Below are 127,575 nucleotides of genomic sequence, written 5' to 3'. Positions count from 1 at the left end.
GAAGCAGATTCCAATCTTGTGTCTTCCTCATTCCAAGCCCAGCTCTTTAACCCTGTTTCTCCTATGTGATATGATCTGAAGGATTCCAGGAAACCCTCCCATGGTACAGTGGAAAAAATACTACATTGAGACTCAGAGGGCTTGGGTTCAAATGCCAGCTTTTTGCTTACAACCTACATGGCTGGGGCTATTCATTTAATCCTTCTCAGCCTCAGTTCTCTTTCCTTTAAGATGAAACTAATGGACTCAAAGGTGTCTTTCAGTTCTAGACCTATGTATGATCCAATGACAGGAATCTCTCCCTCACTGTTGTCCCAAATTAGTACCATTAACAATCCATTTATTTGAAGACTGTCCTTTCAAGTCTCCATGAAAAAATGCACACATTCCCGAGAGAAGCAATACATTAGTAACTTATTAATTAATTCTTCTGAATGAACTGATCTGAACTTAATGTTTAGGAAATACAAGGGCTATATCTAAAGTGAACTCTGTTGCTAGGATGGTAAATCCTAGCTTACATTTCTGAGAAGCAGGTAGGCATGTATCACTACCCTGAGGTCTTGATAATTTATATGTGCAGTACACCTAAGTGTAGGAGTAACAAGGGTAATGTCTTGCCTAAAATCTGTAGGAGAGATAGTATTTGTCTTCCTTAAGCAGGAAGAGTCCGCAGATCTTAGCACCTTGTTTGCAAAAATGACTTAGACTAGGAAGCTACCCAATGATTTCTGTCTAGAAGCAGCAACCCACCTGACTTTCTCCCAACCTGGCCCTTTGCTACTCCCTGTTTCCAGCTTAGTCTCCCCCAGGTGCCTTATGGTATCTTAGGGTCCCTCTATCAATTGGACCTTGTGTCCTGAGGTCCAAGGTTTCTTCATGAGCTCTCCTCCATAAAATGCATTTGCCTTTGATGCCAGCATCACTAACTATGGCTTTATGGCCAAAACCAAGAATAGTCCATAAGTATTCTAGGATTCTCATTAAAACTGCCGGAAACTGGAATCCAGGCTCCTCTTGCTGCATTCCTGAGCACGTCTCCAGACCTGATAATGCCTTCCCCATCTTTCGTTCACCTTAGGCAAATGGGAGAAAGAAGAGGAGGGCTGGAGGGAAGGGTGTCATCATGTGAATAGAAGGATAATATATGTGCCAGAGGGCAAAGGGGGAGGAGAAGGACAGCTGGTGTTCTGGAGCAGAGGTGGCAGCAGGATAAAAGCCCCTGAAAGGAGAATCACACTGTGACTTCCCCTCCCTCTTTGCCACCTAGAGCCCTGTAACAGTCCATTAAATACACTCTTCATTAGACCTTGTAGCCACTATCTCCAGTCTAGTTACCATTTTTCCCATTTAGCCCTGGGCTAATTACAACCCAATATAATTATACATGCCCCACTGGGCATTTCCAGCTGCAGCTGGAAAACAATATGTGCCTTTTAGGATAAAAATAAAAGTCTACCCAATTAGATATGTGGTGTGGAATAGAGGAAATGGAGTTATTATTTGAAACAGAGATGTGACCTGGTGAGAGAGTCAGCAAAGGGATCGTGTGGTATATCTCCTTGTGTGTGTGTGTGTGTGTGTGTGTGTGTGTGTGTGTGTGTGTGTGTATGAATAAGGAAGATGGTTTCAAATGGGAAGGAGAGCAAGGATCTCTATATCTCATGTAGCAGTCTAGGGCTACATTCACACTTGAGCAATTAATCAGGTAATTACTGTAATGAGAACCTGGTCTTAATCATACTGCCTGTTCACCCTAGAGCAATTAACAAGGTAATTGTACTATAGGAGAGTTATACACACTATTATTTAAATGCACACAAACCCAAAGATTGTGGTTTAATAATTTTTCAGCCTACAACTATTCTTCACACCAAAATTAATGAACAGGGACATCAGGAAGAGTTATGTGATGAGCAATAAAGTGCTGTATTTGGGGAAAGATGCATTAGCAAAACTAAATTTAGAACTATGAATGCCAGAGCCCTCTATGTGCCAGCTGAAAGATACCTTCATCAATCATCTGGAAGGTTGCTTCACCCCTTTCCCTGTTTACCCCCTCCAAAGTGACCTTCCATATTTGAGCACCTGCTCCCTCTGAGTTGGGCTGCTTTGGTTGGTGCATAGGGAAATAAGAAATATTGCATTTTTCTTTCCTGGAGGATCATAAAGGGACAGAGCTTTTTTCTATCGCCAGAGAGGAAATAGGCTGATGGATCACATCATTTGAATAGAGCATGCTTCTTCCCCTTAGATAATTAATCAACAGACTTGTTTTGAATCTACACTGAATCCCTTAATCTTGATAAGCATTAATCAAAAGGGAGGTACCAGAAGTGAAAAAGGGGAGTGAGTAGATAAAGGCAGGGATAGACAAATAGCTTAGTCTCCTAGCTCAGTGGTCTCCAAATGTTTTTGATCATGCACCTCTATCAAAGATTCTTGAGCCCTCATCTCTAATGTGTTTATTTACCCATTTATAAATTCTATACATATACTACATTATTAATAATTACATATATTATATAACTTATAAAAATGGAAATTATAAAAAATGAGATATTTGACCTTGAAGTCAACAGGAAGCCACTGGAATGTATGGAGTGGTAATATGATCAGATCTGCTTGCTAAGAAAATCTTTTTGACAGCTTCATGGACAATTAATTGGAGTGGGCAGAAGTTTGTGTCAGGGTGACCAATCAGGAGGTTATTTCAGTGGTCTAGGTAAGAGATGATGAGAGCCTGAATAAGAGCCTGAATCAGGTCTCTAGCCTAAGTAGAGAGAAGGGGGCACATAGGAGATGTTTCGGAGGTGGAAATAACAAGATTATTAGAAATTAGAATTAAATTGATTAGAAATGAGGGGTAAGAGTGAAGAGTCAAAGATTAACCTTAGATTATAAATCTGGGTGACTAGATAAATGGCAGCTCTCTTGACAAGCTTGGAAGTGAGATGGGAGAAAAGCTAATGATATGAGATCAGAGATACAGATCACAACGCATCCATGCCTGTTCATCTTGTGAGATGAACTCTGGCCCACCCAAAATGGAAAAGGATAAGAGGATTTTAAACAGTGTTCTATGCCTGGACCATAAGCCTGACCTTTGAGAGGCTTTTATAACAACTACTACATGATCCAGAAGAGAGGGGAGAATATTCTGGGGGGAGGGGGAGAGATTTTAGGGAATAAGGATATCTGTGGTTGCATTGGAAAGGAAACTCATGATTGACTATGGCAAAAGTGGAATGTGATGTTTTTTCCTATGCTCCAATTGGTTGAGCATATATTTTGGGATTAGATCATAGCTGAAACCACTGTCTTAGGGCATAATCTCCAAAAGTAGTTCTTTAGGCAAATATGCTAATAGAGAGAGTTATTTACTTCCAATTAGACCCATAACTATAGTAACAGGGTGGATGGGATTATTCCAAGGCTGCTTCTCATAGAGGTCATAATAGTTTGGGGCCTGAAATCTTGATGGCCAAATTCCCTAAAGTTGATGAGAGCCTCCAGTAACTGGTTAATACTATACAAATATATGTATAATATAATACTATACATATATATACTATACTATATTTATACTATATAATAACATAATACTATACAAAAATATATCACAGGACTTTGTTGTTGTTCAGTCACTTCAATCATGTCAGACTCTTTGTCATCCTATGTGGAGTGTTCTTGGCAAAGATACTGAAATGGTTTTCCATTTAGTTCTTCAATTCATTTTACAGATGAAGAACTGAGGGAAACAGGGTTAAGTGACTTGCCTAGGGTCACAGTTAGTAAATGTCTGAGGTCATATTTGAACTCAGGAAGATGAATCTTCCCAACTCCAGACCCAGTACTCTATGTACTGCTGCACCATCTAGCTATCAACAAGGATAACCAACAGATTTAAATTTAGACAAATGTGGCAATAAAACCATACAATTCAAGGCTAAGGTATCGGCATTCACTATTAAATGCATTACTATGATTGGACCCATATTGAAAAGTGTAACCTAAGGGTGGGGACCTTTGGCCTCAAGGCTACATATGGCCTTCTAGGTCCTCAGGTGTGGCCTTTTGACTGAGTCCAAGTTCTACAGAACAAATCCTTTTAATAAAGGAATTTGTTCTGTGTAGTTTAGATGCAGTCAGATGGCCATACTTGAGGACCTAGAGGGCTACATGTGGCCTTTGAGGTTGCAGGTTCCCCACCCCTGATGTAACCTGAGGTGTTTCTGGATGCCCATAACTGCTAGTGTCTTCCCCTCAAAATTACTTTATTATCTATTTTGTATCTAGCTACATATGTACATGTTGCCTTTCTCCTTCCCCTCCAGCTGTCAGTTCCTTGAGGGTGGGGACTGTTTTCACTTTTGTCTTTGTGTATCTAGCATCTAAAGTGGTAGGCACTATTTTTTTGACTGAGTGATTGTGCAATTTAGGAGAAGTGTACCATTCCTGATTCTGGAATTACTTCATATAACCCTAGGCAAATTTTGTACAGAAATTTCCTGAAAACTGGGTTTGCATGTCTTTTTTACTCACTACCTAAGCAGTGTCATATTTTTATTGATCATAACAAAAGTTTTCCAAATGAAGCTTTCCTTGACTACCTCTTCCTGGAACTAGAACAGACCCTTCCCTTTCCCAATTTCTCATAATGCTTTCTTTGACTTTTCTGTGTGCATAACCATGCTATAACTTATACTGTGGTTAGCCCTACTAGATTGTAAGTTTCCTGAAGGTAGGAGTTGTTTATATCTCCACTGCCTTGAACAGAGTAGCTGGCCTGACATTGCTAGGCTGAAGTTCAATCTTCACCTCACCTAAATCTTGTTCTTTATCTGTTCTCATAGTTTGCCCTAACTGCATTGCTGTAGGGTAGCCTGTCTTTCCTGTAGGAAAGTTAGACTCCCTAAGGTTTCAATTCCAACCTGTAGCAGCAAGCACCCTAGTATACCCAGGATGGCTGCTAGCACATGTTCTTTGATCTGCTTTTCTTTATTTAAAAAAAAATTTTTTTCTTTTTTCTTTTTTTAGTTTACATCATTCATTTCCACGAGATTTTGAGTTACAAATTTTCTTCTCATTTTCCCCCTCCCCACCACCCCAAAACAGTGATCCCACTGAATATCCCCTCCCCCAATCTGCTCTTTCCCATATCTTCCCCCATTCACCCTCCAACTTCCCAGTAGGGCACAGTGGATCTTTATTCCCCAGTGCTTGTATATCTTATTTCCCAGTTACATGTAAAATAATAATAATAATAATAATGATATTTTTAAACATTTGATTTTAAAACTTTGAGTGCCAGATTCTTTCCCTTCCTCCCTCGTCACCCACCCTTACTGGGAAGATAAGTAATTCAATATAGTTTGTTTATGTGTAGCTACACAAAACTTTTCCATGGTGGATATATTGTTCTATTGTTCTATTCTCTACTTTGATCCTGTCCCTTTTCAAAAGTGGGTGCTTCCAAATTCCCTTCCCCCCAGCCTGCCCTCTCTTCCATCATCCCCCCTCTCATCCCCTTTGCTCCGACTCTCCTATAGGGTGAAATACCCTATTTAGTGTGTATGTCATTCCCTTCCTAAGCCAAATTCAATGAGAATAAGGTTGACTCATTCCCTTTTGCCTTCCTGTTCTTCCCCTCCATTGTAACAATTTTCCCTTCCCTCTTCTATATGAGATAATTTACCCCATTCAGTCTCTCCCAATCTCCTCTCATTATATTCCTCTCTCACCTCTTAATTTCACCTTTTAAGCATCATCCCTTCCTATTCAATTGGTCCTATGCCTTCTGTCTATGTATACCTGTACACACATATATATATACATTCTCACATATGTATTCATTTTCCCATATACCCTACTACATAGACACATATGCATGTAAACATACATATATACAAACATACACATATGTATGTAATCATACATATATGTAAGCACATACACATATGTGTATAAACATGCATATATACATATATGTATATCTATACACACATTAATATTCCCTTCAACTATTCTCATACTGAGAAAAGTTTCATGAATTATAATTATCATTTTTCCATGTAGGAATGTAAATAGTTCAACTTTGACACATTTCTTATGATTTCTTTCCCCTATTTACCTTCTCATGCTCCTCTTGCTTCTTGTATCTGAATGTCAAATTTTCTATTCAACTCTGTTTTTTTTCATCAAAAATGCTTGAATGTCTTCTATTCCATTGAATGACCATATTTTCCCCTGAAACATGATACTCAGTTTTGCTGCCATAGGTTATTCTTGGTTTATTCCCAGCTCTTTTGACCTCCAGAACATCATATTCCAAGCCCTTTGATCCCTCAGTGTAGAAGCTGCTAGATCTTTTGTTATCCTGATTGTGTTTTCACAGTGTTCAAATTGTTTCTTCCTGACTGCTTGTAATATTTTCTCCTTGATGTGGGAACTCCAGAACCTGGCTATAATATTCCTAGGAGTTTTCTTTTTGGGATCTTTTTCAGGAGGTCATCAGTGGATTCTTTCAACCTCTATTTTGCCCTCTGGTTCTAAAACATCAGGGAATTTTCTTAAGAATTTCTTGAAGAATAATTTCTAGGTTCTTTTTTTGATCATGGCTTTCAGATAGTCCAATAATTTTTAAATTATCTCTCCTGGATCTATTTTCCAGGTCAGTGGTTTTCCCAATGAGATGTTTTACATTGCCTTCTATTTTTTCATTTGTTTGGATCTGTTTAATAGTGTCTTGATTTCTAATAAAGTCACTAGCTTCCATTTGTTCTGATCTAATTCTGAAGGAATTATTCTCTTCAGTGAGCTTTTGAGATTCTTTTTCCATCTGGCAAATTCAGCTTTTTAAGGCATTCTTCTCCTCATTGCCTTTTTGAGCCTCTTTTCCCATTTGAGTTAGTCTATTTTTAAGGTGTTATTTTCCTCAGTCAGATTGTTGACTCTCATTTCATAATTTTTTTGCATCATTCTCATTTCTCTTCCCAATTTTTCCTCCACTTCTCTTATTTGGTTTTCGCAATCCTTTTTAATCTCCTCTATGGCCTGTAACCAGCTCATATTTTTCTTGGAAGCTTTTGGTGCAGGGGTTTTGACTTTGCTGTCTTCTTCCTGTTTCATGCTTTGATCCTTTCTGTTCCCCAAATGGGAGTCTAATGTCAGATTGCTCTGCTTGCTTTGCTTCCTTTGCTTGCTCATGTTACTTGACTTTTGAGCTTTTTGCCATAGTAGAATTCTTCTACCAGAGGGGGGATCTTTGTCCCAAATAGCTGTGGTTTTCTCAGCTGCTGGAGCTATTAGTTGGGTGCCCTCTCTGAAGCCTCCACATGCTCTGGCAAACTGGTCATGCACCCCAGGACCTCCACCCCAAACAGTGATCCAGATCCAAGCAGGTTAAAGCAAGATTACCCCTCAGACTTGTTGCTTATTCTCCCTACAATTTGCAGGCCAGGAGCTCTGAAGCAGCCATATGGTGGTGGCTGCATGTCCTCCACGCCTCAGCTGCTTCTCCCTCCAGGGGGTAAAGGCCGGTCCTCACTCCCAAACTCCCGGTTCACAAAGTCCATTCTGCACTGACCTCTCACTTTGTCCTTAGCATCTATGCGTTGATAATTCTGGAAACCTCCATAGCTGTTGGTGATCTGAAGTCCCTCCAACCAGAGGCTGATTGTGGCCACCCTGAGGCTAAAACCTCTGTGCTCATGTGGGGCTGGCCTGGGCTCCCAGAGTGCTGCACTGGCCCCTTCCTGCCTGCCTGCCGGACTGTCTTCAGTGGGAGGTTAGGTTCTCTCTGTCATTTTGTGGGTTCTGTAGTTCCAAAGTTTGTTTAGAGTCACTTTTTACAGTAATTGGAGGAGGTGGGAGAGGGAGGCGCATGGAAGTCCTGTTTCTATTCTGCCATCTTGACTCCACCCCTTGATTTGCTTTTCTAAAGGAAAGCAACTCAAAAAGGGTTAACAATCTTATTTTAAGTAAGACCACCGGCTCCAGTGTTGAGAAGACCTGGAGATCGAATCCCGGGCTCAGACACTTAAGCACCCACCCAGAAATAACTGGCCGTGTAACCTTGAGCAAGTTACTTAACCCCGATTGCTTTAAAAAAAGAAAACAATCTTACTTTAATCAATCAAACGTACATATTTTACCTACTTCAGGGGGAAAAGTCAGCACCCTGAACTTCAGAGAATACAAACAGAAGTTACAAGAGAAAATAACACAATTCAGCAGACAGGGTTTCTAGCTGTCTGACCATCACATTCATACCTAGTTAGTTACCAGAGAGAGAAGCACCAACATCTGGGTTTTCAAAGCTGAGGGGCTCAACAGCTGCCCAGAGTCTCATCTGGCCAAAATCACATAACTCTTCCCAAAGTGAGCCCCAAAGCAAAACCTCATATCAGGGTATATATAGCCTACTTCATGGTCAGAGAATATCACAACTCTCCTGACCCACTTGACTACAAAGTAACAAAAGTTTGCCTTCCTGAAAAACAAGACTCCCACTCCAGACTTCAGGTGAGCACATACAGCCTATTAGGGGGAAGAGTTTATTTTCAAATCAGGAAAGGTCCTCAAGTTCAATTTAGGCTTATTAAGGAACAGGGAAGATCTTCAAATTCCCATTACTGTTACACACACCCACATCAGATTCCCCAGGAAAAGAAAAATACCTTTTTTTAGCTGTGGTCTAAGAGGTCCTCTCCAAGGAGTGGGGTTGAAGGGAGAGGGCAGAGAAGTAAAGAAAGTGCCCAGAGTATAAAAATGAATCAGAAATGGAATAGTGAGTTTTATTCTCACACAGGAAAGAGAATGATAAACAATAATCATGAAAGATTATAGTCAGTTAAGAGGTTTGTATTCAAGCCTTTGTGAGACATTTATTACAGTGCTGCTCATTAGCTATTTCACATTTTGCCTCCCTCGAATACAGCCCAATCAATACCAAGTAGGTCAAGTAGGTGCTTTTCTTTAGGGTGGGTTCTCACTGTACGAAACTTCCTCTTGTCAGGTCTGTCAATGCTGCTGCTTCTGCTTCTTCTGCTGCCACTGCAGCAACTCTGATAACTGATACCCCAGTGCCTGGGTACTTGGGATGAGGCAGATGCCAGCTGCAGTGTGCTGTACCAAGGGGAAGAAGACACAAACAGGAGGTAGCAGCCCTCCCTCCCCCCCAGCCCACAAGCTTGCCTTGAATGCCATGAACTCCTGGTTTGTGATCTGGTGGGGGAAAGGACATCCCACACCAGCCTGCTAGAACCTAGAATCCCCTTTATACCTTAAAGGCATGAGGAAGAGGAAGCTAGAGGGGCAGGGGATTTCCTCTTTAGCATATCCATAAAATTCCAGTTCAACAGGCAATTAAAAGTGTTACCATGGCCTTTGGAAGCAGGCCAAGGATAGATGCACTGGCTCTGAAGTTTGGCACAGTGGGTCAGGGACCCCCATCACACACCCCCAAGATGTCACTACACTTAGATAGGATTCTGATCTCATTAATACAGATACTTCTACCACCTGGGTAGAATGCAACCCTTCCATGCCTTCTCCTCCTGTGGGATTCTTATTTACATTCTTCCATAAGCCTTCAAGGATAATCTCCCTAATGTGGCTGAAGGCCTTCCTCTGGGTCACTTAATATTTCATTTATACTAGTGTGACATTCATGCCATTCCTTTGTTATACGTGTGTCAAGGGCATTGTCTTTTATGCCACTTCTCAAAGAGTCACAGAATTTCAGTCAGATGGGGCCTCAGTGGGCATCTAGATCAGCCAACACTCTAAAAAAATTTTTTATCAACACACCTGACAAGTGGCATCCATCTCGAAGACTTCTACAGGAGAGAGAATCTGCCCTCTCTTAAGGTGGCCTGTCCCATTGCTGGAAAGGCCTACGTGTTAGGAAATTATCATTGTTGTTGTGTTGTTGTCATCGTCATCATCATTGTCATTGTTGTTGGCATTTTTCATGCTATGAAACCTAAATTACCCCCTTACAACTTGCACTCAGTGTTCCTGGTTCTGCCCTCTGGGGCAAACAGAACAAATCTAATCCCTCTTTTACCTTCTATCTACTCTATGTATATCATATATGTTCTTAGTTATTCACATGTTGTCTCCCACATTAAAATGTGAACTCCTTGAGGGAGGGTCATTTCCTCCCTTTCTTTGTATCTCCAAATACATAGTACAATTCTTTTATTAAGTACTTAAATGCTTCATCCCATTTAAACCCATCACACATCTTTCCATTGCTTAATTGTATTTTTAAAAAGGAACTTGTCAGTAGGGAGCTATTTAGATCCTTGAAAGTGCTATAAAATTTCCTCAGTGTAATCCATTTTGTTTCTCTCCTATTGAAGCTCAACATAGTCTACTTTAAGCCAGGCCCTACCCAAATCTCCCATTTTTAAATTCTTCTATTTTTTAGCTGGTTTCCCCATTTCTAGACTCTCATATCTCCAATGAAGAAGGTTCTCAGAGTCTATAAACTTGCTTTTTAAATATTTTGATAATGGTATTTCAATATAATTGGCTTCCTTTATGCATTTAAAAACATTATTTCCAGTAAGGTCCATCCCTATGCTTCACTAAACTACTAAAGGGGTCCATGAAGCAAAAAAAGGTTAAGAACCTCCTAATCTCCATGGTTTAAATAAAGATTAAAGTTACTGGTTATACAATTTATTAACAGGGAAATAATTAATAAACTAAGACAGAAATAACTATTTACATTTCAGTTAAGAGAAAAATCATTGCCAAAGTTACCTCTAACCCTCACTACAATTCATGACTTCTTAAAATATGGTCCCAGTAATCTGTTTCATCTCAGGATAGTAGCCAACATCTTTCAAGAATTCATCTAATAATATTTCTACATAAGACACTAGTTTAATAGTCCCTTTAAAAAATCTCTTCATTCTCTTTCTTTCTGTATTTCACTCACTATCGTTTTAGCCATGATGGGTCATGTCTTCTCCAGATCACTAGTCTCTCAAGATTAAATTGCCTCTTAGAAATACAATAATAGTTGTAACCGCCATGTAGCAATCTGAAAGGGTTGACTAAGGCAGAAAGCAGCCTTCGGGAGTTTTGTTTTTTTTCTCCTAGTCCTGGAAACTTTTCTCATACCACACCTTCCTCCTCCCATTGGGCTGCCCATGGGGCATGACATTCTCTCAGTTCACACTTCTACTCCAGGCTTCATTCCTAAGGCTAGAAGTCACTGCCTAGGGGTAACTAGTACAAAGTTATGTGGTTCATTGATCTCTGTTATTTTGGCACTTATAAGAGTTATTGAAAAATCAAAACCATAATATTCTCTTTCATTCAGCTCAGCCTCAAGGTAGAGGGAGAAAAACCCTAGTACTCACACACACACACACACATACACACACACACACACACACACACAAAGAACAAACAAAAAATGGCTGAGCTTTGGGCTCAGTTTCTTTGGTTCTTCACAACTTTAAGTGTCTGTGAATAAACTCCTATGAGAATCCTTCTCCCAGAGCAGGGAGAAAACAAGTGGCCTATTGGAAACTACAATTCCCAGAATTCCCACAAGTAGCCATGTGAGGGAAAGTTTAAAGGCCCAGTGATATCAGTATATACAGGTGTTCATTTTGTCTTTGTGCACATGTGTGTGTGTGTGTGTGTGTTTGTGTGTGCATATGCACTATGGGCCCCTTGGTAGTCTGGCTAAAGCCTATGGACCTCTTCTAAGAACAATATATTTAAATACATAAAATAGAATATGTAGGGTTATAAAGGAAACCAATTATATTAAAATAATTATGTAAAATTTCCTCCTCCAAATTCACAGACTCCCTGAAAAGTATCTGTACCCCCTGGTACAGATTCTACAGGTAAACCCTTTTCCATTTAAATTGTGTTTAGGGTATCCTCTGCAACAGTCGAAAATACTTTTGCATATAGTAGGAATTAGAATAAGAACTGGATCTATGGTTTCATCATTATAGGGAACTCCCTCTAGCCATGTAGGACAGTACCTTCTCTTCACCTTATGGTATTAGAGAGCTGTTCCATGCAGTGCTCAGTTAAATAACTTCCTCAATCAATATGTCAGAAGTGGGACTTGAACCCAGGTGTTCTTGGCTCTGAGATGTTACCTGTCTATATACTTCCCTGGCTTACTTCAAGTCCCAGATTAACTGCCACCTCCTATAGGAAGCCCTTCCCAACGCCCCTTCTAGTGAGTGCCTCCCTTCTGTGATCATTCCAGTTTATCCTGTATGTGGATTGTTCGTTTGTTGTCTTTCTCACTAGACTGCGAGTTCCCTGGGAGCAGCAATGGTCTTTTGACTTTCCTCATATCCCCAGTACTTAGCACAGTGCCTAGCACACAGTAGGTGCTTAATAAATTCCTGTTGTATCTCTGTGTAGTATGTGCTATGCAAAGGTTGTTGAATTGATTAAATTGAATACTCCTGTGCTTTGCGTTAAATTTCAAATTATACTAACAATAATACCTATTTATGCTGTGAAGATGACAGAAAGAATGTCTTTGAAAAGTATTGAGCACTCCAGAGTTGTAAGTTCTTTGGCAAACATTCATCATTCTTATAAAGAAAATATGTACACACTATATGCCTTATATCACCATTGAAGCCCTAAGACAGGAAGTAAGTCACAAGGACAAACCACTTCGAAATGGCTATGTCAGCTTTCTAGATGAAAACTGTGGTTTTAGCTATCTCCTCCATCCCAAATCTAGAGTCAAGTGAAGCTAGGATGTTCCCAATGCATTATTCAGTGCCAGAGTTGGCAAATTAGTTACAATTATTTCAAAAGGTTTGAATTCCCTTTAATATTCTCACACTTTTGTTCCTTTCCTCCTTTAAAAGAACAGAATTTTGCTAAAGGATCTCATTTACAAAACATTTTACAAAGTATTTCCCTCATAGTAACTAGACTAGGAAATCTCAAATGATTCCTTCAAACTGTAATAATTGTTCATATTTATATAGAACTTTGAAGTTTTCAACACATTTTGCCTACTTTATTTCACTTGAAACTCACAACCACACTGTGGAGTTAGTGACATTTTACAGGCTCATTTTACAGTGGAGGTACCTGACTCTGAGACAGATTGAGACAGGATCAGTGTCTGAGGTGGGATTGAAATCCAGGCCTTTCTGACATCATGTCCGGTCTCGGACCCAGTATGTGGTGCTGCTTATAACATTCTCTAAGGTTAAAGTAGATCTTACTATTGTCTCTGTTTTACAGATGAAGAATCAAAGATTTAGAGAGATTGTGTGATTTAGAATCAGAGACTCTTCAAAGTGGCAGAGATTTTAAAGATTAGGACTTGTTCACTAATCCATAGCTGCCAAATTTCTGCTCCAGGATTTTGATTCGGGCGTCCTCCATAAGCTCAGATTCAATGTTCTTTCCACTATATCACTTTGCATTTTAGGGACTTGACCTACATGTTGATGTTACTACTTTTACTATTGCTTAATGTAGGCAGTCACTGTATAAACAGGCAATGCCTTAGGTCTTCATTGTCACCCACTGATTAAGTTTTGTCCTGGCACTGAACTTCTCTCCATATAAAATGTCTAAGCATCTGATGGACCCTCCATATCGTTTCCATGACTCTGCACACTGCTCATTCCCCCATACCTGTAATGTACTCCTTCCTCACCACCACTTTGTAGAATCCTCAGTGTCCTTCAAGCATCATTTATGACAGATTTTCCTGGTGTCATGTCTGTGATTGCTTTCCATCAATAAATAACCTGTTTTGATTTTGTATTTATTCCATATATACTTACATATGTAGTTCTCTCTGTATATAAAATGTAAGTTCCTTGAGGGTAGGGACTGTTTCATTTTTATCTTTGAATCTCTAGTGCCTAGCACAGTGCCTGGAACATAGAAGGCACTTAAAATGTTTGTTGATCAATGAATTTAATGACAGCATCAGAGTGTATGGCTTTTACATTAATACTTCTCATACATGATTCCTCCTAATAGGCTCTCTGTTGCTTATTAGAGCTGCTTTAGAAGGTTTGATTAAATAAATGCATGATTAGATAGAAATTCGTGATTAGATAACCTCTTGGGTCTCTTCCCATTCAAAGACTCCATTAGATTGGAGGTTGCTTGAGGGTATGGGATGTCTTTTACCTCTTTTTTATATTTCCCAGCACTTAGCACAGTGCCTGGTACATAGCTAGTGTTTAATAAATGCTTATTGACTATTGCTGTGTGTGTGTGTGTGTGCGCGCACGTGTACACATAAATGTCCCTGAATCAGTAAAGAAAGTGAGCCAACAAAGTGCCTTAGTCAGCAAACATCTTACTCATTAAATGGAGTGCATTTTCTCTTACCTATGGCTCTTAGAATGCTCAACTTCCTTCAAGGTTAAACTGAGACGTTATCTTTTATGGGGGGGAGAGGGAAGAGGGAGTCATTCCTAATCCTAGTTAATGCTCCCAGACACCTCAAATCACCCTGTATTTGTCTCCAGTAGAAGGTAAACTCCTTGAGGGTAGAAATTAGTTTTCCTATTGTCTTTGTTGCCCTCTTTCCTCTCTCCAAACCCCACCCCCAGCACTGTGACTTCCATGTGGTAGGGGCTCAGAAAATATTGTTGAATTGGGAGTAACTGAAACTATCTTGTGGTAGAAGGCTCCCATCCAATAGCTCTAAATTGCAAAAAGAATTGAAATTGCTAGCTAGTGCAATATTGGGTCCCATAGCCCTCTGACAAGTACATCAAAAATTGGAAAAATAAAGGCACAACTGGAAAAATAATTTGACAACATGTTAATGAGAATGAAAACACTAACTGAAAGCAATATTTAGTGAGTTTATAAACAGCTCATATCTTTTTGCTTTGCCATCTTATAGAATTTTAATGTTTTAAAGGCAAGGAAAAAGAAAAAGAAATAAAACTCTGGTATCTGTATAAGAAACCAAAAGCTTAATTTAGGATTTACCATATACATCCAACTTGATGCTAGCATATGGGATTATGAAGATAAATGCAGATTAAAAGGAAAATACATGGAGAGTGTTTGGATTTATGTTCATATTAATGTTGTTTCTACAATGTTAGCATTTCAAAGTCATACCAAAATTAAAGTTACGCATTTCACAAGTGCATTATGAACCAGAAAATCGATTTCTTCACCACTGAAAAAGCAGCTAAACTAGAAAGATGCATTTTAAAATGTTCTTGATTATTCCCAAGATGGTACCAGTAGCAGATCAAAGTCTCTGAAAAAAAAAGGTCAGTCAGGCTTTTAAAATTTCATTTTCTGCTCCATTGCAGATATAACAAACAGGTTTTCAATATGCAAACAAAAGATGGCCCCTGGTTATACAAATTCATAGTAAAAGTTGTTTGAACACCTTCCTGAGACCTTAATCCACAATTTATCTTCTTCACTATAGGTATAGTGACTGCATTGCAAATGGCTTTTCATTCAACAGAGCACACAGGATCTATTTCTCCAGTAGAAGGAAAGCTATGAAAATGATGTTGTGGGGGCAGCCAGGTAGCACAGCGAGTAAGAGCACTGGCCCCAGTGTCAGGATGACATGGGGATCAAATCCAGGCTCAGATACTTAGCACCCATCCAGAAACACCTGGCCATGTAACCTTGAGCAAGTTACTTAACCCCAATTGCTTTTTTAAAAAAATGATGTTGTGAAAAATGGCTCATGGGATAGATGCTAATCACTTTTCCGAAGTTTTTATTTTTTCCTTCTTAGATATTGAAGTAGGGTTGAATGTTTAATTTACTACAATAGCATCTCCTTTAGCATACAGCACATCTCCAAGTGACAAAGACATTACTTCCCCTGTTGTTGGCTGCTTCTACAACAGAATACAATTCTGCTTTTATAGAAACATTTCCTTAATAATGAGTACTGAATACTGCATTCGATATAAGCAGGACAACTTGAATGTTCTTTTCCCCTCTTGACCTCTTTCTTCCTCCTCCAGTATCTTCATTAAATAAAATTCTTTTTAATACTTGGAATAAAACAAATATTTCTGCAACATAGTATAATAAAAATGACAGTTGCACATGAAACTGTAAAGCTGTTGTGTGATACTTTCTGTTCCTTTTAAATATATATTTGTTACCATGTAGATTTTTTCTTTCCTTACCCCCTTACCTAGAGATAGCTACCAGTAGAAAAAATCAGAGTGTGTCTGTGAAATTATTGAATACATACTTCTATTTATCAGTTCTTTCTCTGAATGCAGATATTGTCTTTCTTCAAGTCCTTTATTTTTAATTTGTGTATATATATATAATAGTCAAAATGACTTAGCCACTCAAAGCTGTTCTTAAAACAAGATTTCTGTACTCTATACAATGTTCTCTTGGTGCTTCTCACTTCACTCTTCACCACTTCCTGAAAATCTTCCCATGCCTTTCTAAGAACGTAGAGCTCATCATTTCTTATAGCACAGTCATATACCACAATGTGTTCAGTCATTTCCCAGTTGAGGGACATGCCTGCAATTTCTAGTTCTTTGCGACCACAAAGAGAGCTACTATAAACATCTCATTTTCATTCAAAATTATAAGGTCCTTATTTGTGAATTTCCCTCCATCACTTGAAGTGAAATCTTGAACAGCTTTTTAATAATTGATTCACAATTATTCACAAAAAGGTTGACTTATGTTCAACTAGCTCACAACCAATCAGACCTATTCCTTTGCTGTTAGATGATGTAACCTATTGCTATAAGGTAAGCAAGGGACATGTAAGGCTGAGGAGTCTGTGGACAACAAGCACACCAGTGATGAATTATTTTCTGTTTGAAACCATGTTAACTACACACCCACCCCTAAACAAATTTCTTTTCAAGGGTAATTGCTTAGTCCCAGTGGGCATAACTAGGAGTAGTGACTGAAAGTAGTAAAAAGGCAGCCTTTATCTAGATGTAAAGAAAAAAAATTCTTCATGATTAGAGCTCTCCAGAAGTGGGAGAGACTGCCTTAAAGTGACCTTTAAGCAAAGGCTAGATGGCCATTTGTCAGAGATATCATAGAAGAGATACTTGGTTAGATACGGATTGTAGTGATATGCTGATTGGCTTGCTGGGGAAAAAATTAGCATGCGCACTTTAAAATTTAATCTGCATCATTAACATTTTCTCCATGACTTTCTTAAGTGTAGACCATCAACAAAATAAAATTTATATATATATATATGCCCTGATTTGTAGAATTTTATTATTTCCATGGTGTAAATAATCACAGTGAAAATTTAGTGATTGGCTCTCAAGACTATTATGAGTTGACTCTAGCATACCCCTGTGTGGAGGGGTATTATCCCTGTGTAGGATAATAGATAGAGCTGGAAGACATCTCAGAGGCCATCTGGTTCAGTCCCTTCATTTTATAGAGGAAGAAAACAAATGAGCCCACAGAGGTTATGTTATTTGCAGAAGTTGGCATAATGTCAGAGGTAAGATTTGAACAGAAGGCCTTTGACTCTAGAGCTTAGGTTCTCTCCACTAAACCTAGTATGATAGCCTTCAAGGTCCCTTCCAACTCCAGAAGTCTGGAATTGTGTGATAGCTCCAAACACTAACACATGTGCCAGTAAAAATCCAGCCCTCCAACCCAACAGGCACTCAAGGGGAAAGAACATTAGACTTGTTGTCAGGGGACCAAGGTTTAATCCTGATTCCACCACTTACTAGGTAAGTCATTTTATCTCACAAAACTTGAATTTCTTCATTTGTAAAACAAAGGTGCTAAAATCTGGTCACACTAATAAATAATAATAATAACTAACATTATATGTATATACTCACATATATACATACATACATATATACATATATATATAAATACACACACACATAAAGTTTTACAGTTTGTAAAACTTTACATTTATTATCTCATTTAATCCTTACCATAATCCTCTGAGGTAAGTATTATTATCTGTCTTTTTCAGATAAGTAAAGTAAGGCAGGCAGAGTTTAAGTTCACATCAGGGTCATGCAGCTAGTATGTATCTAAAATAGGACTTGAATTCAAGTTTTCCTGACTCTAAATTCAGCACTATACAATGAACTACTTTGTTACATCTCAAAAGGGGTTTTGAGAAGATAGCCAAAAAAGAAAACCCTTAATTATCTGTAAGAATACATACCCTGACAAGGTTATGTTCTTCCATTTTCATCCTAAGTCATGTAGGTTACCACAACCCCTAATGAGAGAGACAAGTCAAGAGGGTGCTAACCAGGGAAAGTAATAATGATACCTATTTCTCAGTATCCCTCTAATTGCATTACAAAGGCCAACATAAATATGTTATGTGGTTTTAGGTTATTTTCAGTTCTGTTCCTTTCCCTTAACACAGATCACGAACTTAAACATCAACCAACATGAATGTGTCAATATACAAAAACAAACAAACAAACAAAAAAGAGGATTGTGTATGAAACTGTGAAACTTGTTACATATAGTATGATGGTTTTTTTTTTAAGTATACATTATATTTAACAGCAGTAACAAGGTTGCCAACTAGTCAATGTTCCCCTCATTGATGATCTATTCTTTAATCTTTTTTCAACTCTGTCCCTACTTACCAATTGCTTACAATCTGAAATAGAAGCCCTCCTTGTAACAAATAAATATAGCAAAAAAACAAACAAAAAAAAAAACATTGCCATGTCTGAATATGATTGCATCATTCTCTACTTCTAGTCTATTGCATCCATGCCAAGAGGATGGAATTATGCTTCTGACATCATCACTGGTCATGATATGGATCAGAATTCTCGAGTCTTTTCAAGTTCTTTTCCTTTCTATACTTGTTGCTGTGTAAACCGTTCTACTGTTTCTACTCACTTAATTTTACTTTAGTCTATACAAGTTTTAACAGGTTTTTTTTTTCCTGAATCTATCATAGTCATGATTTCTTACGGCAAAATAATATCGTTATATTTATGTAACGTAGTTTGCATAGTCGCTCCCCATTTGATGGACACTTCCTTAAATTCTAGTTCTTTGCAAGAACAGAAAGGGTTCTCCTATAATTATTTTGTCGCCTATGGGTCCTTTCCCTCTGACTTCTTTCTGGTAAATGCCTAATAGAGGTATCAATGGTTATATGTAGTTTAACAGCTTTTAAATTATAACTCCAAATTGGTTTCTGGCATTGGAGGATCAATTCATAGTTCCACCAACAGTGCATTAATGTGCATATCCACCTACAATCCTTCCAAAATTACCATTTTCATCTTCTTTTCATCTTTGTCAATATGCTAGGTATAAGGTGGAATGTCAGAATTTGCATATATATTATTAGTAGTAATTTGCATTTCTAGTATAAGTAGTGATTTGAAACATTTAATATAGTTTTTGATATATTTTATTTCTTCATTTGAAATCTTCTTCTTCATAGTCTTTGACCACTTACCTATTAAAGAATGACAAATACACATACATACATATGTATATGTATGCTCAATACAACAGATACTCTCCCCATGTGGTAGAGAAGGGTAGAACAGAAAGATGAAAATATGACGCTTACATAGTCACAGAATGTCAGACCATGAAGGGACCTTATACACCATTTAGGCCAAGTCCCTGATTTTATAGATAAGAAAACTGAAGCTAAGGAAAGTGAATGTGAACTTTGACTTACTTTTATTAATAAAGCATTTTTCCATTCTATGGAAATGCTTCTATTCCTCGGTTCCAATGTCCTAGCACACTCCAGTTTAACTTAACCTCTGAATTCATGTTGGATTAAATTGTGAATCTAGTTGCATACCTTATAAATATACCACTCATTTCTAAAAGCTTACCTAGCAAAATGAAATGCTATTATATTGCATTAAAGGCAATCTGAAGACTTTAACTAAAGTGGGAGGGACCTCAATTAGGTTTTAAAACATTTTCTAACTCATCTACTTTGAGAAAATTACACAATTAGTGAATGGGCATCATCCCAGTGCAGGAGGGAAAAGAATTTAGACATTTCTCTTGTTATACACCTCATTCTTAGTTTTCCTGATTTTCTGTGTGCTGTTGTAGCTTCAGTGGGAATCAGTACTTCCTTGCTAATTCATTGGAGTAGTTCTGCTGCTGCCAAGTAAACTGAGAATCAGGCCAACATAATGTTGCTGAACACATACTTTCATGATTCATTGGAGTTGAAGTCAGTTTTGGTTTCCATTTCACAATGAACTGAGTTTGATGATCATGACTTTTGGAGTATCTAGAAGAAGTAATCCATACATGGCCATGTGACCAGTGATGAGCAAGATAATACTGCTTACCACTGAGCCACTTAAGAACCAGAAAACTAACAGACTGGATAATCAGCATTTTTGTTTGTTTGTTTGTTTTGCCTTTTTTGGAGGGGAGGAGGTAGGGCCATTGGGGTTAAGTGACTTGCCCAAGGTCACCTGGCTAGTTTTTGTGTGTGTGTGCTAAGTATCTGAGGCAGGATTTGAATTCAAGTCCTCCTGATTCCAGTCACCCCTAATCAGCATTTTGAATCATGTAAAAGGCACCTTTTCCTTTTGAAAGGAATGCACTACTTGTCATCAAAGGTGATGGTTGAAGCATCTTTCCAAGGAGTGTGTGTTGGTGGAAGGGAAAGTGGGGATTCATGTGACTCCAGTATTCTAAATCTATATGGAATATCATTTATCCAATATGATAAAGAAGGAGGGAAATGAGACACCTTCAGTTTCCTATTGGGTGTGAATAACATATAACACATATGAAAGCACAACATAGTTTCTTAAAGTCATTCAGTAAGATATTTTTCTCAAAACAAAAAAGTAAAGTAGGACTTAAATAAGAAACTTAAAAGATTCTAACCTAATGCCAATTCTTGGTGAGTTATATGTCTGTGTATCTCTACAACTCCTGGTTTATGCTCTTACTTTTAGAAAAGAGAAATATACCAAAGAGGAAATGTAGAGGAAACATTATCCCATAGATTTCCATCATACCAGATGGATCAGGAACACTTGCTATGATTTCATTGGTATAGGGACTTCCCTAGTAAACTTCTACCAATGTAGGTTCATACTTATTTTACAATTTACAGACTTAGAGAGTTGAACTCTCTAAGATTAAACTCTAGAACTCTACCAGATTAAATGATACTGGGTCACACACCCTGTATGTCTCAGAGACAGGACCCCCAGGCCTAAGTCTTTCTGGCTTGGAGACTAGCTTTATGTCCCCTACACTATGCTAATTCATCATGCAGGTAGTTGGTGCCAGATGGAGGGTCTGAACTAGGATCCTCTGTTGTGGTCTTTCTATTGTACAATCATAGTGTTTCGGTGGCTATGCTAAATTTTATTTAACAAATATTTTTGGCAAAACAAATGTTTTCTCTGGTTTTTATTCATGGAAATCTTATTCTTGAGAACAAAAGTATTGACAGTTTCTTGGATGGATGAATGGATGGATGGATGTCCAATTTACATAGAAATGGCCCCCTAGAAAAGATAGTGACCATTAGAACATCATATCTGTCCTTGGAGTTGTTGTTTGTAATATCCATGACTCTTCCATTCCTTCTCTCTCCTACAGTCACTTTTACCTGCCTCATCTGCACTTCTCACCTTACGGACAAGGTTAATAGTGTCCAGAGGAAAAAGAGGGAACATCTCCCAGATGTTTCTCCTCTATTCCCTGTGTCCTCACATGTTGCCTCAGCCCCTTCCAGCAATAGATTTGGTCTCTTTGGCAGCATTGCCAGTGCTTCAGGCATTGTGGTATAGTGGGAAAAACCAGCTGATTTTGAGTCAGGGATATGGGTCTTTTCTCTGTGCTAGGTTGCTCTTATCTCTGTACATTCATTGGGAAAATAAATTCATCTTTCTCTCTATGTCAAACACTTAGTAAAGTGTCTGATACATAGTATGTGCATATTAAATACTTGCTGACTGACTGCTACAGACTACTTATATGATGTTGAATATCACATAAATACTCTTGGACTAAATTACTCCCTTTGTAAAATCAGAGAGTTAGACTAGGTGACTTTAGTGGTCCTTTCCAGCTCTAAATTTTTGTCCCATCTTTTTATTCTACCACCAAGAGGCCTTCCCTTGTATTTTTCCTTAGAGATCCCACCATGCTTCTATTTTAGAATTAGAGGTAATTTCAGAGGACCACCAATCTAAAATGTGAATCCTTTCTGTAACTCCCCCTCATAAGTGATCATCCAATCTTTACTTCACCCCAAGTGAAAGGGAACTTATTACCTACCAAGGCAATCCTTTTCATTTTGGAAAGCTTTAATTATTAGGAAAATTGCCGTACTGTAACTTCCATCCACTGCTCCTAGTTCTAATTTGATTTATGCATATGTGTTCTGTAGCTGGTTCCAGTCAAGTTCCAGAGAAAATAGAAAATGGAAAAATTAATTTGCCAAAAGCAGGATAAAAAGAGAAGGGAGAAGGAATCAATAAAATAGATAAAAAGGCAAAATTGCATTGGTAAAACCTAAAGTGAAGTCATTTAAAAATAATGATAAACTTGAGATAATTCTCAATAACAAAATTCAGAATTATCAAAGACAGAAAAGAGAAAAATCAAATGAACAAAATCATAAATGAGGACATCAATAGGATAATAAATATAAAAGTAAACAATGGGTTTTGTTACATTGAAATAGAGTTAAGAAAATAGTGAGAACTCTATGTATAGCTAAGCACTAACAAAATGGAAAAAATGTTAATGGATGGATATTATGGGTAAACGGGTGAGTATGAACAAAGTTTATTGTAAGTTACAGCTGACTTGCACAAAGAAATGTCATAAAGGACATCACGGAGAACATGTGCAAAGATAAAAGGATGTGTGTTGGTTATGTGGAAGGAATTATGTTCAACAGGGTACTATACTGGCATCAGTGAAGACTGAACCTCCAGCTTTTGGGGCAGATTCTCTATGGAGCATTTATGGAAAGACACAGACAAGATTTGCACAGGATGAGAAATCATGAAGGAATTCCAAGCTGTCCCAATGAAGGGAGCACCCACAGCAATACAGTGACAGATCAAGAAGGATAGTGCATTTAGAAAATCCAAGAGTCTAAAAAACAAATTGATTGCTGATCTAAATTACTTTAGTAATTGCACAGACAACCATTCACATTTTTTTTTTATCTCACTAACAGGAATGAAGATCATAGATTTAAAGTTGGAATAGATCTTAGATTAATTCTAATCTCAGTTTAAAAATAAGGAATTTGAGGCTTAGCAAGTTTAGGAAGAAAAATAGCATTAACAACAACAAAATATGTTAAATGCTTGGGAATTGGACCAATAAAAAATGTACAAGATCTATTTAAAGATCTATTTAAAGATAACCATAAAAATAATTTTGACAAACATGAGGGATTGATCAAACAACTAGAGAGAGGATGAATTAAGCCAATAAAAATACTAACAGTACCCACATTAATCTACAAATTTAATGTAAATTAAAGCTACTTAATTGATAAGTTTATAATAAAGTTTATGCAGGACAATTAGACAAAAATATAAAAGGCGAATATGAGATAACATTGAAGAAGTAAAAACTGGGCTATGAAATCCTGGTTATACTATAAAACAGCAATTACCCAAACTATCTGGTACTAGATAAAAATAGATCAATGAAAAAAAGATCCAGAATTAGACACAAAGGCACATATGATATATTAATGTTTGATAAGTGGAAGATTATAAAATATTGGGAAAAGGAATAACTAAAACTGTTGGGGTGGAATGAAGTCCATAGCTCGTATACTATCATAAATTTCAAATGAACTGACAATCTAAATATAAAAACAAACCAACACATAAAACTAGAAGAACAAGGAATGATGTATTAATTGTGGCTGTGGAAATGAGGGAAATTCTCATCAAAGAAAAAGAAGAAGTTATAGATTGTATAAAACATATTGTACTGTAAAAAATGAATGAATATTTTAAAATAAAGTTTTGTATAACTAAAAGCAATATATCAAATATGTAAAGTAAAAACATTAGGGAAAATGGATTAAATAAATTCAATTTTTCTAACCCACCCTTTTAGTAAGCCTCTTGAGTGTAATGTTTTTTTCTACTTCCAGCACCTAGTACAGCATCATGCATAGTAAGATCTTAAAAAATGATTAATGGATTCAAGTGGATTGGTATTTCAGTATCATGGAATAATACAGCTCTATGAGAAATGACAGATAATAGAGAATACAAAGGAATATTGAAAAAAACTTATGAAAAGTGTGATACAAAGAAAGTGGAATCAGAAAGAAAAGAGATTAGAAGGAGAAAGGGAAGCAAATACAATGTTATAGTTATTATTCTGCTAAAGCCAATATGCACATTATATTTATATGTCAAATTATAATAGTTTATGGTTTATATATGATTTGATTTGGATATTTACTTATGTTGATTTACAATATACTTTTTAAAAAGATAAGTCTAACTTTGGTTATTGATGCTTCTTCATACCTGGAACAGCATACTTCATTTAAATTATAAACTAATTAACATTTGAGAAGCTGGCTTGAGAATTGATCCACTATTTCTAACATTGCCTCAAAGGGAAATGCTGTTCTAAGTTTCAAATATTTGACTTTAAAGATGAATTTTTGGAGCCAAAAATGTTTAAGAAATTGAGGCTGCCGTTAACTCAATTTACATTGTTCACCTTGTACATGGATGGGGAAGATGGAACAAGGAGAGCTGAAGGAGATGGACTATAATTGTCCTGTTCAATTTATTTGTGTATGTCTTGCTTTCTTACCTTCTTTAACTGACTCCTTCATCCATTCCACTTAAAAAATTCCAACCCCCAACCAAAACAAGGATGGTAGAGTCAATTATTACATAAAACTTGGATTTTGCCTGAATTTGGGCTTAAAGTATGTCTAGCTCATTGTTGATTCTCTACAGGGAGTTCCTATGCATACTAATTTCCATAGACTGGAAATTCTATGTGCAATACAACTCTACTCTAAATGGATGGCCTTATACAAGTTGCTATCATTGGATTTCACACACACAACTACACAATTCCAATCAATTTAACAAACACTTATTAAGCATAGAATATACACAGCATTATGCTAGACTCTAGGGGAGATGGAAAGTATAACTAAGACCTTATCCTGCTCTCTCACTGACTTCCAATATTGTAGGGGTTATGACATATACAATAATACATTATAAGTGTATTAGAGATGTACAAAAAATTATGTGAAGTCTGAGAAGTTAAAGGTGACATTCTGCTTAATCAAAAAGCATTTACTAAATGCCTACTATGTGCCAGATACTGTGCTAGAAGCCATCAATTTAAAGATAATACATTCTACCTGAACAACACAAATTATTCACAAGTAAATAAACACTGAATATAGACATATAATACAAGATGCTTTTCAGGAGGAAGCATTGACAACAAGCAACATTTTTAATTTTAACATTTAATAACAAATTAACAACATTTGACCTGAACCATGAAGAAGGCTAGGGGTTCTAAGAGACAGAGGTAAGGACATCGATCCAAATACGCTGTGGAAAGGAACAGAAATGGGAAATGGAATTTAACATATAGGAATACAGAAAGTAGGACAGATAGGTTGGAGTGCAGAATATGTAAAGGAGATAAAAGTATACCCATCATAGAAAGATAGGCTGGAGCCAGTTTGTGCAGGACACCGAATGCCAAATGAAGCATTAGCATATTATCCTTCAGACAATATGGACGCCAAGAACTCCTAGAGGAATAGAGTGAGATGGTCAGATTTGTGATTTAGGGATTAAGCTTTCAAGGAGGAGGGCAGAGAGGACATTCCAAAGGTGCAAAGCGGGAGAACACTGCATTGGGAGAACAGCTTGAGCTTAGGCCAGTCAGGTAGTGTGCTCCTTATTTCTTCTGTATCACTTGCCCTCCTCCCACCCTTTCATGCTCTTATTACACTTCACACCCTAAGCCGTGCTCTCATCCCGTGACCCTGATCCTCTTGTTTTGCCTTGAACAAAATGCTCCAGGAATCTTTACTGGCTGTCCTCCATGATCGGACTATTCTCCCTCCTCATCTTCTTTATCTCCTGGCTTCCCTCAAGTCCAAGACTTTCCTAATCCCACTTAATTCTAGTGCTTTCACTTTTTGATTATTTTCCAATTATCCTGAATATGTCTTGTTTGTGCATAGTAGTCTGTAGGTTGTCTCTCCCACGAGACTGTTAGCTTCTTTAGAGTAGGAACTGACTGTTTTTGCCATTCTTTGTATACCCAATGTTTGACACAATGTCTGGAACATAGTAGGTGCTTAATAAATGCCTATTAACTATTCCCCTTTTATAGTAAAGAAATCTTTTATTACATGCATTAAATTAGCTGTCAGCTAAGTTTGCCTTACCTAAAAGAATGCAATGCTTGTCTATTTTCCTCTCCAAGAATTAAACTTCAATTTCCATTTGAAAGTCCTGTCCATGTTTGCATCCATAGTTCCTCCAATTTTTGCAACCAATGTTCCTATGTCCTCAGAGATTCAGTGTTTTTCTTTCTAAACTAAGCTGGAAAGAGGAGAGAGACAGAGACAGAGAGAGACAAAAAGACAGAGAGACAGAGAGGGAGTATGCCCTGCTGAGCATTAATTGTTTCTTTGTTGCAGTTTCTTACCTAATTCCCAAAACAATGTCATAGGATTCTTTTTTTTTTAACTTGCTCTATGAAGACCACCCCTCCCTTCCTTAAGAGTGTATAGTTTAAAGTGGATAGTAGATCATATACACAGGCATCCATTTGCCACTGAATACAAAACCAGTAAAATCCATTCATGGGGAAGAGGATTGTGAGGAGAGGGAGAATTCCACTTTACTTTCATCAAATTCAATTGTGCAGATGCCTACTGGTTCCTCACCTACACAATTACCTCCTAACCTATACTATTAGAGGCTGTTTTGCTGTGTTGAACAAAATGATCAGCAGACAGTGACAGACATATATATGGCTCATGAAAATGTTTGAGTGTATTAAGAAGCAAATGTCAAACTGAAAAGCAATTAGATATTACTGAAATCTCTTTATTGAGGCAGGAAACAGAGCTTCCTCTGTTCATAGTATTACCTTGCAACCTGGATTTCTGTGGAAGGAAACAAATCTCAAGACATTTTTCTACAGATTCTGGAGTAAAAAGACCTGGGTTTGAATCCTGGCTCTGCCATTACCCATGTGGTCTTGCTCCAATTCCTTAACCTTGCTGGCTTGAAAGAGATTTGGAATTATGAAGCAGCCCACAATACTCCCCAGTGCCAGTAGGAATGCTTCTGTGTGGATTAATGGTCACCAATTTTATTTGAATTTGATTTGCTGTTCAGTTGTATCTGACTTTTTGTGACCCTATTGGGGTTTTTTTGGCAAAGATACTGGAATGGTGTGCCATTTCCTTTTCCAGTTCATTTTGCAGATGAGGAAACTGAGGCAAACAGGGTTAAGTGACTTGTCCAGGGTCACACAGATAGTAAGTGTTTGAATTCCAGTCTTTCTGACTCCAGGACTGGTACTCTACTGACTGTGCCACTTAGCTGCTCTTTTGAGTATGATGTCATTGGACTAGATGACTGCTGAAGTCCTTCCCATGTCACAATCTCTGATCCTGTGATGCTTCTGAAGAAACTCAGTGCTGGGGGTGGGGTGGGGTGTGTGAAAGTATATATAGGTACAGTCAGTTCTTCTATAACGCAAGATTTGTGTTCTCCCAAAACACTTCTATACAAAATAGCACAATAAAAATCATAGGGCTTATGGAGAAAATGGGGCTAGGGACACCATGCTCAAAAATTTCTTCAATGACCAGAAAATTTTTTTAAATTAAAAAACACAATAGGAACCTAATAGAAATAACATGTTTTATATGTTTTCAAATGGCTAAGCAATACATAAATCCTACAATATAGAGTAGTCAGAGTCTGCGGCCTCTTGGGCCAGCTTGGGCTGCACCCCAGGCTGCATAAATGGGCAACTTTAGACCTTGGACAGGAGGCCAAAGGGGAGTGGTACAAGCCAGCCCTTTGCACTCCACAGTTTCTATTGCACCAAAATATAACAATAAATATAGTACTTTACCCTGAAATTTGCTTATGGAAATGGGCATTGTAAAGGGTTGTAGCCTGTGAGTTATTGTGAAGTAATGCAGTTTTCTGTATTCTTGAGGAAAAAATTATGAAAAAGGAACTAGAAATGTGCATTATATTCAGAATGTTCCCTAATATATCAACTGTATTGAAACAAATTCCCATTTTTTAAAACAAGCTTTATACCAGAACTAACTGTATGTTATATGGGTGAGAAGGAGGCAGAGAGGAGAGTACTGTAGCTGCTACGGAATAACAGGAATCAGTCTTTATCTAAATGAATAGTATTGTCTTATTTTTAAAAATCTGATTTTTTAAAAAAGCATCTCTCATCGAATCTCTATTATAGCTAGAAAGATAACGCCTTATCCATTTTTTTTTTTTTTTGCTTTTTGATGGGCAATTGGGGTTAATTTAATTAAACTTGCCCAAGGTCACATAGGTAGTAAGTGTTAAGTGTCTGAGGCTACATTTGAACTCAGGTCCTCCTGACTCCAGGGCCGGTGCTCTATTCACTGTGCCACTTAGCCACCTCCCCATCCATTTTTATCATAAGAAGCTTATTACATTTACACAAGACAGTGGCAACCCTGGTTCATAAATGCTGCATTGATCAATTCTTAAGCTCTTGCCCATGTTATCGGAACCTTGGACAGCAGCATTCCTCTCTCCTTTGACCACAGAGAATAAGAATGGGGATCTGTGTATCCTATAGCTCACTGAAAGAGATTACTTTCAAAGGGCTGGCCTAATTCATACCTCCTGTGTGTTCTTGGCCATTAGCACTGAAGAAGCATTTACAGTCCAAGACACTGAAGCTGTTAAATAAACCAGAGCATAAGCAGAGCGTCGTGAAGCTTATTTTAAAAAGAATATGTATGAAGTGCAGGAGCTGATTTACTCCTATTCTTTTGGTGGCCTGTATATATATATATATATATTCTCCTCTCCCTACCGCTGAGTCTAAGAGAAATATTTCTCTTCAATGTAATATTTAACAATTAGGATTGGCCCCAGAATGAAATGGGCTGCCCCAAGCAGGTAATGATCTCCATTTGAGGCATCGAGGTGGTACAATGGATAAGTCCTGGGTTTGGAGTTAGGAAGGCCTTAATTCAAATTTGACCTCAGACCAGTGTGACCCTGGGCAAGTCACTTAACCTCTATGCCTCACTTTTTCCAACTGTAGAATGGGGATGATAATAGGACCTTCCCCCTAGGGTTGTTGGAGGATTCAAAGAGGTAATATTTGAACTTTTAGCATAAGTGACTGTTGCATATTAGGGACATCATATATATATATATATATATATAGTTTCCTTCATACCCAGGACAAAACACTAATGAAAAATTTCATATTTCATATATATATATGTATATAAATACACATATATGTGTGTATAGAGTATTTGAACATACTAAGAGGGTTCAATATTTACAGATATCCCCTTTCAAATCTTTCCATAGAAAAAGCAATCACCTTTTACTTCATATTTTTCAACTGCATCTTCATATACTAGGTTTGTCTGAAGAGAGGTATAATTGCATTGGTTTTTTTTTACTGAATTGGAATTTCCTTGAAATAATCAAAAAGGTCTTAAGATATCTTGTTGCAAAAAGATATTCATTTTAAAGGTATTTATTTGTGACCTTGAGGAAATCACTTCCTCCCTCTTCACGTCAATATGCTGATCTTCAAAGAGAGAGGATTGGACTGGATGATTTTTACAATCCCTTTAAGTTGAATGTGTTTTATTGAATGTCACTATCTGAGTAATAGGTTGTAAGATGGATAGGCAAGTTTCAACATCCTGGCTTAATTAGACTGGACCAACCTATTTTGTATACTGTATTTCCTCCTTTAAATATGGAACAATTTAAGAGCGCCCAGAAGCAGGCCACATATGGCTTATTGAAAACAACAAACTAAAGACCAACAAAGATATTTTCAGGGTCATTGGATAAAAATTATAAACAATGACATTTAATGCCCTAAAAAATTCGTGGCAATATATTTCTTTTTACAGAAAAACCTTTCATAAAGAAACTTTTTGAAGACCCATTTAACTCAAACTAAGGTGCCTTCGGTCATTTTGCAAGTGTTTGGTTTGCATTTGGCATGAGCACCCTCTGCTGGCAAAACAGTAGGTTTTGTTGTTCTCCCCTTTTTTAATGTAAAAAAAAAGGAGTAGTGATAATTATATAGTGCATCATTCCAAGATCTTTTTGTAAAGAAGGCATTCTAAAGCAGTGCAGTGAAGGGTACTTCCTATATCTAAAATAACTACTTAAAAGATATAAAATTTTACTAATGTTAGAGATAGAAAAAAAAGTCCCAGCAATTGATCAATATTGAAATTTTGATTAAGTGAATCAGTTGCTCAGTCCCATTTACTCTTTTTTTCTTGTAGCCCAGCTATGCTGCTATTTCCTTGAATTCAGGCTGTATCCTTCATGCAGAAAGATGAATTTACCATGTGATAGTGTGAAATGATTGAGGCACAGTTAACAATTTATATCATCTTCTGTAGTCTGTGGCACTGAATGGCATTATTTTTGACTCTGCCTTCAGACTCAAGGTGTGATTGAAAACTCTGGCTTAAGAATCTCCCACTCCCTAGCTAGATCATGTTTTCTCCCCTCTCTCTGTGTCATTTTCTCTCCTCTCTTATTTTGCCCCTCCCCTCCTCTTGTTCCATTCTTCCCCCTCCATCTCCCTCACTGTTTCTCCTCCTTCTTCCCTCTCCTCTCTCCCCCCCTTTCCTCCTACTCCCTCTCGACTACTTACGAGTCCTGCCCTTTTTACACATTCAAAATGTATTTAAGCATCTACTTTGTGCCAGTCATTGTGCTGAGTACTGGGAATATAAATACTTGACCCCCCCCCCCCAAAAAAAAAAGTCCTGTCTGGCCTTTAATGAACATACATTGTATTTGGAGAAAAACAACATGAATATGGAAAATATATACAAAATATATACAAAGTAAAGGCAAAGTAATTTCTAGGAAGGGATGGGGCACTACCAAAGGATTAGGGTAGACATCTTGTTGTTTGTCCTTCATTTTTTAAAGAGGTCAGTGACATAACTGGGTGGTGCCTTGACTTGACAGTGAATTGGATTTAAGCAATGAAGAGCTGCACAAAGTTGTCATCCTTACTATCTCTTCTAGAGTCCTCAAAGTCCAGTAGCAGGGCAAAAGTCCAAACGACTGTCGATGACCACTGGGGAAATCTTTTTTTTTTTTAAGCAATCAGAGTTAAGTAACTTGCTCAAGGTTACACGGCCAGTTATTTCTGGGTGTGGTGCTGAGTATCTGAGCCCGGATTTGATCCAGGTCGTCCCAACACTGGAGCCGGTGCTCTTACTCGCTGAGCCACCTGGCCACCCATAAGCAATTGGGATTAAGTAACTTGCTCAAGGTTATACAGCCAGGTGTTTCTGGGTGGGTGCTAAGTGTCTGAGCCCGGGATTCGATCTCCAGGTCGTTCTGACACTGGAGCCGGTGCTCTTACTCGCTGTGCTACCTGGCCGCCCCTACTGGGGAAATCTTTACATGCTTGGGCCTGCCAATTGCCCTCACCCTGGTTTAGCCTCTCTGCCAAGAGGATTTCTGAAGAGTTGGGTGAAGGTGGAAACCAAAGGTGGGTGTCAGCCCTGAAAAGGGCTCAGCAAGCCCTCATACCAGAGGTGATAGTCCTCCCCTGGACACCCCATACACCTCTGGGGTAGCGAATCCCTAAAGGAGTTAGTGCATCCCAGGAATTAGCTAGCCTATGCAAAAATGCAGACAGGAAATGGGATGTTTTACAGGGAACAGAAATCAAGCAGGCCAATTTGGAAGAAGCATAAGAATGCCTGAAGGAGAGTTATGTACAATACGCCTGGAGAAAGCCCCTGGTATGTCATGAAGAGAGGGGGGACATCAACTATCATTTAACTGCCTATTAAGTACGGTGCTAGGTGTTGGGGATACACAGATGAGAAGAAATATAGTCAGATACTTTAGGACTATCAGTTTGCCAGCTGTGTGGAGGATTGATTGCAAAGAGAAACAGCAGAGACATCAATTAGGAAGCTAATACAATAATCCAGACAAAAAGCAATGAGAGCCTGAATTAGGGCAATGACTATGAGCAGAAAAAAAGGGATAAATGTGAGACCTCCATATTGTGGAGGCTGAATGGACAACAAGACTTAGCATAACTGGATGTAGGGGAGGAATGCCGGGGGAAGAGGAAGAGCCTGCAAACCTTGGGCACCAGAAGGACAGAACCCTAAACAGAAACATCAGTTTAGAAAAAAAAAGCGCCATGCTGCAATAAAACACCCCAAGTCTCAAGATTCACTTCTGTGAGATTCATCAGTTAATGAACCGAACTCTACTGCAGTAAGTTCATATCCCACTTCACACAATTAGTGGCTATGTGACCCTGGGCAAGTCAACCTTTCTGCTTCAGTTTTCTCATCTGTAATGGGAATAATACCCACCTCCTATGTCCTTCTCTAATCTTCTATATTCTAGGTTAAATATGCCTGAAGACGGTTAAGTGGTGTAGTCCATGGGGGATGGAGAGGAGGGAAATAGCTAAAATCAGGAAAACCTGAGTTCAATTCCAGCCTCGGATATTGTGTGATGCTAGCCAAATCACTTAACCCTGATTTACCTCAATTTCCTTATCTATAAAATGAGCTGGAGAAATGGCAAACCACTCCAGTTATCTTGACTAAGAAAACCCTAAATGGGGTCACGAAGAGTTGGACACAATGGAGCAACAAACATCCAATTCCTTTAACTTTCTCACATGGCATGGAATCCAAGCCCTTCACCCTCTGGGCTGTCTTCTTTTGGACACGGTTACCCTTCTTACTTACCTTAATCCACAGTGCTCAGAAATGAACTCCATACCACAGAAGAGATCTGATAAGCAGAGTATGGTGGGTCTATCATCAGCTTCTTATTCCTTGAAGGTATGCCTCTCATAAACACAACCCAGGGATATGTTCTTTGTCTTCCACATCACATTGCTGTCTCATTGAGCTTGCAATCCATAGATATTTTTTTTCAGAACAATGCCCTGTGCCTCTTGATTTAAGTGGAAGACTACATTTATCCCAACAGAATTTCATCTTGTTATGTTAAGCCTAATGCTGTATTGCATATAAAGATCCTTTTGGCTTCTGTCATGCGATTCTTCTCAGCTTTGTGTCTGTCATCTGCAAATTGGATGAACACACTATATCCCTTTATTCTCATTTGAAGGAATTTAACTGGTTATTGGTAAGTCATCTCAAGATATTTTGGCCAGGAAATGGCTAAATGTTTGCGGAACATGAAGATAATGGAATGTTATTGACTCTCAGAAGTGATGAATGATAAATACAGAAAGACATGGAAAAGCTTACACTACAATGTATAGTGAAATAAACAAAGCCAAGAAAAGATACAAAAAGACTACCAAAAAATGTAAAGAACTACAAAACAATTGAGTTTACCATAGAAGAATTACAAAGATGGCTTTAAAGAAGAGACATAAGGAAATTTCCCCCCCACAACCCCAAAAACCACTTCTTTGCAAAGGTTCCAGGTTCCAGGAGGTCCACAAATGTGGAATACTGCTGCATATTTTCAAGATTTTTTAAAAAAGTATTGATTGCTTTTAGCTAATTTTTTCTTTTTGCCCTTCCTCCTAAAAATATTCTTTTTTTCTATGGGATGGCTCTGTGGGAGGAGAGTGGGCAGAAATACTGAGAAGAATTTAAGAGAGAGAAAAACCAGACACTGAAGTTTTTTTAAATGTATTACATTATATACTGGTATTAAAAGGGCAATTTTATGTAACACATTCAGTTTCACATAATTGTTTTCTGTTCTATTTGTATACGGAAATGGTCTCTTTTGATGTTCACTAAATTTTAAAATTTAAAAAATTAAGAAAAAAAGACAATAAGTGTAGGATGTCAATTCTTACTTGACTTCAAAAAGTTGACTAAGATTTTAAAATGAGTAAATGGCTATTGTGAAGGAAAAACCTACAACTGTTTGACAAATGGACTCGCAAACAGTAAAGTAGATTTCTAATAAGAAGGCATTCAAGAGAATACCACAAAACCACTTAAAAATTTTTCTTAAGTTACATCTGTTCTATTACTGAAATACACTAAGAAAGAACAGGCCACAAATGTAGTATTTAAGTCTCATCCTGATGCCTCAGATTGCTGTGGAAATATGATCATGACTTCTGGAAGGCTAGGTCAGTGTAATATACCTCTGAAAGATTCTACATCAGGCTGGAAAGGTCTCAAACACTGGCACGAAGTGTCATTGCAGGACAAACATGGCAAAACTCAGTGAGGCTCAACAGCAAATGAATGGGGATGGGAGAGAGTAATCCAAAGACCACCTAGTATATATATATATGTGTGTGTGTGTGTGTGTGTGTGTGTGTGCACACACACACACACACACAATGTATTTGTATGTATCCATTGTGCCACCTAGCTGTCTGCCTATGAGTGTGTATAGGGGCAGCTAGGTGACACAGTGGATTAAAATGCCAGGCCTGGAGTCAGGAAGACCTGTGTTCAAAATCAATTTCAGACACTAGCTGTGTGATCCTGAGCAAGTCACTTAACCCTTTTTACTTCAGTTTCCTCATCTGTAAAATGAGCTAGAGAAGGACATGGCAAAACCACTCCAGTATCTCTGCCAAGAAAATCTCAAATGTCCTAAAGAGCAAGACATGATTGAAATGATGAGAACTATAAGTGTGTATACATATACATAAACATGTGTGTATATATGTGTATACATATTGTCACCTTACAAACCTTAAAGTGCTATGAAAATGTAAGCTATTAGTATTTGAGAAATTAGTATTAGTAGGACTGTATTAGAGAAATTGGTATTAGTAGGTTTAGTATTAAGATGAATTTAGTAGAATTAGTAGGAATAGCTCTCAAAAGCCACCAGTGTTTCATATAATCAATAAATGGTTTTCTAAAGAAGTTTTTGTGTTTACCACCCATGTTCAATACTTATAGGAATAAAGGATGACAATTATTTTTCTTTACTGATACAATTTGCATGGTTCATTTTGTTTTTATTATAAAAAAACAACAAAGAACATGTACAGGCATTTTAAGAAACGATGAATACAAGACAAATCAGAACCATGGTGAGTTATTAAACCCCTTGTCTATATACAAACACTAAAATTCCCAAAGTGGAACATCATCAAATGTGAAACACATTATAGCATTATACTGTACATACAAAACATACACAGAGATCTGCTGGTTATCTCTGAATCTTTTATATACATGTAATTGATACATAAAACTGCATTTAGAGTTTAGTTTTACTTCTCAGATGCCCTTTCCTGCTACAATAGGATGAAATTGAACAGTTTTACTGAAGTTTACAAATGAGGAGAAAATAAGTTAAAATGAATTTCTGGCAAGAGCTCTGTATTTTATTCTCTCCAGAAGCCCACCAAAAACAAAAAACACAGTTTTGCAGCCCATTCCTAGGCTCAGGAATGGAAGATCTTGCTATCCAAGTCTTTTTAAGCTATATAATTCTCTAGTCTTGAGTGCATAGTCCAGAAACTGTTTCGGTTCAAGAACCAATAGCATTTTCATTTTGTTAGATTAAATTTAAAATGCCACATATATATATTTTAAAAGCCAACACTAAAAAAAGATACTTTCTGCAGCAAAAAGGGCAAAGTTCAAGTTTTTGTTATCTGATCATAATACAATACTTCAACCCATCATCATTTAAAACATGTCAGGCTTATGTGAAATGTATACTCACTCACTAATACAATAATTTTGTGAAGGACATGCCTTCTAGAATAAAGTCAGTCCTACTTTTTCTTTTCTGCCTACAACAATAAGGAATGTCTGTCTTTTGCCAGGTTTTGTTGTTGGTATTGCTTTGATCATTTCTCAACTGTATCAGCCAACTCTTCTGATAAAGACAAAAAGGCACTTGGACAGATGCAGTGTCTTTCTCCTCAGTGTCTAGCTGAGCTCTGCTGAACACAACAAGTTGACTTCAGCTAAGCAGCTCACAACAGCAGATGGGATGCTCTTTGTGGTCATTCTTGTCCAATTTTCTAGTACCTTGGACACTTCTGCTGGATTGCTGGGACTCAAGTCACAAAGAGCGTATACAGCTGCTAACTGAATACTCCAGGGCACATCTAGAAAGAGTTTAAATTAAACCCATCATTATTATTTAAGCTCTAAAGGAATGTATTAAGAATTTTTAGAAATTTTACATATGACAACCTATTCATATAATTTGGACACCATGGAATATATTTTCTTCCATAAATAAAAATTAAATAAAAAGACCAAGAGAAAAAAATAATCAAAATCAATGAAAGCAGCAAGGGCTACAGTAATCCTAGATGGTATAACAAAACTCACGAGACAGGTACAGTGATGAGAATACTAGATTTAAAGACAGAACATCTAGGTAGGACTCCTAGCTCACCCACAAAGTAGCAGTGTGACCTCGGGCACTTAACTTGCATGTTCTTTACCATAAAATGAAGGGAATTAAATGGTCTCTAAGGGTCTTTGCAGCTCTGACTCCTACTATCATATGATTTATCTATGGACTGCTAAGAAGACTTGGTCCTATATCTTGCACTCAATTCTTTTTCAGTCTTGGTCACCTAGTTCACTATACTCTCACGGAGAGAAAGGAAACAAGTATTTAAGTGCCTATTATTTGCCTGGCACTATGCTAAGTGTTTTATATAGAGAGACAGAGACACACAATATCTTGAAAAGAATCAGTCAGAGGGAACTACAGAGATATAGAAAGTACCATCAAGCTATATCTAAATTCTTAATGGAACAATCTAACCATGACTCATATCTAAAATAATCATTCTTTCGTGGGGAGGGAGCTAGTATTTAGATATCTGAGGGCCATATTCCACTAAGCTCCAAATTTGCTTTAAGGTATGAACTTCTGTACAATATTTAGGCCTCAATTTCTTCACTTTAAAAATAGATCATTTTGTACTGGGCTCACAGAGTAGGCAAAAGGATTACTCTGAACTTTAAGCTCTTTCCATGAAAAACAAATATATACAAATACAAAGCACAAAATCAAATATAATAAAAATTACACCGAAGGATATTAGCACAAAGAAAAATTATATTTATAAAGGCTCCGTGATGTATAGGGAACTTTGTTAGATCAAGATTTGAGTTCTTCCTCTAGTGATAAGACATCTCAACACTAAGAGAACAGTAGGAATTGAGTTTAATACTATAGTTTCAGAGAAAACTAAAATGTATTACTAAAAACCTATGTGGTGCTCTTGCTGTTCTTCTAACCTAATTTCTCTTTTGTAAAATCTATGTTTATCAACAGAGATAAGACTTAAGGTTAAGAAGTAAAATTATTTTTATAAAACAATTTTACCTTCTTCATTTGAATGTTGTATGAACATACAAATCACAGAACTGATATTTTTCACAGCAGAAGAAAATCCTTCCTTCAAACCTAGTTGGCCTAAGCGACCTGTAAGAAAAAAGAAATTGACACATCTTTGGTTAAGTATTAACTACTTTCAATAAGAACTCAAAATCTGTTCATCTTTTTGACCACTCTACCAAGTCAAACAAACCAAAATGACCACATCTACAGCTGCATTTATAGTATATGGGTCAACTTTCTATAAGGGAAAAAAAGATCACACAATTGAAAATAGTGCATCCATATCATGTCCTTTCAACTCCATTCAAATAGCTCTCTTTACATCATTCATTATTAGCTTAAAGCTCAATCTAATGGCTCTCTTTTCCATCTTCTTTCTCTTTTCCCAGGCATCTGACAATGTGAACCACACTTCTTCAAGATATCATTCCTCAGATTGCTTCCTTCCTCTGTTTCCCTTACTAGCACCTCCCACAGTTACTCCTTAAATGAGGTACCTTTGTCTTCTTCTCATTTGACTATCTCTTTACTATGGTAATCTTATTCATTCCCAGCATTTCAATTGTGACCAATGTAGGTAACTCCTAAAGCTCCACCTACCATTTCTCTCCACAACTTTGGTCTTATTCTTTCCAGTCCTATGATTTCCAGTTGTCTGATGGCCTATCACCACGTAAAAAACATGCCCCAAACTAAACTTATTTTCTCTTCCAAAAATCCGTCCCTGATTTTCCTATCTCTCTTGATGGCACCATTCTCTTCCTAGTAAACTTTTTAACATAGCATATTTTAATGGGTATTTATTATCACTAATGAGTTCCCTTTCCCTCGTTTTGAAATATATGTTCCTTCAATGTCCAACTTGGGGTGACTGACCATGAGGCCTTCCTTCACAATCCCACGAGTACCATCCCCTAAGCCCCAACTGGAAATGCTTTCTCTTTGAAAACACAATACTTGCCTTTCATTGTAGTTATGTGTATGTGTGTCAATTCCTATTAGAATGTGAGCCTTTTAAAAAGCAGGGTTTGTGCTGTATCTGTCTTTTTAACCTCAGAATTTAAAACAATTCCTCAAATACAACAGGTACCTAATGTCTGCTGAAATAAAAACACTTAACACATGTTTTCCTCACACGGTAGGGAATGCTTACTTTTATATGCAACTAATTACTTTGCTAAAAGAGAAAGAGTTGTATTCCTTCGGTTGGAGAAAATGTGTTTCAGACAGGCCAAAATGGAAAAATTTATCTTTTGTTCAATTTAGTATTATAAAAATAAACCAAATTGCAAATTTATGAAGATGCATGCATTTTGGAATTTCAGCACTTACTGCTTTGTCAGCTGTTTATCTATTATGTAGCACACTGATTCAAAGAAAAGGTTAAAATGTAAAATAATATTTTCATTGATCTCTTTCAACAATTTGTATCTTTACTTTATTTAGACTGTTCTGCTGCTGTTAGGATGACTCAAAGGAGTGCCAACATGAGGGCAGAGGTAGATATACTTGCTCAACCTTGGCAAATTTCTCTATTTGAGGGTCTTCAGTTGTCTCAATTAAGAACCCACAGAAACATATTGGATTTGGGTTAAAAATACACACACACACACACACACACATATCCCTGAGTTGTTACTGTACTTAGGGTAAATCACATATTTTTTAGTATGTATAAAATCTTGTGTCATCCTCTGTTTTGTTTGGGTCACTCTCATCTCTCCAAAAAGACTGCCTCTCCTTGAATATAGGGCGCATTTATGTTTCCTCTTTAATTAGAATAGGCTTTCCCCATAAGATTGGAAAGTATTTTTTTCCTCATTTCTGGCTATTGAAATATTTCTTTTCATTTAAGGCACAGTGAAGATAACAACCCCATCATGATCTCCCTATCCCCACCCCATATGAAAATGATTACTGCCTTCTCAAATTTTCTTTCAAGCTCTATTCTCATCAACATAGTGAACATTTTGAACCAAGTACACCGTAAGGATCTAAAATTCAACATGTCCAAAACAAAAAGAAGACTTTTCCTCCAAATCAAATCCCCTCTTCTTCTGAACATCTCTATTTCTGCTGAGTACTGATCCTTCCAGTCATACATCCTCAGCTCTTTCTTCTCATTCACCCACATACTGAACCAGCTACCAAATCTTGTCATTTCTACTTCTACAATTTTTTTTTCATATCTTCCCCCCCAATCATATTGCCACCATTCTAGTTCTCATCACTTATTATCTAGTCTATTGTAATAAGTATGCTAATTGGTCTCCCTGACTCAAGTATCTATCTCTAATCCAACTACCATAAAGTAGTCAGCCGAATGATTTACATAATCACAGATCTGGTCATGTCACCGCTCCACCCCTGCTGAAAAACTCCTGTGGCCCCCATTACTTCTTGGATGGAATATATACTCTTTTTGGCACAAGGCTATTATTAAGTGAAATTAAACTATTAATCCCTATGGCTGCTCATTATGTTACCTAGCACGAAGTATCAAATACATATCCAATTAATACTCAAAGTATGTTAGATTAATATGGATACATGAAGTTGAAACAAAAATAGTCTACTCCAGAACTCAAAAATCAATTTTGTGCACTGCTCACTTTATGTAAAAATAATAAAACAATCTGTCCTCTTTTCTACTCTAACAAACACATTAAGAATATAACAGCAGGGGCGGCTAGGTGGCGCAGTGAACAGAGCACCTGCCCTAGAGTCAGGAGGACCTGAGTTCAAAATTCGGCCTCAGTCACTTAACACTTTCTAGCTGTGTGACCTTAGGCAAGTCACTTGACTCCAACTACCCTGCTTTTCCCCCTCCAAAAAGCAAAACAAAACAAAACAAAAAAAGAATATAACAGCAAAGACATTAAGTGAAAGGGTGAAGAAAGGAAGCAAGTTAGTCTAAAATGCTTGACACCAAAGATACAGCTCTCTAAAACACCAGCTTGGTTGGATTTCACATTAGATAAAATAAAAACTTTAAGGAGAAAGGCACAGTAAAAGTAATAGGTAGATCACAATCTTGGAAACGATAAAAAGGAAAAGTTAGTTGGCACCAGGGCACGAAGAGGATTTGGTGAGGAGGCAATTACCAGCTTGAGAACAGATAACCAGTTTGTGATCATGAAGTTGATTCAATCCAATGAATATTTATGAATACATAAGTTAACAATGATACCTGAACAAATTTCATTCTTGTTGGTTCGCAGTTTGATTTAACTTTGTAACATTAAGCTGAACAAAAGATGGGCTTTTTTCATACTGGTCTATTAAAGTCATTTTCCTCTACCCTAGTAGAATTAATTTATTTTCAGCAAATCAGTGTGAAATAACAATTCAAAACATATTGATCAAAGATATATTTGTTAGACTGTGTCTCCTAAAGCGATGAGGCACACAAGGAGACATTCAATAAATACCTGCTGAAGGAAAATGTTCTTTATTTAAAATTTCATTCATTTTTTTCATTATGTTCTGTGTCTACTATTAACATAAGTTGAGACACTTGGCTTCTTTTTGCTGTTCTGCTACTAAATAGAAACCTTGGACAAGTTATTTAGCTTTATAAAATCTACAAAATGAGGGGGAGATGGATTAGATCTCCACCACCCCATGTAGTGACTCTAAAACTCTATGATCCAGGTGCGGCTAGGTGGCGCAGTAAGTAAAGCACGGGCCCTGGATTTGGGAGGACCAGAGTTCGGTTCCAGCCTCAGACACTTAACACAAACAAACTAGCCGTGTAACCATGGGCAAGTTACTTAACCCCAACTGCCCTTCAAAAGGCAAAAACAAAACAAAACAAAAACTCTATGATCCAAATATCGGTTAAAGCACTTCACAAATTAGTCTTTAAATGATATCAAAACTGAAAATGTTCATTTAAAAAACCTACATAATCAAATAACAATCCTGTATATCAACTAATGTGAAACATACTTACTCCCACTTTTTTTATGGAAAAATTCTGAATTATTTTTCAGTAATGTTAGTTTAAAAAAAAAATCTCCTCCATCAGGATTCTCCTAGTGAAATTACTAATTCAGAGAACTCCTTTATTTTATTATCAGAAGATTTTTCAGTCATTCAGTCAACAAGAATTTATCAAGTGCTTACTATAGTGACAGGCACCATGCTAAACACTGGAGATACAAAGGATGTCAGTGTTACTGCCTTAAAGGGGCTCACATTCTAATTGAGGGAGACAACATGGAAATGACGAAGGGGGGAGGGAGAGGAGAGAGAGAAGATGGGGAGAGAATGAAAATAAATGAAAAGTAACCTTAGAGGGAAGGGGCTAGCAGTGGTTTGGTGGGGGGAGACACTTGCAAAGGACTCCTACAGAGGTAGAATTTGAGCTGGTTCTCAAAAGAAGCCAAAGACAACAGAAGACAGAGCATTCTAGCCATGGGGAATACATAGTCAGTGCAAACACAAGAGATACGAAATATACTTCCATGGATAAAGAATAACAGGGAGGCCAGATTACACGGATCACAGAGTGTGTGGAGGAGAGTAAAATATGAAAAGACCAGAAAGGGACCAGGCTGTGAATACCAAAACATTCTGCTGTATCTCTGGTCCAGCATTTTAGACTAACTCACTTCCTTTCTTCCACTTTGTTTGGCACAGGCACATTTCTATTCTCCATCTAGTCATCTCATTTTGTTTTCTAAGTCTTATGTCACATCACATTTTTAAATACTAAAACAGACAACTTCACATTTGATCTTAGAGGTAACTAGGAGCCATTGGAGTGTAATGAATGGGCAAGATAATATGGTCAGGGGACGGCTAGGTGGTGCAGTGAGTAAAGCGCCGGCCCTGGAGTCAGGAGGACCCGAATTTGGTTCCGGCCTCAGACACTTAACACCCACACAAAAAAACTAGCTGTGTAACCTTGGGCAAGTTACTTAACCCCAATTGCCCTCCAAAAGGCAAAAGAAAAAAAGAAAGATAACACGGTCAGATAGGTGCTTTAAGATGAGTTTGGCTGCTGGGTAGAGGAAGAACTGGGAGTGGGGAGATAACTGAGGTAGGTGACCAATTAGAAAGTCATTTCAATTGTCTAAGCATGCGATGACAAGGTCCTGCACTAGGGTGGCAGCTCTATGAATGGAGAAGAGTGTATAAGGGATATTGTGAAGTATAAGGGATGTTGTGAAGGAAAAAATAACAAGATATCACAATACACTGAATATGTATGTGGGTGACTAAGAGTGAAGAATCCTGGATGACACCAAGGCTGTGGGACTGAGAGGATAGTGGTATCCTTGACAGTAATGGTAAAATTGGGAATAGGGAAGAGTTTGAAGGAAAAGATACTGAGTTCTATTTAGAACATGGTTAAGTTTGAGATATTTTACAGGATATCCACACAAAATGTGTGCAAGGGAGTCGGTAATTTGAGTCTAGAGTTTGGAAGAAAGATTGTGGATGATATGGAGATAGAGATCTAGGATTCCTCTACATAGAGATGATAGTTATTCTTATGGAAGGTGATGGGACCACAAAGTGATGTAATACAGAGATAAGAGAGAAGATATCAGACAGAGCCCAGGGGAACATCCAGTTAGTACAACCTGGATAAAGATATAGCAAAAAAGACTGAGAACTGGTCAGATGGGGAGGAGAACAACCATAAGAAAGAGCAGTGTTGTGAAAACCTATGGAGATGACAGTATTAAGGTTGAGGTGATCAATAATGTCAAACATTGAAAAGAATTTAAGTGATGAAAATGAAGAAAAGGTCCTTAAACTTGACAATTAAGAAATCAACAGTAACTTTGGAGAAAACTATTATGGTAGTTGAATGATCAGCTAGGGAGCCAGACTGTAAAGAGTTAACAGGGTGAGAAGAAATGAGGTAAAGACTTTAACTGAAGATGGCCATCTCAAGGAGTTTAGTCACAAAAGGAGATATAAGATGACAGCGAGAAACTAGCAGGAATGGACAAATCAAGTGATAATAAGTAGAGAGGAATATCACAAAAATCTAAGTGTCTTCCTCTGGGAAGAGAGGGTGATTGACAGTGTTGGGATGGATACAGAGTGGTCAAGAAGGATGACTAAGAAAAAGTCATGAGATTCAGCAATTAAGAGAATGAAATCAAGGGTGCATACAGGGAAGTTTGTCTTGACAAAAATAAGGCCACTTCTTCATGTAAGATGAGGAGGAGAAGGTGGAAAAAGATGTCTGAGTGATGTGAGAATAAATAGAGGGGAGAAGGGGGAACACAATTTCACAATTTTCTCCTGTTCAATTCAGCAGCACACTATTCAGGAGTGAAGGATGTGAATGGTGGGAGTAATCCAAGGTTGCAGTTTGAAAAGATGGTCAGTGATAGGACAAAAGGGTGTGAAATGAAATGGAAAGGGACCTTAGTGATTATACAATTCAACCTTCGTTTTACATATGAAGAAATAGGAAAACAGAGTTGAACTAATTTAAGAGATGGCAAAGATAGAACCCAAGTCTTGACTCCCAATTCAGTGCTCTTTGTATGAAATAAAAGGAATTTCTATTTTTCTAATGCTATTGTTGTTTGAATCTACAATCCTTAATTTCATCATTTGCTAAGCAAATGATGGTCAACATCAGCATAGACTCTATGAAGTATAATTTAGATAGTGTTCCTTCTTAGGAGAATTTTTTTTTTTAAGCAATCGGGGTTAAGTAACTTGCTCAAGGTTACACGGCCAGGTGTTTCTAGGTGGGTGCTAAGTGTCTGAGCCCGGGATTCGATCTCCAGGTCTTCTCAACACTGGAGCTGGTGCTCTTACTTGCTACCTGGCCGCCCCTCTTAGGAGAATTATTAAATTAATATATTCGCTTCCCACTTCTTTTGAGTTTCCAGGCTTGCTTTAAACTAATAATTACTTGGCTCAGTAATTAGATAAACCAAACCAGCAAACTTGATCATTTTCTCTCCTCTCATTTCTTAACTTTACAATCTGGCTTAAGACTTCATTATTCAAATAAAACTGCTCTTACCAAAGTGACCAATAGTATATTTGGCATATTTACTAAATCTGAACAGAAATGTCTTTCTGTTTTCGTCATATCCTTGCAAAATTTGACAATGCTGACCACTCTCATTTTTCTAGATACTCACTTTATTATTAGGTTTTCAAGATATGGCTCGATTGGGGTGGCTAGGTGGCACAGTGAATAGTGAATAGTGGCACTAGCCCTGGAGTCATGAGGACCTGAGTTCAAATTTGGCCTCAGACACTTAACATAGAACTAGCCATGTGACCTTGGGCAAGTCACTTAACCTCAATTGCCCTACCATCCCCCCTCAAAAAAAAAAAAAAAGACATGGCTCTCTCAATCATTTTCCTACCTGCCTGCCTACTTTTGTTCTGTCTCCTTTGCTGGACCACTATATATGCCCCTTCGTCAAAGTGCAGAGAAGGGCATACGTGTGTGTGTGTATTAAAGTACCTATGTATTTACTGATCAATATATCTATCTATATACCTAGTCCTACTCTTTTCACTAAGTGATAGGCATACATGACCAAACTCATATTTCAAATTTCTACCAAAGGTCCTGTAGGTATCCCAAACTCAACCAGTTAAAAACAGAACTCATCTTTCCTCTCACACCTACCCTTTTGATCATCTATATTTCTGTTAAGAGATTCCACTTTCTTTCCAGTTACTAGGTATACAACAGTGCTTGCTTCACCCTTAACTCCTCAAAATACTTCAGCTGCAAGTCAAAATGATTTTGACCCCCCACATCACACGTTTCTACATTCACAAGGCCATCAGTGTATTACAAGGCCTAATTGGTCTCCTTTTCTCAAGTCTCTCCCAAGTCCATTCACCACCCAGCTGCCAAAACAATTTTTCCTAAAGCACATCCCATTCCCTTATGCACTGAATTCCAGAGCCTCACTGTTACCTCTAGACTCAAGTACAAACTTCTCTGTTCAGAACGTTAAAGCCCTTCACAACTACTTTTAACCTATCTTTCTAGCCTTATGCTACTCCCCTTCACCCAATCCAAACTAACTTTATAAAAATTACTCACACGTTATACTCTATCTCCCATTTCCATGCCTTTACATGGGCTATGTCCCATACCTGGAATGCACTTCTTCTACCTTTTTTTCATAAAATCCTTTTTAAGACACAGGTAAAGCACTACCTTCTAGATGAAGGCTTTCCTGATCCTTCCCCACCCCCCTAAAACTGCTATTGTCTTCTCTCTCAAATCACCTTGTATTTAACTATTTTATATTTATTTGTATTTCTTTTATACTTACTCTGTATATACATCTCATACACATGCACACTTGTTATCTTATTCCCCATTAGAATGTAAGTTCCTTAAGAGTAGAAATTGTTTCATTCTTGGTATCTCCAAGTATTTGACACATAGCAGGTGTTTATGCTTAGTGACTGAGAATCCCTTGTTTTCTTCAAAATTCAGGCCAAGGACCAGTTCCTACATTAAGCCTATCCTGATCCCTCGAGGTTCAGTGTCTTTCCCCATAAAATTACTATGTATTTATTTTGTGTTTATTTAATATATGTCTATGTTGTTTCATCTGGTTGCATGCGAGCTCCCCAAGCAAAGGGAATATTTGTTTTTGTTATCTTCCATTACAGAGAACAGTGCTAAGACCAGAGTAAGTAATATATGTGTGTAGGAATACATGTATTTGATTGGTAGTATATATGCATTGATTCCCTCTTATTTTATCTTCAATAAAGACAAACAGCAGCTGGTCATCATTATATATGAAAGTTATTCATTTTCTATTAAGGATTTTGTTCCCTCACTATCATCATTTATCTTACCTTTTTATCTTTTTCTTAAATTCTCTGGTTCATGACCTTTAGATTTAGTCTTTTTTTATTCTTTATATTTGTCATAGAATTAAAATTTTTGAAGTACCAATTTTGGTTCTCTCTTTCAAACAGTTTATTATTGCCTTATAGAACTTGCTCTTTCCCCCACCCCCTCCTTCTTTTTCCTATTGTGTTTCACTCTTAGAAAATTATTAATTCCTGCAGGGTATAAAGAGAATATTTCCTCATGGTAAGAGTCTTCCTATATCCTTGATTGTGAAGTTCATTACTGACATACGCTCACCCCTTGGTCATTTTTTCCTACTGGCCTCAAAATCTTTTCCCTGAGACCAAGCCTTCCCACTCTCCTGTGTATCAGCTGTTTTTGGCAGCTCTGACTTACCTTTTCCTGTGGCAGGATGAGCAAGTGGTCTCTCTCAGCACCTAATCCCTGCACATAATACCCATTATAAGATACCCATCTCCCTTTTTTAATAGCTCTCTCTCTCTTAATCTTTAAGAGTATTCATTAGAAGTATCTCCTTCCAGCACTGAAAAAAGGTTTCTGTCTTTTTTTTCTCTCTTTTTAATTCTTCTCTTTGCCGCCTGTCCCTCTTTCCTGTAAATTTTCTTCTTCTTAAGAAACTACAGGAATTATTTCCCCTTCATGTATAGATAAGAAAACAAAGAAAGGAAAAAGAAATATTTTAGAAAAGTAAATATGCTAATTTCCTTCCAGCTTAAACATCTTAAAAACAAAAGTCAATGCAACAGGTAACCTAAAGTAGCCTAAATTTAGAAACAACTTACATTAAATAGATTTTGTGCTGAAAAAAAAAAAATCACACGAAAGACAATGAATGATAACACCAGCAAAAACTCACCAATTAGCCTGAGTATCAATGCTACAATAATATCTGGAGTGTATTCGATGTTCAAATGTCCTTTTCTGTGCTTTATCCATTTATCCATGACAGGCCATAGCTCTTTACTATGAAATCAAGAGATAATTAAAGCACGAACCCCCTAAAATTTACCAAATCAAGAATCTATCTTAAATAGTTAGTTAAGAATTACCCTAAAACATCATTAGTTACAAATAGTTGGTAGAAGCACTCTCTTCTGAGGAAGAACTCTGAAGATTAAGCTAAGTTTAGATTGGACCCTCTCTAATGGTAACAAATACCCTTCACTCACCATTCTTAAGTTGTATTAAAGGTTGTCACATGGTTGTCTGAAAAGACAAGTGCACTTTAAACTATGCAATAAAACTATTTGCAAGTAGGTAAAAAGTGAATTTTTGCAATTCAAATAATTTGAAATGAATATAAAATCCTCACTATTTCAAAACACAATAGGGTGAACTCTTAATGTAAAGAAGTGCTTTCCTGGCTTATTGGTTTTGTAATGTCTGAATTTTTATATACCAACTGCACAATAAGCAGGGTCTACCTGTATTATATTCCCTGCAGAACAATTTATTATTCATATAGAATAGTCAACAAGCATTTAATAAGCACTTACCAATGTGTCAGGCACTGGACTAACACAATACACAGTAAAAGTGGTATTAGTACCCTAAAAATTTATTTTTGTCTATGAAGTAACTTCCAAGTGAGAAAGTTTATTGATTTTATCACTTTTATGTGTATTATTTAGCAAAGCAATACTATACCTTATGATATTATCATGTGTCCAAACCCATTTCTGATGACAGCAGAGTAGATCAAGGGCAAATATATATTCCCACAAGTCATCATTTAAGTCTTCACCAAATTTCTCACTTAAGTGAAATTCCATTTTAGGACATAATTGTATTGTCAAAAGCAGCTGGGAGATCATCATGCTAACATCTAAGGAGGAAGTCTAGGAAATGGAAAAATACAATAAAATTTAAGAGAGTTCCAGCTATAGCAAAATATACAACTTATTCTTTGGGCTAGTATTTCCAAAGCATCTGAGTAATGGCCAGATGATCAATCACTTGATTGAAGGTCCCAACATTCTCTTTCCATAAATGGAATAATCTTAAAATCAGAATTATGTTCCCTTATGTTTACTATAAAGTTTAGTAGGAATAAACAGTTTAATTTCCACCTCCAACCTTCCACCCATTGCTATTATTGTGACAACACAATCCAGTGATAATTTGAAAAACTTTTTCCCCCTACAAAGCAGCAGAAATTGATCCAGACAAGATTCTACCATAATACAATGTCTATCCAATGTAAAACATATAACAAGGCTTAAATATTTTATCTTACAGAATAATCCTTATAGATATTAACCCACCTATGGTTTCAGCTGATTTTTAATCCATCTTTAATCTCACTGAACTACAATCTTTAATAATGAGCCAGATTGAATCACTTAATATTGTAAATTAAAAAAAATTCTTTTAAAGTTTAATTCTGTAATGGTTTCATTCCATAATCAAGACTAATTCTGGTAATCTCAGCATTATTTTAACTACTTGTTGTTCACCTGAAAACATTTCAATGTAGAATACTTTATGAAGAATGAAAACATAATGTGTTTGTAGGAAAATCATTTGTATTTTGCACAATTTTTCTAGTTCAGAATGATCTACATGTGGTTGTCCCAACTAACAACATTTTATAAAAGTATTATCACTACATTATGACCAAATCCAATTATAAGGTTGCAAAAACCTGGTATAAAAATGGTTGTCCACTTATACTATTATCCCTTTCAAATTAACTGATTCCTTCAAAGTAGTTTTGCTTAAAGTAATGTTTTTGGGGGACCAAATAATGACAATAATTGGGACAAGTCTATATGGATACTTGGTTTGTCATGATCTTACCAAGGCCTCCTTATAATGCACTAACCATATTCATAAGACTTTACTGGCTTTCACCAATGACTATAGTTTTCATTTGGGCTGTTAGGAAATCAGAACATTTAACCTGGTAAAGTTGCTTATATTTATTCTTCTTTTTGAGGCAAAATTTTATGTTAAATATACATTCCATATACTGGTAATCCTAATTTGTCAGTTAAATGAGCAAAACATTAAGCTGTCAGTACATTTATCAAAATAGGCTAGCAAATGCATTTTTAGCCAGGTCACGTTTTAGCTTTAGAATAGGACCAGGAAGTGGTTCAAGAAAACATCTAGAACCTTAATTTTATGTTCATAGCTACTGTTTTCTAAGATCCCTTTCAATCTAAAATTTTATAATTTTATACATGCTATCATACATACTACTCCACTAATTCCTATTCTAATATGTCACTTATGGCACAGGGGTAACTCATGACTCCTTGAAGCCTATGCCAGCTAAGTGGCAGCTTTGGTAGGTTCTTATCAAGGTGGAAGGGTCTTGAGTACAATCCTATCATCAGAATATATCTAGTTTCTGAGGACCCGCCCTCCCTAGCTCAGAGTGTCTCATCATTAGTAGGTTAGAGGCTTAATGATGAATTCTTTGGTCATAATAACCAATAAAACAAAGAAAAATAGAAAATGGCGCTTGGTTTTATGTGCCTCCAGTGATAATGGCAGAATTGCTAGCAGGAAAGGGGACAGAAAGTGTTTAAGATCACAGTTTTCTTATCATCTAAAATTATTAACTTAGACACTGGTTTTCTAAATATGAGTTCCTTTCACAAAGACCAATGGACACATTCCTGAAGGAACTCAACTCAATCATATTATTTTTGACATTCTCACAATATATGGAAAGAGAAGACAAAGGGAAGTTGCTCCTAATTGAAAACATGCTCAAAGATTTTCTATGGAAAGGAAAATGGAGGAATTGGCTGAACTGCTTCACAGAATCATAAATCTAGAGCTGGAAGAGACCTTAGTTTTATTGTTTAAAGTATTAATTGTACTACCTCGCAACTATTGTACTAGATAATGTTACAGAAAAGGAAAATGACAAATGCTGGAAGGGATATGGAAAAGTGAAGATACTACTGCACTCTTGGTAGAGTTGTGAACTGGTCCAACCATTCTGAAGAACAATTTGGGACTATGGCCAAAGGGCTATAAAACTATATATACCCTTTGACCCAGCAATACCACTACTAGGTCTGTATCCCAAAGACATCAAATAAAAAGGAAAAGTACTTATTTGTACAAAAATATTTATTGTAGCTCTTTTTATAGTTGCAAAGAACTGGAAATTGAGGGAATGCCCATCAACTGGGGAACAGCTGGAAGAAGTTGCAGTACATGATTGTGATGGAATGCTATTGTGTCATAAGAAATGGTGGGATGGTTTTAGGAAAACCTGGGAAGACTGATATGAACTGATGCAGAGTGAAGTGAACAGAATCAGAACATTGTACACAATAATAGAACTGTTCTAATGATGATCAACCGTGAAAGACTTAGTTACTGATCAAGACAATGATCCAAGATAATTTTAAAGAACTTTGATGAAAATAATCTGCAGAGAGAGAACTGGCCAATTTTGGATACAAACAAAAGCATAATTTTTCACTTTATTTTTCTTGTTTTTTTTGGGGGGGGGGGAGAAGGAAGGGGAGAATCAACATGGCTAATATGGATATAGGTTTTGCTTGACTTCATAAGTATAACTGATGTAATACTGCTTGCCTGCTCAAATGGGTAGGAAAGAGGCTGGAGGAAGACAATTTGGAACTCAAAATCCTTATAAATAAACGTTGAAAATAAAAGAAAACAAGAAAGAAAGAATCACAAGAGATATAACTAAACAGAGTTCTTACTTAAAGGATATTTAAATGAAAAAAACAGACAAGGTCCTCCAAATGCTCCTACTCATAAATGATACTGTGACTATTACATCAAGTCCAAGATAATTGCAAAACTTTTCAAAAAAGGAGTTTGATCTAACTTTTCTACAAAGGATAAAAAACAAGTAGATGAGGAATGTTTATTGTCCATCCCACTGGGTTATTTTTATCAGCATATGGGTCCAGAAATGAAGAGTAAGTGGACTGGATTTTCCTTAAGAAACTGCAGAAAGGTGTATCTTTGCACTACTAATGTTTTTCTGTTGAATGGCTGTAAGTCATAGAATACTGCACTGTAAAAAACTGAAGTTGAAGATTATTCTAAGAGAAATGAATAAGTCTATTATGGATGTGAGTAGGCTACAGGCTATAATACAAAACAGAAGAGGGGCCATAAAATATGTCATCAGAAGAATGTATGATAGTAAAAAAAAAAAAACATGGACCAATTATATAGTAATACAAAGGAAAAGAAGATGACAGATTTTGTATTGCCCATATTATATGAAACATGAAGAAAACATGATCTAGGTCCCAAGTATGTGAGGGAAGTCTCAAGAGATCAGCAGATTTTCTATGACGATCATCTAGTAGAACATAGATAAGAATCAAATAACATGGGAAGGTAAAGTGTGATAAATGATCTGTTATTGCTGGAAGCAGCTATACCAAAAATTGGAAGTAGTTATTCTATATAGTACCAAAAATTATTAAGACAGACAACTCTAAAGTTTCTGTTCTAAAAAAAAAAGGATGAGCAAAAGCAAGGATAGGTAGAATATAAAACTCAAGTCAGTTGTAGTTCTTACTAAATAATAGTTGTTCTAAAAAATCCTCTATAGAAATGGTGAAATTTGTTGCTAAAATATCTTTTTTAAAGTATTTCCTTCATCTAAGAACAATTTTTATATTTTGTCATTTACTTTAGAAATTTCCTTGAGTCTCAGTTTCTTCAACTATAAAATGAAGAGCCTAATTTGGATAGCCTCTGAGATCCATTCCAGCTTTAGATCAATGATAGATGGTGATATATGTAATTAGATTCTTACAAGATATTAATGATTACAAACTCCTTTCTGAATTCACTTTGTCTTTAGTAAATTAGTCATGAAGTTACCATTTACAACTGATTTTAGCTAGATTCTTTTGAAACTGGAAATATTTTGTAATTTTCTTCCAAGATCCACACACCAATGAATCAAAAACCATCTATTAAGTTAGCACTATGGGTCATACACTATGCTAGCTGCTGGAGAAAAAAAGACAAAAATGATAATCTCTGACCTCAACAAGCACATATGCTATCTGAAGAGACAACAGATACATACATATAGAGAGAACAGCACAGGGGTGGTGGGGGGAAGTGTTTGGGAAGGGACAATCAGCAAAGGTTTCATGAGTTCAATCTTGAAAGAAGTAATTTTATGAGGTGAAGGTGGTGGGGCCAAGAACTTAAAAAATGAGGAATGAGCACTTTAAAAGCATACAGAAGAGACATGGACCATTATGTGTAAGGAAGACCAAGAATGCCAAAATGAAGAATGTGAAAAGAGGATTCATGGGTTATAAGGCTTGAAGGGTAAAATGGAGCCAAACTGAGAATTGTGTGAAGAAACAAAATGAACTTGATAATTACAATTTTAACAACTTTATCCCCAAAATACTGAAGGGAAAAAAAAAAGGGGAGATGAATCCATGGAAAAAGTAGAGTCAACTTCTTGATGTTGAAAAGAATCTCCCTTTTCTTGACATCATCTAGCATCTATACTCCTTAAATAAGTAACTTTTTTATCAACAGTTCTCTGTATAACTGAGATTTTATAACTGATTGAAAAACTGAAATAATATACAGGATCAAATGATCATAGATTTCAACCATTTAGAAACATCCACTCTACTACAACTCCTACAATCTACAGATGAGAAAACTAAAGATGATGGAAGTTAAATTACTTGCCCATAATCATATAGCTTCCCACCTCCCCGCTTTCCCCCCCAATTGCAAAACTTCTCAGGACCTCTCAGTTAAAATCTGGTGCTACGTTTATTCTACGTGTCTACTAATGTATTTCTATGTGTGTAAATGTATAATTCAACAACAGCTAATAAGTAATTCAAATACATAACAAACCATTAAAGTAGGAAATCTTTATCAAGAACACAATTTAAGAGACTATTATTGTTCTCTGAATTTGTCTTAAATATCCACCAAAGTGCTATAACTGTGTGTATCTTATTGATAACATATCCTTAAACCCATTAATAAAAATCATGCAATAACATAAAAGGCCAATGACATTACAGGACAGGGGAGCTAATTAATTCGATATGTTCAAATACCAGTATGAAAATCAAAGATACCAAAACTGTGAGCTGTGAGTATATAAATAAACAGGAAAAATAAAAGATGACATTATATAAGTCTTTAGAGGTGTCAACAGGCAATCACAATGTCATGAGACGTATGTGAAAACCAAATTTATTACAAGAGAAAAGAATGTGTGTGGAACCCAAAGAGTTCATACTTCTTACAGAAGTTTGCAGATATATGACAGTACAACCAAAGGAGGAGAAAACAGGAAGGGGCATGGTATGGGAAGTGAAAGGCAGGAAAAAGGACAAAACCCCTCTTGAAGAGAAGGAACAAGGTGATAGCAAAGGTGCCATTCTTTTCCCTCGGGGCCTGCTAGACTATGAAGACAGAAGGGATTCCAGTGGCACAAGCATCTTCCTAGTCTGGCACAGACTGGCTAGTGCCTGTCTTGCCTCCCAAGTTCACAAAGGGGACCCAGCTTGGGGTGCGAAGGTAGTGGGAGTGGGGGAAAGGAGAAAGGCTTGTTCTTGACACATTTAAGGCCTCCTGCATACTGGGGACCCATAATTTCTGAAAAATACGGCAACTCAAAAAGACAACTTCAGGGGACCCCTTAATAGCTTTTAACAGAGGCAAGCTCTACAATTAAAAAGTGCAGTAAAAATACAGCATACCTTTTCCCAATTGAGATATGTAATCAAACAGTTCAGAACGTCTCCTTTAGCACGTTGCCGGACAACCAGCTGCATTGCTTTATTAATTACTCCTTGGAAGGTGAATATATCATGCCATATGTTTGCAATAAATAAAGTTAATTTATCAGACTCGGGAAAATCTAAAAGAGACACAAAAAGCACAAGAAACCCTTATAACTTATCAACTATACAGCAATTACAAATAATTTTCCATTCCTTTTTTTCTAATACATAGGATGTAGGGGTTAAGTCCCCAGCCTCAGGCATTCTTTTCTTTTTAAACAATCTTTTCTCTTAAAATGGAAAATAAATGGTAAGAGCCAATTTGCTTAAATAAATCCGATGCAGGACTTAAACCATATTTATACAAAGTAGATGGGATATTACTAAGGGAATTGCTTGACAAATCCAGTTTCTGCAGCCTACCAATTCTCTTCCAAAAAGGCCCTTGGGGGGTGATATTTAGTACAGTAGCAAATAAAATTATTTGAAGGATAATTTGCTTTAAAAAAATCTGTCTCCAAAGTAGATCTAGTGCATACAAAGGAGAAGTATGTGTGAAAAGTAATTAAACTAGGGCAGTAGTGTTACTGATTCAATTATCTTCACCTTGAAGAAACTACAACTATTCCTTCTATATAATCACAAAACCAATTTATTATGATCAAATACAATGGCATTTTAAGATGACTGTAAAATAAAAATATTTAGCAATGGTTAGAATAGAAGCAAAAATCTGAGGATTTTTTTTTTAAGTCTGACTCTTGTTAGGTCATAAAACAAAAAGCTCATCATAACTTCTATTTTTAAAAGAAATTTCTTCTTTCAAGAAAACAGATACTGGGAAGTCTATGGTTATTTTCTGGATTTCTAATCAGGTGTTCATAAACTAGGGACAGATGTTCAGAAATCATCTAGCAGAACCCTATCATTTTAGAGATCAGGAAACTTCTTAGATGACTTGCCCAAGGTCACTTGGATAAGCAGTTGAGAGGGAATTTGAATCCAAGCCTTGGACTTGAAAATTAGCACCATTTCCTGCCATACCAAGAAATGGCCAGAACCACCCTTCAAAGAACATTTTCTGTTCTAAACTGTCTAGGAGAAAAAGGGATACCTTTCTCTTCAAAAATATGATTCAGACCGTAAAAAATGAAAACTTGTTTTTCACAATAATAAAGGATATCAACCCCTCATTTACCAATGCACTTCTGCACCAAAGAAGGTACTGATAATACAAAAGATTTAGTATTTGTGAAATAATTTATATTTGGGCTTAAATGTCTTAAATGGAAAAAAAATCATTTAATTATCTTTCTTTAAAATAAATACAGAATTAGCTTGACTTTCATAAGCATACATGTACACCATTAAAGGAACATGTCAGTGGTAGAATGACATCCTGGGATAAAAATTATGCTATAAAAATGAAGATAAAAGAGTTAATAATAACAAATTTACATTTTAAAGACTGAACCCAAAGTTTTCCAACCTGGGTTCTCTTATACCCAAGTTATATACTGAAATTCACAAAATAAATTTTAATTTACCTTAATGCTGAAAAATTATCATGAGAGCATCTTTAGAAAGGGCAAAAGAAAAAAAAAAGACAAGCAAAGGGGTATAATTCTAGAAAAGATGAGTACCATCAGTCTAACAATGAATAGGTCATATATGCAAGCGTTCTTTATAAAACTCACACAAAACAAACAGAAAAAGTCTTGAGATGGGCAACTTACATTGCATCTATAGCTATAGCATTCAGATGTCTATTTTAATTCACACTGGCAGTCAGAAGCAGTTAAACACGGCAGCTTCATTCAAAGGGCTATTACAATCATGGACAAATGATTTGTTTTCACCTGAATTTATACTGGCCCTAGAGATTGCTTTGAGACATGAAGAAGATAAATCTTGGTAAAAAGAAATTATATTTTTGGATAAAATACCCAAACCTTACATTCATATAGCATGTTATAGTTAATTAACAAAAAAGTTTCTAAACATTTTATTGTAGATGATATAATCCAGGCTATCTTTAATAATCTGATGAATGATAAGACATTTAAGGGTAGAGCAGATGTCAAGCAATCATTGATGAAAGAATAATTCAAGGCCAGCTCTCATGCTAATCATTTTTTTTCTTCTTCAGTGTGTAGGCAACTCTAATCTAAGATCCTCATTTTATTCAATTACAAGACCATAGATCTAGAGCTGGAAGAAATCTCAGAAGCCATCTTATTCAGTTTTACAGATGAGGAAAATTGGGGACTGGGAAAGCTATCTAATTATAGGCTTCTCTCTTGATGAGTGATAAAACATTTCAACTGTCACGTGCTTCAAATGGTGCGTCATTATTTTACATCAAGCACAGTGTTTCCTAAATGTGCCGAGAAAAGAAAGCCAAACCAATAGACACAAGTGTTGAGTAATATTTATTTAAATACAAACTGTGCTAATGTCATATGCATTTAAATCACAGACATATTTGCTAGGTAGAAAACTGGACATAGAGGATAATTTTATATCCTTTCACAAGTATACAACAAGAAAGAGATATAAATAAATTAATTATAAAAACGTTTTCCTAGAATAAAGTAAAAAGGAAAGTAAGAATGTAAGGAAAGCTACCCATTTCCCACCAGCTACTCCACTTTTGAAATTCTCTGGACCTCTTCATTCTGCTCTCCTTTCCCAAGAAATCCATCACTGGGCTATCTCATTATCCTGCAAGATTGAAATCTGCCTGTTTTTCACATCTCATCAATGCCCTCTGTCTTTCTGACTGAACCCTAGGACTGGAGGGCAGGACCATGGGCTCCTGGGCCTCCTTTTAAAGAGGGGGCTCAGCACAGTTTTCTCCACATTTCCCACCAGTAACAGAGCTTTTGGACTTCACAGAAACACTCTCTCTCTTGTCCCCTTGGGCCAGGTCCCTCCACCCACTCCCTACCCCCAGCTTTTCAGCTTCCTTTTGTGTTACATTCACCATTACATGGTAAGCTCCTTGAGGGCAGAGCTTGTCTTTGTTTTAATTTGTATTTCTATCTCTAGAACTTAAGGCAATCCCTGGGAACATAGCAGGCTCTTAATAAATGTTCATTAACTGACTTAGAGCATATTTCCAAGATAGTGTTACAGTCTATCAACATACCTTCCTTCAGTAAGTCATAGCAAAATAGTCGGGCTCTCTCCAAGTCTCCCAGCTGTCGACATATTCCAACATACACTCTGCAGAGAGCATGGATGTAAGTATGATCCAAGGATGTCTTGTGAATTTTCAGTTCAGAGAGAATAGCATGAAGCAAAGGATGTGCTAAGTGCTGTATTAAAAATGTAAAAGCAATTCATTACATTTATATTCAGTAAAGACAAGAACAATTAATTGACAAAAATAAAACACAAAATCTTGTGTTAAATAAAGTATTAGTATGATATGTGTGGGTGGCAGCTGAGAGAACCAAAACAACTCAATTTTTATCATTGTCAATATTATATATAACTTTTTCAGTTAAGCTTTGTTTTCCTGAGTTAAAGTTTTCCTGTATATAATGTCATTTCAAAGAAATAAGCACCTGTAACTGCTCTGCAAAATGCAGGTGGATACATACCAGTCAGCATCCTGAAGACCTGGGAAATCCCAGTCCTTACCACCAATAAGAAACAGACAGGATGACTCAATCTAATCCTGTTCTACTTCTATCAACTATATAACTACATCCTATTTTATTTCTGTCTACTATATAATGCCTGTTCTATTTTTGCATTCACTTCATTATAAAATTTTTGTGATTTCTTTGCTTGGGGCCTTTGTGCCTACTGAGGAGGTTCTGGACATGATCTGTTTTGCAAATGCATGTCTTGCTAATAAATTTCAGTTTTGTTTCCTCACTTATACTACCTATAGGACGCTGGAAAATTATTTCAACTTTCTGGGTTTCATTTACACACCTACAAAATTATGAGTTAGACTAGATGACATTTAAGGTTCATTCCAGATTTATCCCTATGAATCCAAGTGACATCATTATGCCCTACAGTCTTATAAAAAAAAATTAAACACAGTGAAGTAAAACAACAAAAAAAAAACCTTGTAAATAGTAACACAGAGAGACCAATACGGGGATAATTTCTATTTAGTAGCAAAGAACTAAAGTCTTTTTTTAATTTTCATACCTTTTAGGATAACAAATTCTGAATGGGCACCATAACAAAATTTTACTCTAAAGAAACTAGCAAAATATAAGACTATAGATTCTACTATAACTTGAGAAGTCAAGTTTCAAAATTCTGGCTTGTCTATTACTATCTGAAGTTGGCCATCACTTACTTACATATATAGTTTATAATTATACCCTTCTTTTTACATTTTATATTTCTTCATTTTCCCTACTTATCTTCTTAGGGAATTTCAAACAGGATAATTATTATTAAGAAAGGTATAGAGTATACAGAAAGACTGGTATAGAGCTTGAAAATTTATATGGCAACTGTCTATCTTATCTGATTCTCACAACAACCTTGTGAGCTAGACAAGTATAATTACTACCATTTTAGAGATGAGGGAACAGACTAACCAGGGGTTAAATGAACTGCCCATTGTCACAAAATGACTGTCTGTTATGACTCAAATTTGGATAGCTCATGACAACTCCTCGATCTCCAGAGATCCACAGATCACACTACTTCCATTGTTCCATGAGATACACTGATTATTAAATATGATAATGATGCTGCTAATAACTTACATTTACATAGCATCTTATAGGTTATACAACTGGTTTGCTATTTTCATTCACTTTAAAGTACTCTTAAAAAGTCACAATAAAAGACAAAAGAACACTAATAAAATCTATAGCACTCAGATGATATTTAAGTAACTTTTTGTTTTGGTTTTTAAAGGCAGTTAATCTCTAAAGACTACTCTCAGATAAGCTGGTGATACAAATCTTCAGTGTGTCTTAAAAGCATATCACTTTTATAAACTGTTTTACATCTTAAATATAAAGGTTTAAAACAATTTTGTTTCTGGGAAACATTGCTGAAAAAGAAAAAAAATATAAATGCTGATGACTCATACCATCCATACCTTTAGCAAATGCCTTCCAAAAGACCTTGAAGCATTAGATTTAGCAGTCAGTCAATCATCTCCTTTCTCTGGATGCTGCTCTCTAGGTTTTTGCGGGTACTTAACAACTGTGATACTTTTATAACATCTATGTAAAGGCTACAAACGATGCAGTGGTCTCTGGCTGTTCCTTCTCAGTTTCCTCTGCCGGATCTTCATACAACTTACACCACTAACCAGGAGTGTCCCACAAGGGTCTCTCCGTGGCTTTTCCTTTCCCTCTATACTATTACAACTGATGGTCACAGTGCCTCCAATGAACTGAATTAATCATCTTTATGGCAATACTTCCCAGATCTATCTGTCCACCCCTAATCTTTCTCCTGATCTCCATTCTCCCATTACCAAATTACTCTTTGGACATCATGATCGGTGGTCTTGTAGCCATCTAAAAATCAAACAGCCTAAAACTGAGGACTTATCTTTCCCTTCAAACCCTCCTCTCTTCCTAACTTCCCCATTACTGCTGAAGGCACAAACAAGTTTGCAATCTTGGGGTCTTCACAGACTTCAAACTCACACTCAGCTCATATATTTAAGCTGTTACAAGTTCTGACATTTGCAGCTCCTCCTCTCTCTTGCCCTCCATGTCCAATCTGTTGCCAAAGTCTGTCAATTCTATGTTCACAATATACGTACATGTGTAAATATGCCTATGTGTGTATATATGTATAAATATATACATAAATACATATGTATGTATAAAGACAGAGTGAGAGAGTACGTCTCCCTGCCTCAAGTCACTCTCCAATCAAATTTACCCTCCATTCAGTTGCCAAATTGAATTTTTCTAAAGTGGTCTGACCATGTTATTCTCCTATTCAATAAACTGCAGTGATTCCCTACCATCTCAAAGATCAAATATAAAATCCTGCTTAGCTATTAAAGCTCTTCATAGCATGGTCTCTTCCTACCTTTCCAGTCTTTCTCTACCTTATCCCCCTCTACTTTGTCTGCAATACAGTGACACTGGCCTCACTGACATTCTTCCTCCAAGATACTCTATATCGGAGAGGCCCAGTCAACATGGCGGCAAGGTGACCCACCAACCGCAAGGGCCATTCCCAGGCGTATCACTGCAAGGCTGGGATCTGATGCATCAGGGGACCAGGATGGCAGAGTGAACCCCAGCAGTTCCAATCCCCCCTCTGACATTGAAAACACAGTAATTATTGCCCCAGAACAAAATTTTAAACAGTAAAGGCTTAGGAACCCTAGAGGAAGGGCGTGGCTAAGGACCTGCCTCAAAATGGGTAAAAAACAGACTGCAAAGACAAAGACTCTAGAATCCTATTATTGTGAAAGCGACAAACCAAATTCAGAAGGAGACAGTATTGACTCCACACCCAGAGCTGAAGCCTCAACAGGGAATATGAACTGGTCTTTCGCCCAGAAATCATTCTTAGATGAGCTCAAAAAGAACTTTTCAATAATTCTTTTAAAAATTGTGATATTAGAAAAAAACATTACAATGAAGAAAACACCTCCTTAAAAAGAAAAATGTGTGAACTAAAAATAAAATCTGAACATATGGAAAAGGAGCTTCAAAAACTAACCAAGGAAAATAATTCGTTAAAAATCAGAACCAACCAAATTGAAGCTAATGACTCTATGAGGCACCAAGAATCAGTCAAACAAAACACCAAGAATGAAAAATTAGAAAAAGAGGTAAAATATCTCAATTGAAAAATTACTGCCTTGGAAAACAGATCCAGGAGAGATAATCTGAGAATTATTGGTCTACTGGGAAATCATGATGAAAAAAATGAGTCTGGACAACATTTTCCAAGAGCTCATCAAGGAAAACTGACCTGAGATCCTAGAACCAGAGGGTAAAATAGAAATGGAGATAATCCACTAGACACTTCCTGAAAGAGCTCCCAAATTGAAACGTCTGTGAAATGTTGTAGCCAAATTCCAGATCTATCAGATAAAAAAGCAGCCAGAAAGAAACAATTCAAATATCACAGAACTACAGTGAGAATCACACAGGATCTGCTAGCTTCTACCTTGAAAGATTGGAGGGACTGGAATATGATATTCTGCAAGGCAAAAGAGCTCAGTTACAACCAAGGATCACCTATCCAGTGAAACTGAACATAATCTTCCAGGCAAGGAAATGGTCATTCAATGATATAACAGACTTCCAGACCATCCTGATGAAAAAGCCAGAGCTCAATGGAAAATTCATCCTCCAATTACAAGACTCAAGAGAGACATAGAAAGGTAAATAGGAAACACACACACACACACACACACACACACACACACACACACAACTTGTTATTTAAATAAGAGCAAACTCTTTACATCCCTATATGGGAAGCTGATACCTGTTAATATTGAGAATTCTATACTTATGGTGACATCTAAAAGGGATATAGATAAATCGAGGGTGTGGGTATAATTTACACAAAATGATGATTAAAAAAACCTTATTAAAGAATGCAAAGGACTGCAATGGAAGAAGAGGAAAGAATGAAGCAGCAAAGTGTAAATTATGCCACACAAAGAGGCATAAAAACATTATAGTAGAGGGAAAGAAGGGAAGATGACCATTATATGAGCTTTGCCCTCATTGGTTCTGGTGTAAGGAGGGAATAACATAATCAGTTAAGTATAGGACCCTATTGAGAAGAGACATAAAACTTATCATAATAGAGGGAAAGAGGGGAGGGAGAGGAGGACTATACATCTATTCTCATCAAACTTGGTTTGAGGAAGAAATAACATACGACGTTAAGTATAAAAATCTATCTATCATACCCTACAGGCAGTGGGGGGGGGGGAGGGGCAAAAAAGGGGGGGGGAGCTAAAAGGGACGGAAGAAGTAGTAAGGAGGAAGGATAAGAAAAGGGAGGGGGGCTGATAAGGAAGGAATACTGAGGGAGGTGGTGGTCAAAAGGAAAACTCTTAAGGGGAGGAAGGGAGAAGGGGAAAAATGAAAGCATAAACAGGGGAGGGAATCGATTGGAAGGAAAGATACAAATAGTAATGACAACTGTGAATGTGAATGGGATGAACTCTCCCATAAAATGGAGGTGGATAGCAGAATAGATTAAAAACCATAATCCTACAATATGCTGTTTACAAGAACACATTAGAAACAGGGATACACACAGGGTAAAGGTAAAAGGCTGGAGTACATTATATCATGACTCAGCTAAAGTAAAAAAAAGCAGGGGTAGCAATCCTTATCTCAGACAAAGCAAAAGCAAAAATAGATCTAATTAAAAGAAATAAGGAAACTATATCCTGTTAAAAGGCACCATCGAAAATGAAGCAATATCACTAAACATTTATGCACCAAGCAGTATGCCATCCAAATTCCTAAAGGAGAAGTTAAGGGAGTTAGAGGGGAGAAACAGATAGTAAAACTATACTAGCGGGGGACTTCAATCTGCCTCTCTCTGAGCTTGATAAATCTAACCTAAAAATAAACAAGAAAGTTAAGGAGGTAAATAGAATCTTAGAGAAGATAGATATGGTAGACCTCTGAAGAAAACTGAATGGGGATAAAAAAGGAATATACCTTCTTTTCAGTAGTACACGGCACATACACAAAAATTGACCATGTATTAGGGCATAAAAACCTCACAATTCAGTGCAGAAAGGCAGAAATATTAAATGCATCCTTTTCAGATCATGATGCAGTAAAAATCATGTGTAATAAAGAGCCATGGAAATGATAGACTAAAAACTAATTGGAAACTAAATAACTTAATCCTAAAGAATGAGTGGGTGAAACAAGAAATTATAGAAACAATAAGGAACTTCATTCAAGAGAATGGCAATAATGAGACAACATACCAAAATTTGTGGGATACAACAAAAGCAGTTCTTAGGGGAAGTTTTATATCCCTGAATGCATACATAAATAAAATAGGGAAAATGGAGATCAATAAATTGGGCATGCAACTGAAAAAGCTAGAAAAAGAACAAATTGAAAATCCTCAATACTAAATTAGAAATAATGAACACCAAAGGAGAGATTAATAAAATTGAATTTAAGAAACTATTTAAATAAAACTAATTGCTAGTATTATGAAAAAACCCATAAAACATATTAGTCAATATGATAAAAAAAAGAAGGAAGAAAACCAAATTACGAGTATCAAAAACGAAAAGGGTAAAATCTACCTCCAATGAAGAAGAAATTAAAACAATAATTAGGAATTATTTTGCCCAATTGTATGCACACAAATTTGACAATCTTAGTGAAATGGATGAATATTTGCAAAAATATAAGTTGCCCAGATTAACTGAAGAAGTAAACTACTTAAATAACCCAATCTCAGAAAAGGAAATTGAACAAGGCATCAATGAACTCCCTAGGAAAAAAACTTCAGGGCCAGATGGATTTACTAGTGAATTCTACCAAACATTTAAAGAACAATTGACTCCAATATTTTACAAACTATTTGGGAAAATTGGAGAAGGAGTCCTACCAAATTCTTTTTATGACACAAATATGGTACTGATACCTAAATCGGGAGGAGACAAAACAGAGAAAGAAAATTACAGACCAATTTCCCTTATGAATATAGATGCAAAAATTCTAAATAAAATATTAGCAAAAAGACTACAGCAACTTATCATGAGAACAATACACTTTCATCAGGTAGGATTTATTCCAGGAATGCAAGGGTGGTTCAATATCAGGAAAACTATCATTATAATTGACCACATCAACAACAAAAATTAGCAACAAAACATGATTATCTCAATAGACGCAGAAAAGACTTTTGACAAAATACAACACCCATTCCTATTAAAAACACTAGCAAGTATAGGAATAAATGGAGTCTTCCTTAAGATACTCTTATCTCTTGACACCACACATCTCCATTAGTTGACCCTTATGCCTAGAACTCTCTTCCCTCAATTCTACCTCCTTGCTTCCCTGCTTTCACTGAAGTCTTTGGCCTTCTGCCAAACAAAAATCCCTCTCTGGTCCTTCCTTATCTCAAGAGCTTTCCTTAAGATTATCTCCATTTTATCCTGTATATCTTGTTAAGTAGTTGCTTACATACTGTCTCCACCATTTGACTGCAAACTCCTTGAAAACAGGTATTGTTTTTTTGTCTTTCTTTGTATCCCCAGCATTTAACACAAGGCCTTTTGTACAGCAAGTACTTAATAAATGCTTGCTGACTTGCCTTGTTTTAAACATCTCTCACATGTAATCCCTTCTTTCCACTCCCATATTCACATCCTGATACATGCCCTAATCGTCTCACATAGGCTATTATAATGCCTAACTGGTTGGTCCTTAAGAAGTCTCCCTTCACTCCAATCCATCTACCACTCAACTACCAAGTAATTTTCCTACAATCCAAATTTAACTAAGTCTTCCCTTTACCCAACAAACTCCAATGGCTCCCTTTTGCTTCGAGTATTAAGTATGAAGTATTCTGTTTGGACTTCAAAGCCCTTCATAATACAGTTCCTTTCTATCTTTGCCGTAATTTTATATTTTATTCCCCTCACACACTCTGCCTTCCAGTTACCATACTCTTCTTGTTGTGCCTCATCCAGGACACTCTACTTCATGACTCCAAGCCCTTTCACTGACTATTCCCACGACTGCAATGTTCTCCCTCCTCACCTTTGCCTCTTGCTTTCTTTGGCTTTTTTTCAGGACTAAACTCAATTCCTAACTTTTGCAAGGTGACTGGGGTGGCGGGAGGTATCCTTTCCAACCCTTTCCCTTTGAGAAGACCTCACATTGACACTTATGTGAGTGTATCCACCAGTGTAAGGAAACCCACATTGAAGGAGATCAGCAACTCATCTAAATCACAGTACGAACTGCCTGGGGCTCAGAGCTACAGTTAACTTACTTGCTCAGGATTACATAACTGTGTAAGAAAAAGAATGTGAACCTAGATCTTCTTGCCTCTTTATCTACTATGCAACATTATCATATTGTGTAATTAATTATGTAGCTAAATATATTACGAATAAATAATGGCTATTGAGTATCATGAAATACCTTAAGATTAAATATACTTACTGGCTTTGAAAATAACATTAAATTTAAGATATTTTCCAAGAGAAGTTACTAGGCCTCCAAGGACTTAAAACAAGTTTAATTTGTAGTAACTTCTAAATAAACCTAATGAAGGAACTATGTCCTACCAAATTGTATGGGGCTAACAATTCTTGAAACAAAAACAGTTTTAAAAGAAGATTTGTGCAACCTGCTGGCTTTGAGCATAAATATAATAACTATATACAATAAACCAAACAACATACCTTCTTTGTTGTACTAAATTCATAGACAACTTCTTTCTCCTGATCCCTCATCACTGGCTTTTTCGAAACATTTCCCACATGCACATGGCTTCGAATGACAGGTAACAAATCAAAAGATGACTCGGCAATCTTTTTCAGGACACTGCTCATGGCTTTATCATGTGGCTCTTCATATTCCTGTAAAGCTGAAGATGATTCCGTAACAGAGTTGTCTGCTGGTTCCTGAACAGAAGAATTCTCATCATCATGTATTATTTCATTTTCTGCTTGAGGAGAACTAGTTTGGGACGTCTTGATGATTTCTGGCACATCTACCTTAATCTCCAATTTTGGTGACTCACTATCTAGACGTAACCTCTTGGCACTCCTTAAGATGGTTGATGGCACCAATGGTCTTTTCCCACTTTGACTCTGTAAACTCATAAGCTCAGTCCCAGAATCTTTTAGTTTACCTTGATCACACTCAGTGTTGGAACTGCTTCCTGCTTTAACAAAAGCAGTTGATGTGGATGTGATTGCTTTGAATCCTGTAATATTATTCACAGGTCCTGGTAAATTCTTACAGTCTGCTGGAGGACATCTATTCAGCTGAATATTCCCTTTGAGAATGTTAAGTGTCCTTGCTCTAGCAGATAGTTCTGGGTACATGGTATCAAGGATTTTTACAGAGTTCTCCTGGGGTCCTCCTAGAGCAGTACTGCCAACTGCCAATGGAGGAAGCCTGCCAGGCACAGGAAGTGCATGCTTTGGTGTGGCAGCACAAAACTGCAAAGGAGATGATAAGATTCTCTGACTGGCAGATGCATCTGAAGGTGATGGAGTACTATGCATAGGAGATTTATACCATGGATCATCAGGTAGCGGAGACATGAGTGGAGGGACTGGTGTATCGCGTAATGGGGAAATCACATCATCAAGTGGTGAAGTTAGAGAAGACTGACTAGAGGTTGACATTAGAGGGGAAACTGGATGCAGAGTCCTTGGTGGTGTTGCTAGCAGTGGTGCAAGCAAAGGAGGTAAAGGTGGCCCCATCTCTTGCCTTATTTTACTCAGAGTATCAGGAGAACATTTTGTTGGTGTAGAAGTATCAGCAGTTGCCAAAACTGGCTGAGCTAAATGACTCTGTTGAGATTTTGCTTTACTTTTTACTCTCGAAGACTTTCGAGAAGCTTTGCCCTGGCTAATTTCAACTTTAGATTTGGCTAGTGCCTTAGTTAGGTTATGTGATGGTTCTTGGTTTGAAGTTTCTGACCCACTCTTACTTTGACTGACTAAATCAACAAATGGCTCAAGTTCTAAAGTATCATGTGTGCTATCAAAGGAATTATTTGGAGATTGTGAAGTCTGATTATTTGCTTGAGAGTCAAAATTTACATCAGACACAGATGGATTCCACAAAGAGTTTTTATCAAAAACACCATTATGACCACTGTCTGAACCATCCTCCTTTCTAGATGAAGGATAGTCATCATAATAACATTCATTAGATATGGGGTCACTCTGTTCTTGTTCAGTGTTTGGTGAATACTGAGTAGAGGCAACTGTATCAAGAGCATCTTCTAAGACATCTCCAGAAAGAATAGTTTGTACTCTAGGTTCTTCCTCAGGAAGTTCATGTAATACAATTTGGTCCATGCTAGATTTGAGATTTTCATCCTTTGCAATCTTCCAATCTTCAGATTCTTTGATACTTAAACTCAAATGACCATCTTTTCCATATCCATTTATGATTTCTGAATTCATCCTAGATATATGATGGAGTGACATTACTACTTCTGAACTGCTAGCATTTTTCTCAATGGTATTTTTCCCAACTGTTTCAGGTCTCATCTCTATAGTGTCTTTACTATTACTTCTTTCCTCAGCTGCATCTGAATACTCTTTATGCTCTCTTTGTGTGTTTTCATTAATAAATCTATCAGTGCAGGACTTTCTTTCAGGATCAAAACCTACAATTAGTGATTGTTTTATGTCTGATGAATGGTTAGTTATTTCACAGAAAACAGATTTTTCTTTCAAATGTCCAGCTACAATACTGTTGCATGTGGTCAAAATGGAGGAGACACCGGTATATTTAGTATGAACATCTTTACAATTGTTTTGAATTTCAGATACATCTTTGGTGTAAGTCTTAGTTGCTTCCCCCAGTGAGCAATGGGTAAACTGACCTGCACACTTAACCTTTCTTAAAGGATAATCTTCTTCGGAATCATTTGTTTCTTTGGAAACCTCATGAGTTTTCACCCAAGAGTGTTTTCTCAAGTTTTCTTCAGATATCTTTCCTAGTTTTAGTTCTTTTTTCATTTCCTTATTTGTTACTACTTTGTCAAAACATTCTAAAACAGAATTCCCTGAAGTACACTCCTGTGACTGGCTATTTTCAAGAAGTTTAAGTATCTCTGATGTAGAAAATCCATTTGTCTCAGAAATAGCACTTATATTAAAATCTTTCAGGGCTGATGTCAAATACTCTATTTCCAAAGAGCCTCTCCTTTTCACATGTATATGAGCATGTTTATAGGTATTAGTTTTTCTTATTAGTGTCTGTGGTTCTTTGTTGAAATTTTGCTCTTTGGTTTCACTCTTAGTTTCAGTCTCATTTTTACTTTTACTATCAATACTAATTTGATTATCCTTCTCATCTTCAGAATCCTGTTTTATTTCTTCTTTATTGCCCATATAGCACTGTACAATATCATTAAGTATATTTAGGCTAACATGAGTCTCATTTTCATCTTTTTTACTTAGTGATGAAGAGAAAGCACTTCCTTCTTTCTTAAAAGAATTCAAACAAGTATTCCCAGGAGTTCTCTCTTTCTGAACTTGCTGAATACTAAGAGATACAGAATCCAAGGGTGTAATTAGAGTATCAACATCTGATATGGAAGCATCTCTTGAGCAAATTTCTTCTGTGGTCAAACCATCTGGAAGTGAAGCATCTGTGAATGGAGTAAATCCTTCCTTAGCACTCATGGTTTTAAGATGATCTTGGTTTTGCATATCTTGCTTTTTATCTACTTCTGACATATTCTTCTGGTTCTGTAGAGGCATTTCCCTGGATCTGCCTGACAAGTTCCTAACTGTGTCATGCTGAGAATTTTCTACTGATAAAGATTCACTAAAAGACTTTAAATCTGATGTTACCCAGGAAGTAGAGCCTTCTGCTGAGGAACAGTTTACTGTCTCTATTTGCTTGATTTTTAGTGAGTGACATTTCTTTTCATTGATACATTTTGCTTTAGATGGCATATACTGTTCAGTTTCAGTGTACATAATCTCGGGGGCCAAAGTCTTCTCTTTAACATGAGATCCAAGAGTCTCCAAGTTGGTAATCTGGGGTTCTTCAGATGTCAACTGCTCAGGAATAACTGAGACCTGGTTATTTGAAATAGAAACAACTTTAAATTCTACTGGATTAACTTCTTCTCTATGACAATCCAATTTGGGTGATAACAGCATATCTTCTAAAACAGGCATTTCTGTTTCCAATTGCTTATTGTTTCCTTGTTCACATATGAGTTTAGCTTCTGGATTTCTTTCACATTGTCTCTCTATTACCATACCTGCATCTATATTGTGACATGAAGTACTTAAGTCTAAACCAAGATCTTTCTTTACCAAGTCACTCTGAGATGCTACTGAAATTACATCTTCTGATTTAGCTGGATTAAGTTCAATTTCTGGTTCTTCAGTTACACACTGTTCATCACCTGTGTCTTTTACAAATGCTGCTTGATCAACTATGCAGATGTTAGTCATGACTTTTGATACATCAGAACATTGTGTCTCTCTGATTTGATCAGTAAGCATAGGTGTTGATGAATTAGGCCTCAAAGCATGTATGTTTTCCTCTAGATTGTATTCTCCTTTAGAATAATCTGTAGGTTCAGACTGCTTATCTAAAGCATCTGAAATTTTAGTCTGCATTGTTTCATAGGATTTTTGTTCTATGCAATGGAGTTGATCAGGAACAGTCTCATTTAAAAAGTCTGTACTTACAACTTCAATTAAAGTACAGTGCCCATTAAATTTCCAAGAAACCTCATTATTATATTCTAAATCAAAGGAGAATTGAGGATTACTACAATTAGGTGATGTAACACTGGGAGAAGAGGATATAAGATCTGTCTTGATATCCAGCTCACTTGTGTCTACCATAATGGGTATAGCTTCTTGGGATTCAGAAGGTTTCTGTATATTAAGCCCTTGCATTTCTTTTGCCTCCTTTCCAGGTGCTTCTCCATCTATTTCTTGGAAATGTTCAGAGACTAAAAGCAGTTTTTCATTTTCAGAGGCGAGTCCACTAACAGGTGTTTGTGAAGTAAATTCTGACTCAGGTGACTTAGTTCCAGGAAATGAGTTTTCTTCTTCAGATGCAACTGGTACAACTAACTTTTCCTTGGTAAGCAAAGAATTACATACTTCTTCATTTAAATCAGCACTATCTGTCACTTGTACTAGATCATCAGGTATCTTCTGTAAACACTCAGTTTCAGGGGGTATACAGTATATTCTAAAGGATGGTGGTCCTTCACTTTTCAGTGGTGTGTCATCTCTCTCCTCATTATCTTGTGGTAAAGCAACTTTATCTAAAACATATTTATTTTCATCTTCTGTACTCTCACATGACACCACATGATGTTCTTCATAGGATAATGGGCCAGCCCCTGAAAAAGACATCTCTACTTCTTTTGAATTAGGTTTACTATCCTTAAATTTTAATTCTGTTGGTAAAATGTCACATTCAATAGCTGTTTCTTCATTCATTTCCAAATTTATTGGAGCCTGGATTCCAAGATCTGGTTCAGTTTGTTCCATAAATTTGGTACTTTCTTCTTTCACTCCAGAAGAGTTAAAAGTATTCTGTGACTCAGTTGTGCCATTTTCTAAAAGAGATTGCATAGCATTTTCACTACCCACCAACTCTTCTTCACTGGAATCTGTAAAATCTCCAAAATAGTCTTCCTGGGGAGAAAAAAAAAACACCATATGATTGGTTACATCACTTATTTTTTTTTTCTTTCTTTCTTTCTTTTTTTGCTTTTCAGAGTGGGGAAGGCAGGACAATTGGGGTTAAGTGACTTGCCCAAGGTCACACGGCTAGTAAGTGTTAAGTGTCTGAGGCCAGATTTGAATGCAGGTCCTACTGACTCCAGGACCCACGGTGCTCTATTCACTGCGCCACCTAGATGCCCCTACATCAGTTTCTTAATCAAATAAATAGTTCAGGTTCAAAAGATTCACAAGGTATCCACCCACTACCCCCATGACTTTTAGTGAAGAATTCAGTTTACCATGATCTTTTAAGGCTAATATATTCATAAAAAAGAGATCCTCAACATAACATATATCAACTTTTATAATAAATTACCTTTATTGGGTAGTTAACCAAATACCATTTATTAGAATATCAAGTTTATATTAGCACAGACCAAGCTCGGCATTGAGACAGGCATGTACTATAGTAATGTTTCCAGTCATATTAGCATAATTTTCATTATTTTATATTATTAGGGGCTAATACTACAGCAAAAAAAAAGTTATAAAGATACTCATATTATTTTTTAGCATAATAAAGGTAGGTTACATTCTATGCACCTAACATATTCCATGACCCAAACTTTTGTGATCCTTTCAATAATTGTATATACCTAATGCGCCACTAGTGAGAGGGAGACTAATTGTTCCAAAAACATTTAGAATCTGACCCATAATATCTTAAAAGGTGAAAAGAAGCTTAGAGTTGACATTCACAAAACCAAAGATAGAATCTCTGTTTTGGAAAGGACTTTGTCAAGCCAACACTCTAAACAACAATCATTCTAAACAACAGCTTCAACATAGGTGTCATTGAGAATGTGCTTACATATAATGAGGAAGAAATGACCATACCTCTGGAAGCAATTGATTGTATTTTCAGATAACTAGTACAATGCAAAAAGACCTTCGTCTCTGCAACTTCTGCTCATTATGCCTATTTCCTCCCTGCAGGATAAATCAGAACAAGTCTAATCTTCTCCACATGGCAAATACAAACATTTGGAACCAGCTATTATATCTTCCTTTATGTCTTCTCCAGGCTAAACATGACACCTTCCCTTAACTAATGTGTCTGGTAGATACTTGGGAACTTTCATGATGCTAGTCATCCTCCTCTGGAAACTTTATATTATTTGCTAGCCATAATTAATAAAATTTAACTATTAACTACACAGAAATTATGTTTCTAGGACTTTTCATATGTCGCACCCATTTTTCCCACATCCTCTCCAACATTTATCATTTTCCTTTTTTGTTATATTAGTCAATCTGATGGGTGTGAAGGGGTAAATCACGGGTGTTTTAATTTGTATTTCTCTAATCAAGAATAATTTACGGCACTTTTTCATATGATCATAAATAGCTTTGATTTCTTCATCTGAAAACTGCCTGTTTATATCCTTTGACCATTTATCAACTGGGAAATGACTTTTATAAATTTGACTCAGTTCTCTCTATATTTCAGAAATGAGGCCTTTATCAGAGATACCTGTAAAATTTTTTTCCCAGGTTTCTGTTTTCCTTCAAATTCTGGTTGCACTGGTCTTGTTTATGCAAAACCTTTTTCATTTAATATAATCAAAATTATCCATTTTAGATTTTATAGATGTTCTCTCTATATTGTTTGGTCCTAAATTATCCTCTTATCCATAGATCTGAATAAACTATTCCATGCTCTCCTGATTTGCTTATGGTATCAACCTTCATGTCTAAATCATGTACCCATTTTGACCTTACACTGGGTATATGGTGTGAGATGTTGGTGTATACATAGTTTCTGCCATACTGTTTTTAAGTTTCTCCAGCAATTTTTGTCAAATAAAGAATTTTTATCCTAAAAGCTTGGCCCTTAGGGTTTATCTGATACGAAATAACTATGATGTAATGATAATGGTAATTTGAAGATCGTTCCTGCTCCCTAATAGGGCAAATGTAATCACATGGAACGTGTGGTGGGAGGAGATTGCTGAAGGGTGGAGCAGAGGCCACAAAAAACTGGGAGTCAGAGCTGCTAGATGGTGGGAGAGAGAGGACAAACCCAGGGAGACAGCTAGGCTTGTGAGTGTTTGTGACAAGGCTAAACACTGGTATGGCTTCATGCTGTGCTATGGTATATTAACTTCTTTGCTACTATGATGGATTTGACTTTCTAGTGTAGGGATTTGGTTTTCTGGTGTCTGGATAAATATTGTGCTTCTGTCTTCTACGTGGAAAGTCTGTTATATTTTGTGAATGAAAACTACGCTGGCATATTTACAGTCACTGTTGGTGCTATGAATATTATGTTGGTGCTACATTTGGCGACAAGGATGGGATCATGAAATATCAGATGCTATTTGGAGGCAGAAGGAATTTAGAAGAAGAAATGGACCTTCCAGGATGTGAGGATTTACCTTATTCCTTCCTGGCAAAAGAGTTACAGAGCTCTGTGAAAACTAGGAACAGAGGCTACAGAAGGGAGAACCTAGAGATTTAGAAACATATTTGCAAGAAATACCAACAAAACCAGGGAAAGAACTGGAAGCAGTATGTAGAAGAGGCTGGATTTTACTAACAGGTTACCTTCTATATGTAAAAGCAGAGACAAGATGCTACAAGGAAAAACTGAGATGGAGAAGAAAACAGCTGTTTTGAGTGAGAAATTTTCTGTGTTATAGCATTTGGGCTCTCCTTTAGAAGAGCAAGCTTGGAGGGTCTCATGTAGCAGAAGTGTGTTTGGCTCAGAAAAAAGAAGTGGGGGGTGGGGGAGTAGCCAAAATGGCAGAGTAGCAGCAGGAACTTGGCGTGAGCTCCCCCTCTAACCACCTCCAATACCTGTATAAACAAATTTTAGAGCTACGGAGCCCACAACGTGACAGAAAGAAATCTCCCTCTGAAGGCAGCCTGGAAAGCTAGCAGGAGGGTCTATTGTACTGAGCTGGGAGCCAACCACAGTCCTGCTTGAGCCACGCCAGCCTGAAGGCAACCCCAACCAGCAGAAGCAGACTTCAGGAGCATGAACCACCAGCAGCTATGGCGGTTTCCAGACTTTTCAACTGATAAATGCCAAAGAGAAAGTAAAAGGTCAGTGGGGAACTCAGAACAACACAGTCCAGCCCCTGCTCCCAGGCCAAGAGGTGACAGAGGCACAGCAGCTGCCTCTGGAGCTCCTGGCCTGTAGACTGTAATGTGACCAAGTGACCATTCAGAGGGTAATCTTTCTTGCTTTGACCTGCTTGGATATGGGTCACTGTCCTGGAGTGTGAGGCCAGTATGCCAGCGCTGGGAGTGTCTGTAGAGAAAGTGCCCTCCTCAGATCCCTAATAACATTTGCAAATACCCCAGCAATTTGGGACATAGCATTTTCCACTCTGAAAACAGAGTTCTACCGTGGCAAAGAGCTCAAAAGTCAAGTAATTGGCTGGCAAGATAAGCAAACAAAAAAAGCAAAATCAGACCATAGAATCTTTTCTTGGGGACAAAAAGGATCAAAACATGGAATCAGAAGAAGTCAATGAAATCAAAACTCCTGCATCAAAAGCTTCCAAGAAAAATATTAACTAGTTACAGGCCATGGAGGAGCTCAAGAAGGATTCTGAAAGTCAAGTAAGAGAAGGGGAGAATAAATTGGGAAGAGAAATGAGAATTATGCAAGAAAAATCTTGAAAAACGAGTCTTTAGCCTGTGAAAGGAAACCTCCCAAATTACTGAAGAAAATAACACCTTAAAAAACAGACTTATTCAAATGGCTAAAGAGGCTCAAAAAGCCAATGCTTTTAGAATTTAGAAGAATGCCTTAAAAAGTTGACTTTGCTAGATGGAAAAGGAATTTCAAAAACTAACTGAAGAGAATAATTCCTTCAAAATTAGACTGGAGCAAATGGAAGCTAATGACTATATGAGAAATCAAGATACTATAAAACAGATCCAAACAAATGAAAAAGTAGAAGGCAACATGAAATATCTCACTGGAAAAACCACTGACCTGAAAAATAGATCCAGGAGAGAGAATTTAAAAATTATTCGACTACCTGAAAGTCACGATCAAAAAAAGAACCTAGACTCATCCTTCAAGAAATTCTTAAGGAAAATTTCCCTGATATTCTAGAACCAGAGCGCAAAATAGAAATTTGAAGAATTCGATTTCTTTTGTCTCTTGAAAAAGATCCCAAAAAGAAAATTCCTAGAAGTATCAAAGCCAAATTCAAGAGTTCCCAGATCAAGGAGAAAATATTACAAGCTGTCAGGAAGAAACAATTTGAGTATCATGGAAACACAATCAGTATAACTCAAGATCTAGCAGCTTGTACACTAATGGATCAAAGTGCTTGGAATATGATATTCTGGAGGTCAAAGGAGGTAGGATCAAAACCAAGAATCACCTACCCAGCAAAACTGAGTATAATGTTTCAAGGGAAAATATAAAATATGGTCATTCAATGAAATAGAGGACTTTCAAGTATTCTTGATGAAAAAACTAGAGGTGAACAGAAAATGTGACTTTCAAATACAAGAAGCAAGAGAAGCATGAGAAGGTAAACAGGACAAAGAAATCATAAGGAACTTTAAAGTTGAATTATCTACATTCCTACATGGAAGAAAAGATAATTGTAACTCATGAGACTTTTCTCAGTATGAGGATAGTTTAAGGGAATATATATATATATATATATATATATATATATATATATATATATATATTTATACATACATATGCACGTATACGAGAATGTACATGTGTATAAATATATATGTGTGTGTATAAATACACATAGACAGATGGCACAGGATCAATTGAATAGGAAGGGATGTTATCTAAAAAATAAAATTAAGAGATGAGAGAGGAATATAATGATAGAAGCAGAAAGGAAGAGGTAGAATAGGGTAAATTATCTCATAAAAGAAGCAAGAGAAAACTGTTACAATGGAGAAAGAGCAGGAAGGTGAATGGGAATGGGTCAACCTTACTCTCACTGATTTTGGCTTAAGGATGAAATAACATACACACTCATTTGGTTATCTTACCCTACAGGAAAGTAGGGGGAAAGGGGATAAAAGATGATAGAAGGGAGGGCAAATTGGAGGAGAAGGTAGTTAGAAGCACACACTTTTGAAAAGGGACAGGGACAAAGTAGAAAACAGAATAAATGGGTGATGGGATAGGATGGAGGGAAATAGTTAGTCTTTCACAATATAACTACTATGGAAATGTTTTGCATAACTACACATATACAGCCTATACTGAATTGCTTATCTTCCGAGTGGGGGTAGGTGAGGGGGGAAGAAGGAAAAGAATCTGGAAATCAAAGTTTTAAAAACAAATGTGAAAAAAAAAACAAACTGTCTTTTACATACAACTATGTAAAACTATAAGATATACAGGCACTGGGGTATAGATATCTTGCATTACTAGAAAGTTAGAGAGGGAATGGGGGAGGATATGAGAGAACAGATTGGGGGAAGAGGTATTCAGCAGGCTTTCTATCATTGTGGGAATAGGGGAAAGACAGGGAGAAAATTTGTAACTCAAAATCTTGTGGAAATGAATGTTGAAAACTAAAAATAAATTTTAAAAAAGAAGCAGAAAAGTAAGAGGAGGAAGGTTCATACAGCTTTGGCACAGACTGAGCCTAGCTGCCACAATGACCATAGTCAGGAGAGTGCCTGGGTGGAAAATGTAACAATGTTAAAGGATGAGGCTTTTACAAGGGCAGAAGTTTGCTCCATACTAAGAAGAAAGCAGGAGAATCAGGAAGGCCAAAGTTCAAGGAAATAATTCAGGATTTCACTCAGCTGGAGGTTACTGATATATTAAGTAGATTCACTCAAAGGATGGGAGAATCATTTATGTCTTGAATGGTGAGAATCAGTGATGAAGGGGCTGGAATATGGCTAGATAGTGTGGACTGCTTGAAATTTATAGGTATTAGTCAGAATTCTTTTGTCCTGCAAGGTTTTGGAGATTACCATGTGCAAGGAGGTAACAATAGGACCAATCTGTTAGCTTTAGAAGCCAAGGGATGCAATAAAATGTATCACACTGATTCTATGTGGCCTAGTGCAAAGAGACCCTGGTACTTGCTTAGGGACTGTATGAGAAAGTTAAAGGAGGAGATAAGGAAGACAGCTATCATGGTTGGAGATGCAAATGCATATCATGCTATCCCCTTAGCAGTTCCTCATAGAAATACCATAGTGAAGACAGCTCCTCTTGCTTATTAGCATCTAATTCTGACTCTACCAAGTAAAGAGATAGGCCTTTTCAGAGGTGATGGATAAGATTTCATAGCTAAGTGAATTAGGAGAAATGGAGAAAGATAAATTTTCTCAAGAGAAGAGTAAATAGACAGCGGATTCAGTCAGAATAGACTGACAAGAAAAGAATTGCTTACTGTTCTGAGAGCAGGGGCAGATTTTGGAAGAACTGATGGTATTCCAACTAATAAACTATATAATATGTATCAAGAAAAGGGATTTGATGTTAGACAGAATAGAGAAGTGAGAACTGCCCCTATAGACCTTCTTGAACCATTGCTACAATAGTGAGTTCATGGACTCCAGAAGCACAGATCAATCTATATCTTGTTTCTTTTTTGGCTTTTTATCTGTTAAACTTGTTGTGAGATTTGTTTCCTGCAAGCTTAGTACCCTCCACCTGCAGATGCCTGACTGCTAAGCTGGATGTCACCCCCTGTCCATGACTGTGATGTGTCACGCCTGGACCTGGTGTTGACTGAGCTCCGGATGCCAGCTAAAGAAGTGACCTCTTGGGGCAGCGGCAGCTATATGTCCAATTTCAGCAGAAAGTAGCTATGGAGAAGAGACCTTTGCCCCCTACCCAAAGATTCTGAACCCCATTCATTTGAAGGGGCAATGACAGGGAGTCTTGTGCTCAAGCCCCCACCCTAAGATATTACTTTCTGTTTGATTTTTGATCATTTTCTGTTAATCCCTTATATTGTTGTAAAGTTCTGTTGATACCAGTTACCCCACCTAAACTCCCATTAACCTATGTAATGAAATGTATTTTTGCTGTGTAAGGGACATGAAAGATACTGCGGCTGAATGTAACGGTAATGGGAATTTGAAGATCTTCCCTGCCCCTTAATAAGTCTAAGGGAATTAGAAGACCTTCCCTGCCCTCTAAAAGGGCAAATGTAATCCCATGGAACCTGTGGTAGAAGGAGCTTGCTGAAGGGTAAAGCAGAACCCACAGGAAGCTGGGAGTCAGAGCTGCTAGATGGTGGGAGAGAGAGGACGAACCCAGGGAGACAGCTCAATGTGCGAGTGCTTCCTCCCTGCTATGAAAGTTAGGCTTTTAAGTGTTTGTTTGTGGCAAGGTTAAACACTGGTGTGGCTTCATGCTGTGCTATGGTGTATTAACTTCTTTGCTACTATGATGGATTTGACTTTCTGGTGTCTGAATAAATGTTTTGCATCTGTCTTCTATATGGAGAGTCTGCAATATTTTGTGATTGAGAATTATGCCAGCATATTTACACAATCACCATTAGTGCTATAAATATTGTGTTGGCACTACATATGGTCATTTACAATGTACTGTGTACCTAATTCATTCCATTGCTCTATCACTCTACTTCTTAACCAGTACCAGAAATCATCATTTGTGCCACAGATAACTTATATTAACATTCTATACAACTGGGTATTTGGTATTTTAAATTCAAATACTTTGTAACTTACAGGTGCAAGTGGAGATGATGATGGCATCTGACATAGTAATGGTGTTGGAGGGGGTGTGGACACTGGAGACAGAAGTGGTGGGGGAAGTCTGAAGAGGTCAAAGATGGCTTCCAGATCCTTCATGAATGGTTTATCTTCCGGATCTTCCTGATCGGAAGAATCAGAACTATCACCCTCCCAACTGCTTGGCACAAAAACCTCAGGATTTTTGTCCTCATGGAAAGCTGAGTCATTACTGCAGTCCTGCACATTGACAGTGATGGGGCCATCCTCTTCAGCAGACCTACACCCTCCTAGGAGTTCCTGCTCTAACTGCACAGAGAAGCTTGTTAGGCAAGTATTCGTTTCAGGAGGTCCAAGGTGACTTCTCTGCACTCGAGGAAGCAGTCCACATTCTTCACCAGATTTTCTAGATTTTATATTTTCTTTGGCAGTCTTTTCTATGGACAGACATTTGAAATTAAATTTGGGATATTAGTTGGTTTTCCTGTATTCTTATAGTATACCATAAACCAGTAATTATATCAAAGATCTAACAGGAAAAAATAAAGTAAAAAGTGAAACATTTCTCAATTACCTCTTGAGAAATTAAATGTCATGTAAATAAATAAACTTGTCATCTTTCAGACATTAAAATAACAATACCAACCCACCAAGAAGATATATTGTTTGAACTTTGTGTCTACTGGTTTTACAGGCTCATGCCATAATGCATGCACCTCTCTTGTCAACTACCCTTTGTACCAACAAAACGTACGTGAGACGGCTAGTTTCAGAAATGTGGTTAGTGTGTCTAGAAGATGCTGTCAGTTTGGTGAAAACAATGACTGGCTAAACTGACAAAATTTGGTCAAATGGTTATTTTCTTACAATATACTGAATACACACCTTTCTTGTACTCCATGAATTTTTTTTCAGTTATCTCTGAACAGTCATTGATGGAAGCTGTAGCAAATCAAAAGCCAAATACATTATTTACTAAGAACATAGTAGGAATCATGATATAATGGAGGAAAAAAAACAGTAAGTTCTTTGCTGATACTCCTCTGAATAACTTGTCTTACCTTGGATATCTTCACTGTTTTCATTCTGTAGCCTTTCTTTTGTAGAGTCAATGCACAGCCAGAGCTCCTTCAAAAGCAATTTTATTTTTCCTAAGAAAAATATGGAAAGCATTAAGTTTTCATTTAACAAAATCTACATTAGGCCAGCTGAAGTAAGATATGCTGCCCTTGGTAAATTACTGGGAAAACTCAATCTTTTTTAGCTATTTCATTAGGATTTATACAAATAAGTGAATAAAAATAATATTGTGCACTACAGTGCACTAAAATATCATGCATTGTAATTCCCACTAAAAGCTTTAGTGGTATTATAAATTCCATCTTAAGAATGGGGGAAAACAGAGAGGTTATTCAAAGTCATAGTGATAGCAGAGCTAAACATCTTCGACATATATCTGTAGAGGAATCCCCTATTCAGCAATGCTAACAAGGGGTCATACAGCTATACCTAAAGAATTCCTTCTCATTAAGTCACTGCAGACTCTACTATCTGGTTTTCATTCTCACCATTCTGCTAAACTGCTTTAGAAGGTTCCCAATGACCACATTGCAGTCAAATTCAATGACATATTGTCAGTTTTCATCCTCCTTAACCACTTGACAATTTCTGAGGTTCCTGCTCATCTCAGATACCCTAATAATCTCTATCTCTGATATCTGCTCTCCTCCCAATCAAAGCATTCCTTGTCTCCTTTGCCACCTCCTTTCTCTTTTCCTGGCTTCTAAATGTAATTTTTTCAAGTATTTTTCCTCTCTCTTCTTTTCTTTTTACATTCTACTTTTTCAGGCTCAATTATAATCTTCAGCAAATGACTTCCAAGTGGAAAGCAGAACTGAATAATGGAATGAACAAGTGACTCTAAATCAGGAGATCAGATTATTCCTAGGTCAACTACTGACAGAATATCTATTTCTACCACCTACTCTTCCAAACTCTAGGGTCCTATTCCAGCTATCTCCTAATAATTTCCTAGATACAATGACATCACAAATTAAAAATGCCCAAAACAAGCTTCATCATTTTTTCCATTCCCAAACTTCCCTATTTCTGCCAATGGCACCATTATCTTCCCTATGACCTGTGGATATCAAATAAGTTACAAAATTCTATTCAATCTACTGAGAAGCTATTTCACACCTACAGTGGATCAGAGACAAGATCATTCCCCAACCAGCTACCATTCTATGAAAAAAATATCAATGATTGAAAATTGAAATTTGAAATTTTTGAAAACTTCAAAAAAAAAGCATTGAAAATGCTTTGCAGCAGCAAATAATTTACTGCACTTATTTTCTAGGAGCAGCTAGGTAGTACAGTGGGCATAATGCTGTGCCTGAAGTCAAGAAGACTTAAGTTCAGATCTAGCCTCGGACACTTACTAGCTGTGTGACTCTGAGGTCACTTAACCTCTGCTTGTCTCAGTTTCCTCACCTGTAAAATGGGGATAATAACAGCACCAATCTCCCCAAGTTCTTATGAGGATCAAATAAAATATTTGTAAAGTGCTTAGCACAGTGCCTGGCAGATAGTAAGCACTATATAAATGTTAGTTGTTGTTATTACTATTATTATTATCAACTACATATACTTTTAAATTTAAGCTAAAATCAAAACAGTCATTGGAAAGCTACTCACTCTTGTCTAGGGTTTCAACTGGCTCATTACTGGAAATCTGGGTCCCCATATGTTTCAACACTAAAGACACAAAAAAGAAAAACTTTATAATGCAAAGTATATTCTAAATTGAAAGAAAAATAAAATATAGTTACAAAGTGAACACTCACCTTTCTTATTGTTTTGCTTAGGAAATTCATCAAGTTTTTCCTGTTAAATAATAAATTTTTGTTAAAATATTCTGTTTCACACACACACACACACACACAGAGACACACACTCTCTCTCTCCCCACCCCCCCAAGAAATTCATCAGATAGACAACTCTTGGATTAACACCTAATATAGCATAATTTACTAATTTCAAGTTCATTTTTATTTTGTTTTATAACTATTCTCATATACAGAAATGTTTCTACAACTAAAAGTTCTTATGAGAACTTACATCTATATTAGTAATATTGTGAGAATTACAAAGGATAATATGTTAACTTCTAAACCTATAAATCAGAAATTTGTAGATTATCTTTTATTACCTGTGTCTTCTTGAGCTCTTTTTCAAGAGTCTTCTTTTCAATTTTCAATTGCTTTAAGTCTTCGGTGTGTTTTACTGCAGCTTCTTTATTTAATGAATAAAAGGACAAAGGAAGAGGAAAGAAAAAGTCATCAATTTTACTATGGTTAACTACATTCATGAAATACAGAAAGGCATACAGTTGCTATGTGCACAAAACTGTTCTCCATTTACAGTATTTTAAAATAGAATAACGTAAGTTTCCCTTCGATATTATAGCAAGATATATAGAATTGGTTGAGTTTAAAAAGTCATTCTAGATCAGATAACACCACAAGCAAAAAAACCTTTCTAGAAAGACAAAAATCCTATTTATAAAGACTCTTCAGAGAAGAGGAATCCTACAATCTTCTTCAGGAAACAAATTCTTTGGTGCAGTAACCCTCATTATCAAGAAATTATTTTCACAAAATTTCATTTATGTACATTTTGAAATTGTTTCAATTTATTTTGATCTCAGAGAATAGCTGAGTGCTACTCTACATGAAAAGATTTCTGGGGGTGGCTAGGTGGCGCAATGAATAGAGCACCAGCCCTGGAGTCAGGAGGACCTGAGTTCAAATGTGGCCTCAGACACTTAACACAAAAACTAGCTGTGTGACCTTGGGCAAGTCACTTAACCCCAATTGCCCTCCAAAAAGCAAAAAAAAAAAAATATTTCTGTTACTGATTAAACAGATACTATAATTCCTTCACCATTCCTTTCTATTGACTAAATAATCCCAATTCCTGAAACCCTTTTTTCTTTACTTACAAACCTTCATTCATCTTTGAGGTTTTTATCTGTAGTTCTCCATGTTCCTCCTTAGCTGTGGAGCTCCAAATTGTATAGAATACTCTAGTAAAGGTCTGACCAGTGCTGATCATAACAGGAAGACAATACTAAATGTATACTATGGCACCACTATGAAATTAAAAATTAAATTTACAGAAAAATAAAGATTGACAAGGGCCCTCTAAATCAGATATTCTAAAAAAATTTTTTTTTTAAAATATATTCTTCCACTGACTCCTCTAACACTTCCTAATCCTTCTTTTACACCAAGAGCAAATAAAAGTAGGTCCTATGCTGTTTGTTAAAAAATCTAATAGATAAATTCAAACATCTCATACAAAACAAAAATATCTTAGCCCTTTATGCTTCAAAGGAAAATTTTAAGATATGCTTGTACAAAGAATGACAAAAAGCAAAAAGGTGAGCTGAAGAGCATTTCCCTCAAAAAAAAACCAAAAAACAAAACCATCTCCTTAATTCACTAGTAAATGATACAGCAGGAAGGCATTCTCCGCCTATGCATTTTAATGACAATGTTTATACAATTCCTAAGTAAAAAGAAATCATTAATATTTGGGTTTTAAGAGTTCAAATCTAAATTTCAAATTTAATCAAGATAACAAGCTTATGCCTGAATCTATGACAGTTCTTAGTCTTTACAAAGCAAACTTTTATCCTTCCTTAATCCAGAATATACTTTATTCCAAACTTGATGTAAAAAGATTTTTTTTTAAAGTAGGGGACTATCAAGCTAATGGAGTATGATGTTAAATAGGAAAAGATGGATGTAGTAACAGAGAACACAAAAGGTAATCTTCAGTAGCCAGGCTGGAATTCTAGAAAGACTTATGTATCTCAAGGTCAGCCTTAGGCAAAATTATGAAAATGGCAAAGTAAGAAAATCATAAGATTATGGATGCAGAACTAGATGGGACAAAAGGGGATATAAAGTGCAGCTCCCTCATTTTGCAGATGAGGAAACTGATGCTGAGAGAGGTTACATAACTCACATAGGATTAAAAGCTAATTAATGTCTAAGGCAAGACTTGAACTCAGGTTTTTCAGATCCCGATACTCCAATTTTCAATTCAGTGTGTCCCCAACTGTCTAAGACTTCCCATTTTCTATATGAGTTTGGCTTTACTTATTCCTGATTCCATCCCACTCCACAAATTACCCACAACTCCAAGACTATTCTTTCTAAACTATACTGTCATGTTAACTAATAGCTAAAACATTTGCTGATGAGCTATACCTGTTATACCAGTAAAACAGTATTTTACTGAGTGTAGTAGAAGACCAAAAAGCTAATTCTTCCTCCTCTAAACAAAGAAAAGAAAAAGAAAAATGAAAATAAAATGGAAAAATTAAACAATCCAAAGTATCAATTTTTCTAACATAGATAGAAAAAAAATTCAGGTTCTATTATAACTTTCTCATCATATATACATCACAATTTATTGCTACTAAAAATGTTCTCTTTTCTCAGTAGTGACTTCCATTTCCTTAAGGAAAAAAATAAAGAAGACTTATTTCTTTCAACTTTCTAAAATAAATCCATTACTCAATTGTTGTCTAGCGTAGCAAAACTATAGTGCTCCTATTATTTGGATTGTAAAAACATTTCAAAGATTTGTCACGTTACAGTCAGATACAACTGTCTAGTAATTATGGAGATAAGTACAGTATTTGTACTTCCTTTGACAGTTGTCAATGCAGTTATCTACTTCTATAACATGAAAGAAACTGTTATATGGATCAATCAGTCAAGTATCAGCACAAAACAGAAACGATTTACTTCATCATCAATATCATCATCATAGTGGTACTAATTACCTTCGAGCTTTTTCACTTTGGCTTCGAGTTTCTTCTTCCTGATTAAAATGTGAAATTAGATAGTAAGTAACAGCACAAGATATGGAATTCTGCCTCTGCAACTAGATACTGTAATACGAAGGCCACAAATTTTTAATTCTATGAATGGTTAAAAAAAAAAAAAAAGAACTGGTAGGCACTGGGCATGATGTTAACTAACACCAAAAAGGAAAAAAAGAAATTATAGGAAAAGACTTGTTATTGTTGTGGGAGTTATCCCTTAGTTAGCTGTTTGTGAAGAGTTTTACTATATTAGCAAAATTAGTTAAAAAAAAAATAATGTGAAAGAGATATGGTAGGTATAATTTACCAACTAAGGAAATGAAAATCAAAAATGAACAATGGGAATAATACTGTATTGGTTACACTAATTTCATCTAGCAGTTTCACCAATGTAAACTAACTGTCCCAATAAGGAGGCTAGAGAATACCTTAGTTGGCTAATATCTGCCTTACTGACAATTAACTAATCAATAAACATTTATTAAGTACCTACTATGTGCTAGGCACTGAAGACACAAGATTTCCAAAGACAATACTACTAGAATATAAACTTATTTTAAAATCTTATGATTATGAGCAGTATCATGCTATAAAGAAATTAAAAGCAATACAGGCAGGGTGGGCAGCCAGGTAGCACAGCGAGTAAGAGCACCAGCCCCTGAGTCGGGAATCTGGGCTCAGACACTTAGCACCCACCCAGAAACACCTGGCTGTGTAACCTTATGCAAGTTACTTAACCCCAATTGCTTAAAAAAAAAAAGCAATACAGGTAAAAACCAGTTTAAAGAATTCCTGGCAAGCTATCTAAGTAAGCAAAGTCATCCCAAATGTATTCAAGGTTCATGAAAATGGAAGAACTGTAAACAGAAAAAGAAAAGAGAAGAAAAGAGAAGAGAGGAGAAGAAAGGGGAGGGGTGGGGAGAGGAGAGGAGAGAAGAGAAGGTCTGCAATATCCATTTTAATACATTTTTCTCAGGGACAATAAATGCACCACATTTGGATAGTAATATCACAGTGGCAGACGTGCCAATGAAAGGGAGAAATGGTATCAAAGAGAAAGAAGAAACTGAACTGAACCAAGTGTATATATATTAGAATTCCATATTGGAGATGATATGATTCTGAGAATACTGAAACACAGACATAGAAGGTAATGGAAAGAGATAAAGCTATTAAAGGTGTGGGGGAAAATCTTTTATTATTCCTTGGGGCGGGGAGGGGTTAGTTTACCAAACTAAACAACTACTTTTCTATATAAACAAAATCTTTATGAGAATTATCTATGAACAGATTGAATGAACTTATGAGTGTTTCTATAGGAAACAAGCAGTCTTTCCTAAGCAATATTCAATAATGAACACTTTTTTTTTTTTACCATTGTACAATTTAAAAAAGTGGACAACATAGATTCCATTGTGCTTATGGTGTTATGATTATAAAAAAGCATCTGATTTTACAGAACAAAACACCACTTTTCAGGGTCCTTTAAAACATGATGTCTCCCATCAATATATCAATTCATTCAATAGTCTCTGTAAGATTTAATGACAGCAATATCACTAATGACCCTCTGATAATGAACATCACCACATGAGGCAAGAAGCAAGATGATGGATGCTCACCAAAAGCATTCACCACTGTGACCAAGAAATCTAACAGAATCCCTGCAGATGGTGAGCTCATTTTGGTGGGTGGTATAATGAACAGTATTGTCCTGGAGTTAGGAAACCCTGATTTCAAATATTACCTCAGACATTTATTAAATAATTGTATGATCCTGGCCAAGTCAGTTTACTCTCCATGACTCATTTTCCTCAACTGTAAAATGGGGAAAATAATAACCCTCCCCTCACAGGGTTGTTATAATTATCAAATGAGATACTAATTATAAATTGCTTAGCACAGTGTCTGGCATATAGCAGCATTTAATAAATGCTTGTTCACTCCCCCCTCCCCTATCCAGTCCCTCATTTGTACATAACATTGTGCTGACCATAAAAAGCTTCAGAATATTAACTGCAAAGCTTCCTTAAAAAAAATCTGTAATCAATAAAAAGGATTAAGACTGTTTATCTTTATAAGGACAAACTGATTGAAAAAAATCGTTTTTGGTAAGATTTCAGTAAGTATTTGGATGTATATTCTAAAGAGCTCACAATTAGATAAGTCAGGCTCAAGGCTAACCCAGGGAAGAGAGAGCTGGATTGTTTTAGGGAAATAGCAAAGTTCTTTTACTGACTTCCTTAGCTTTTGAGAGCAAAGGGGCATTTTTTTCAATGCCAACATTCCATAAATACTTTTATACAAGATTCCAGAAACAGCAACAAAAGTCTAAGCATGGAAGAACTACAGAGAACCTGAAATTAACAACCATAAGCTACGTGTCATTTTTCTTTAAGAAAAACAAACAAAAGACCCTCCAAAACTTAAAACTTACCGAGCATCACTTTTTAGGCATTCTTCTTTCACACGAGAATATTCATGAGAAGAATCCTGATATATCTTGAGAGAACTCTAACGAGAAAAAAAATGGCTTGAAAATTGTATTGTGCTAACTGAAAACTGAAGTTATATGCTTTTTATGACCGTAAATGAATGTAGGTGAATTTCATATATGTAATATCAAGGGAAAAACTCATTATTCAATGCTTCTGCAATATTATTATTTTAAAATTTAATATGACAGGCAACCTGGAGTGATGAATGGAGAGATGTGCTTGGGAGTTCAAAAACCCAGGTCCTGGCCTCAGAGATATACTGTGACTAGTGGGTAAATTCACTTATTCTTTTAGTACAAGAAATTTTCAAAGGCTGCATATAAAGTAACAGAGTAATCACTAATCTGCATTGATAAAAGAGAATTTTTTCACTGGCGAGCTTACTACAGTACTGAAATCCCAGGTTCAGAAAAAAAAATGTAATTACCAATCATGAAAATATAATGTGAATTTATGCATAGAGGGATACACAGGTCTAAAATAGAATACATAAATAAATGAACAATATACAAGTAAATGTTTAAATGGAAGTCTTGCTAAAGAAAATTTCCTGTACATTGATATTTAAGTGAACATATTAAATAAAATCCTAGCTCAAAGAATGAAATGCATTACAACACAGTAGATAGACCACAGGGCTTAGAGTTAAGAAAATCTAAATATGGATCCCGCCTCTAGTCATACAACTTCTTTAGACCTCATCTTCCCCCATCTACAAAATTAGGGGTGTTGGACTCAATAACATCTATGACTCCTTCTAGAGATCTAAAGCTCCACACTCTAAGGAAATAAGAGAAGAATTCTATGATCCTATGACTCCACCAACAGATCATAAAATCATTCACCATGACCAAACTAGAATTAAAATAGGGATGCAAACATCAGTAAAATATACTAAATTACATTAAAAATAAAACACTCCTAATCTTATGATTATGCTAATAGAAAAAACAAAAAGTCTTCAACAAAATATAAGAATCAGTTATATTAAAAACCCTCAAAAGCATAGACATGAGGGTCACTTTTTAGTATGATAAAAAAAATTTCATTTAAAGTCAAAAGCTACCATTATCAATGGAGAAACATCAGATTTCATAATAAATACGCAAGTAAGTCTAGGATATCTCCCTCCCTATTATTTAACATAGGTCCACAAAGTGCTCCTAGAAACTAACAGTGAAAACTGAAGTACTGAGGTTTAACCCTCTTTACTAGCAAACTGGCAATAATAACAAAGATGAAAATGGTTCATGCTGGAGTGGCTGCAGAAGGACACTTGCAGAGCTTTCAACTGTTATAGTCATTCTAGAAAGCAATTTGGAATTATGTGAGGGAAAAAAAGTAACTAAAACAGCCATAGACTTTAAGTTAAATATTTCCTAGCTAAGCAAACCAAATGCAGAATAAATTTCCATTTATGGCAAACTGTTCATTGCAATACTTATTGGAGTATCAATAAACTAGAAACAAAGTAGGCAGTCTTCAAATTAGGGAACAACTAAACAAACTGGTAAATGAAAATTGTAATGTAGTACTGCATCATAAGAAATGGTAACTATGAAGAACTCAGAAAAACATGAGAAGACATATGAACTGATGCAGAGTAAGATAGTAAACATTAAGGAGTAAAACAATTAAAAATAAAAATGACAAACAAAAACATAAGAATGAAATGATCCTGAATGTTGTATAATTATAAAGACCAAACTTAAGCTCGCCCCCAAAAAAAAGAAAAAGAAAAAGAAAAACTGAGAAATGACATTTTTCTCTTTTGACTGAAAAGGTGACTGTGTGGAATACTGTGTGTGCCCCAAGATAAAGCCAATGTGCTACAGGTCTATGTTACCAAATTGTTTCTACTTCTTTTTTGATCTGTATGTATAGGAGTATATTTGGAAAAAAAATTTTTTTAAAAAGCATCAAGATATCTAAAAAATAAAATTAAAGAGATGAAAGAGGAATATATTGGGAGGAGAAAGGGAGAGATAGATTAGGGTAAATTATCTCATATAAAAGAGGCAAGAGAAAACGGTTACAATGGAGGGGAAGAGCAGGAAGGTGAAAGGGTCAACCTTACTCTCACTGAATTTGGCTTAAGAAAAGAATAAAATACACATTAATTGGGTATCATATGTTATAGGAAAGTCGGGTGGAAGAGGATAAGAGGAGGTGATGATAGAAGGGAGGGCAGTTTGGGGGAGAAAGTAGTTAGAAGCACACACTTTTGAAAAGGGACAGAGTCGGGCAGCAGAGTCAAGACAGCGGAGTAGAAACAGGACCTCTGCTCAGCTCCTGCTTCTACCTCCTCCAATTCATGTAAAAAATGACTCTAAATAAACTTTGAAGCTACAGAACCCAGAAAATGAAAGAGAGAAGCTAAGTCCCCATTGAAGACAGTCCAGCAGGCCGGCAAGAAGGGGCCAGTGCAGCGCTCTGGAAGCCAAGCCAAGTATGAGCCTCATTTTAGCCTCAGGGTGGCCACAACCAGCCACCCACTGGGGGGACTTCAGATCACCAGCAGCTGTGGAGGTTTCCAGAATTATCAACCCATAGATGCTAAGGACAAAGTGAGAGGTCAATGCAGTGTGGACATTGGTAACCAGGACTTCAGGAGTGCGATATGGCCTTTACCCCCTGAAGGGGGAAGTGGCTGAGGTGTGGCAGCCATGCAGCCACCACCGCATGGCTGCTTCAGAGCTCCTGGCCTGCAGACTGTAGGGGGAACAAGCAACCAGACTGAGGAGTAATCACCCTTGCTTTAACCTGCTTGGATCGGGATCACTGTCTAGGGTGCATGGGGTACATGACCAGTTTGCCAGAGAGTATGGAGGCCTCAGAGAGGGCACCCAACTAATAGCTCCAGCAGCTGAGAAAACTCCAGCGATTGGGAAAAAGCTCCCCCTCTGGTAGAAGAGTGCTACTGTGGCAAAAAGTTCAAAAGTAATTGAGCGGCAACATGAACAAGCAAAGGAAGCAAAGAAAACAGAGGAATCTGACATTAGACTCCTATTTTGGGGACAAAAAGGATCAAAGTATGGAATAGCAGGAAGATAGTGAAGTCAGAACTCCTGCACCAACAGTTTCCAAGAAAAATATGAGCTGGTTACAGGCCATAGAGAAGTCTAAGAATTTTGAAAACCAAATAAAAGAGGAAAAATTGGGAAGAGAAATGAGAATGATGCAAGAAAAGTATGAAATGAGAGTGAACAACCTGACTGAAGAAAATAACACCTTAAAAAAGAGACTAACCCAGATGGCAAAAGAGGCTCAAAAAGGCAATGAGGAGAAGAATGCCTTAAAAAACTGATTTTGTCAGATTGAAAAAGAATCTCAAAAGCTCACTGAAGAGAATCATTCCTTCAGAATGAGACTGGAGTAAATGGAAGCTAGTGACTTTATGAGAAATCAAGATACTATTAAACAGATCCAAACAAGTGAAAAAACAGAAGGCAATGTGAAATATCTCAGTGGAAAAACCACTGACCTGGAAAATAGACCAAGGAGAGAATTTAAAAATTATTGGACTACCTGAAAGCCATGATCAAAGAAAGAACCTAGAAATCTTCCTTCAAGAAATTCTCAAGGAAAATTGCCCTGATGTTTTAGAACCAGAGGGAAAAATAAAGGTTGAAAGAATCCACCTATCACCTCCTAAAAAAGATCCCCAAAAGAAAACTCTTAGGAATATTATAGGCAGGTTCCAGGGGTTCCCAGATCAAGGAGAAAATATTACAAGCAGCCAGGAAGAAACAATTTGAATATTGTGGAAACAGAATCAGGATAACCCAGGATCTGGCAGCTTCTACACTGAGGGAATGAAGGGCTTGGAATATGATATTCAGGAGGTCAAAGTAGCTGGGATTAAAACCAAGAATCACCTACTCTGCAAAACTGAGTATCATGTTTCAGGAGAAAATATTAATTCAATGGAATAGAGGGCTTTCAAGCATTTTTGATGAAAAACCAGAGTTGAATTAAAAATCTGACACTCAGATACAAGAAGCAAGAGAAGCATGAGAAGGTAAACAGGGAAAAGAAATCATAAGGAACTTTGACATACACACTAAATAGGGTATCTCACCCTACAGGAGAGTAGGGGGGAAGGGGATGAGAGGGGGGATGATGTAAGGAAGGCTAGGCTGGGGGGGAGAGAAGTTGGAAACACCCACTTTTGAAAAGGGATGGGATCAAAGTAGAGAATAGAACTAGTGGGGGGTGGGATAGGATGGAGGGAAATATAGTCAATATTTCACAATATATACACTATGGAAATGTTTTGCATAGCTACACATGTATAACCTATATTGAATTGCTTATCTTCCCAGTAAGGGTGGGTGATGAGGGAGGAAGGAAAAGAATCTGGAATTCAAAGTTTTAAAATCAAATGTTTAAAATATATATATATATATATATATATATATATATAATTATTATTATTATACATATAACTGGGAAATGAGATATACAGGCAATGGGGCACAGAGATCCACCGTGCCGAAAGTCGGAGGACGTATGGGGGAAGATATGGGAGAGAGCAGATTGGGAGAGGGGATATTCAGTGGGATCACTGTTTTGGGGTGGTGGGTAAGGGGAAAAATGAGAAGAAAATTTGTAACTCAAAATCTTGTGGAAATGAATGATGTAAACTAAAAAAATAAAAGAGAGTGAAAAAGAGGAAAAAAAGGGACAGGGTCAAAGTAGAAAATGGAATAACTGGGGGGCAGGATAGGATGGAGGGAAATACAGTCTTTCACAGTATAGCTACTATAGAAACATTGTGCGTAACTACACATGTACAACCTATATTGAACTGCTTATCTTCCCAGTGGGTTTGGGTGAGGAGGGAAGAAGGAAAAGAATCTGGAAATCAAAGTTTTAAAAACAAATGTGAAAAAAAATAGTTTTTTTTACATGCAACTGGGAAATAAGATATTTAGGCACTGGGGTATAGAGATCCATCTTGCCCTACTAGAAAGTTAGCGGGGGCACGGGAGAAGATATAAGAGAGAGCAGATTGGGAGAAGGGGTATTCAGTATGCTTTCTATCTTGGGTGGGGGAGAAAATTTATAACTCAAAATCTTATGGAAATGAATTTTGAAAACTAAAAATAAATTTTAAAAAAACCTTCAAAAAAAAAAAAAAAGAAAATTAACCAACAACCAGCCAAAACTCTAAACTTAAGTAGTTTTTAAATGAAATTATTAGGAGGCGAACATGTCACAGTTTAGGTCATAAGATTTCAAAACTGCTAAATGAGTTTTCACTTTAACAGATTACTCTGCAAAATGAAAATTAAAAATTAAAAAGTCCTTGTAAACATTATTTTTTTAAAGGCTGCATGTATTCTTCTCAATGTGACATAAAATTCTAAGTGAACACCAGACTTCTAACAAGTCTTCAAATGTTCTGGAATCTTAAGATGGAAACTATGCCTAGTCTGGCCAAGTCTAAAGATCTAAGGCTATGTAATAACACACAAGGATGGAAAATAACAAAATGAAGAACATGACTTATATGTGCACAGGATAACATACCTACAACTTATTCCAAATGACCACACTGAACAATGAATGGGATTTGGGTAAGCCACAGCCAAACAATACTGAATTTTTCACCACTATACCTTTTTCTCTTCTAATTCTGCTTTCAAACATCCCAGTTCTTCCTGGCATTTCTCCAGAGGGGAAATTTTTTGCAGCATTTGTTCCACCTGCTTACGAAGTGCAGAGTTTTCTCTAAAATGAACAGGTAATGTGTTAATAGTATAGTATCTAGTTACCTGAGTGCAATTAACTTAAAATTCTTCTTTATACAGCTTTACTTTTTGCAAGTGAAGAGTTTAAGTAACACTCTTGCTGTCCCTGTAATAACTCTCTTCTATGAACCTGATTCTGTGAACCTCTGCATGTCATAATCCACTTCTTACCATTATTATACTTTTTTCTTTTGCTGGCAAAAACAGACTGAAAAAGGATTTAAAAGGTAATTAATATAACTTTCCAATCTGTTGGGAGACTAAATAACTATTATCCAAGCAAACTTATCTTCCAACTTCTCCTTGGACTGAGCCTAAGCTGAAAGGATCAGTTAACTCATTCCCACATTAAACTCTTGAGTTCAATTATGTAATGAAACACATACTAAAAATTTAAGTATGTCTATTTGTAATTAATTCAAATAGCTGAAATTAAACTGGTTAAAACAACCAAATTAAATAGTCCAAATTAGACAAAATAATCTGATGGTGCTAAAATGTCAATTTAAAAAGAATTTAACATTGGCTAAACATCATTGATGAAACAGAACCCAAAGCTAGGATTAAGAATAGAAGAATTCATGCAGGAAAGCTCTGTAGACTCTCTTTTTTTACTGATATCTATATAATTAACATTGAATATTTTGAACAAATCCTAATTAGACAATCAGCTGAATTAGATTGCAATGTTTAGAAAATTGCAGTCAAACAAAAAAGTCTTTTGGTCAATGAGGTTACATTTAAATAATAATGGGCAAGGTTATCTCCCATAGGTAGATAATGTTCAGATAATCATGTGGTAAAACAGAAGCCCAAAGAAATAAATGCAGCTTTAAAAGACTTATGCTAACTGATGTTATTGTACATAATCTGTCATTGTTCAGACTTTGTTCAACCATTTTAGTTGTGTTTCACTCTTCCTGACCCCATTTGGGATTTTCTTTGCAAAGATACTAGTCTGGTTTCCTTCTCCAGCTCATTTGACAGAGGAGGAAACCAAGGCAAACAGGGTTAAGTGACTTACCCAGGTCACAAAGTTATTAAGTATTTGAGGCCAGATTTGAATTCAGGAAGAAGAGTTTTCCTACTTCAGGCTGAGGACCCTATTCATTTTGCTACCTGGATTCCTGGAAAGATGCTATTTAGGAGGAACCAATATTATTTTTTTAGTGGTATGTCATCAGCCCCTTTACTATAAATAGCATGCAGGATGTCCACTCAAAAACAAGGCCCATGTGAATTGTATCATTTAAATCTATGCTTACCTTTCTGCGAACTGCAGCTGTAACCCTGAGTTAAAGAAAACTTAGAAAATTATATATTGTAATATTATTTTCAGTTACCTATTACTTCTAGGATTAAATATTTGGCACTTATAACTCTTCACAATCTGACCCCTTCCTATCTTCTCAATTTTCTTATGATTTACTCCTCTTCCATGCACACACTGGCCTATTTGCTGTTCCACACAGGATGTACCATGGGCTTTCTGCAATGCCTCAAATGTGCTACATACTTATTTCAGCCAAGTTTCCATCAATACTCAGCTCAAGCACTACCTTCTACATGAAACCTTTCACTTTGTCCCCAAAATACCTTGTATTAATTTTGTATAAATTATATACATTTTACTTTTTTCTTTGAATCCCTAGAAGCTGGAACCCAGTAGGTTTTTAATAAATGCTTGACTGTTTAAAAATAAGCAGACTTTTATAAATGACTACAGCCAATGGGTTCAAAGGTAAAACGCAAGAACAGAAATCTTAAGAATCCACTGTTAATGATGCAATAAAATCAACTGTCTCCAAAACCTCTTTTAGGTTTTAACTTATTTATAAGAATAGAATGAGGTAAGACTTTGGTGAGTTCCTCAGATGTACATACACACACACACACACAATCTATGATACATATATATGAAACAATCATGACTTAAAAAAAACATTCCTACTGATAAAATCTAAGCTCAATCTATAGTATAGACATAATGAAATTAATTCCAGCAATAACGATAAGGGTCTATGAAACACCACACCAGAATTCCTAAATCAATTTCCATTTTCAGTAGAATGATTAAGAAACATTCTTGAAGATCTATCTCAAATGCACAGTAGTAATTGGAAAGTGGCTTTAAATAATAAATGAGCTCCTACAGTAATGGAACACTGACAAATTTCTTTATTATTCAGATTTTCAAAAGCAATTCAGTATTAGAAGGGAAAAAAAGCAGTTTTGAAAAGAAATTATACAGTCAGATTAGGATGAATTCACATTGTTTCTTTTGGATGAAACATTATTTTAAAATAAGTTCTGCAATGCAGCTCATTAATTCTTCTGCTCTACTCTCATGATATACTGGTGTTCCTGTAGTAAACAGCCTTGTACTACACTCTTCTTATCTTCTGTCTATACTGCTGCAGGACTAAGCTTCCTCACAAACAGACTTGGTCTCACCATTCTTCTGTTCAAAACTCTTTGAATGGCTTCATTCTGCCTACTGAATAAAGTTCCAACTCCTGAGCCTAGTATTCATGGCCCTCCAGAAACTGGGGCCACCCAAATATTGCTATCCACACACTCCAGCTGAAATCAAAACTACTTATCAATTCGCTGAATATGCCTCACGTTTTCCTACCTCTCCTTATTCCTCTTTAAACCTCAGAATGCATTTTATTTCCACTATTTTACTTTTATAAGCAAGAAAATAATACTGATAGCCCTAAAGTTTATATTGACTTAAGGCTACAAAGACATAATTTAAATGGAAACATTAGCTATTTTCACAGGTTTCTACAAACAACTGGGCATAACCTAAGTTTATGAAACTTAAATTTAATAACTGATAGTTAAACATCACAATAATACCTTTCATGACTTCATTACATATCACTCCCTTTCCCACATTCTCTAGTACAGCCAAATAAGCCTCCTTTCTCTTCCAAACACATGGCACTCTCTTTCCCCTCTCTATGCCTTTGTATTGGCTGTCGTTTCCATGTGTAGAAAGTACCACCTCATAACCTCTGCATTCTGCATGAAGTGTTTCCTAATCCAAAGCTAACTACCTTGGATTTTGTCTATGTATGTATATAATTTGGATAATACTCAACATATGTACACAGTAACTCCCTCAATGGATTCTGCACTCCTTGAGAAGGGATTGTCTAATTCTGGGCATTTTTATCTCCATCAGGAGGTGATAAATAAATGCTTGTTGACTGACAGAATAAATCCCTGTTTATTCATAATCGAAAAAGTTAGAAAATAAAAAGATTCAGGATTTAACAGAACTGTACAGTAACTGATATTCATAACTACATGTAAGCTGAGTACTTTCTATACCATTGTTAATTCATGTCTGATAGGTGTTTTGTGTGTATATATTTCTGTGCTAACACAAATATTTATTTAATCATAATATCCAAGTCCAAATGATTTTAGGTAATTCTTTTTTTTTATATTATTTCTATGGTGCTATAGTAGAATTTTTCTAAAGGTCTCAAGGCAATAAAGAATATACACTAAGTTCATTTTAAAGATGAGGCAAATTATATACAAAAAAGTTAGGATTAATGGAAGGGTCAATTTATGGATCAGTTAGAATATGAAATATATAGACTATTAAATATTAAGCTAGTAAGATATGTTCTTTACTAGAGCCTAAATGTTTCCTTACAAATAAGTAAGAAAGTATCAAAGAGTTCCTTCAAAAAAATTAGACATAAAAAGAGTTGGCTTTTTAAAGTAATATATACTAAGAGAATATATTTAAAAGTAAAAAGCTATTAGAAAGGATATCATCACATTTCTTCTGATATTCTGTCAGCAAATTACTGTGAATAAAAGAGAAAGAAGAATAAATTATTTACAATGAAAATATAAAGAAAAACCACCAGTTTACATTTTTATTTGAAAAATCTCAACATATTTAATTTATTAATGTTGTACAATACATAAGGCATGTACTTTACAAGGTCAAGTAGTTTGGTAAATTTATTCTAGGATCAATAAGTCACATCAATAATCTGACTATTCTAAAAATATCACATTAAATTATAATCTAAAGCTATTAAAATATGTCATTTGCTACCTATAAAGTCATCTGATCTGACAAAAATCTAGGCCTGGTATAGTATTAGACTTTTCACAGAGTTTAAAGCATTTTAATTGAACTTCCCAGAATGACTGAAAATTTTAGGACTGTAATGGAAATGCAAATTTAAAGATCTTCCCTGCCCCTAGGCTAAAGTGCATCTGGAGCCTGGGGTGGGAGGCTTGTTTTTCAGTAGATATTTCTTGATTGGCCAGTGAGTCAATAAGGTTGTTACATTCTCTGAGCCAGGAGAAGGCTATATAAGCCCTGATGTGTAGCTTTGTTTTGGGGGGCTCACTTTGAGAAGTGTTCTGTGATTTGACCTGGATTCTGGGAAGCCGTTGTCCAGAGGGCCCCCCCCCCCCTTGAAAAACCCAGATGTTGATTGGGTATGGATGTAATGGCTGGACAGTTTGGAAAGCTGTCTACTTGATCTGTTTCTGTCTTGATAATTCTGCCTGTATACTTTGAAGTTCGGGGTGCTGACCTTTTCCCCTGAACAAGGTAAATGATATATGTCTGACTGATTAAAGTAAGCTTGTTAACCCATTTTGAGTTGCTTTCCTTTAACAAAGCAGATCTAAGAACCTGTATCGGCAGCAAACCCTGAGGACGCTTGGGGTGCTTGCTGGTACAAGGACCCATCTTTTTTTTTTTTAAACTGGGAAGAATATGAGTATAGCAAGAAACTTAAAAACACAAGTAAAAATGCTTCCATATCAGAAACAGAATGGTGGCAGACCAAGGTCATTTAACCTAAGGATACTAAAATTCTCATTCTGCATCCTGAGGGAGATCATTTTATCCTAAGTGCATTTTACCCTGGCAAGATAGCTTTCAATCTTGGAAATAGTCAGTCCTTCCAAGCTAACAGTATTACAGATGAGTTAAGAAAAAATATTGTAAATTTCCTAGCAAACCTTTTCATAGGCTGATACATTTTTCTCCTTTCCCATATTCCTAATCTTTCTTTCTTCCTTTTTTTTTTTTTGGAGGTGGGGGCAGGAGTCTTGCTCAAAGTTAGAACTGAGTGAAACAGTTCATTTATTACACTAGAAAAATAAAAATTATCCAAGATACATGTCACTATTAAAGCATGTACTAGAGTTCTATTCATCCCATGAAGAGAATGTGGATTAATCCTGAAATCCTGGCTATGGATTTTATATTTTGGTCCACCACATGTAGCTGTAAAATTATCCAGCCATTCTGGAAAGAAGTTAGTTACTCAACTGTGCATATACCCTTTGACCCTAACAAGTCCACTCACAGGCCTATCCCCAAAGAGATCAAAGAAAGCAGAAAATGATCCATAAATACAAAAAACATTTATAGTAGCTCTTTTTGTGGTGACAGTTTTGTGGAAACTAAGGGAGGTTTCCTATACTGAGACAATGGCTAAACAAATTTATTGTAAATGAATGTAATGGAATACTATTACACAAAAAAGAAATAATGAGAAAGGGAAGTTTCAGAGAAATCTGTGGGAACACTTTTATGAACTGATGCAGTGTGAAATGAGCAGAATCAAAAGAACAATTTATACTATAATATTATTGTAAAGACAAACTTTGAGCACTTAAGAACTGTGACCAACTCAATGACCAGCCATAATTTCAGAAGACTCATAGTGAAACATGCTATCCAGAGAGAAAAGTAAAGGTCTCAGGGTACAGACACAGGGGGTATCCCAAAAATCTAAGCACAGCTTTAAGCTTTAATAGCAGTACCTTATGTATTTCTTGGACATAGTTAATTTGGAAATTTGTTTTGCTTTACACTGCATATACATACATAGGTTAGAAAGGTTTTCTTTTTTCACTGAGGGGAGGTTATGAAAGGGAGAAAAAAACAGATTTTTATTAATTGAAAAAATTAAAATCTTACTAACAAAATAACTTAAAATTATATTGATCGTCACTATATAAACAAGAGACCATTCTCCAATGGCAATCTATTAGCAAAAAAGAAAACTCATATGGGCTTGGTTCCAGTGATCTCAAGACCACTATTCTAATATTATTAGGAAATTAGTGCGTACCTCCTATTTTCCCCAGACCAATATATTAAAACCAAATAATAAAACTTTTGCTCACCTAAAACGTCTTTTAAAAACATTTTTACTTACTCTCTATCAATTATTTTTTGTTTCAGTGTGATTAGTGCAGCAACATATTCATTTAAATTCTGAAAGAAAAAAAACAAACAAACTGATCAGGGCAGCTATTTCCACTTTCTGGGGAGGCAGCTCAAACAAATGCATTGGCTAATTATTATCCATAAAATAATATCACTGTATAAGATTGTAAGGGAGAGTTAAATACTTCATATTTCTTTTTGAACATCAGGCAGTAACCACTTTAATTTCCCACATTCTTCAGTGCCTTACACCTAGTAGACCCTCAATGACTGTTGAATTAAATCCTTGGTGCTTTAAGGAGTCCCAACTCACCAAACATAAACTCATTACCAAACCATTTACCAAAACAAAACACACAAAAAACTTTAGAGACAAAAAGTAAAAGTAGTATTCTTAAAGCTTACTTCTTCCTCTGTTATATTTTCAGCCACAATTTTCTAGTCCAATAACATACTACAGAAGTGATCTCTAAAGTGCAGTCATTTGGTTACTGACTAGAGAAGTCAAACATGAAGAGTCTCTACAGACAATTGAATTCTAAATCACTTGTAGTCCCTTTGAGCCAAATTTAGATGCTTTTAGGAGTTCTTTACAATGTAATTTTTGTATGCTATATAATAATTTACTCACTTATGTTCCTAGAAGTTTAGCCTGATTTGATGCACAATGCAGATGATTCAAAGGATAAATGTTTATAACAAGGAGGATTTATTTTTTCCTTTAAACCTCTTTTCATTTATTTTACATTGTCCTAGGAATTCAACTGTACCAAGTATAAAAATGTGAATTCCTCTCCATGGTCACTGAGCTCCTACATCAGTGGAATCTGAACTCTAGTTTTCCTGACTCCAAGTCCAATATCTCAAACTCTACTATGTCATTCTGTAAACACTGTCCATCTTGAAGACCAGGCTTCTGTGAAAAACAATACCTGAAGTCTAATCAGGGAAGTTCAAATCTGAAGTCCTCATTTGAAAGGAAATCAGTTTTTATTATTTTGATTTATTTTGAGTTTGATTAAAGGATTAGGTTAAGAGCTAATCCAGACTAACAGATAATTTAGGTTACCTAGAGATTTAGTGGAGAGACTGAGAAGACATTATCATTTAGTAGTAGATAATTTTTTTTACAAATCATCCTAAAATAATAAGGTTTTTCAAAAGGCTAAGCCTCCCTTTCTAGCAGAAAGTAGGAGGATTGGGGTGACCAAAGACTAAGCAAAAAGCAGGGACAACCAGAAGCCAAGTTTCCCTTTCTGGCAGCTGGAGAAAGGTTGACCAGAGGTTAAATTAAGCCCCCTTTCCCTTCTTCAGCTAGAGTCTAAGCTGAGTAATAGAGTCTCCTAAGGAAGACTGGGGGGAGATGACTGCTAACCACCAAGATTCTCTTTCTCAGTATAATTTGTAGTTACAAAAGGTACTACCCTGGAGGAAAGGATGTCTGGCATAGGATTAAGAAACTGGGAAAAGCTAACTAGTCAAGTGATCTACCTTGTTCAATTAAATTATGTTCAAAATAAGTTTCTATAACTTTTTCCAATTTCTCTTTTTTTGTTAAAAAAAAACCAATTCTATAACACTCCTTATCTCTGACCTCTAAGGAGTCAAGTGACCTGGCTTAATATGCAAATGCAAGCTTCCCAAATTAAATCACAGATGGCTCAGTAACTTTGTCCTCAGTTTCCTTTTTCAGATAATCAATTTTAGCGCATCCCATAGAAGTAACTATCCCTTTTTTTGTTCCCCAATAAAAAAAAATCTTGAGAACATGACCTAAACAGATCACTTCTCATTGAAGTGATTAGATCTAGATATGAACAGAAACAATTCTCTCACATTAAAAGTAGGTTTAAAAATGAGGTAGTTCCACCTATTTCAACTTCCGGAAACCAAGATGGCTGAGTAAGCAGTAAGTCATTTTCACCCTCCCTTACTAACCTTGAAAAAGGCAAAGAATATTGCCCCAGAAACTCCAGCTCAGCTTCAGGTAAACTATGGGACCTTTACAACCCTCCAACTGCCAGCACTTGAGGCACAAGCACACAAAACCAGTTACCAGGCCCCTGACCCTCAGCACAAGAAGTGTGGAACAGTGCCCCCTTGGTCCCAGAAGCATGGATTTACTTTAAAAGCAAAAAATAAAAGGGGGAGGGGAACAATTATCACAGAAGTATCTTGGTGACAGGAAAGATCGAAACACAAATTCAGGCAAGGACAACATGATCAGTCTACACATAATCTGAAACCTCAAAGGGGAATACAAACTGGTCGCAAGCCCCAAAAGTCTTCTTGGAAGAGTTCAAGAAGGGTTTAAAAGTGAAATAAGAGAGGCAGAAGAAAAATTGAACAATTCCTTTGAAAACACAATCGACAAGATGGAAAAAAAAAGTATACTGGAGAAAACAACTTCTTAAAAAGAACTGATCAAAAAAAAAAAAAGTAGAGCTGGCCAAATGGAAAAGGATAAACAAAAGCTAACTGGAAAAAAAAATTTAAATTAGAATTGGGCAAATGGAAACTAATGACTGAGACATCAACAATCAGTTAAACAAAATCAAAAGAACGAAAAAATAGAAGAAAATGTAAAATATCTCATTGGAAAAACAACTGAACTGGAAAATAGATACAGGAGAGATCATTTAAGAATGACACGTTTACCTGAAAACCATGACCAAAAAAAATAACCTGGAAAATATCTTTCAAGAATCAAGGAAAACTGCCCCAAGGTCCTAAAACCAGAGGGTAAAACAGTCATTGAAGGAATCCACCAATCACCTCCTGAAAGAGATACTGAATTGAAAACGCCAAGGAATATTGTAGCCAAATTCCAGAATTATCAGATGAAGGAAAAATACTACAAATAGGCAAGAAAGAAACAATTTAAATCTCATGGAACCACAGTCAGGATTACACAGGCCCTTGCAGCTTCTATAGTAAGATCAAAGGGCTTATAATATGATATTCCATAAGGCAAAGAAGCTTGGATTACAACCAAGGATCAATTACCTAGCAAAACTAAGCATAATCTTTTAGGAAGTAGATAGATATTTAATGAAACAGGGGACATTCAGACTTTTCTAATGAAAAGACCAGAGCTCAATGGAAAATTTGACCTTCAAATACAAGACTTAAGAGAGGCACAAAAAGGTAAATAGGAAAGAAAAAGCAAACACATTATTCAATAATGGCAAACTGTTTACATCTCTAAAGGGGAAGATGACACTTATAACTCTTGAGCTATATCTTTATTATGACATCCAAAAGGGAAATACACAGAGAGTGTGGATTTAAGTTGACTTTGATGTGATGATAAAAACCTAAGTGGTAAAAAAGAATGTAATGGGAGAACAGGAAAGGAGGAGGCAGAAAAGGGTAAATTGCATCACATGAAGAGGCACAAAGACATTACAATACAGGGAAAGAAGTGATGGTGATGAGCATTATTTGAACTTTACTCTCTTCAAATTTGACTCAAGGAAGGAATAACAAAGTTGGTATAGAAATCTAATTTGACTTATAGGCAATTGGAGGGGTAAGGAGAAAAAAAGAGAGGAATATAAAGGAGGGAAGAAGTGGTAAGGGAAAAGGTAAAGAAAAGGGAGAATGGCTGATAGAAGAGAGGGTGGACTGAGGGAGGCAGTGCTCAAAAGCAAAACCCTAGTGAGGAGGGAAAGGGAGAAAGGAGAAAGAAAAGCATAAATGGGTGAGAGGGGGAGTAGGATGGAGAGAAAGACATAGATATTAATCCTAACTGTAACTGTGAATGGGATAAAATCTTCCATAAAATGGAAGCAGACAGCAGAATGTATTAAAAATCATAATCCTACAATATGTTATTTACAAGAAACACATTTAAACAGAGGGAAACACAGTGTAAAGGTAAAAAAGGCTAGAGTAGAATATATTATGCTTAACCTGAAATAACAAAAATCAGCAAAAATAGCAATCCTGATCTCAGAGAAAGCAAAAATAGATCTAATTAAAAGAGATAAGGAAGGAAACTATATCCAACTAAAAGGCACCAGAGACAATGAAGTAATATCATTACTAAAAATATATGCACCAAGTGGTATAGAATTCATATCCTTAGAGGAGAAGTTAAGGGAGTTACAGGAAGAAACAGACATTAAAACTATACTAATGGGGGACTTCAACTTCCCCCTCTCTGAACTAGATAAATTTAACCACAAAATGAACAAGAAAGAAATTAATGAGGTAAAGAGAATTTTAGTGAAGTTAGATATGGTAGGCCTCTAGAGAAAACTGAACGGGGAGAGAAAGGAATATAGCTTTTTCTCAGTGGTTCAGGGCACCTACACAAAAACTGACCATGCACTAAGGCAAAAAAACCTCACAATCCAACACATAAAAGCAGAAATATTAAATACACGATGCAATAAGAATTATATGTAATAAAGGATCATGTATAAAGATTGATGAAAAATTGGAAACTAAACTAATTCTGAAACACAAGATGGATATCAGTGAATTGGGCATGCAACTAAAATAGCTAGGGAAAAAAAAAAACAAATTAAAAATTCCCAATTAAATACCAAATTAGAAATACTGAAAACCAAATGAGAGATGAATAATATTGAGATTAAGAAAACTATTCAACGAATATAAAACTAAGAGGTTTTATGAAAACAACAACAATAAAATAGACAAACCTTTGGTTAATTTCATTAAAAAAAGAAAACCAAATTAGCAGTATCAAAAATGAAAAGGGTGAATTCACCAACAATGAAGAGGAAATGAAGCAGTAATTAGAAACTATTTTGCCCAACTGCATGCCAAAAAATTTGACAGTCTTAGTGAAATGGATGAATATTTAAAAAAATATATAAATTGCAAAGGGTGAATTCAACACCGATGACGAGGAAATTAAAACAATAATTAGGAATTATTTTGCCCATTTATGTGCCCATAAATTTGACAATCTTAGTGAAAAGGATGCATAGTTACAAAAATATAAATTGCCCAGAATAACAGAAGAGGAAGAAAAATACTTAAATAATACCATTTCAGAAAAAGAAATTGAACAACCCATCAATGAAATCCCCAGGAAAAAGTCTCCAGGACCAGAGGGATTTACAAGCAAATTCTATCAAACATTTAAAGAAAAATCAATACTATATAGATTATGTAGGAAAACTGCTGAAGAAAGAGTTCTACCAAATTCTTTATATGATACAAATATGGTACTGATACCTAAACTGAGAAGAGCCTGTAATGCCATCCATGAGCAGCTTTTCAGAAGACTGCTACTGTGAACAGCTTTTAAGATTCTGATTACACAGTATAGTGAACACTTTATTCCACAACAAATCAAAGCAAAACATTCACAGAAAATCAAGGTAAGGCATTCACAATATTACAACTTATCACAGAAAATCACAATACAGTATTCACAACAGCTTATCATTAAAATGGCCACATAGTTTTCACCAAAGTGATCACAATATTTAGAACAAAGAACAATCATCTCAAAGTACAATAGTCAAAGTCTTCCACTCATGGGGCACACTTGATTAACTCAATCAGTCACTTATTCAGCAATCAATTACTACTAAGTATCATACACAAACCCTTCACCCCTAGGTCACTAGTAAACTACAATTTCATCATTACTCAGTATCCAGAGAGAGGTCTTTTCATCTTGACTTGGGGCCAGTTCTCAGATTCCCTGGATTCCCTTCCATGGTTCCAGATTCTACCTGAATGTCACCTGGGTTCAATGGCAGACAGCTCCCAGTTCCTTGTCCAGCTCTCTAGGTCCTCCTCCACACTGAAGTTCACAGGGTCTGGTCCAACTCCTTCATAATTTCTTTTTTTTTTCCTGGAGGGCAATTGGGGTTAAGTGACTTGCCCAAAGTCACACGGCTAGTTTTTTTGTGTTAAGTGTCTGAGGCCAGATTTGAACTCAGGTCCTCCTGACTCCAGGGCTGGTGCTTTATCCACTGTGCCACCTAGCCGCCCCTCCTTCATAATTTATGCTCCTGGGAATTCAAGGCTCAACCAAGCCACAAACAGACAAAGTCTGGTCATGCTTTCTGTCTTCTGCTTCCTAAGTCTTCTCCTGGGCTCCTGTTCAGAAGAAGCTCCACCACCACAAGTTCTCAGGAAATCTGGCTCAGTTCTCCATTCTCTCTTCTGTAGCTGCTCTGCTACCAGATTCTGGTCCCAAGAAATTCTGACTTTCTCTCTGGGGCTTTTCCTTATATACAAACAGCATTAGTTTCCTGCTTCAGCCAACCCCTTCCTGTTATGTCAGCGACAGGAGTTCATACCTTCTGTTTCCCCAACAGAGGCTTGGTCAAGAGATCTTCAAATTCAAATGACATTACCATTACAGAGCCAAAACGGAGAAAGAAAATTATAGGCCAATTTCCCTAATGAATATAGATGCAAAAATTTTAAATACAATATTAGCAAAGAGATTGCAGCAACTCATCACCAGAATAATGCACTTTGATCAGGTAAGTTTTATACCAAGAATGCAGGGCTGATTCAATATTAGAAAAACTATCAGCATAATTGATCATATAAAGAACAAAACTAACAGAAACTATATGATTATTACAATAAATGCAGAAAAAGATTCGACAAAATACCATATCCATTAAAACACTAGAGAGCATAGGAATAAATGGAGGCTTCCTTAAAAAAGATAAGTAGCATCTACCTAAAACCATCAGCAAGCAGAGATAAATTCAAAGTATTTCCTAAAAGATGAGGGGGAGAGGGTTAAATAAGGATGTCCATTATCACTACTGTTATTCAATATAGTACTAGAAAAGTTAGCTTTAGTAATAAAAGAAGAAAAATAAATTAGAACAGGCAAAGAAGAAATCAAGCCATCACTCTTTGCAGATGATACCCTTTGATCCAGCAATACCACTCCTAGGGTTATATCCCAAAGAGATCATAGGAGTGGGAGGAAGACCCATATGTACAAAAAATGTTTATAGCAGCTGTTTTTGTGGTAGAAAAGAATTGGAAATTAAGGGGGTGCCCATCAGTTGGGGAATGGCTGAACAAGTTGTGGTATATGCATGTTACAGAATACTATTGTGCTATAAGAAACGAGGAGCAGATGGTCTTCATATTTACCTGGAGAGGCTTATACAAACTGATGCTGAATGAGAAGAGTAGAACCAGGAGAAATTTGTACACAATTACAGACACAACGTATGTGTGATGACCAACTTTGATAGACTGGACTCTTCTCAGCAATGCAATGATATAAGTCAATCCCAAAAGACTCATGATGGAGAGAAATACGTGCATCCAGAGAAAGAACTAGAAAGAACTGAGTTTATATCCAGGTGGAAGTAAAATACCTGATCTTTTTCCTTCTCTTATTTGGTTTTATGTCCTCTTTACCATTTTTCATTCCAGCTGGTACAATCCGTCCTTATAACCTGACTAATGTATAATGTGAAAGTATTTACAGATCCTATACTTGACTATAAGCCACCATGGGGGGGAGGGGAGGGAGGAGGACAAAATGCGAAAGTCAAGGAATTGTGGCATTGAATCCTGTAAACTAAAAGGAAACAAACAAATTAATAAAAAAAAAAAAAAAGAAAAAAGAAATTAAAGCTAACTATAGTCATATGAAAAAAATACTCTAAATCACTACTGAGTAGAGAAATGCAAATCAAACAACTGTTAGGTGCCACATCACACCTGCCAGATTGGCTAACATGACAAAACAGGAAAATTATAAATTCTGGAGAATATGTGGGAAAATTAATGTATCGTTGGTAGAGTTGTGAACTGATCTAACTATTTTGGAGAGCAATTTGGAACTATGCCCAAAGGTCTATAAAAATGTGCATACTCTTTCACCCAGCAATATGGCTTCTAGGACTGTATCCCAAAGAGATCATACAAATGGGAAAAGGACCCACATGAACAAAAATATTTATAGCAGCTCTTTTTGTGGTTGCCAAGAATTGGAAATTGAAGGGATACCCAACAACTGGGGAATGGTTGAACAAGTTGTGGTATATGAATGTAATGGAGTACTATTGAGCTATACTTCAGAAAAACCTGGAAAGACTTATATGAACAGATGCCCAATAAGGAAGAAGAACCAGGAGAACATTGTACACAGTTACAGCCCCATTGTGCAATGACTCACTTTCAAAGACTTAGCTCTTCTCAGCAATGCAAGGTTCTAAGATAACTCCAAAAGGCTCTTGATGGAAAATGCTATCCACATCCAGAGAAAGAACTAGGGAGTCTGAATACAGGCTGAAAAGTACTATTTGCACTCTCTCTCTCTTTTGTATTGTTCATCCCATTGGATCTATTTCTTCTTTACAACATGACTCAAGTGAAAATGTTTAATTTGGGGAACTTGGCAGAGGAATGAGGGAGAGAACATTTAAAACTCAAAAGCTTGTGGAACCAATGTTTTCAATACTGAAAACTCACAACAAATGAAAAAAAAAAAAAAAGAAAAAGGTAGATCACAAAATACCCATGGTACTTTGGCTAAAGCCTTAAGAATTTGGAATTGAAAAACCCAGGCTTTAATCCTGGGTAGCTACCACCTTTGTAACCTTCAGAAAATTACTTTACATCTCTAGGTTTGTTTCCCCATCTAGGGAAGAGGGAATTGGGCTATATGATTTTGGTGGTCCTTATTTCTACTACCATTCTTGCTCTAAATTTTATAATCCTAATACAGTGAAACCTCAGCTATCAAAAATCCTGGGGACCATGACCAGGGGGGATTTATACTAGGAATGAAGGACAGGGCCAATATTTGGAAAACCATCAGCATAAATGACCATAATAATAACAAAAACAACAAAAATCATGATTATCTAAATAGATGCAGAAAAAAGCTTTTGACAAAATTCAATACCCATTCCTATTAAAAACAATAGACTGCACAGTGAATAAACTGAGCTTTCCTTAAAATGATAATGTAGCATCTATCCAAAACCACAAGCAAGCATCATCTGTAATGGGGATAAACTAAGAACCTTCCTAATGAGATCAGAGGTGAAGAAAGGATACCTATTATCACTCTTATTATTCAATATTGTACTAGAAATGCAAACTACAGCAATAAGAAAAAAAATAGAAGGAATCTGAATAAGCAATGAGGAAACAAATCTCTCACTCTTTGCAGAAGACATGATGCTATTCTTGGAGAATCCTACAGAATCAGCTAAGAAACTAATAGAAACAATTAACAACTTCAGCAAAATTACAGGACATAAAATAAACCCAAATAAATCATCAGCATTTCTGTATGTTACCAACAAAGTCCTGCAGACACTACATTAAATGCTTGGAAGTCTACCTGCCAAGACAAACCCAGGAATTATATGAATAAATTATGAAACACTTGTTAACATAATTTTGACTGAGCCAGTCTCTAACTTGTTAATGCTGCACAAACAGGCCTAGAAACAGGAGTGCAGTAATTAGGCAGCCATTTAATTAATGTTTTATTATGAGGAACAGATTTACAAATTAGGGACACTCTCCTGATCACAATTCCACCTTGCTGAAGTGAAGATAGAGATTATATACATAAATCATAATGGGAAGAGATGAGGGAAGGTGAATTACAGATAATCTTTCCCAGGGCAAGAGTGGTTTCCCCAAGACCAGCTCACAATTCCCACAATACTAAGGTTCAGGTGTCCTGAAGTTCTATGAGAACAGCATTGTTCAAGTCTTTGGGGGTCATTGCTTGGTAGGTCACAGGACTAGAGTTCTGTGATGAGAACAGGTTCTACAATCTTTGATTTGCTTCACTTCAAGTACATAGGCAGTGATTGTGAGCTCTATCAAAGTTTGATTGATGATTTCAAGCTGCATTGTGAACTTCTGCCTCACAAGCCAGAAAAGGAAATTCTGAAATTTAATCTATTAGTATATTTATTATACATATCATATCAATTAACATAAAATCACAATTCCATGCACTTTTCACACAAATAAGAAAAATATTAATGGCAGAATCAATAATAAAAATGACAATTCTACCTGAATTAATTTATGTAACTCAGGCCATTCATACCAAACTACCCAAAAGTTATTTTCTAGACTTAGGAAGAGCAAAAGGTCAAGAATATCAAGGAAATCAATGAAACACATGTAAAGGAAGGTGGTACAGTTGTACCAGATCTCAAACTGTATTACAGAGTGCTAGTCACCCCCCCCCCAAAAAAAATCTGGTGAGGGCGGAGTCAAGATGGCAGAGTAGAGGAAGGAACCTGGCAGGAACTGCCCCTCCAACCACCTTAAATACCTGTAAAATATGACTATAAACAAATTTTAGAGCTACAGAACCCACAAAGTGACAGAGAGAAACAATTCTCCCGCTAAAGGCAGCCCGGTAGGACAATAGGAAAGATCTATTACACTGAGCTGGGAAACCACCACAATCACGCATGAACCGTGGGGTCCCAGAGCCGGGGCAGCCCCAACCAACAGCCCAGACCAGCCAGAGCAGACGTCATGAGAGTGATTCACCAGCAGCAATGGCGGTTTCCAGACTTCTCAACCCATAACCAAAGAGAAAGTAAAAGGTCAGTGGGAAACTCTACTGGAACTGGGTGACAGAAGAGCTCTGTCTGTCCCCTGCCCCCAGGGGGAGAAGCAGTGGGGGTATGGCTGCCTCTGGAGCTCCTGGCCTGCAGATCATAGCAGGACCAAGTGACCAATCAGAGGGTAATTTCTCTTGCTTTGACCTGCCTGGATCTGGGTTTCAGTCTTGGGTAGTGGTCCTGGGGTATATGGCCAGTATGCCAGGGCTTGTGGGGGCTGTAGAGAGGGCACCCTCCTCAGACCTCTGACAACATTTGCAAAAATTCCAGTAATTTGGGACATAGCATTTTCCACTCTGAAAGCACAGTTCTACTGAGGCAAAGAACTCAAAAGTCAAGTAATTGGCTGGCAAGATGAGCAAGCAGAGGAAACACAAACAGACCATAGAATCCTTTTTGGGGGACAAAAAGAATCAAAACAGGGAACCAGAATAAGTCAATGAAGTCAAAACTCCTGCATCAAAAGCTTCTAAGAAAAATGTGAATTGCTTACAGACCATGGAGGAGCTCAAGAAGGATTTTGAAAATTTGAGAATAAGAGAAGTGGAGGAAAAATTGGAAAGAGAAATGAGAATGATGCAAGAAAATTCATGAAAAACAAGTCAATAGCCTGCTAAAGAAGGAGAACCAAAAAAAAAAAAAAATACTGAAGAAAATACCTTAAAAAATCGACTAACTCAAATGGCAAAAGAGGCCCAAAAAGCCAATGAGAAGAAGAATGCCTTAAAAAGTCGAATTTGACAGATGGAAAAGGAATTTCAAAAAGTCACTGAAGAGGATAATTCCTTCAAAATTAGACTGGAGCAAGTAGAAGCTACTGACTTTATGAGAAATCAAGACACTATAAAACAGATCCAAACAAATGAAAAAAAATAGAAAGCAATGTGAAATATCTCACTGGAAAAACCACTGACCTGGAAAATGGATCCAGGAGAGAGAATTAAAAAATTATTGGACTACCTGAAAGCCATGATCAAAAAAATAACCTAGAAATCATCCTTCAAGAAATTCTCAAGGAAAATTGCCCTGATATTCTAGAACCAGAGGGCAAAATAGAAATGGAAAGAATTCACCAATTGCCTCCTGAAAAAGATTCCCAAAATAAAATTCCTAGGAATATCATAGCCAAATCCCAGAGTTCCCAGGTCAAGGAGAAAGTATTACAAGCTGTCAGGAAGAAACAATCTGAATATTGTGGAAACACAATCAGGATAACACAAGCTCTAGCAGGTTCAACACTAAGAGATCAAAGGGCTTGGAATATATTCCAGAGGTCAAGGGAGCTAGAATTAAAACCAAGATGTTTCAGGGGAAAATATGGTCATTCAATGAAACAGAGGACTTTCAAGCATTCTTGATGAAAAAACCAGAGCTGAACAGAAAATTAGACTTTCAAATACAAGAAGCAAGAGAAACATGAGAAGATAAACAGGAAAAAGAAATCATAAGGAACTTCAAAGTTTAACTATGGATCAGTTGAATAGGAAGGGATGTTATCTAAAAAATAAAATTAAGAGGTGAGAGGAATATAATGAGAGGAGACAGGGAGAGATAGAATAGGGTAAATTATCTCATAAAAGAGGCAAGAGAAAACTGTTACAACGGAAGGGAAGAGGAGGAAGGTGAAAGGAATGGGTCAACCTCAACCTTACTCTCATTGAATTTGGCTTAAGGAGGGAATAACATACACACTCAATTGGGTATCTTACCCTACAGGAAAGTAGAGGGGAAGGGGATAAGAGGGGGGATGATAGAACGGAGGGCAGACAGGGTAGTTAGAAGCACACACTTTTCAAAAGGGACAGGGTTAAAATAGAAAATAGAATAAATGGGGGATGGGATAGGATAGATGGAAATATAGTTAGTCCTTCACAATATAACTACTATGGAAATGTTTTGCATAACTACACATGTGCAACCTATATTAAATTGCTTATTTTTCCAGTGGGGATGGGTCAGGGGGGAAGAAGGGAAAGAATTTGTAAATCAAAGTTTTAAAAACAAATGTAAAAAAAAGAAATTGTTTCTTACATGCAACTGGGAAATAAGATATACAGGCACTGGGGTATCTTGCTCTACTAGAAAGTTAGAGGGGGGATGGGAGAAGATATAAGAGAGAGCAGATTGGGGGAAGGGGTATTCAGTCAGTATGCTTTCTATCTTGGGGTGGGGAGGTAGGGGAAAGACGGGGAGAAAATTTGTAACTCAAAATCTTGTGGAAATGAACATTGAAAACTAAAAAAGAAATTAAAGAAAAAAAGAAAAAATCTGGTACTGGCTAAGGAAAAGTGTGATAGATCAGTGGAAGAGATTAGGAACACCAGACACAGTAGTAAATGACTATAGTAATCCAGTGTCCAATAGCCCCAAAGATCTAAGCTTTGAGGACAAAAACTCATTATTTGACAAAAATTGCTAAGAAAACAGGAAAGCAGCTTGGTAGAAACTATGTACAGACCAGTATCTCATACCACATACCAAGACAAGGTCAAAATGGGCACATTACCATCCCTCCTCCCCCCCCCCCCACATACACTCTCTCTCACACACCCTTACAAGATAGCCTTGGTTATCTTGTCCACTTGGCTCAGTGTCTTAGACATAGAGGGTAATATAAACAAATTAGGGGAGCAAGGAATGGTTTACCTGTCAGATCTATGGATAAGGGAAGAATTTATGACCAAACAAGAGATAGAGAATATTGTAAGTTGCAAAATAGCTAATTTTGACTGAACAAAATCAATGCTACCAAGATTAGGAAAGTAGGACAGTGGGGGTGGAGGGGGAATTACAAGTTTCTTTGATAAAAGCTTCATTTCTCAAATATGTAAATGAGTCAAATTTATAAGAAAATAGGTCATTCCTCAATTTTAAGATGGTCAAAGGATATGAACAGGCAGAAGAAGAAATCAAAGCTATCTATATTAATAATTTTAAAATGCTCTAAATCAGTACTGATTTGAGAAATATAAATTAAAACTCAGTTTCAACCTCACACCTATCAGATTGGTTAATAGGACAGATAAGAAAAATGATAAATGTTGGAGAACACATGGAAAAATTAGGACACTAATAATGCATTGTTAGTGAAATTGTAACCTGAACGAACCATTTTCGAGAGTAATTTAGAACTATTCCCAAAAGGCTACAAAAGTGGTCATGCCTTTTTACCTAGCAAGAGATAAAAGAAAAAATAAAAGGATATATATGCACAAAAATATTTATAGCAGTTTGTTTTGTGTTGGCTAAGAAATGGAAATTGAGAGGATGCCCATTAATTGGTGAATGACTGAACAAGTTGTGATAAATGATTGTGAAGGAATACTATTGTGCTATCAGAAATGACAAGCAGGATGCTTTCAGAAAAACCTGGAAAAACTTACATTTATTGATGCAAAGTGAAGAGAGAAGAAGCAAAACCCTATACACAGCATCAGCAATATTGTACGATGGTCAACTATGAATTACTTGGGTACTCTCAGCAACAAAATGACTTATGACAATTCCAAGATTTATGATGAAAAATGCTATCCACCTCTAGAGAAAGAGACCTGACAAACATTGAATGCAGATTGAAGCATATTTTTTACTTCATTTTTCTTGGCTCCATTTTCTTTTGTAACATAGCTTATATGGAAATACATTTTACATGTCTGAACACATATAATCTTTATCAAATTGCTTGCTTTCTCAAGGAGTGAGAAGGGGAAGGAGGGTAGGAGAGAATTTGGAACTCAAAAAAAAAAGCTAATGTTAAAAAATTTTTTTACATGCAACTGAGAAAAATAAAATAAAACTTACTCATTTGCCTCCTTCTTTGCCTCCTTCTTCCAAGTGATGATGTTACCCAATATTAAGCCCTCTTTTATTCTACACTCATGACTTCGACTTTTATTTCAAAGAAGACACACACATGCACACACACACACACACACACACACACACAGCCTTGGCTATCTTATCCTCCACTTGGCTCAGTGCCCTAGTCAAACTGGGTATCTTGCTATCCCTTATACTTTCCCACCTCCATCACTTTGTTCATCCACCTATAATGACCATCTCTACCCCCAAACTCTGTCCAATTCCTACCATCCTTCAAGATATGGATCCAAGATTATATGCTCTATAAAACTTATCTCATTACAATTCTCAATTCTCTTAACAAGGTATGTTGTACTTTTTTATTGTACTCTCATACAGCAACAACTTACATTTATATAATGCTTTGTTTGCAAAGTGCTTTCTTTAACAATAATATTAGAACTGTGCAGGTAACATAAAAAAAATTTACTCCATTTTACAAATAAGGAAACTAATTGGTTACAGTAAAAATGAATTGTCTATAGTTACATAACTAGTAAGTTTCTTGGACAGAATTAGAGCACTAGCATCTTAATTCAGTCTAACACTATCCATTATGTCTACAGTCTTTCTACAACACAATTTTCTGTGCATTTACACTTCCTTACTAGACTTAAGTTCCAAGAGGGCAAGGATGGTCTTGATTTCCTCTGTATCCCCAATAAGACCTTGTACATAGCATGAAGTCAATAAACATTTGTTGAATTAATTACACAATAAGAAAACACTTGCTAATAAGCCACAGAATCACAATTTTCTCCAAGTTTTGCTTAATGTTTGATTTTAACAGAATTCTAGGCACAAGTAACATTTAAATTATATCCTTAATGTTATGAGACTGAAAGTATTATATAAAGCCAGCATCATGAATCAACTTTTTCACGAAATCCATTTTGTAATATTTCACTTTCTGAATAAACCTACTGCATGTACAGTACAATTTAGAACTAAAACTAGTGCCAGGAAAATTGTAACAATAATATAACTTAGCTATTTCCAAGATACAGTGGTTGTCCAAGGGGATATATAGGCAGAAATAGAAACTGTCTCTGTGTGCATGGGGGTGAGGAGTGGGGAGCAAAATATCCACAGATAAGTAGAAAATACAAGCAGCTGAATGAAAACCTTTTGTTATCAATTTTCTCTTATAAAGGATTTGGTATTCAAGACAGCTGACAACTGAGGGTAAGGAAGAATGATAGAGAGGAGGAGGGGGAGGGAGAATAATGGGAAAAGCCATTTCCCAATAACAGATAGGTAGTTAAAGGATACAAACAGACAATTCTCAAATGAATCGCAAACTATTGACAACCATGTGAAAGAATGCTCCCAATCACTAATAACATGAAAAATGAAAAACAAAACAACCCTGAGGTTTTACCTCACACCCCTGCAAATGGCAAAAATAGCAAAATATGAGAAGTCAGTATTGGAGGGGTCACTAGTGTATTGCTGGTGAAGATGTGAATTCAGGACAAGTACATAATTTGCAATTTTACAAATAAAGTGACTAAAATGCCCATTTCCTTTAACCCAGAGATTGTGTTAACGGACTCATACCCAAAGAAGGCCACTGATAAGAAAGTCCCTATATATACCAAATTACTTATAACAGCACTTTTTGTGACAGCTAAAAAACTGGAAATAAATCAGTTGTCCATCATTTGTGGAATGGCTAAACAGATTTTCGTAAAAGAATTTAATGGAACATCACTATGCTGAAAGAAAGTATCAACATGATAAATACATAGAGACATGTAAAATTCTTTCATGAACTAATACAAAGTGGGTAAGCAGAGCCAAGAAAGCAATATAGACACTGACTACAATGATGCAAATAGAAAGTATCACAGAAAAGAAATCAAAAGTGAATGTTTCAAAATTATAAAAACAAGCATTAAAAAAAAAAAGTATGATTCAAAAGAAGAGATATGAGATGACACTCCCACATCATCCCTGAGCATGGATGGGAAGTCTGCAATTGTTACACATGGCACATATTTTCAGACTTTTACAATGTATTGGGTCAATTATACTGATTTTTTCCTCCTCTTTTGTATTAAAAAAAAAATCTGTTACATGAATACTACTATTTGATCTCCGAGAGGGAAAAAGGAATAGTAGGAAAACTATAATGATGCTAGAAGAAAAAAAGATCCTTTTAAAAAAAAAGTAATGAAGACAGTAGCGGTAACAATCAAGAGTGATCAGGAAAGGCTTCATTTAGGAAGTGACAGAAGCTGAGCCATGAATGCTACGGATTTGATTTCAAGAGACAGAGGTGAGAATGAGGGACAGCCTTTGCAAAGACACTGAGGTGGTAAATATGGTCTGTCATGTACTGGGAACAAGTAAATCACTTTAGCTGGAACATGGGACATGAGAAGAAAGTAATGTAAGTAAGTCTAGAAATTAAGATATAGCTAAATTGTAAAATAGTTTTATATGTCAAAAGATTTTATATTTCATCCTAAAGCGATCAATAATTTTTTTTTTTTGAGCAGAGAAGAGATATGGTTAGACCTGTGCTTTAGGAATTACCAATTTTGGCAATTGTGTGGAAGATGGATAGGAGACAGAAGAGACCTGAGGCAGAAAGATCAGTTAGGAGATAGGAGAAGAAGGGAATTAGACCTTTCTCCTTCTGAAATACTGTTTAGTCAGCCTTCCATAAAAGCTATACATCACTGTTGGGAAGAGATACATCAGTAGCTTCTCATACACAGGAATCACAAAATAGACTGAAGGAACTTCATGAAGCAGGAACTGTAATACAGACTGGGCCTTTGAACTGTTCACTATGTGGCTTTCACCACAGAAATAACAGTTGTCAAAATATTTTAGAGACACAGCACCCCAGCGTCCCCAGGGTGGTTGCCAACACAGGTTCTTAAATCTGCTTTGCTATAGGAAAGCAACTCAAAATTGGTTAACAAGCTTACTTTAATCAGTAAAATATATATATCATTTACCTAGTTCAGGGGAAAAAGGTCAGCACCCTGAACTTCAGAGTATACAGACAGAATACAAGACAGAGAAACAGATCAAGTAGACAGGTTTCCAAACTGTCCAACCATTACATCCATACCAAATCAACATCTGGGTTTTTCAAAGCCAGGGGGCTCTCAACAATGGCTTCCCAGAGTCTCATCTGATCAAATCACAGAACACTTCTCAAAGTGAGACCCAAAGCAAAGCCTCACATCAGGGATTATACAGCCTTCTCCTGGGTCAGAGAATGTAACCACCCTCTTGACCCACTGCCCAATCACACAGCATCAAGGTGTGGGCATTCCTGAAAACCAAGCCTCCTGCCACAGGCTCCATGTGACCACATTCAGCCTATTGGGAGGCAGAGTATATTTTCAAATCACGGAAGATTCTCAGTCTCTTAAGCCTATCAAAGGGCCTAAGGGCAGGGAAGATCTTTAAATTTGCATTCCCATTACAGAATCACAAAATAGACTGAAGGAACTTCAAGAAGCAGGAACTGTAATACAGACTGGGCCTTTGAACTTTTCATTAAGTGGCTTCCACCACAGAAGTAACAGTTGTCAAAATATTTTAGAGACACCCTGTCTCTCAGAGCTAAGGTTCAGCAAAGCAGGCTGTTCCCTGAGCCTGGCATAACAATAATCCTTTGCACTCTGGATGATCTTACCCTTTGGCAAAGTATATAACACCAGGTGTTTACTCCCTTTATTTCCCAGGGACCTGAGAGCCAACAACCATCACATCTCTGACATGCTCACAATCCCTGTTCCTTATACTGTACTCCTGTTTCCATCACAGAATTCTGGTTTTATTCCCCACAGAGTAATCACAACCCCAAGATTTGGGACAATACTATTACCACAGTCTGGACTATATTCAAATTTCTACCAACACAGTCTGCATCAAGAACTTTCAGCAGACCAGCCAAACACAACCCACCTGGGAAGGCCCATTCCAGGTGTTGCTGACTACACTAACTGCAATTGGGACTGGAGAAAAAGATTTGGGAACCTGTGCCCAGGTAAAACCTGTTTCATATCATTCCACATGAGTACAATGTATACTATTACCTAGTGTTTCTCTTTCCCTAATTAAAAAACAAACTGTCAACTACAGGAAAATGGATATCTTTACAATAGCATTGATAAATTGGACTGAATGCCAAATTTTAGTTTTGCAAATCTTACTTATAATGGTTCCAGCGGTGAAAATATTAAAGAAAATTCCAAATCCCTTTCAAATTCTACATGGGCATTAGGGATTCCTAGGTCTGTTTTTTGTTCATAATGAAAGAATTTGTACTGTTCTTTCCCCAGTCTGGTTTGGGATACATGCGATTACTTATTTATCTACACCATTATCAGTTTTCAATGATTCTATAAGAATGATGGAGAAACATTACACTGGAAATTTAGGAACTTGGGATCATAAGCACCTAAAGAGAAAAAAAGTAAGGATGAACACATCAGAAATCCAAATAAAAGCAAAGTGATGCAGAGTGAAATGAGCAGAACCAGGAAAACATTGTACACTTATCAGTAACACCGTGTCATGACTATGAATGACTCTGCTCTTCTCAGTAACACAAAAATTGAAGACAAGTACAAAGGACTCACAAAGGAAATTACTATCCATATCCAGATAAGGAACTGATAGACTGAATGCAGATCAAAGCATATTTTTTCCACTTTATTCTTTCTCATGTTTTTTGTTTTCCCCTTTAATCTGTTTCTTCTATCGCAACTGTGACTAACATGGAAATATTTTTATGTCATAGCACAACTATAAACTATACTAAACTGTCTACATTTTCAGAAGAGGGGAGAGGAGGGAAGAAGAAAGAAAAATTTGAAACTGAAAATCTTGTAAAAATGAATGCTAGGGGGAGGCTAGGTGAGGCAGTGAATAGAGCACCAGCCCTGAAGTCAGGAGGAGAGTTCAAATCTAGCCTCAGACACTTAACACAAATGCTAGTCATGTGACCTTGGGCAAGTCACTTAACCTGAATTGCCCTCCAAAAAAGGAAAAAAAAAATGAATGTTAATTTTTCTTGACATGTAACTGAGGAAAAAATAAAATACTATATATTTTTTAATTCTATAAAAGAACATGGTCATGATTTTATGTTTCTCTGGTACATAATTTCATATACTGGAATCACTGCCTTAGAACAGGCAGTTATGAATCTCTGACCACAAGTGAGTCCATCAACTCCCACCAAATTGAAGTACAAGGAGGAGGAATATTGACAACCATAATCAAATAGGCCCTTACTACAGGCATACCTTGGAGATATTTCAGGTTTGGTTCCAGACCACTGCAACAAAGCAAACAGGACAATAAAGTGAGTCACAGGAATTATGTGGTTCTCCAATGCATATAAAACTTATATTTACACTACTCTGTAGTTTAAGAGTGCAATAATGTTGTCTAAAAAACAAAGCATATACATTAATGAAAAAATACTTTATTGCTAAAAATGCCAACTATCTGAGCTTTCAGCAAATTGTAATCTTGTTGCTGGTGGAAGGTCTTTCCTCAATGTTGATGACTGCTGACTGATCAGGTTGGGGTGGCTGTGTCAACTTCTTGAAATAAGAGAACAATGAAGTTTGCTACACTGGCTGACTCTTCCTTTCACTTTAACAGTTAGAAGGCATTGTAAAGGTTTTTGACTGGCCTAATTTCAAAACTGTTGTCTCAGGGAAATCAGAGGCCTGAGGATAGGGAGAAAGATGGGGAATGACTGGCTGGCTGATGGAGCAGTCAAAACACACACCACATTTATCTGTTAAGTTTGATTTCTTACATGGGTGCAGTTTGTGGTACTGCCCAAAAAGTAACAACAGAAACATAAAAGATCACTGATTACCGTAACAGATGTGATAATAATGAAAAAATCTGAAATATTCCAAGAATTACCAAAATGTGATACAGAGACACCTGAGCACATGCTGCTGGAAAAATGGCACCAATAGACTTGTTTGATGCACGGTTGCCACAAATCTTCAATTTGTTAAAAAAAAAAAAATACAGTATCTGCAAAGTGCAATAAAGCACAAAGCACAATAAAATGAGGTATAGCTTGTATCCTAAGCTACATAATTGTCTTTCAGCTAGACATTGTCTTAGTTGTTGTACTAAAGCCTATTCAAAATTAATTCCTAATAATTTGATGGTTCAAAATACTGATTCTGCTTATACAATTTGCATTGGATAAATGGTTGATGGAGAACAAGTTCTTCAAGGATCAAAGAGGGAACTGAAAGAACCAAATCGACTCCATCATGTGAATAGAATCTATTTTGTGAGGTAGGTCTTTTTTTGCTACAAATTACATGATTATGGGGAAATTAAGATGTAAATTCCTGGGAAATGAGGGCAATAGGTGATGATTACAAGATGTTTCACACAGCTTGTGATATGTAACAGAATGTACCAAGATATTCTTGAAATAACTACAAGACTCTGGTCAATCAGAAAGAGAGAATACCCATGTTACTCAAGATTGCGTAAGCTGATTGGTTTCTCATTATTGACTATAAGCAAGCTTTGTTACCTGCAAAATGGTGTGCTAGTACCTACTGAGGGACCTTGGATCTGATTTGTTATGCAACTTCATGCCTTGCTAATAAATTGATATACTAGGATTTAATTACCTCAGTTTTTTAAATCAATTTCACTAGAGACAGTACCCTTCTCAAACTATATACAGCTCAAACACATCTAAGTATCTCTTTTATTAGCATTGTGACAAAGATACAGGTTACTAACCCTTAGGCTTTTCATGCAAGAATAGGAGCTCCTTGGGGCCACTAGGTAGCACAGTGAAGAGAGCACTGCCCCTGGAGTCAGGAGGATACTTACTAGCCCCCTGTGACCTTGGGCAAGTCACTTAACCCCAATTGCCTAGCCCTCCCCCTTGCAAAAAAAAGTCACTCCACAGAACTCAATTTAGATGTTTTAAGCGCACATATTTTCTAAAACACCCCACAACTTTAGCCAAATTTTGAACTGTCAACCTGAACACTCCTTGAAGTACATTTCTTTGTTCACAAAATTCTTCCCTTCTCCCTACAATGCAGAACTGTCTTTCTAATCCTATCTAAAATCCATCCATCCTTTCAAAGTTCAACTCAAATTCTATCCTCCTCTCACAAGCCACTCTTCACTATCCCAGCTAGAAGTGACCTTTCTCTCTTCCAAAATACTTTTGATTAATTAATTCAATATTCATTAGTTACTTCCTGACATCTATCTTTTCACCCATCTGGGCAAGTCACTTAAAGCTCTCAGACTCAGTCTTCTGAGTTGTAAAATACAAATAATAACACATAAAAATACATCATGCTGAAATTGCTTCTATTTGTTTTAATAAATAACAGGGTCATCATAAAATATATAAAAGGCTCATATAAATTTAAGTTAACATAATTATATTTAAATTTTCACATTCTGCTTCTGAATGGAGCTCAGGGAAATCATATAGACTGAGACTACTACAATTTGTTTCTTAATCTCAACTGGGCCCTCCCTATATATTTGCTATTATTCCCCTCCTTGGTAGTTGTTCCAAACTTTCTCTTCTCTCCTCAAATCTCCCAAGACTCTCTATCTTGTCAGCCAGAAACCTCCTCATACTTCACATACAAAACAGGGAAAGAGGTAGCGAGGGATGGAAAAAGGAAGAGAGGGAGAAAAGGGGGGAAAGCATGAGTGTCCCCTCTTCCCTACTTCTCACCTCACATTAACATTGTCCTCCACTCGTGTCAAAAGAAAAGAAGGCCCTTTTCCTTGCCTAAACAAACCTTTCTATAGGTAGATGACATCTCTTCCTCACTTCTACAGAGAATTGCCCCCACCCTGCAACCTTATGGCTAGACTACTACAACAGCCTACTGGCTGGTCTTTCCCTCAGGTCTAGCCCCAGTCCACTCCAGTCTCTCTTCACTCAGTAGTCAAAGTGATCTTTCTAAAGCACAAGAATCATGGTACTGCCTCTAATCCCTACTGTCAGTAAAGTTTAGCTCCTCATCTAAAAAATCAAGTTGAAAATCTTCTCTTAGGTTTCCAAAGTCCTTCATAACCTTACTCTCCCCTAATTTTTCCAGTCCTCTTACATCCAACACTCTTAATGTTCTTTGGTCCAGTATAAAGTGGTCCCCTTGCTGTTTCTTGAACAAGGCACTCCATTTCTGTCTCTCGGCATTTTCTCTGGCTTTCCTCTATGCCAAGAACTCTCTCTCAATTCATCTCTACTTGTTAGTTTTATTCAAACACCAATAAAAATCCCACTTTCTATTAGAAGCCATTCCCAATACTCTCTAAATCTAGTGATAATAAATAATTCTGTTGATTATTTCCAATTTAACCTTTATAGAGCTTGTTTGTACGTAGTTGCTTGCATACTCTCTTTCTCATTAGACTGAGCTCCTTAACTTCAAGGGCTGCCATCCACCTTTCTTTGTGTTCCTAGGGCTTAACACAGTGCCTGGCACAAGACTGGTGCTTAATAAAGGATTATTGACTGACTTTGCTATATCGAATTAGATGTCTCTTAGTCATCTTTCATCTTTCCCCCCAAAACTCCCTTTCAAATTTCCCTGCTGCTGAGGCACCACCATCTTCCTACTAGTCCACTGCCAATGTGTCATTGGGAATCTCAGATTAAGTGTCATGCCTATGGTCATAGAGAATTTTCCAGTTGTCTTGTATCTCTCTAGTCCATTGCAAGTAGTATTTACTTGAATATGATTTAAAGTTAGAAGAGATGATAAAGATCAACTACAACAGATGATATCTGACTGATGAAGAACCTGAGCTGATAGCATGGAATGGTGGAAAGGGCCCTGGATTTGGAATAAGAGGTCTTGGGTTCAAATGCAGCCTCTATCATCTACTTCACCATTCTGGGCATCTGCAAAATGAAGTTGAATTTGACAGTCCCTAAGATTCCCTCCAGCTCAAATCTAAGATCTGTTGCATGGATGAGCCAATCAAAACAATCTTTAAAGATGGTTCAAGGACTAACATAATTTTTAGCATTTAAAGAAAAAAGAAATTAAGCTCCTAAATGAAGGGATGGGAAAGATTTCTTTGTCTTTGTATCCCCAGCAGTACGAACGGTGTACGGCGCATAGTAGGCACTTCAGAACTGGTTGCTGTCTGACACTATCCAAGGCAACCTTTACGGTGACGGCCTCTTTAACTTCACCTCATCACAGCAGAGGAGTCTGTTAGTCAGAGAATTAATTGCCTTTTCTGAAGTTTGGTCCATCAACTCAAGGGGTGACCACACCTCCCTGGGGGAGTGCCTCTGGTAGGAGGGAGCTTTAAACAAACACTGGGTTGGGGGCATGCAGGGTGCAATCCTTCCTTCCTCTTAATAGAAGGACCTGCGCAGCGCAGAAGAGCCTCCAGAAGCCATCCACCAGAGAAAAGGCGAGCCCCGACCTGGACGCTGGAGCCCACCCTGGATTCTAGAAAGGAGCCGTCCCCAGCGGGCAGTCCCCGGCCATCACTCTAGGTAAAGTAGGAGCCCATCAGGTCCCCGGGGCGGGTCTGCCAGCAAACCTCGCCCACGCGCCCCGCGACCCTCGCCACCCCCAAATCCCCCCCCCCCCCGAGAACACGTGGCTCCTAAAACAGAGGATCGCATTTCCAAAATGCTCGGGGAAAAGGGGCGGGGGCGCAGAGCCGAGCTCAGAGGGGTAACGGGGTTGACAAAGGGGGATTGGATGGGACGGAAGGAGCAGGGGCTCCGCCAGCCCTCAGACCCCAGCCCCGCAGGGGGCGGGTCCCAGGGATGACAGGGGATTGGAATGGGAGGGGGGAAGGACCCCGGCCCTCCCTCTTAGGACGGGGGCCCGTACCTGTTGGAGCGCGGAGCAGCCCTGACACCCCGAGGCATCTGCTGCCGTCCCCGCAGCCTTGGAGTGAGTCTCCCCGGGCATCATGGTGCCGCAGGAAGCCGGGCTCGCCCGCCTCAGGGACCAGCCGCCGCCGCCTGGTCCTCCCGCCGCCGCCGCTGCTGCTGTTGCCGCCGCGGCCGCCGCCGCCGCCTGCCCGGCCGGAGCCTGCGGAGCCACTTCCCGCCGGGGCCGGGCGAGTCCATCCGGACACCGATGTCCCCGCGAGGCGAGCGAGCGACACCCCGAGCCCGTGGTAGTCGCCGCCCCAGGTACCGTGGGGGAAACGCTGCACCGGGCACCGCCCTAGAGAGCGACGCGGCCCTATTAGGACCCCTCCTTTCCCAGCCGGGGCGAGGGTGTCCTTGACTACGCCTGAAAGAAGTGAGTAAAAGCTACGCTCTGCAGGCACATTAACACCCACCGATCTGGACGGCCTTATGAAATAAAAGTGTCATCGAGGTGTCCTATACCCACTTCTTTACCTTGGAGACTTTAACTATGGAAACTTCATTCTGAGCAGGCACTCGGTCAATCTCCTAAATTAGCGGAAGATGGGAGGGAGAGCCCTCTTCTCTGGAGGGAGAAGGCGGGGCCTCTCCCGGAGCGTAATATGTCTGCTGCCGCGGAGGGCGGAGGCCCCCAGGGCGGGGAAAGGAACTGCCCGGAGCTTTAGAAAGTCTCCTGTTGAGTTTCCTGCTTTCCCGCGTCGGTCCTGGTCGCGGAGCGCCCTTCCCGGCGTGCAGCGCGACGGGCCAAGCCGGAGCCTCCCGGGCCCGGTTCCCGGGAGGCGGTGTGCGCGGAACCTCCCGCTGCGTGCCTGAGGATGTGGGCGTGCCGGGGAGTGGGGCAGTGTGAGGCCGCTATGGCTCTGGGCACTAGCGTCACTTGTACCCAGCCTTTTCACACCTCGAAGGATTGACTCTGAGTCTCATAATAATGATAATAAATACCAATCATTGTAGCCACACGTTTACGGCCCATTAAGGTTTCCAAAGCGCATTCCTTTTAAAAATCTAACTGGACGCAGCCTTCTACCCACCCACCCAGTGACATAGGGCTCTTCTTATCCCCGTTTTTTACTGAGGAGGAGATTCTGGATTAAACTACGAACTTCCCAGGCCGAGCATCCTCTGGGAATCTAGAGGCACGCACGTGTAGATGGGATTTTCGTCATCCGCCGTGTAATAATGATAACATATTTACGTGCATTGGCTTGTTAGAGCCTCCCGGAAACATCGATTATTCGTCTTCCCATTTTAAAGATTAGGAAACTGATGCAGCTGCAGTAAACCCAAGGCTTTCTGCCTCCCGGAGCCCCGCACTCTCAGAGGCTCAGGTTTAAGAAAACAGTTTAAGATTGACAAGGTCTAGGCAGAGCTTGTGCTCAGCGGAACCCAAGGTCTAGAGATCACTTCCAGACAGGATAAACCATTGAAAGAGGGTTTTATTGAGATTATTCACATGCAGCACATTTAATCTGCTAATAAACAATTTAGTAATTCCAGCTATTCTATTTAATTCCTCCGTGACCTTGCTGCAAATCACTTAATCTCTCTAGTTTTCTTAATCTATAAAATAAGATTGGATTAAATGATTATTGATAGAGCTTCCCACACTAATTTTATGATGCAACATCCAAATCTGGATCAGAGGCTTTTTATAGGCACTTCTGAAATCAATGAAATGCCTTCACATCAATTAAGAGGCAGTGTCTAATCATGTAAAAATTAGTGAGAAATAATTTGTTAATTACTGTGTGCCTGACATTGTACTAAATGCTGATTACTGACATTAAATGCTGAGCGTACAAATACAAAACAGACAATTCCTGCCCTCAAGATGCTTGCTTTCCAGTAGAAGGAGAAGACATGAGAATGGTGACTAGGAAAGGGAGTCAGGGGAATAGTGAACTGATCTATAAGACTTTGGACTGGGACACCCAAGGAACTATGGTAACATTGATTTGATTACAGAGCAAGACATGGAATTAAGGTTAGGGTTGGAGGGAAGTAGTATATGTGTCAGGTGGGTAAATTACAGAACAGATGGAATGAAAAGCATAATCTTGTTTGAGGTTGACTGTACATACATAGTTATAGATATTTGTACATATGTGTGTCTACACATATGTATATATGTGGAGATATATGTATACATATATACATACTAGATTATTTGGCCCAAGATTAACTCCACACACAGTTATAGATATTTGTACATAAATGTGTGTATATACATGGATGCATTGTGTGTGGATATATATGTATGTGCTTACATATATACATACGTATCTATATATCCCCAAACACATAGTGGGCACATTGAGTTTGGGGACATAGTACAAAGACTTTAATATTGAGCAAGGTGGGAATACCCTATCAAGGGTGTGGAACCTGCAGCCTCAAGGCCACCTGTGGCCTTCTAGGTCCTTAGGTACAACCTTTTGACAGAGTCCAAGTTTTACAGAACAAATCCTTTGATTAAGAGGATTTGATCTGTAAAGTTTGGATTCAGTCAAAGGGCCAAGGGCCTAGAGGAACACATGTGGCCTTGAGGCCACAGGTTCCTCACCCCTGCAAGAACCAGAACCCTTCAATACACTAGAACCAGGGTGAAAGTTATAGGTTAAATTAACTACAAATATTGTCGTGTGTGTATGTATGTACACGTACATATGTGTGTATATCTTGTTTCTCCAACTATATTTTAAGTGCTTGAGGAAAGGATTATATCTCAAGTACCTATTTGTATTTCCAGTTCCTAGCACATAGGAGAATATATTCCAGACTCATTGAACTTAATGTAAAAATGTTTCTGCACCCTGATCTCTTTATTAAATGTGAATTAGTCCCTGCAGTGAGTCAAGGAAGGAACTAAGAGGCAGCAGAACAGTTTTAGAATGACAACACTTGGAGGTCAGAGAGGAAGAAGAAGGGAATTTTTATGCCCTCTTTCCCCCACCACCCCATCAGATATGGCATCTAGCAGAGAAGTAAATAGCAGTTTGAGGATTCAAGAGAGGGAGGGATTACAAGCAAGGTTGGGGAGGTAGGGGTAGGAAAAAGGAGTTTCTCTTTCCTCCCCCACTTCCATATGTAGCTTTGAAAGGGAACTGTTAGACTAGCAGGAGATACTGCATCTAGCAGGATCATAGACACACATGTGGATGCAGAGAGACAGTCACTGGAGGGAAGAATCAGCCTTAAGGAGCTTGACCCCTAGCAGACAAGAGTCAGCCTGTGGGGAGGAGCAGCCCACAAGAAGCTCTAGAAAGAGAGAGGACTTCCAGGCCTTGTAATACAAGGAGTTATGAGCTGCTTTGCTAAATGTTGTCTCTTGCACATGTACTTCATTATCATTGCTCTTTAGGTATATCTTCTCATAGATGCCATGTGCATTTGTGGGAGAGTACACCCCAGGTTTATGGAGGGGAGCAGTATTTTGACTCCTTACAATGCAATTTAAGTTAAATGACTTTTCTAAGAATTAATTGTGTGTGCTGGCAGATCATAAGTGGGCAACACATGATTGGGGGGATCCTGATATACAATAGTATATTCCCACAGGGTTACCCCTAAGACCTAGGACACCCAATTGGAAACCTGTGAGTTGAAGTTGAGAAAGTCTAGAAAGGATGCTTACTTGTACATTTCTCAATTACTTGAGAGGATACTGGCTAATTCTGAAAGTGGGCAACATATTGGATATGGAATCAGAGCTAGACAAAAGAAAGGAGCCAGCACATCTCTGCTGGTTAAGTTTTCTTAAAGCCCAAAGATATTAAATGTTTCTGTGGTCAGTCCAGCTGTCACTGGGTGCATGGTGTTCCTTGGGAAACACCAGTCACTAAATTTCAAAAGCTATTACATCAGAGAGACTGCAGGTTCGGTCCCAGACCACCACAATAAAGCAAATAATGATTCAAGTCATACAAAGTTTGTTTCCCAGCACATATAAAGATCATGTTTATTCTGTACTGTATTCTGTTAAGTGTACAATAGTATTATGTCTAAAATAAACAATGTATACACCTTAATTAAAAAGTACCTGATTGCTAAAAAATGTTAACCATCATCTGAGCCTCCATTAAGTTGTAATATTTTTGCTGTGGAGGGCCTTTCCTTCATGTTGATGACTGCTGACTGACTGGGGTGAGAGTAGGGGGGGGTTGCTGAAGATTGGGGTGGATGTGGCAATTTCTTAAAATAAGGCAACATTTGAGTTGACCACATCAATTGACTCTTCCTTTCATTTGAACACTTAGAGGTCATTGTAGGATTATTAATTGACCTAATTTCAATATTGTTGTATCTCAGGGAATAGGGAGACCTGAGGAAAGGGAAAGAGATGGGGGTATGGTCAGTCTGGAGCAGTCTGAATATATACCACATTTGTCAATTAAGTTCACAATTTGTGGCACCCCAAAACAATTACAATAGTAATGTCAAAGATCTTGGGTCACAGATCACCATAATATGCTAATATGGAAAAATTTCAAATTTTTCTAGAATTACCAAAATGTAACACAGAGACATGATGGTGAGTGAATGCCT

The 127,575-nt window shown here is 37.0% G+C and overlaps 1 protein-coding gene across 2 annotated transcripts; it reads right to left on the bottom strand.

Moving 5' to 3' along the window:
* Positions 1 to 35,217: 35,217 nt before the first annotated feature.
* Positions 35,218 to 123,240, bottom strand: ICE1 (interactor of little elongation complex ELL subunit 1). Of its 2 annotated transcripts, XM_069076867.1 has the most exons (20): positions 122,984 to 123,232; positions 98,666 to 98,724; positions 96,243 to 96,277; positions 93,710 to 93,728; positions 92,313 to 92,424; positions 86,628 to 86,704; positions 84,149 to 84,186; positions 81,500 to 81,582; positions 81,135 to 81,174; positions 80,986 to 81,045; positions 79,350 to 79,439; positions 79,174 to 79,230; positions 78,286 to 78,725; positions 65,563 to 70,527; positions 57,331 to 57,499; positions 54,156 to 54,316; positions 48,094 to 48,284; positions 47,303 to 47,409; positions 37,587 to 37,685; positions 35,218 to 36,345 (listed from the first exon to the last, which is right to left on the bottom strand). In XM_069076867.1, exons 1-20 carry the CDS (start codon positions 123,065 to 123,067, stop codon positions 36,164 to 36,166), a joined length of 7,068 nt encoding a protein of 2,355 aa, XP_068932968.1. In that variant the 5' UTR covers positions 123,068 to 123,232; the 3' UTR covers positions 35,218 to 36,163. The 2 variants fall into 2 exon arrangements, 1 of the variants encoding a protein (XP_068932968.1); XR_011166194.1 differs by lacking the exons at positions 35,218 to 36,345; positions 37,587 to 37,685; positions 47,303 to 47,409; positions 48,094 to 48,284 and adding an exon at positions 55,916 to 56,065 and having other exon boundaries at positions 54,186 to 54,316; positions 122,984 to 123,240.
* Positions 123,241 to 127,575: the final 4,335 nt, after the last annotated feature.

Source organism: Petaurus breviceps, unplaced genomic scaffold (genome assembly GCF_028583685.1).
Source record: "Petaurus breviceps papuanus isolate PSGF00001 unplaced genomic scaffold, PetGlider_PUasm1.0 151, whole genome shotgun sequence".
In the NCBI taxonomy this organism is placed as follows: Eukaryota; Metazoa; Chordata; class Mammalia; order Diprotodontia; family Petauridae; genus Petaurus; species Petaurus breviceps.
The sequence above is the reverse complement of the archived record's forward strand: the minus strand, read 5'-3'. Positions and strand labels throughout refer to the sequence as shown.

Coding starts and splice junctions, on each gene's coding strand:
- ICE1 (XM_069076867.1), bottom strand. CDS start 123,067: ATGATGCCCGGGGAGACTCACTCCAAGGCTGCGGGGACGGCAGCAGAT. Junction 96,278..98,665: donor CAAAAAATAATTGATAGAGA/GTAAGTAAAAAT, acceptor TTTTATTCACAG/TAATTTGCTGACAGAATATC. Junction 86,705..92,312: donor CAGAATTAGAAGAGAAAAAG/GTATAGTGGTGA, acceptor TTTTCTCGTTAG/AGTTCTCTCAAGATATATCA.